Consider the following 136,141-nt stretch of genomic DNA (forward strand, 5'->3'; position numbering starts at 1 on the left):
CTTGGAACAACCCAGCCTGGGAAGAGCTTGGCCCGTTTCCCCTCTTCTTTCTCAGCTCAAGCAGAATGTCGACCTCCGCCAAGTAGCACAGCCGTTTTCTAGGGCAGGAGCCCAGGGAGGGAAGGGCTCTGGCTGGTATATTGTAAGTAGCTTGGAGTGAAGCGCTGTCAACTCTGAGGCCTGCTAAGTCGTGTAGCTTAAGGAAAATTATTTAAACTTTGTGAGCCTCAGTTTCCTTATCTGTAAAGTGGGGTTAAAAATGTCAGCCTGAACGGATTATGTGGATTAAAGAATGTACATAAGGAGAAGATAGGGTGAACTGATTGGCCCAGTGCCTAGCTCTCCGTTGTTGCGGGGGGGGGGGGGGAGTATTAAAAACAAAAAACCAAACATAAAAGGAGGTGGGCTATTTCTGTTTATCCACCTGCCTCTACAGAAGCAAATAAAACTGTGACTCCTCTAGCTGGAGGCGCGAGGGCTGCCCTGCCGCTGTGAGGTCCAACCTGAGAGTGGAGTTGCCCCAGGTCCGCCATCCCAGGGTGCTTCCCTTGACTATCCCCAAACTCAGAACTCGGGACCCAGGACCGCGGGGAAGGCAGGGCCAGCTTCGACTCTCCCCCAACCCCCCGACCCTCGGCCCTTCCCTCGCCATCTCGCCCGCGGGCTCCCAGTCCGGGTCTCCGAAACCATTTGCCCGGGAGTTCGAAGGGCCAAGAGCCGAACCCCGCGCGGCCCGAAGGGCCTGGGGTGGCGCGCAGAGACCACGCTCTCTACCCGCCCCGCTGGCAGCCGCAGGCAAGGCACCCCGAGACCGCAGGGCCCGCCGCGTGGAGCGCTCGGAACGCCGGGCGAACGGGCCGGGCCGGCTGCGGCCGCGGAGCGCGGAGGTGGCGCCGCGAGGGGGAGGGGCGCGGCGCGGAGGAGGAGGAGCCGGGGCCGCCGCCGCCGCCGCCGCCGTGACAGCGGCCCGAGTAAACAAGCCGCGCCGCCGCGGCCGGGCCGCTGCCCCCCACCCGCACCCGAGCCCAGGCCGAGCCTTGCCCTGGTCGCCGGCCGGGCCGAGGCCGCGCCGCCGCGCCTTCCCGCCTGCGCGCCGTGACGCCGCTGCCGGGCGCGGGGACCGCCCGAGCCAGGCCCCCGCCGCCGGGCTCCGTGCTCGGCCGAGGGGCACCCGAGCAGCCGCGGCGCTCGTCCGGAAAAGTTTCCCCGCCCGGCTCCCCAGGGTAAGCGGCAAGGGCGCGCGGCCCGGGGCCCGGGAGGCGGCGCGCTGGGGAGCCGGGCCCGGAGCGGGCGGGGGGAGCGCGGAGCCGGGCGGCGCAGCCCCGGGCCTCGCCGGCCGCCGGGCTCTGGCCGAGGATTCTCGGCCGCCGCGGTGGGAGGACGGGAGCCGCGCAGCCCACCTGAGCGCCGGGCTTGGGCCCGCGCCGGTACTTTTCCGCTGGGGCCGGGGCGAGCCCTCTGACCTCAGGAAGCGCCGGCGGGGCCCCTGCTGGGGCGGGCTAGGCAGAGCATTCCTCCGGCTCTGGGTGCTCCCGCCTGCCCGCCGTCCTCCGTGGCCCCGGCGGCTAGGGCCTGCGCCCGGTGGGGCGCGCTCCTGGTAGGGCACGGGGTCCTCGGCCGGCTCGCACACCTGTACGGCCGGAGCGGTCGGGGGCAGATTCCGCGGGCGCGCACAGGCCGGCTTGGGGAGGCTCGCCCTGGGCTGCCTCCTGCCGAGGCCTGGCCGAGGCCCCTATTGCCCCCATTGGGTGGCTGGCCGAGGGGCGGCCTGCTTGCCATACAAGTCTGACAGCAGACACCAGTCCGGTTAGTGCCTACGTTCCCACCGCCCCAGGTCCTTGCGCCTAGGGGAAGTGGACTTTCATCTCTCTGGAGCGCTGGGATTCTCTCTGACTTGGGAAGTACCGAGGCATCGCAGGTGATGTGGCCCTTTGAGGGCTTGTGGCTGCTGGCCAGGTGTGGACATGGCAAAGGAGAGTGGTCCAGCAGAGTAGGGGTGTGTTTCCTGTTTTGGGCTTCTATCTAAAATTTGTAGTTTTAAAGAGAGGATTCCATGGCTTTAAAAAAAAAAAGTTTGAAAGCCTCTGGCTTAATAGTTTTTAACCACCAAGGAAACTGAGGCCCAGAGAGAGGAAATGACTTGCGTAAGATCTCCAAGGGAACTATAGTTGAGCAGGACCAGGAGTTAAAATTTCATGGGAGGTGCCTGTAACAGGACCTGCCATGGGGTCTCTGCTGGAAAGAGAGTCCTGTTTGGTTTTCCCAGCAGTCTTTGGTGGCTTGCTCTGTGGCTGCCCCTCGGCCTGGTCTCCAGGTCCTAGAAACAGCAGCCACACCTGGGGGTAAGTGCCTGCCTGTCGGATGCCTGGAGTGGTTGTGGTTATCTCTGTCTGTCGATTCTAGGGAGGGACAAAAAGGCTTTGCCCAAGAAAAGAGCTAGGTCAGTACTATAGCCTATTCTCTAGTCAGGCCCAGCGCTGAGTGCTGGGAAGACTGACCCAGAGAGGCTAGAAATATATCCAGTCTCCTGATTTTGAGACAACTGGGACTCAGAGGGTGAGTCAGAGTCTGGGAAGGGGGTGGGGGAGACGCCTTTTCATTCATTGTTCTCAGCTCTTGTGTGTGTGTGTGTGTTGAGGGGGGCCTCCTCCAATGTGTCTTGATGAGGCAGGGTTCTCTGATGACTGGAATCCATATCCCACTCTTACCATAGTTGGGGATACTTGGTGTGGAGGGAAGTAGGTCATCTTTCTTGGGGTGGGGAGGGGGTTCTGTCTCTGTGGCCCCATCTATACTCTGCTGAAGCCTGGACTAGACCCAGACCAACCAGCCATAATTTGGAAGTTGTAGGCAGGTCTCAGAACTTGGAGCAGGGAGTCTGCAGATGTCTAAACTCAGAGGCGTTAGATGTATGTGGCCAGGGTCCGGTGTCTGTGGGGGGCGTGGAGCAGTGGTTCTCAGACATGTCTTTGGAGCCCTTTGGACTCTGCCCTGCAAGCATGGAGTCAGCCTTGTGGATGTCTCCTGCCATCAGCTGTCGGGTTATTTTGGTGTAAACTGAAAATACTCCAGGGTTGTGTGTGGAGTCCCCTCAGCTTGTAGGGTGAACTGGCAGCAGCTAGGGAGGCTGAGAGTAGCTCATGGCCGCTCCTGAGAATCTTGGAGTTCCCAGTGGCAAGCAGATCTGACCAGCTCCTCAGGGAAGTATGCTGACTATCTACATTTTACCTTTGGCTGGATGGCCACTTCTAGGGCTGGGCCAAAGGAATGGTGGGGCTTCAGGACCCCGGCACCTAGACAGCAGGTGTCCCCAGCAGCTACTGGAACCTCTCCTAGCTGCCACCTAGCTCAGGAGCTTGGCCTGTGGCTAGTCAGGGGCCCTTTGGGGACAGTTATGTGGCCCCAGGCAGAGAGGTCTTGCTGTTTGTTTGCTGAAGGAGGAAGAACACCACTCAGGACTATTGATTCAGCCTCACCTTGGAGCTCCCTGCTCAGCAGCCAGTGTTTGCCCTGGCAGCCTGGCTCAGGTTACGCAAGGTGGTGGGCCTGGAACCAGGTAGGGGCAGCTCTGGCTCCTAAACCCAAGCAGGGCTGGACTAGCAGGAGCAAAGTTGCCCAGGAAACAGCTTGGGCCCTACCTCTAAAGATGGCTGTCATCTCAGCCCTAGAGGGTGGCAAAACCTCAGGAATCCCTCACGCTCAGAGCGTGGTTCCACAGCCTCCATCCGACTTAAGTCACCCACTCTTTCCTCCCAGGCTGAAGTCGTTTAAATAACTCCCTACAGCTAACCTTTCTGCCTAACCAGGACAGCCTAGTGAGTTGGGTAGACCCTGTTCATTTTTTAAAGAGCCAACATTTATTCTTTTATAAAATATGCCTAGATATTTTAAGAACATACAAAGAAGAAAGTAACAATTACTACTCATAATTCTCACCATCTCCAAGGAGGCATTGTTAAGTTGTAACTTGTATCCATCCAGATTTTGTTTTGGTTATGTATAAATATTCATGTATAGTTTTAAGAAAACAAAATGGAATGTGTGTTCATGCCATTTGATAATGTATCTTTCTTTCTTTGGTTATTGTTTGCTTTTTTATTTTGAATGACTCAAGCCCTAATTGTATTTGTGATGGAGAAAGGCTTGGTGGTGGTGGTGGGGGGGACTGTGAGTCCATGTTTCTATTTGGCTGACCTTTAGGGATATGTGCTGGGTTTCTTCCAGAGACAGTTTGGGGGGTTTGTGGGGTGTGTGTGTGTCTGTCTGTCTGTCTGTCTAGGCTGGGGTTGGATCCCTGGGAGCTGGAGTTATAAGCAGTTGTGAACAATCCAATCCAAGTGCCAGGCTGACAACTCTGGTCCCCTTCAGGAGCACTCTGTGCTCCTGACTACTGAGCCATCTCTCCAGCCCTGACTGCTGTTTCTGATTTCGGTTTTTTAAGACAGGTCTCTTACCAAACCTGGAGCTTGCAGATTTGGCTAGGTTGGCCAGCTAACAAGCCCCAGGGATTCTTGTCTCTGCCCTGCACTCAGTGCTGGAGTTACAGGCACACGCTGCCAAGCCTACCTTTTTATGTGGGTCCTGGGACTCCAAACTCAGGTTTTGATGGTTGGGTGGCAGTAACTGTCCCTACTGAGCCATCTTCCCAGCCCCTCAGGTGTTTGAGGTGTTTGCTGGTTTTACCATCTCCCTTGAAACTTTTTTTAGGCCCTGACTCGGGCTTGAAGATAGGAAGAGCAGCATTCGCGTGTGACTGAGAGGACTGACTGATTCTTCCTTCTTCCTCTTGTTCCCTTAGATCTGGCACTTAGCCTGTCCTCCAGCCCTGCCCATCTCGGCCCCATGCCCCCCCCAGTCAGCTCCGGGACCCTGGCAGTGAGCAGGCAGGTGGCAGCCAAGGCCCTGTGACCAGGCCAGGGAGACAGGAGCTCTGGGGTCCCAGTCACCTGCCCCCCCATGGAGCTGAGACCCTGGTTGCTATGGGTGGTAGCAGCAGCAGGAGCCTTGGTCCTGCTCGCAGCTGATGCTCGTGGCCAGAAGATCTTCACCAACACTTGGGCCGTGCACATTTCTGGAGGCCCGGCTGTGGCTGAACGCGTGGCGCGGAAGCATGGCTTCCACAACCTGGGTCAGGTAGGCTTCTAACTCGGCCTGTTTGTGACTTCAGGACGCTGCCTGGTGGTGGAGAGTGAGGGCAGACTCTCAAACCATAAAGCAGAAACTGTTGAGCTTATCTTCCGGGGCATCTGGGCACGAGGCAGGTTCCAAGTGGCTGGGGGGATGGGATTGTTGTCCTGCTTGTGGGCTTTCCTATGGGGTGCTTAGAAAACCCAGCAGGGCTCAGTGATGGTGCCCCCTCCATCCCCTGCATGTTCCTGAGGGTCCTCAGCAGGGAACAGACTGCCCCAGCCGCTCTCTCGCCTGCCTTTGTAGGCCTTCCCAGCAGCCTTGTCCTCCCCCAGCACTGCCTCCGCCAGGGACTGGCAGATGGAAGGCCTATCTCAGACTCACTGCTTTATTGCAGATCTTTGGTGACTATTACCACTTCTGGCACAGAGCAGTGACAAAGCGGTCCCTGTCGCCTCACCGCCCGCGGCACAGCCGGCTACAGAGGGAGCCTCAAGTAAGTGTGGCCCTGGCCCTTCCGGCTGCCACCCTTTCCGCTCTGAGTCTGCCCTCATTCTGCAGCCCCCACACCATCCCATCTTTCTCTCCTTCCTAGGTCAAGTGGCTGGAGCAGCAGGTGGCCAAGCGAAGACCCAAGAGGGACGTGTACCAGGAGCCCACAGACCCCAAGTTCCCCCAGCAGTGGTACCTGGTACGGGAGTGCTGGTCCTCCTCCCCACCACAGTGGGCTCCTGGGAGTGGGGGGGCTCACCCTGGGTCGCCTTCTGTCTTCTTTTCCCTTCTTCCTGCCTCTAGCCTAGTGATTCTCAACCTTCCTACTGTTACAACCCTTTAATACAGTTCCTCATGTTGCAGGGACCCCTAACTATAAAGTTATGTTTGTTGCTACTTCATAACTGTAATTTTGCTACTGTTATGAATTGTAAATATTTTTGGAGATAGAGGTTTGCCAGGGGGTCGTGACCCACAGTTAAGAGCCTCTGCTCTAGCCCAACCTGCCTTCCCAGAATCTATACATTTCCAGTGGAAGCCGGAAGTGACATTTTAAAAACCGATTTGTTTTTATTTTATGTACATTGGTGTGCTTGTATGTGTGTGTGGCTGTCAGATCCCCTGGAACTGGAACCTGGGTCCTTTGTAAGAGCAGCCAGTACTTGAAACTGCTGAACTATCCCTCCAGTCCCCAGGAGTAGCATAGAGATAGAGTTTTTGGGGTGGAATTGATTCTTTTGAGTTAACAACCAAATATCAGGCTGAGCAGTGGTGGCACATGCCTTTAATCCCAGTGTTTGTGAGGCAGAGGCAGGCAGATTTCTGAGTTCAAGGCCAGCCTGCTCTACAGAGTGAGTTCCAGGACAGCCAGGACTATACTGAGAAACCCTGTCTTCAAAAATCAAAAAACAAAAACCAACAAAAAACCAGCCAAGTATTTCTGGTAATGGACTGGGTGTCTCTGCAGTCTGGTGTCACTCAGCGAGACCTGAATGTGAAGGAAGCCTGGGCTCGGGGCTTCACAGGGCATGGCATTGTGGTCTCCATCCTGGATGACGGCATTGAGAAGAACCATCCCGACTTGGCAGGCAATTATGTAAGGAATGGAGAGGAGTGATGGGAGGGAGACCCCTGGGCGGGGCCTCGGGGGCTGTCCTGTCCTGTCAGTGTGGGCAGGCAGCTCCTGATCGTAGCCACATCTTTGCCAGGATCCTGGAGCCAGTTTTGATGTCAATGACCAGGACCCTGACCCACAGCCTCGGTATACACAGACGAGTGACAACAGGTGAGCAGTGTTAGGTCCTTGGTCTCTGAGCCTGTCCCTCTCATCCGTCAATGACACAAGGCTGAGTCTGAGCGTCACAGTCCCACCTAAAAGCTGAAGTCTTTGCAGGCACAGCGGCATACTCTAATCCCAGCACTTGGGAGGGAAAGGTTGGCAGATCTCTGTGAGGTTGACTGTCTTCACAGTGAGTTCCAGGCCCTGCAAACTGCCTTATCTCCAAAAACAGAAGAGGCTGGAGAGAGAACTCAGCAGTTAAAAGCACTGGCTAAGCTGGGCGGTGTTGGTGCACGCCTTTAATCCCCGCACTTGGCACTTGGGAGGCAGAGGCAGGCAGATTTCTAAGTTCAAGGCCAGCCTGATCTACAGAGTGAGTTCCAGAACAGCCAAGGCTACACAGAGAAGCCCTGACTTGAACCCCCCCCCAAAAAAACAAAAACAAAAACAAACAAAAAAAGCACTGGCTATTAAGGTCCAGAGTTCAATTCCCAACAACCACATGGTGGCTCACAACCATCTATAATGGGATCTGGTGCCCTCTTCAGGCATGCAGGTACACATGCAGGTAGAGTACTCATGAATGAATAATGAATAAATATGAAAAATGAATAAATAAATAATAAATAAATCTTAAAAACAACAACAGAAAAACCACACAACTGAAGTCTTTGTCTGTATCTCTGGTCCCCAAAGGGAGTTTTGGTTTTGGTTTTTCGAGACATGGTTTCTATGTGTAGCCCTAGCTGCCCTGGAGTTTGCTCTGTAGTCCAGGCTGGCCTCAAACTTAAGAGATCTTTTGATCAGGTAACACAGGGAAGTGCTGTGTACGTATGCACATGGGATGATGGGTGTGGCCCAGGGGCCTTTCTGATCGTTCCTAGTGCTGTCACTGCAGTCCATGCACCATACTAACACAGTGTTTTTGACCTGCAGGCATGGCACTCGGTGTGCTGGTGAGGTGGCAGCGGTGGCCAACAATGGTGTCTGTGGTGTAGGGGTAGCTTACAATGCCCGAATCGGAGGTGGGTATGAGCCTGGCCTCAGATACACATTGAGGGTGGGAGGGGACCTGTCCTGGAAGTTTTCTCTGCCCACTCAACATCTTCCACGATAGCTCCTTCGGCAGCATGCTGGTCTGTGAAGGGTCCTTAGCAAATGGAAAGCTGGAATCCCAGAGCTGGTAGCATGTGGGGTAGGGTGGGCCTCTTAGTCTCCCGAAATCATAGCACAGCCTTCAGTCCCTTGCTCCTAAGACCCCAAGACTTTCTGGTGAAGAACAGTGTGACTTAGGGAGAAGGTCAGACAGGCTTTCTTCCTGAAATCCTCTTTTTGAAAGGCAGTGGAGACAACACAGAGGGGCTTTGGGTTTTCCAGCACTGGCCACTCCTCTCCCTTACACCTCCCTGGGCTTTGAGCTGGGCCTGTGCCTATGGGTGGGCGCCCCTGGTGGCTGGACCCACGCAGCATCCCTTTCCCCACCCCCCTCTGCGACCAGGGGTGCGGATGTTGGACGGCGAGGTGACTGATGCGGTAGAGGCACGTTCGCTGGGCCTGAATCCCGACCACATCCACATCTACAGCGCCAGCTGGGGCCCCGAGGACGATGGCAAGACCGTGGATGGACCAGCCCGGCTCGCTGAGGAGGCCTTCTTTCGGGGAGTTAGCCAGGTGAAGTGGGGCCCTGGTCTAGCTCTGGAAACCAGGCTGGCGGAGCTCCATCTTTTCCATTGCGCTCTTCCTTATTCTATTTTATTTCTCCTAGTTTTTTGTTTGTTTTGTTTTTCTAGTTTTCTAAGACAGGGTTTCTCTGTGCAGCCCTGCTATCCTGGAACTCCCTCTGTAGTCTAGGCTATTCTCGAACTCAGAGATCCTCCTGCCTCTGCCTCCCAAGTACTGGAATCAAAGGTGTGTGCCACCACCACCCAGACCTTGTTTGTGGTTTTTTTTTTTTTTGGATTTGCTTTTTTCAAGACAGGGTTTCTCTGTGTAGTCCTGGCTGTCCTGGAACTCACTCTGTAGACCAGGCTGGCCTTGAACTCAGAAATCCACCTGCCTCTGCCTCCCAGAGTGCTGGGATTATAGGTGTGCGCCACTGCCCGGCTCTTGTTTGTGTTTTTGAGACAAAGTCTTCTGTATAGTTCTGGCCTGGAACTTGTTATGTAACCCCAAGGTAGCCTTGAACCCATGACTCCACTGCCACAGCTTCTTTACTATTGGGATGACATGTGTGCACTACTGTGCCTGGTTAATTAATTTTAACCTTGACAAAAGTGGTAAAATCAAATGTTACAGAGGCTAGATAGATGTCCCAGTAGTTAAGAGCACAGCTACTCTTGAAGACTTGGGTGTGGTTCTCAGAACACATATGGTAGTTCATAACTATCAGTAAAACTGATAATTTTTTTCCAGGAAACTAATGCCCTCTTCTGTTCTCTAAGGGTACCAGACACACATGTAGTACATGTACACATATAAGAATAAAATTTTAAATAAAAATAAATGTTAGAAACTGAATGTTATTAGAACATGAAGGAGTTGGAGACTGACGATGTACCTTAATTTTATTTATTTTTATTTTCTGTGTATAAATCTTTTAATGGCATGCATGCCCATTGGATTCCCTGGTACTGGGATTCTGAGTGTTTGTGAGCCATCATGTGGGTGCTGAGAGTCAAACCCAGGTCTTCTGCAAGAGAGCAGGTGCCCTTAACTGCCAAGCTATCTCTCCAGCCCTATTTTTTTTTCTTTAATTGGGCAAAGGTTTGCAGTATTCTATTGAACAGAGGCATTACCCATGTGAGGCAGGTCCTCTGCCACAGAACCACATTCCCAACCTGACGCCATGGGTTTGATTTCAGCACTACTAAAAATAATAAAGTTAACTGACAGGGTCAAAGGGAGGGCTTAACAGGTAAATAGTCTGCACATGAGCCTGATGGCCTGGGTTCCAGCCTCGGGGTCTATATAAATGTGGGAGGAGAGGATCAGCTCCACACGGCTGCTGTCTGGCAGCCACGTGCATACCATGACATGGCTGACCAATTTAAATTAAGTAACGGGAAAAAGACAAAAGGCACCCATCACCCCATCCTGTGGAGATCACCCCATTCTCTGGGGATCACTCTGTCCTATGGGGATCACCCCGTCCTATGGGGATCACCACTTTAAGCATTTTGGTGTGAACCTGGTCCAGTCTGATTTCGAGCATACATAGTCATCTCCAAGGGATCTTTGGTGGCTCTAAGAAGTGAACTTGGAGTTCACAGAGATGGAAGCTCCTATCTCTCTTCTCAGTCTGCCTTAGCATCTTCCTGTTACACCTCATTGCCCTCTACCCCTCGACACCCCATCTTGAGTAACGTCAGCCCACTTTGTTCACAGGGCCGCGGAGGGCTGGGCTCCATCTTTGTCTGGGCCTCAGGGAATGGGGGCCGGGAACATGACAGCTGCAACTGTGATGGCTACACCAACAGCATCTACACACTGTCCATCAGCAGTGCCACCCAGTTCGGCAATGTGCCCTGGTACAGTGAGGCCTGCTCCTCCACGCTGGCCACCACCTACAGCAGTGGCAACCAGAACGAGAAGCAGATCGTGAGTCTTACCCAGGGCCAGGGCTGGGGCTGGGGCTGGGAAGGAGGCTTTGTGCTCTCTACTCAGGGCCCACGAGACTTTCTTTATCTGTTCTGATCCCTGTGTGGCTGGATAGAGTGGCGAGGGCCTTGTGTAATTGCTCTATGGAATTCCCCCACACCTTTGCGGGAATCTCTGAACCCCCTGAACCCCTGAAGTATAGACTTCCTGAAATATCCCTTGTGTTCCAACCTCTAACAGATCCATCCCCCTTATTCCTTGAGAAACTTGGCCGTAGAAAAAGCTATGCATGTTAGTAAGGTAGAAGCTGGGACTCGTGGGTTGTTTTTTTTTTTCAAGACAGGGTTTCTCTGTGTAGCCCTGGCTGTCCTGGAACTCACTCTGTAGACCAGGCTGGCCTCGAACTCAGAAATTCGCCTGTCTCTGCCTCCCAAGTACTGGGATTAAAGGCATGCGCCACCACTGCCCGGCTGGGACTCACTGATTACTTAACTGATTCACTGTACCATCTAGGGCACCCAGGTCCACTAGGCAAAAGGACAGTCAGGTGGCTCCTTTACTCCTCCTAATATCCATCAGGTCTCAACACCATTGTCCCCTGGCAGGTGACAACTGACCTGAGGCAGAAGTGCACAGAATCTCACACAGGCACCTCAGCCTCCGCTCCCTTGGCAGCTGGTATCATTGCTCTCACCCTGGAGGCCAAGTAAGTGTGCAAGCAACAGCCTGTCCCTACAGGGCTCCCTGTAGAGAAGCTGTTCCCACAGCCTGACCCCAGACATCCTCTCCTTTGCAGTAAGAACCTCACATGGCGGGATATGCAGCACCTGGTGGTACAGACCTCAAAGCCAGCCCATCTCAATGCTAATGATTGGGCTACCAATGGTGTGGGCCGGAAAGGTGAGGGCAAGGTGACCCAGAGGTTTAGGCTCTGAGGTAGGATGGGGGCTCTCCTACCTTCCTATTGACTCTTCCCTGCCTCCACAGTGAGCCATTCGTATGGCTACGGGCTGTTGGATGCAGGTGCCATGGTGGCCCTGGCCCAGAACTGGACAACAGTGGCCCCCCAGCGGAAGTGCATCATTGAAATCCTGGCGGAGCCCAAGTAATGGCTGGACCCTGGGTGGGAGGGAACAGATGGGGCCTGGGAACTTCTGGGGCCCAGTGGGATCTGCCAGGCTGCTCACTGACTCACTGGTGCTCGCTGCACAGGGACATTGGCAAACGGCTAGAGGTGCGCAAGACCGTGACAGCATGCCTGGGTGAGCCCAACCACATCACCAGGCTGGAACACGTTCAGGCCCGGCTCACCCTGTCTTACAATCGCCGTGGTGACCTGGCTATCCACCTCATCAGCCCCATGGGCACTCGCTCCACCCTGTTAGCTGCCAGGTGCTCGCCATGCTTCCTTCTCATTTCCTGGTTCATTCCCTCATTTGTCCCCAAGACTCTAGCAACCATCACTAACAACATGGGAGGGCCAGCTATGTCCTTTGGGACCACCTCATCACAGGAATCCTCGCTTAGACCCATCTCTCATGCCAGCTGTGTGTGTCCCCTTGTGAAATAGAGTCCCCCAGTTAAGAACATCTGGAAAACAGCTTTCCTGAGAAGCATTTCCAGTCTAGCAGGTTGCCACACAGGGAGAATAGCGTATGTCCCTTATGTCACGGGCTGCGTGTCCCCTGACCTCAGATGGCTATATGAAACTCTCTTCCTCCAGACCACATGACTACTCTGCTGATGGGTTTAATGACTGGGCTTTCATGACAACTCATTCCTGGGATGAGGAGCCCTCTGGCGAATGGGTCCTAGAGATTGAAAACACCAGCGAGGCCAACAATTATGGTACTGGTCGGAGGCACTGAAACCTGGGTGGTGGGGAGCCTGTGGGTGCTGGGGGTTACCATGGCGCTCACACCCTTGACCCTTTCATCAACTCTGGAATAGGGACGCTGACCAAATTCACGCTCGTTCTGTATGGCACGGCCTCTGAGGGGCTCTCGACACCTCCAGAAAGCAGCGGCTGCAAGACCCTCACGTCCAGCCAGGCCTGTGTGGGTCAGTAGTGGGTGTGATTGAGGCTCTGCATGGCGGCAGAGGGGATGGTGAAGTTGAGATAGCTAAAGAGAAAGGGCTCCTGGGGACTGAGGTTACTGCTAAGGACTGTAGGAGCCTGGGTGGAGAGCTCAGGGGCTTCGAGGCACCGTTCCCTTGACTAACGTTCCCCTCCTCTCCTGTGCCGGCAGTGTGTGAGGAAGGTTTCTCACTGCACCAGAAAAGCTGTGTCCAGCACTGCCCACCAGGCTTCACCCCCCAAGTCCTCGATACACACTACAGCACTGAGAATGATGTGGAGGTCATCCGTGCCAGCGTCTGTACCCCCTGCCACGCCTCATGTGCCACTTGCCAGGGCCCAGCCCCCACAGACTGCCTCAGCTGCCCCAGCCATGCCTCGCTGGACCCTGTGGAGCAAACCTGCTCCAGGCAAAGCCAGAGCAGCCGAGAGTCTCGGCCTCAGCAGCAGCCGCCCGCGCTGCGGCCGGAGGTGGAGGTGGAGCCCCGGCTGCAGGCCGGGCTGGCCTCTCACCTGCCCGAGGTCCTGGCCGGCCTCAGCTGCCTTATCATCGTCCTCATCTTCGGCGTTGTCTTCCTGTTCCTGCACCGGTGTTCGGGCTTCAGCTTCCGGGGGGTGAAGGTGTATACCATGGACCGCGGCCTCATCTCCTACAAGGGGCTGCCTCCGGAAGCCTGGCAGGAGGAGTGCCCGTCGGACTCGGAGGAGGACGAGGGCCGGGGCGAGAGGACCGCCTTCATCAAAGACCAGAGCGCCCTTTGATGAGCCCACTGCCCACCCTGCAAACTGATCCCTTCCTCGGGCACTTTTTAATTCACCAAAGTATTTTTTTATCTTGGGACTGGGTTTGGACCCTAGCTGGGAGGTGAGAGGGGCAGAGATTGCTTCTCACCCACACTTGGGCCCACCTGTTTGCCTGAGGTGGGGTCCAGGAGCCTCACCCCCTACCCCCCCTCCATGCGGAGGAAGGAGTAAATCTTTAGGGCAGCTTCCGTGGCCCAGCTAGACTTCCTGCAGAGTGAAGAGGGGCGGCCTCTCTCGAGTCCCTGACCAGGCTGCAGCCCTGCCCCTTCCCTGCCCCTCAGAAAGCAATAATGGTCCCCATCCAGGCGACAGGGAGACTGGCTAGGAGGTACGTGAAGAAGGTGGCCACCTCTCCAAGGGCTTTTGCATCCCCTGCCCCTCTCTGGCTCACGGATGAGCCTGGAAGAAGCTGCAGTCATAGGAAGGGACCAAAGCCAAGCAGGCGCGTGCCGGTGTGCCTGTCCGGTCACGCTCGCAGCCTGCCTCTGCACCCCAGGGCTCCGCCTCAGCTGGGAGCCAGGCTGAGCTAGGCCAGCAGGCCAAGCTCTGGGGGCCTTATGCTGGTGTCCTGACCATCCTCGATGGCACCCTCCCCCCTTGCCAGGGCCCTGTTTTCTGAGCCCGGGGCTGCCTGGGCTGTTGGCAGTCACAGTACAGGAGCCCCTGGGTGGGTCACGGTGGGGAGGGGCGGTGGCCTGGCCGGCTCCTCCCGCCTCCCACCTGATGCTGCTTTCCCCTGTGGGGATCTCAGGAGCTGTTTGAGGATATATTTTCACTTTGTGATTATTCACTTTAGATGCTGATTTTTTTTTTTTTTTGTATTTTTAATGGGGGTAGCAGCTGGACCCTTCGCCCTCTCATGCCCACGCCCACCCTGCCCTTCCCATGGCTGCCCAGCCCTGAAGTATAGGGAATAAGCCCCACGTCCTGAAGAGGCAGGTCAGCCAGGTGGGTTCTAGGAAAGGGGGCCATGGTGGGAGGGGTAGGCCGACATCATCTGTTTCAAATGGGGTTGTGCCAAGGGCTTATGGGTCGCTGGCTCTCCGAGTGCCAGGGGTGGGCAGGTGGCACCACCAAGCCCTTTCTAACACTGTGCCCTGGTGGAGAAAGCGTTGGCCTATGATGCCCCCCAAACCCCCTCTTCTGATGTGCCTTTTGCACCCCTCCCATTAGGACAATCAGTCCCCTCCCACTTGGGACCCCCTCCCCAGTTTCTTTTCCCTAGCCCTTCTCGGTACCCAGCCTACCTGTCCAGGGGTGCCCCTTCTTGGTACCCAGCCTACCTGTCCAGGGTGCCCCTTGCTCTCCTGCCCTCCCTTCGTGGCCATCCAGGCTGGTTTTGTAAGATGCTGGGTTGGTGCACAGTGATTTTTTTTTCCTTGTAATTTAAACAGGCCTGGCATTGTTGGTTCTATTTAATGGACACGAGATAATGTTAGAGGTTTTAAAGTGATTAAACGTGCAGACTATGCAAACCAAGCCTGGTGTTCAGTGTCTATTGCTCTTCTTGGACCCTTACTGTGTTCGACTGGGGGAAGGGCTGGGAACTAGGGGCCAGTTTGGTTTAGTGGTGTCGTGGCTGCCTGCAGATAGGCCTAAGTCAGAAGGCTTAAATGTCTTCAAGAGGTCTAGGGCTTCCTCTGCCAAGGTCTGGGGGAGCCCGAGTGAACCCAGGCGGTCGTCTGTTTTTTCACGACACAAGTGCCACCTGGGAAGAGAAGCTTCAGTGGAGAAATCGCCTCCAGCAGACGCTCTGTGGAGCATCTTGATGAAGGCTGATGTGGAAAGCCCATCACATTGGGGTGACCCCTCCCCAGGCAGGGGTTCGGGGTGTATATGAAAGCAAGCTGTCAGTGAGCAGTGTTCTCTCCTGGTTCCTGTTCCGGCTCCAGCCCTGACCCCCTTAATGGTGGACTCTAATCCTTACCAGACAACCCTGCTCCCCAAGCTGCTCTGGGTTCTGGTGTCTATCACAGCAGGAGATCAGCCTGATCAGCAAGTTCTAGGCCAGACAGGACTACACACAGAGACCCCTTTCTCAAAATAAGAAAAGAAAAAAGAAATGGCAAACCAGGACTGAATGGCTGGAGGAACCTGAGTCCCTCTGGGGAAATAATTTCTCCTCAGTACTATGCCCGGTGCTGGCCCCGTGCTGGCCCCGACTGCCACTGAGACTGACAGCCCTGCCTGGGGCATAGAGAGAAAATTGGGCTACCGGAACCTTTGCCTGAGAAGCAGGCCTCTGCTTACCAGTTTTACTTGGAGATTTTATATGCAAATAGAGGCTGGCGCCTGAGCGCTCCTTAGGGAATCCAGAGGAGGGACAGGATTAGGTTTCCTTCCTCTCCTGGGTCCCCCCTGGCACCCTAGCATGCTGTCAAGATTCCCCAGACTCCGCACACCCTGGGGGCCCCGGGGGCCCAACACCTGGCCTGAGTCCTCACCTTGCGTCCATCCCCACTGCATTTCGGGTTCCTTCCCCGCGTTCGAAGGACCCCGGGGAGTGCAGGGAGCACAGGCCACTCTTCATTCGCAGGGCCATTCTTTGCCGGCCTCCTCCTCCCTTCCGTTTCCGTGGCTGAGCTGTCGCTGTAGGCTGTGGCCCAGGGCACGCAGAGTGGGGAGCAGGATGGGGGGTGGGCTGTGCTCTCTCTTCCCTATAGTAGACCCGCCCCGCGGCCTAGGGCAACTGAAACCACGGAGGAGGAAGCAGGAATCAGGAACTGGCCGGGTAGATTCTGGGCCTTAGTCGGTCTTCTGCCACCTGCCCCAGGAGCAGCTGCCCAAGAAAGGTAACTCCACCTTCGAGATCCAGGAGTTTATGTGGGACATGGGCAGGGGTGGGCACTGGAAAGGGCCAGGCGGCTGTTCTGGGAACCTGAAACCTGATGGGGGTGGGGCTAGGGTCTTGGGAAGGGCAGAAAAGCCTAGTGACAGGATTTTTTTCTGTGGCTCCCGAGGCCGCAGTCCAGCACTGTTAAAGGCCCCGAGCAGGGCAGGATTCGGTGACATCCAGGACTGGCGTGGGTGAAGGATCCTAATAGGGATCTGCAGTCTGGTTCCTGGAAACAGGATTACTGGCTCTGAGACCTAGTCTGGCACATCGGAAGCAGAAGGACCGGCCCCAGTCCAGGCTGCTGTCTGTACCTCTTGGTATTTTTTTTTCTGAGCAGGACCCCACCCATGTCCCGGCCCGTAGCCCTCTTCCACCTTACTAGCCCTTAGCCTCTTCTTCCATCTCCAGCTGCTTCTTTGTCTCCACTGAATGACCCGGTTTCTGTCCCCAGGACACCATTATGGGCTTCTCTTCAGAGCTGTGCGGCCCCCAGGGCCACGGGGCACTGCAGCAGCTGCAGGAAGCAGAGCTTCGCTTGTTGGAGGGCATGAAGAAGTGGATGGCCCAGAGGGTTAAGAGCGACCGCGAGTATGCAGGCTTGCTTCACCACATGTCCTTGCAGGACAGCGGAGGCCAGAGCTGGAGCAGTGGCCTCGACAGCCCTGTCAGCCAGGTGAGCTTCCGCGAGCTCTCCCATCCGCTCTCCCTCGCCATCTCCCCCTGTGAGGTGGGGTTGGAGATGTTGTAAACCCAGGCTCGCGGGCCATCGCCTTCTTCCTGCCTCCCTATCCCACAATGTGCCGTAGTCCTGGGCAGAGATAACAAGCCAGACGGAGAATTTGAGCCGGGTGCTGCGGCAGCATGCGGAAGATCTGAACTCGGGGCCCTTGAGCAAGCTGAGCGTGCTGATCCGGGAGCGGCAGCACCTGAGGAAGACTTACAACGAGCAGTGGCAGCAGCTTCAGCAGGACCTCACCAAGGTAGGTGGGCACCAAGAGGACTGTCACAACAAGGCGGAACAGCTTTGCACAAGAGCGCCTAGGGAAGCGGAAGTCACCGACCACAGGCCTAGCTCCAGGATGGCCTGTGTGGCCCTCCTGCAGCTTCCTCCTTTCCACTCACAACTTAAGCTAACTTGCTACAGGCCCTGTTGAGCCACTGTGAGGAACTTGGGGTGGCCAAGGGTGACTTTGGCTTGGAGGGACCCCGCCCAGGGCCCCCAGAGGCAGGATCCTGCCTTGGTCTGAATTCCAGCAGCTCTTCAGCTACAGGCTGGGTTATAGGCAGCTGCTTTGTCTCTGGGTGCGTCCCTCCCCCATCCACTGGTCAGTCTCCCCATACCACACCCCTCTCATTGCCAAAGAGCCGGATCCTACCATGGACCCACAGCGCCCTCTTGTGGTCCGCCTTCCCATTCTTTCCTTTTTTTTTTTTTTTTTTTTATCTTTCAAAGCAATTTATTTTATTTTTTTATTCGATATAATTTATTTACATTTCAAATGATTTCCCCTTTTCTAGCCCCCCCCACTCCCCGAAAGTCCTGTAAGCCCCCTTTTCTTCCCCTGTCCTCCCTCCCACCCCTTCCCAGTTCCCCGTTCTGGTTTTGCCAAATACTGTTTCACTGAGTCTTTCCAGAACCAGGGACCACTCCTGCTTTCTTCTTGTATCTCATTTGATGTGTGGATTATGTTTTGGGTATTCCAGTTTTCTAGGTTAATAACCACTTATTAGTGAGTGCATACCATGATTCACCTTTTGAGTGAATCAAACCATTCTTTCCTAACCCAATTCTAGTCAAGTCTAGTCATGCTCCTTCGTCCTCCCTTGGTTTGGGATCCCTTGTTTCACTGAGAGAATGGAGTCCTTTCTGCAGAACTCCATGACTTACATGCTCAAAATATTTATTAGTTGGCTCTTTAAGACTTTCCAAGTTGCCAGGCCTTTAATCCTAACACATGGGAGGCAGAGGCAAACCGATCTCCAGGTTAGAGCCCAGCCTGGTCTACCAAGTGAGTTCCGGGACAGCCAGAGCTACACAGAGAAAAAAGCATCATCCTGTCTCAAAAAACAACCCCCCCAGCACTCAAACAAACAAACAAACAAACAAGAGTGGCAGCGTCTATGGATTTAATCAGCCACAGATGGGGAAACTGAGATTCAAAGAAGCAGAACAGAGTCTGCACATTTTGACCCAGAGCCCAAGCAAGAGCACGGGGCTGGGCAGGCAGGTCTTTGGCCACCACCTCCTGTTCCTATGACCAGGGACATACGGTGCAGCGCCTTGTGCAAACTAAAAATGTTGGAAGTTAGGGTAAAAGACAAGTGTATGGTGGTCTATAATCCTTGTACTCAAGCAACAGAGGCAGGAGGATTGCCATGGGTTGCAGACTGTCTTGGGCTATAGAGCAAGGGAACTAGCCCAACAAAACAAAACAAAACGCTAGGGAAATGACTCTGCATGTGAAGGCTGCCTTACTGCCTTGCCTGACAACCGAGTTTGGTCCCTGGGACTCACCGTGTGAGGCGAGAACCAGCTTCTGCACCTGTTTCTGACTTCTACATGTGCACAATAGCATATGCACACACACACACACACACACACAGGCATGATTTTGTAGAGCTTAGTGTTAAGAATGATTACTGTTCTTTAGAGGATCAGAATTCAGATCCCAGTACTTACACCAAACAAAGCTTACAAATGCCTGTGACTTTAGCTCCCAGGGATGAACATTCCGTTTCCCTCCCCCCGCACCCCCCCCCGCCTGCTCTGGTGGGCATGCCTTCCTGTACACACATGCAAACCCATATACATAAATAAAATGAAACAAATCTTTAAAATGATAGTATTCAGTATGAACTTGAGTGTAGTGGCTCATGTTTGTAACCCCAACATTCCAGAGATAGGGTTATGACAAATTTGAGGCCAGCCTGGGCTATGGAATGGGTCCTGGGTAAACCTGGAGTAGAGAGAGGCCCTATCCCCCAAAAAATATGAGACGGAAAAGAAACCACACCCTATGAAACCGAGCCAGGGTCACGCGAACCTGCCTGTCTGAGGCTGGCTCTACCTGCCACCAGGAGGGATAGCTGGAGCCTGTCCCAAATTCTTTCCTGCCTCCTTCAGTAGCACAGTCTATAACTCATTCCTCTGACCCTGACCTTAGCAGCCACCTTCTCCAGAAGTCTCCAGACTCTTTCAGAAGGATGAGTTTACCAACCCGACAACCTGGGTGGCAGAACCTTTTCAAGGTTTTGCCTCAGATATGATTCCCCCAGAGCTTAAGGGTCTGCCTCCTCACCCTGACCTCCCTTTTTTCTTCCAGACCCACAACCAGGACATTGAGAAGCTAAAGAGCCAGTACCGGACCCTGACACGAGATAGCGCCCAGGCCAGGCGCAAGTACCAGGAAGCCAGCAAAGGTTTGGAGCTTTTCTTCTGGCAGGGAGAAAACCCAGCCTAGTAGACCTGTTAGCTGACTCCCCGGGGAGTGGGGGCTGCTCCTTAGGCCTCTGGGATACCAACCCCACCCATGTGAGCACGCGTATGCGCCCGCCCACTCCCACCACCACCCCTCAACCTCCCACCTGCCAGACAAGGACCGAGACAAGGCCAAAGACAAGTATGTTCGGAGCCTGTGGAAGCTCTTTGCCCACCACAACCGCTACGTCCTGGGTGTGAGGGCCGCGCAGCTGCACCACCAACACTACCACCAATTCATGCTGCCTGGCCTGCTGCAGTCCCTGCAGGATTTGCACGAGGAGATGGCAGGCATCCTGTAAGCTCGTAGTCCCAGTGCCTTCTAACCAGCAGTAGAACAGACGGCTGGGACTGGGCGGTGTGGAAGGGGTGGCGGTGCTAAGCCTGGGAGAGACAGGCTTTGGGGCTCAGCAGCACACCACTGCCTTAAATACATTTATTGGGAACCTTGTTCCTGAGTACTTCCTGTGTACCAGGCACTACCCACGGGATCTCAGTGGTTCTTTGTTACCACTGCCAGTAGACCTATAATCCTACCAGGAAGCAGAAGGCCAAGGAGGCCGTAAATGATTTATTTGCCTAAGGTTATTCACTTGTACATGAGCTAGGGTGGTGGTGGGTGGGGGCTTCTAACCTAGAATTGTTTCGGAACTGGTGTCCTAGGCTGAGCTAGCCTTCCTGGCTAGCCCGAGGTCCTCTGGCTCAGTGGCTCTATGGGGTGGGGGTGGATGCAGGAAGGACATCCTGCAGGAGTACCTGGAGATTAGCAGCCTGGTGCAGGACGACGTGGCATCCATTCACCGAGAGTTGGCTGCAGCCGCCGCTCGGATCCAGCCCGAGTTTGAGTACCAAGGCTTCCTGCGACAGTATGGGTAATGATCCTGATCATTTAACCTCCTGAGCTCCAGGACTTCCGACCTAGTCACCGAAGGACCTTGTCCACCCACAGATCCGCCCCTGATGTCCCACCTTGTGTCACTTTTGATGAATCACTTCTGGAAGAGGGCGAGCAGCTGGAGCCTGGGGCGCTGCAGCTGAACGAGCTGACCCTGGAGAGCGTGCAGCACACGTGCGTGCTAGCGTGTCAGCCGGGACCCCTTGGCCAGGTGGCCGGGCTGGGCTGGGCTGTTGGGGATGCATATGGTGGGGGCACAGTTTTCACTGTCCTGCCCTTGGGGTGCAGGCTGACCTCCGTGACTGATGAACTGGCCGTGGCCACCAAAGAGGTGCTGAGCCGGCAGGAGATGGTCAGTCAGCTGCAGCGTGAGCTCCAGACTGAGGAACAGAACACGCACCCCCGGGAACGGTGAGTTGGCCCCACGGGAGCTCCCCAACGGGAGCTGGCAGCCTCCCTCCTGACTCCTCGCACAAACTTCAGACTGACCCTCTCTCCTGCCCTCCCCTTCCCTGCTCCTGCCTGCAGGGTGCAGCTTCTAGGCAAGAGGCAGGTGCTGCAAGAGGCAATACAAGGGCTGCAGGTAGCACTGTGCAGCCAGGACAAGCTTCAGGCCCAGCAGGAACTTCTGCAGAGCAAGATGGAGCAGCTTGGCACAGGCGAGCCCCCAGCCGTGCCGCTCCTTCAGGATGACCGGCACTCCACCTCCTCCACGGTGAGATGCCCTACCGTGACTGTGCCCCTCCCTTGCCAGCCTGCTTGCAGGGGCTGTGCTCCTCATTTTTGCCCTCCCCCTCCCTAAGCCTGGCCACCTGCTGACGTCTGTCCCTGGCCTCAGGAGCAGGAGCGAGAGGGGGGAAGGACACCCACACTGGAGATCCTTAAGAGCCACTTCTCAGGAATCTTCCGCCCCAAGTTCTCTGTGAGTAGTGCCAAGGCCTCTGCCCATCTAGTTAGGCCAGGTCAGGCGTTTCAGATAATGCTCTTTAGACCACCACACTGGCTTTCACTGGGGCGGGGGGTGGGGGTGGGGGGGGACATCCTTTCCTTCCTTGGGGTTCCAGGCTGCAGATACCTCCGAGCCCTCCCAGGCCCAGGGTTCTCTCCTCTCCATCCCTGTATGCTGCAGGGGCATGCATCTGGGAATGACAGAGAGGCCTGTGGTTCAGAGGAGAAAAGTACTAACTTGGTTGGATCTGCTAGCCCATTCTGGTTGTACCCAGAGAGAGCTTGAGCCAGGCCGCCCTAGAGGCACGTGTAGAGCCAGAAGGAGGAGCGCTTATGAGAAACCCCTCACTAGCCCAGTCCGGGGGGGGGGGGGGGGTCCTCCCGTTCTGAGCATGCCCAGTGACGCCCGCATGCTCCTCCCAGATCCCTCCACCGCTGCAGCTCGTCCCCGAGGTGCAGAAGCCCCTCCACGAGCAGCTGTGGTACCACGGGGCCATCCCTCGGGCAGAGGTAGCGGAGCTGCTAACACACTCCGGGGACTTCTTGGTGCGGGAGAGCCAGGGCAAACAGGAGTATGTGCTGTCTGTGCTGTGGGACGGCCAGCCCCGACACTTCATCATCCAGTCCTCAGATGTGAGTGGGCCGGGATGCTGACCCTGTGCCTTCCATCTTCCCCTCTGTAGGGAAAGGGCCTAAAGCTTGGTGACCTTGAGTGTAGGGAGTAGCTGCCGGGCCTTAGCTGCCTCGGTCTCTTAGGGGGCCAACCGAGTGAGAAGGTGGCAAGGGTGCCACGTACCAGTGAGTCTAGGTCGTCCCTGCCCCTCCCCCCCTCCCAGGGTTCAGGCCTCCTCACCAAAGGAAGCTGCTGACCTCATGTCCCCCCAATACCCCCGACCCCTGCCTCACAGAACCTGTACCGGCTGGAGGGAGACGGCTTTCCCAGCATCCCTTTGCTCATCACTCACCTGCTGTCGTCCCAGCAGCCCCTTACAAAGAAGAGTGGCGTCGTCCTGTTCAGGGCGGTGCCCAAGGTGAGCCTGTTGCCAGCCTAGCCCGTGTGGAGCTTGGGAATCACAGACGCTCAGAGTGTGGAGCGAGCATTACCCCGCGATGTGGCCAGCCTCCTCCTGAGTTTGGGATGCCTTCCTACCCATGGGCCATATACATCAGCCTGATCCTCAAATTATCTCAGTGTCCTGATATGACCGAGCCTATCGGTACGGTGACACACTGAGTCAACAGGAGTCTCCCTCACAGGGCCCAGCACCCTCCTGACTCCCTCGCTTCTTTCCTCAGGACAAGTGGGTGCTGCAGCATGAGGACCTTGTGCTGGGAGAGCAGATCGGGAGGGTAGGTGTAGCCGCGGCCCTGGGACTCCCAGCCTTCTGGACTCCACCTGTTACTTCCTCGACAGCTCCTTCCAGGCTCCGCACCAAGTCCCACCTCCCTCCGGTCCCACCTCGGGCATCCTAGAGGGTCTCCCCGACTCAGTGTGATTGCAGCTCACCATGCCCCTGAGCCCTTTCTCAGAAAATAGCGAATACCAACCGCTAGGCTGGCATCTCACCCCAGCTCCTGCCCTGCTCAAAGGTGTCTCGCCAAGCGCCTCGGTTAATGTAAAAAAAAAAAAAAATGCTGGACACTTTCCAATCAGAATGCTTTCCCGAGCCAAAGACAAGTGATTTCTGGATTTCCCATGTCGCTTTTAGAGAAGGTGGCCTAGATAACGTTTGTATCTCTACAAGGGGGAATCTTCATAGAGAGCCAGGGTGACAAGTCGTGTGGACAATGGGGACAAGATGTCTTGTTCCCTCGAGGTGAGAAAGGGCAGCAATACCGGGAAGTTGTGGTAGGAACCCAGACCTATTGCAGGGGAACTTCGGAGAGGTGTTTAGCGGCCGCCTTCGTGCAGACAACACCCCAGTGGCTGTGAAATCTTGCCGAGAGACACTCCCGCCTGACCTCAAGGCCAAGTTTCTGCAAGAAGCGAGGTGGGTCGTAAAATGAGCGCGACCTGAGGTTCCTTGTGTGAGAGGCTTCCTCTGTGTACTGCCTGGCATAAGTCTCCAAGTTGTCTCATACCCAAGTACTACCCATAATGCAAAGAGGTACTGACCAGGGCCCCACCTGCAGTCACGTGTTCAAAGCCTCAGGCATTCAGAGCCACACACTTCTCCCCTGTAGCTTTCTGTCTTCTCTGAGGCTCCTTTTCAGAGGTGGGCGACGGCGGGGGTGGGGTGGGGACGGGGGCAGGTGCAGAAGGCTGTGAGCACAGCTCACACGTAGCCTGTGCTCCCCAGGATCCTGAAACAGTACAACCACCCCAACATCGTACGTCTCATCGGGGTCTGCACACAGAAACAGCCCATCTACATCGTCATGGAGCTGGTCCAGGGTGAGCAGAGGCGCAGCTCCCCAGGGCGAGGGCTCAGCTTGCCTGGGGCCGCCGACCCGGCTCAAGGCTGCTCTCGCCTCTAGGGGGCGACTTTCTCACCTTCCTGCGGACAGAGGGAGCCCGCCTGCGGGTGAAGACTCTGCTGCAGATGGTAGGGGACGCAGCTGCGGGCATGGAGTACCTGGAAAGCAAGTGCTGTATTCACCGGTGAGTGGGCCACAGGTCCCGATGCAGGCTCTGGGAGACCGACCCCATCACGGTGGCTCCGTCCCTGGGCTGAAGTGATCTCTAGCGCTTTGTGTGTGAGTCACCCGGTGTTTCCGTGCATATGCACGGACGTGTCCATCTGTGTGGCGGCCAGAGGTCAATGTTAGATGCCTTTTTTTCTTTTCTTTTTTAAGATTTATTTATTTATTTTGCCAGGCAGTGGTGGCGCACGCCTTGAATCCCAGCACTTGGGAGGCAGAGGCAGGCGGATTTCTGAGTTCGAGGCCAGCCTGGTCTACAGAGTGAATTCCAGGACAGCCAGGGCTATACAGAGAAACCCTGTCACAAAAAAACAAAAACCAAAAACCAAAAAAAAATTAAAAAAAAAATATATATTTCTTTTATGTATGTGAGTACACTGTAGTGTCTTCAGACACACCAGAAGAGCAGAAGAGGGCATCAGATCCCATTATAGATGGTTGCTGGGAACTGAACTCAGGACCTTTGGAAGAGCAGTCAGTCAGTGAGCCATCTCTCCAGCCCAGTGCTAGGTGTCTTAATCTTTATCACTTTAATTTTAATCACTAAACCTGAAGGTTAAGAATTTTGTGAAGCGGGCTGGCCAGCGACTCCTTCTAAGGATCTACCTCTCCTCAGTGCCCCAGTGCTGGGGTAACAGAGGAGCGTTGCCGTTTTCCGGGAGAGCTGGGGATCTGATTTAGGCCCCCATGCTTGCGCAGCAGACACTGTACTAAGCGCACCACCCCCTAAGCCCTGGCCTAGCGTGTCTGACCCGTCTGGGCAAGCAACACTAGCTGAAGACCAGCTTCCGCCCTGCCCCACCCAGGGATCTGGCTGCTCGGAACTGCCTGGTGACAGAGAAGAATGTCCTGAAGATCAGTGACTTTGGGATGTCCCGAGAAGAAGCTGATGGGATCTATGCAGCCTCAGCGGGTCTCAGACAAGTCCCTGTTAAGTGGACCGCGCCTGAGGCCCTTAACTACGGTACCGGGTTCTCACCCGTTCTGGGCTGCAAGGCTGATGACGGCCGAGCGTGGGTGGACTCCGGGCCCTCGGATGCGGGGCCGTCTCCCATGCTGCCTTGCTTCCTCTGCAGGACGCTACTCCTCAGAGAGTGACGTGTGGAGCTTCGGTATTTTGCTGTGGGAGACCTTCAGCCTGGGGGCCTCACCCTATCCCAACCTCACCAATCAGCAGACACGGGAGTTCGTAGAAAAGGGTAAGGCCACAGATTTATGGTGGTGCCTCAGGACCAAGCTCCTAAGATGTTCCTACCAAATCCTTCCTCCTCAAAACCTCCTACTGGGGCAGAAGAAGAAAAGTCTGCAGCTACCACAGGTGGCAGGCCCATCTATGCCTGGTGGGTTAGAGATTAGAGCCTAGGTCTCTGTTTTGGGGTTCTTTTTTTTTTTAAAGATTTATTTATTTATTATATCTAAGTACAGTGTAGCTGTCTTCAGAGACCAGACATTTCTTTATGGATGGTTGTGAGCCACCATGTGGGTGCTGGGACTTGAACTCAGGACCTTCAGAAGAACAGTCGGTGCTCTTACCAGCTGAGCCATCTCCCCAGCCCTGTTTCGGGGTTCTTAAGGGCAGTGAATCAGAAGGAGTCTGATCCCCTCTCATCCTCGGTACTTTGCACCTGTCCTTGCAGGGCATCGGCTGCCTTGCCCGGAGCTCTGCCCCGATGCAGTCTTCAGGCTCATGGAGCAGTGCTGGGCCTATGAGCCCGGGCGGAGGCCTAACTTCAGTACCATCTGCCAGGAGCTGCACAGTATCCGCAAGCGGCATCGGTGAGACCCAGAGAGCCCCTTGCTAACGCCAGTGGCCTGTCCGGGCGAGACTGCACCTCCTCAGCAGGTCTCTCTCACTGTTGGACAGCTCCAAGACCTGGGTTCCAACCACCAGCAACAGGGCTTCTAGGGAGCAGGGTGCGGCTCCAGGGCTCCATCCTTCTTCCTGCCCGAATTCCTCTCTTAGGCAGAAAAATAAAACAAGTTGTGTTCATCAGGTAATATTGACATGTGTGCTCCTCTGGAGGCCAGGGGCCAGTTCTTAGGAGAAGATGCACATGGTCCTTATGAACCCGCATGGGACATGATGATTGGGTTGAACGTGGGATGGGCGCCAGGAAGCGTGAGGTGCTATACAGGCTTTAGCCAGATGGTGGCGCTGTTCCCCAGAACAGGATCACAGCACAAAGCTGCTCAGGTAAATTGTAGATTGTCCAGGAACCTGTGGAGATAAAAAGTTGGTTGATGTACAGGCTGGCAACTGAGGTGTAAAAGCCACGGGTCTGTGAAAAAAAGAGAGTAGCTTGGGTTGTGTGTGTCACACAGTCCCAGGAAATTCAGGGCTTCCCAACAAAGAAGAAATGTTTTTTCAAGGTGAGAACTCAAGATGAGTGTGAGCAAGACTGAGGGCTAACAGACCCAGGACTCTCAAGGTCCAGCAAGTCCTGCTGAAATCCCTGTCATAGGCGGCATGGCACTAACACACCAACAAACACACCCGTAAAGACTGGGAATGGCTTGTAAGACAAATTGATGAGGACCCCAAAATACCCTGTAACCATACACGCCCCCTCCCTTCCCCCTCCCCCCCTCCCCCTTCCCCCTCCCCCTCCCTCACCAGGCACAGACACCACATGCACACACATTCATGCACAGGCACACACACACACACACACACACACATACACACCCTTGGTCAGGCAAAGTGGTTCATATCTGTGTCATCCGTTTTCTTTTTTAATGATTTATTTATTTATTTTATGTGTATGAGTACACCACCATTGCTCTCTTCAGACACCCCAGAAGAGAGCATCAGATCCCATTACAGATGGTTGTGAGCCACCATGTGGTTGCTGGGATTTGAACTCAGGACCTCTGGAAATGCAGTCGATGCTCTTAACCACTGAGCCATCTCTCCAGCCTGTCATCTGATTTCAAAGATGACAGAAGTAAGCCTTTACAGAGGCTGGCCATGCAGCTGGGGGATGGGCTGCTTGTCGTGGATGGAAGAGGCCCTGGGTTCTATTTCATTGTCAGGATCACATACAAACTCTGAGTACTTGGGAGGTGGGGGTGAGTGCAGCCTCTGCTACATAAGGAATGTGGGGTCAAGCTGGGTAACATGAGACTGTGTCAAAATGATGATGGTGATGGGTTGCGGGTCAGGAAACACAGGAGAGCCACTGCTGAGGGACAAGGCTATCAGAGGCCTTTAATCCCAGCACTTGAGAGGCAGAGGCAGGTGGATTTCTGAGTTCAAGGCCAGCCTGGTCTACTGAGTGAGTTCAAGGACAGCCAGGGCTACACAGAGAAACCCTGTCTCGAAACAAACAAACAAACAAACAAGCAAACAAACAGAAGGCAGAGGCAGGTAGATCTCTATGAGTTCAAGGCCAGACTGCTCTACAGAGTTCTGGGACAGCCGGGGTAGACCACCAGGCTGGCTTTCGAACTCACGGAGATGAGCCTGCCTCTACTTCCTGAGGGCTGGAATTTAAAGGTGCACATTGAGAGGGCTTAAAAAGGAGAGGATGGTGGGGTGGTCAAGGGAGTGTGGCATGGCGGTGTGGGGAAGGGGATGCCCAGGCAGACCCTTGCCTGGGCACCTCTGCCCCCTGAGGGACCACACACACCCAGGCATGGTATAGAATAGAGTTTATTCAGAGTAGGGGATGGGAGTTAATGGTAGAGAAAGAGAGAGAGAGAGAGAGAGAGAGAGAGAGAGAGTAGAGAAGTGGAGTGGAGGCTGGCCATGACCACGTGGAGGGGCGAGAGAGCCCAAGGGGCAGAGAGGTGAGAGAGTGTGGGAAAGTGGAGAGCAAAGAGGGAGAGGAGGGGCAAGTAGCCCCTCTTATAGTGGGCCAGATCTCTGGGGCAGGGCATACCTGGCTATTGCGAGGTAGGTGTGGGGTGGAGCTTAGACAAAACCCCAACACACATCACCGCACTGGGCTCTGAGACCCACTCTTACCAAGAGTGGGAAGGACCTGAGCGGACATGTTCCTGTTCCCAGGGAGACCACAGAAGCGTGGCTCACCGGATGGGCAGAGGAGGCTCCGTGCACACTGAGAAGGAAGGGAAGCAAGCCTCTCAGTTGCTGAGCACTGGCCCGCATTCTCCAAGGCACTTTCCGCTACAACCATGACATGGATATAAAGGAGAAAACCAGAGAGATCCAGGGCCTGTCGCAAAGCCCTCACAAATGTGACTAAACAGCTCAGCGAGATGAGTTCTTGCCGTCTAGGCCTGGGGGAGACTGTGGGTTCAGACCACTGTGACATCACCTGGAATCACGGTGGCCACCTCAGGTGCTCAGGTGATGAAATGGTCACCTCCCCCACACTGCACATTTTATCTACTTCCCAGGCTGAGAAGGGAGAGGGATTTCTTCATGCACTCTTGGGATAATTTTGGGGAACCCATTTAGGTGTTAGGCAATACATCCCATGGGGCTGCACCCGTGGCAAAAGTCGAGAGGCCGTTTGTAAACATCAAAGGCATGTGTGCAAATGGCCGGTGCGGAGGAGATCCAGCAGAAAAGCCAACGGGCGGGGAGGCAGAGGCAGGCGGATTTCTGAGTTCGAGGCCAGCCTGGTCTACAGAGTGAGTTCCAGGACAGCCAGAGCTACTCAGAGAAATCCTGTCTGGGGGGTTTGGGGGGGGAACAAAAACAAAAAAAAAGGGCAAGGCTTCAGTTCTCATTGGGAAGAATAAAAGGCAAAGGTCTGGCCACTGGTGACATTTTCTTTGGGCAGACAGATGGGTCACGCAGCAGCCACACCCTCTCAGCTGTGCTGTGTTCGGAGACAAAGAGCTACCTGACACCACATCCCTTGCTCTCCACAGACAAGGGGCAAGGTTAGAGGCAGAGGTCTCTGGAGTGTTGCGTAGGGGAGGGGTCCAACCATTACTTCTCCAGGCCTAGCCAAGTGACTGACATCAGAGAAGGAAGAGGAGGGCCTTAGACACAAACTAATGGAGGCGAGAGAGCTGATACGATCTCCTTTTATTAGCCCTGAGTGGTCAGTAAAAAAAAATGACTCACGGCTGATAACACACACCAGTTGTTACAGACCATGGAATTCTTTGAATAGAAGAGTGTGAGGACATCCTGAGTCCCTGTTTTGTGCACATCACTGCGTTTAGAGGAAAACATCAGTTTGCCTGTATACCCGTGACAGGACCTCCTTAGCACTACTGTTCCCTGAGTCCCCTGATATTGGCCCCAGTGCACAGGGTAACACAGAGAAGCCTTGGGATCCTGTGACAGCTGATCTTCACTGCCGTTTTGATTGGATTGTGAGCCACCTGAGAGACCGGTGAGATTCCCCTGAGGTGCGTGGACGAGAATGTTCCCGGGAGAAGTGACTGAGAGAGGACCTGAACGAGGGGATCAGCAGCCCACACACTAGGGTTCCAGACCCTAAGACAGGACAAGAGAGAAGCCAGCCCAGGGCTAGTGGCTCATGTCTGTAATCCTAGCACTTGGGAGGTGGAGGCAGGAGGATCAGGAATTCACATGACAGGAAACCTGTCTGAGGGGGCTGTAGGGGGAGGAGAGAGGGGAGAGTGATCAGAGAGGAAAGGCAAACTCCACGAAGCCTGGTGACCTGAGTTGGATCCCTGGGACAGATGGCCGGGAGGACAAGTTGTTCCTCTGTCCTCTGCCCGGTGCTCCACCCTCTATGACTTTAAGGATCATCTAACCTGCATAGAGTTTCAGGCCAGACAAAGTCTCAAAACCCAGAAATTTTAAGAGTAGAAACTGGAGCTAGAGAGATGGCTCAGCTATTAAAAGTACCTGCTGCTCTCCCGGAGGACCCGCGTGGTCGCTCATTCGAGATACTTGGGACACTGAGGCTCCTGGGAACATGGTTGGGGGACTGACCAAGCAAACTAACAACAGCAGGTGGAGCAGCTCGGCAAGCAGGCGAGCGAGGCTGGAAGCCAGGGTCAGACATTCGCATAGAAAAGGGAACCTCACCCAACAGCCAAAGAGGGGGGGCAGCTTTGAGGCTTGGCGTGACAAGCATGCATCGGGAAAGCACCTGCTACATTTTACTGACTCGTGAGAAGGAGCCAGTAGGCTGGCAGTCTGGTGCTGGTGCCACAAGTCTCGACTTGTGTCGGAAGAACACCGTGGTCTGTAAGTAGAGCCCAGGTCCAACAAGATGCCGTGGAAAAGCCATCTTCCCGTCAAGAGCACGCGTGGAGGCCAACAGCCAATAGAAGCTGGTCAGAACTAATGTTGCTCTGCAAAAACCGAAGCTATTGTCACCCAGGATGTGGCAGGTCACCCGGGATGTGGCAGGCCACCCAGGACTGACATGAGAGACCTCAAGACCATGACTGATAGAAGGCCAAAGAAACTCAGCCAAGTTTCTGGACACTAACTAGACGGCAGAGTGACTAAGAGATTCCCAAGAGATACGGTCTAGACACTTAAACCCAGGTGGTTCTGGTGGATGGACCACCTTGAGGGTAGATGGTTTGTTCTGGGTGTGACGTAGCAGTCTGAATATGCACAGAAAATGGAGGCTCTGTCATAATTTGATTAGTTGAGATCAATAGTTTGGTACGGAGCCCTGACTGGCCTGCACTAATTATGTAGACCAAATTGGCTTCACGTGTGCAGATAAGATGAACGTGGTGGCCCATACCTTTAATCCCGGTGCTCAGAGGCAGAGGCAGGCAGATCTCTAAGCAGAGTTCAAGGCCTGCCGAGTCTAAACAGAGAGTGCTAGGCCAGCCGGGGCTATGTAGAAAGGCCCTGTCTCAAGACAAAACATAAAAGCAAAAGTACAACACCAGGATTTAGAAGGAGTAGACAATCCTCTTTCTAAATACAGGTCGGAAAATAATTCTTAGCTGGGCGCACGGGAAGTTGGAGCGGCAGGGGGATGGCACTGTTGGAAGCAGCTATGACAGAGCACTTGCTATTGCTGTGTGGTGAGGCTGGACCACAGTCTAACTCAAGCTTTGGCCAAGTGCACTTTGATTCTCTCCCAGGCCAGAGGAGGCCAGCAGACTGGAGAAAGAACCCCCGTTTTGTAAGAGACTATCCCCTCTGCCATTTTACACACACACCCCTTTTTCAAGATTTATTTATTATATCAAAGTACACTGTAGCTGTTTTCAGATGCACCAGAAGAGGGCATCTGATCTCATGGATGGTTGTGAGCCACTGTGTGGTTGCTGGGAACTGAACTCAGGACCTCTGGAAGAACAGCCAGTGCGCCTAACCACTGAGCCATCCAGCCCCCATTCCTCTTTCCTATTGCAGTGGCGTGCATGCTTCCTTCTGGCCCCTTCCTTCCTTGAGGCCACTGCAGCTACAGAACTGCTTGGTGCTGGCTTGGCGTCCTGTCTCAGTGGAAGAGAGAACAGTGTGTCCCTGTTACTTGTTCCTTGGCATCGTTCTATGGAACCAGGGCCTCCGGGAGCTATCACAAAGCGCATCTCATTTGTCGACTGTGAGCCACTGGTGGCCTGGATCCGCTTGGGCCTGGGCTGGTGTCTCTTAACTGGTTGAGTCAGCAGAGAAAGAAACCTTTTGAGAGGCAGGGCTGTTCTAATCTAGGGTGTGGTGTGTGTGTGTGTGTGTGTGTGTGTGTGTGTGTGTGTATGTGTGTGTGTGTGTGTGAGAGAGAGAGAGAGAGAGAGAGAGAGAGAGAGAGAGAATTTGTGTGTGTGTGTCTGTGTGTGTGTGTGAGTTTGTGTGTTTGATCAAGGTCTCACTACTTATCCCAGACTGACCTCTCAAGTGTCTACATAGTTAAGGGTGAATTTGAACTTCTGACCTTCTGACTTGGGTCTCTCAAGTTCTGGGCTCACAGGCTTGTGCCTGGTTTATGCAGTGTTGGGAGTGAACCCAGGGCTTCATCCGTGCTGGACAAGCACCTGCCACTCGTTTTACTGACTTACATTTCTGAAGGTATTTATCAAAGCTTATCAAAATGTACCAGGCAGCAGTGGCGCACAGCTTTAATCCCAGCACTCCAGAGGCAGAGGCAGGTGGATCTCTGAGTTCAAGACCAGCCTGGTCTACAGAGCTAGTTCCAGGACCGCCAGGGCTACACAGAGAAACCCTGTCTCAAAAAACAAAAGCAAGCTGGGCAATGGTGGTGCACCCCTTTAATCCCAGCATTTGGGAGGCAGAGGCAGGTGGTTTTCTGAGTTCGAGGGCAGCCTGGTCTGCAAAGTGAGCTCCAGGACAGCCAGGGCTACACAGAGAAATCCTGTCTCAAAAACAAAACAAAACAAAACAAAAACAGAAAACAAACAAACAAAAAACCCAAAAAGCAAACAAAAAATTTTGTAAGATACCTAATTTAAAAACAAACAAACGCCGGGTGGTGGTGGCACACGCCTGTAATCCCAGCACTCTGGGAGGCAGAGGCAGGCGGATTTCTGAGTTCGAGGCCAGCCTGGTCTACAGAGTGAGTTCCAGGACAGCCAGGGCTGCACAGAGAAACCCTGTCTCAACAACAACAACAACAAACCAAATCCAAAAAAAAAAAAAAACCCAAAAAACCCAAACAAACAAACAAACAAACAAACAAAAACAGGGCTGGAGAGATGGAAACATGCTGGCTGCTTTTCCCAGAGGTCCTGAGTTCAATTCCCACAACCACATGATGGCTCACAACCATTTATAATGGGATCTGGTGCCCTCTTCTGGCCTGCAGGCATACATGCAGGCAGAATGCTGTATACATAATAAATAGATCTTTTTTAAGAAAAACACTTAAGAGAGAAACAAGAGCCTTTGAAAATAATATTTCATATAAGTAAGTAAGTAAATAAATAAAATGGAAAAGTTCGGAAATAAATCTCCCCTGACACAAGGCAAACACAGTCACTGTCCATCATATCAGAGTGTATGTTTTGTGTTTTGCCCAGGAAAACTTACAACTGCTGCAAATCTGTCCAAGAATAACATCTCAGTCTTCATAAGCTGCTGTAACAAAATACCATAAACTAGGTAGCTTATAAATAGTAGTTTGCTTCTTATACTCCCAGAGAGCGAGACTAGAGTAGATGGGGGAGTGTGAGTGTGTGTATGTGTGTGTGTGTGTGTGTGTTTGTAGTCACTGTGGCACATATGTGGGAGGTCAGAGGGGTCCTTTCCCTCCTCCACGTGGACTCTGGAGGTCAAACTCAGGCAATCAGGCTTGGGGGCAAGCATCCGGCACCGTCACCCACTGCGCCACCTCACTAGCTTCTGGGCTGCTTTTATTTTGAGTCAGGGTCTTGCCATGCTGCCCCGGCTGGCCTGGGACTCACCAAGATCTGCCTTGTCTCTGCTTCTCGAATGCTGAGGGCCTAGGTTCTGGGGTGGTTTTTATAAGGACAGGATAATCTGTTTTCTAAGGGATCTGCCTTCATTAACTAATCTTAATCTCACCAAAGTCTCACCTCCCGATATGGTCAAATACCGGGACGGAACTTCAAGATGTGAAGCTGGCATTAGGGGGAGTCTACATTAGACAGTAACATTTGCTTTGCTGTGAAGCCCAGGCTGGGGTCCATTCACTGGGATCCTCTTGCCTCAACTTCCCAAGTGTTGACTTTTAGTGGGCATGACCCGCTCAATTATTTTAGTATTTTAGATCAGGCGATAATTTTAGTAATCTGTTTTTCTTTTGAAATAGGGTCTCAAATGTGTAGTCCAGGATAGCTTCCAATTTGTGGCAATCTGAGACAGGAGGATTTAATAGTGTGTGTTACCACAATGTAACAAAGAATACTTTTTTTCCCCTAAGTAGCTATGGCTATCCCGCGCTCAAAATGTACACCACCCTGGCCTAAAATTCAGAGATCTGTCTGCCTCTGCCTTCCAGGTACTGGGACTAGGCACGTACTCCTACACCCAGCCAACCATTAATCTTAAAAGAAGGAAAATTGTAGAATTTGTGGAGCTCTTCATTGCAGTATGGAATCTTGCGCTGCAAATCAGAAACATGGATACTCAATAAACCTTTAGTCGTATGGCATGCATTTTGCCCTTAGTGCCAGGAAACCCAGAGCCACCGGGAAGCACAGCACCTAGACGGAGGCAGTATCCCTTTGACTAAAAAACATCATCGTGGAACCAGGCGGGGAGGCCACGACGGCTGGGTTTTGCCCTTTCGGCTTCTGCCTAAATCTTACTCTTCGAAGACCAAGAGAAAAACAAAAACAAAACAGAAAAAAAGACAAAACAAAATAAAAAACAGTGGCGCGGCCCTGCTGGGGTTCTGCCGCGCGCGCCCTGTCGGTCAACGGCTGCGCAGAGCCGCACCGCAGCCATAGCGGACCCCGCACCCATCCAGCGGGTGGCGACCGAGCCCGGTGCCAGGGGGCGCTGCGGACCGGGGGTGGGGGGCGAGGCAGCGGCGGGACCCGGCACTAGGGGACGCTGCGCGCGGTCCCCCGCGCCCCTCCTCCTGCCCGGCGCACAGCTCGGCCCCGTGGAGGCGGGAGCGCGGGAGCACAGGCGCGGGGCGAGCGCAGGGAGCGCGCAGCGGTCCTGGCCCCCGCGGGAGCGCGGCTGCGGGGCCGAGCAGGGGCGGTGGGTGGGCAGGCGTCTGTCTTAGCCTGCGCCACTGCCCGCGAGCGGCCCGCGGTCCCCGGGGATGCGAGCAGTGGCGACTCGGACGGCCGGGTCCGGAGCGGCGCGGAGGCCGGCCGCGTACGGTAACGGGCCAGGCAGGGCGTGGGCGAGGACTCCAGCCTGCAGGCCGCGGGCGTTGCGGCCCCCGGGTGCCGGTTGAGCCCCGAGGGCCGGAGGGGGCTGGGCGGGCTGGAGGAGGGGGTTACATCTCGGCAGGTAATTGCCCCGCGGTGACCCAGCTCCTGCTTCCCTAGCTCCGCCCTCATTGGCCGGGACCCAATCTCCAGGGACTAAAAATATTGCCCGGAGGCTCCTGAGCGGAATCAGATCGCGTTAAGTAGGACGCAGGCTGAGGTGACAGAGCTTTTCAGCACCAGGGCCCGAAGAGCAGACTCCAGAAAGCGGTTCCGCCCACGCGCGTTCAGCTGCTAGCGTCCTCCCTCCTCCGGTAGGCAAGTGGGGACTCGCGGGCGGTGGCGGCCGGCACTGTGGGTCGTCTCGAGTTGCCCCGTTTCTGAGCAGCTGTGCCCGGCTTCCGCTACCCTGGGGACTTTCAGTCTCGCTGCCAGCTTCTTAAGAGTTCCTTTAAGGCACTCTGGAAGCCAGGACTGGAAGTTTTGCACAGCAGGAATCAGTACTGACAGGGACAATACTAGAACTGGGTTGTGTTAGAAACATAAGCATTTCTTCTGCTTTCAAAAGAAATCCATTCTGTATTCTCTGAGACAGGATCTGGACCAGACACTGTTTCTGCTGAGTTCCAGTCTGCCCCAGGAGGTCAAAGGGGCGGCGTTTGTGTGTGTGTGTGTGTGTGGGGCTGCCTCTCCAGCTGTTGATTGTACCCCTAAGTCAAACAAAATCAAAGCTCTGGTATTTATACATCTGAAGGGAGGAAACACATGGCTTGGGAGAGCCTTCTCAGAGTCCTGAGCAAGCTGTTTGCAATCAGTGGTTTTGTAATGAGGTGTGGGTCAGACTGGGGCTCTGTTAAACCTGTTTGTTTTTAATGTGTTCCGTTTATTTATGTGCACGTACACCACAGAAAGCGTGCAGCGATCAGAGGACAGTTTGTGGTAGTTGGTTCTCACCTTCTACCGTATGAATCAAATGAATTGCCTTGGTTGTCAGGCTTGGCTGCAAATGCCTGTTCGCCTACTGAGCTGCCTCACCTACCATACCCCCGCACCCCATATCCTGGATTCTATAGCTTGGGCTGAGGAGAAACGGAACTGCTGTCATACGGGACCAGCCCGAAATATATGTGCTACTTGTACCAAGTCGTAACCAAGATTTGGTACTTGAAAGCTTGACCCAGAGTCAGGCTCCCGTGCTGCTTAGGAATGAATACACAGAGCACTGGTTAGGAACACCAGGATTTTACATGCCAGAACTACAGGTGGTGTCTCTCCCGCCAGGAGCCAGGAACGTGCCTGGGTCAGTATGAAGCTGAAAAAGCAGGTGACAGTGTGTGGCGCTGCTATCTTCTGTGTGGCCGTCTTTTCTCTGTACCTTATGCTGGACCGAGTGCAGCACGATCCTGCCAGGCACCAGAACGGTGGGAACTTCCCCAGGGTGAGTCACACCTTGTTCTCTTCTTCCAGGGCAAGTCGCCTGGTCTCAGGGGAGTTATGTTTATGTCAGCACAGGACAAGAACACCCCCCCCCATTGTCTTAGGGATCTGACCTAGAGCCTCCTCATGAGCGTGCATGTACGCAACATTCACGATCTACAACTGAGTCGTGTATCTACTATAGGCCAGAAACACTCCTGGGCAGATTTTTCTTTCTTTTGGAGGTGGATGCCCAAGGGCTGGCGCATGCTAAATACATGCTCTACTACTGGGCTATGCTCCTAGCTGTAACAGGAAGTGAAAAGCAACAATGGCTTTTGAAGGAGGAGAAGAAAGAAGAAAGACAGAAGAAGAAGAAGGAGAAGGAGAAGGAAGAAGAAAGAAGAAGAAGAAGAAGAAGAAGAAGAAGAAGAAGAAGAAGAAGAAGAAGAAGAAGAAGAAGAGGAGGAGGAGGAAAGAAGACAGAGGAGGAAGAGGAGGAAGAAGAAGAAGGGGAGAAGAAGAAGTTGTTGCCTGGTGTAATGATAGCCTGACTTGAATTCTTGGCAGACACTGCTAATCGACTGTGGTATTTCTTTTCCATTAAGCTGAATGCGTTCCTCCTCAGCACCATGCCCGAGACAGGAAGGACATGTAGGTCACTGAGCACAGGCATGTGAGATGAAATGTTTGCCTTCCATGAGCTTGTGGGCCAAGTGGATGGGAGCCTGCAGGAGTGGTGTGAGGACCATGCCATCCCTGTAGGCCTGTGGTCTGGCCTAAGGAGAGGGAGATCAGAGTCACACCAGTCAGACAACACCGCTTCCTGAGTGATTGCTTTCTGCTCTTGTTTTTGGCAGAGCCAAATTTCTGTGCTACAGAACCGGATCGAACAGCTGGAACAACTACTGGAGGAAAACCATGAGATCATAAGCCATATCAAGGACTCTGTACTGGAACTGACAGCCAATGCGGAGGGCCCGCCGGCCCTGCTGCCCTACCACACAGCCAACGGCTCCTGGGCTGTGCTCCCGGAGCCCCGGCCCAGCTTCTTCTCTGTGTCCCCCCAGGACTGCCAGTTTGCTTTGGGGGGCCGGGGTCAGAAGCCAGAACTACAGGTAAGAGTTGGGGCTGCAGGGACCCTCTCCCGCTCGGACAGGCCCTGAGTCACATTCCTCCCTGGCAGATGTTAACCGTGTCCCAGGATTTGCCGTTTGACAATGTGGAGGGTGGCGTGTGGAGGCAAGGCTTTGACATCTCCTACAGCCCAAACGACTGGGACACCGAAGACCTGCAAGTGTTTGTGGTGCCTCACTCCCACAACGATCCAGGTGAAGGGCCGGTCCAGGTGAAAGGCCGGCAGGCCCAGGCCGCAGGGGGCGGGGCAGGCTTTCAGATGACAGGCATGAGGAGGGTGTGACTGAAGTGTGCGGCATATTCAGGGGGCTTTGTGTGGACTCCCCCAGGCTGGATCAAGACTTTCGACAAGTACTACACGGAGCAAACCCAGCACATCCTCAACAGCATGGCATCCAAACTGCAGGAGGACCCCCGACGGCGCTTTCTCTGGGCAGAAGTCTCCTTCTTTGCCAAGTGGTGGGACAACATCAGTGCCCAAAAGAGGGCTGCGGTCCGAAGGTCAGTGGTGGTTGGGAAGGTGTGGGAGGGTCATTATCGAAGCCCCAGATGGGTGGGTTGGGCTTGTCTCAGGGTGTGGCTGCCTGGCTGGCCGGAAGACTGAGCTGTGGCAGGCTCGGGAACTGAAGGTCTGTTAGTGTCAGTGTTAGCGTCAGTGCTCGGAGCACGGGGAGAAGCGTGGGACCTCTGCCTCTGAGCATACAATGGGGTCCTGAGAGAAGCAATGGAGGCAAGGCCAGGCAGGCTGCAGAGAATGGAGGGTGAGTGAGTTCCCTGCCGGTTACCAGCTGCATCACGTGGGTGGACTGGCCGGCGGAGGCCTGTGGAGGCAGTCCCCGCCATCCTCTGGCTACCAGGACCAAGCAAAGGGTCCCTGCCGCACACCACATCCAAGTGTGCTTCCTCCTTAGGCTGGTGGGAAATGGGCAGCTGGAGATTGCGACAGGCGGATGGGTGATGCCGGATGAGGCCAACTCCCATTACTTTGCCTTGGTTGACCAGCTCATCGAAGGACACCAGTGGCTGGAGAGAAACCTGGGTAAGCGCAGGCACAGGAGTTAGACACTGCCCCAGAAGGTTGCAGCTCGATGCTGTCCAGGGGTTGGCAGGGAGTTGTTCCTTTCCAGGCGCATGCAGCCTGTCTGATGGGCAAGGCAGGAGCTGGCCTCCCTGGCACCGAGAGGCCAGGGGCCAGGCCCCTGGTATTCAGGGCCTTTGACTTCTGTGCCATATCTTAGGTGCAACTCCTCGCTCGGGCTGGGCGGTGGACCCCTTTGGACACAGCTCCACCATGCCTTACCTGCTGCGCCGTGCCAACCTGACCAGCATGCTGATTCAGAGGGTGCATTATGCCATCAAGAAGCACTTTGCGGCCACTCACAGCCTGGAGTTCATGTGGAGGCAGATGTGGGGTAAGGCCGAGTCGGGGCACCCATGGGTACTCTAGCAGTGTAGCCGTACTGACCACTACTGGCTTCTGTGGACACAGCTCCTGCAGGCAAGAGCTGTCCAGCCTCCACATATGCCACAATTTTAAGTGTAGCTAGAACCTCAGTGTCTCTCAGGGCTGCCTATGGCTGACAAGAGTCTACACACTCCTGCTGTCCCCGTGCCCAGCTCCTAAGGCTGTCTGCCAGTGGCTGACCCTGTGGTATGTCTTCTGTAGATTCAGACTCCAGCACAGACATCTTTTGCCACATGATGCCCTTCTACAGCTACGACGTTCCACATACCTGTGGCCCTGATCCCAAGATCTGCTGCCAGTTTGATTTCAAACGTCTGCCGGGTGGGAGAATCAATTGCCCTTGGAAGGTGCCACCCCGGGCTATTACAGAGGCCAACGTGGCAGACAGGTATCTGCTGTCCGCCCTGCTTGGGCCAGGTGCTGGGTTTTGGGTTTGGGGTTTTGAGCTATGTATGGTCTTGCTGTGTAACCCCAGCAGGCTCAAACTCCATCCTCCTGCCCCAGTCTCTGGGGTCCACAGGCCTTCGCTGCCACATTCAGCTGGTGTTGACATTTTACTCCAAAGAGGAGTCAGACCGAAACCTGGTTTCTGGTCCTGGTTGTGCCCCATGGCACTGCATGATGCTGACCACACCTGGAGAAAGGGCAGGCTCTGGGGGCGAGCGTAGGCCAGAGTCTGCAGTGGTGACTCCTTAGCGCCTCCCTGGGAACGGACCGGCAGAGTGACACGAAGCCAACATCTTTCCCAGAATGCTTTTACTTTCCTCAGTGAGGATGCCGGGTGAAACATCCTCCCCACCCCCATTTTTTTGTTTTTGTTTTTGAGATAGGCTCTCCCGTATTCCTAGCTGGCTGACTGGCTGACTGGCCTCAAATCTGCCTCCAGTTCCTGAGTGCTCCAGTTATGAGCATGACTTGCCACGCCCAGTTATGCCTAAACCAGAGGCTTGTGAATGCCAGGCAAGCACCCTACCAACTGAGCCACACCCCCAGCTCTAAACAATTCTCTGGCTGTCCTGTAACTCACTATGCAGACTGGGATAGCCTCGGACTCAGAGATCTGCCTGCTTTCCAAGTGCTGTATCGCTGCGCTGGGCACCTGCCCTGCCCAGTTCTCACTAAACAGCACGTACGCTGGTGCCCTTTCTCGCAGACTCCTAGCTGCTGTCCCTCAGTAGCCTTGGGTGCTCTAGGTCAGGCGATAGGCCAAAGCTTGTTCAGATCTACCCAGTTCTGCCAGAGAACCTCTACCCTCTGAGAAAAAAAGACCCGTCCCTTAGGAGAGACTAGTAAGGGACCTCAAAGATGTCACTGTGACTAAAATTAGACCCCTACAAAAGTGTTGGTTTAGGGTGATCTAAATGTGAGGGTGTAATATGTAGCAGCAGTCAAAGCAAGCACTGAAGGCTACATTTTTCAGAAATTGTATTTAATGTATGAAAGTTCTGCTGCATGTATACCTGCAGTCCAGAAGAAGGCACCAGATCCCCTTATAGACGGATGGCTGTGAGCCACCATGTGGGTGCTAAGAATTGAACTCAGGACCTCTGGAAGAACAGTCCGTGCTCTTAACTGCTGAGCCATCTCTCCAGTCCTTGAAGGCCACTTTTATTTTATTTTTTTCTTTTTAGTTTTTGGAGACAAGGTCTTGTCATGTATCTCTGGCTTGCCTGGTACTCACTGTGTAGTTCAGGCTGACCTCAAACTCACACCAATCCTCCTGCCCCAACCTCTAAGTATTGGGATTCTAAAATTCTAAAAAAAAAAGGTTCTAATGACATGCTATAAGGTTCTATTGGATAGATAGTATAGATTTTAAAAATGTCCTCATACAGTTCAAGTTAGGTGCTATTTCATGGGGAGAGGGGAGGGCGTGGAGCTCTAGATAGAGTCTCCTGGAGCTGAAGCTGTCCTCGAACTCGCTGTGTAAGTGAAGATGGGCTTGAACTGCTGATCTGCACGAATGTGCTAGGATTGTAGACATGTGCTGCCACACCCAGCAGGCCTTCTCTGAGACCTGGCCAGCCCCAGTCATGGAGTCTTCTTGCCTCAACTTCCTGAGTACTGGGATTACACATATGTGCCACTGTGCCTAGCTTTACATGGGATTTTCGCTTTCTTTCCTTGAGACAGGACTTCATCATGTCACCCTAGCTGGCCTGGAACTTGCTATATAGATCAGGCTGGTCTCACACTCACTTGCCTCCCAAATGTCAGAGTTAAAAGCAAGGACCACCAGGCACAGTCTGCACACGCACGTGTGCGGACCCACATCTGTGGGTGTGTCGCGTATGCAGGTCTGTGAATGTATATGGCGACCCAAGGTTAACATCAGAAATTTTCCTTGGTGTCTTTCTACCTTAGTCATTGAAAGAGTTTCTCAGTCGAATCCAGAGCTCGTCTCTGGCACTGGCTAGCATAAGCATGCAGTTTGCTCTGGGGATCCTGTCTCTGCCCTCTGAGCGCCAAGATGACAGTCCTGCCACCGTGCACACTGGCATTTATTTATCTGTTGGAGTCATCATGCTTGTGTGACAGGTGCTTGATCCACAGAGCCACCTCCGCAGCTCCCTCACTGGTCTTTTTAAGCCTGGGGTTTCATGTTGGGCCGTGATCATCTGCGTTTCCAGGGCAGCCCTGCTCCTGGACCAGTACCGGAAGAAGTCCCGGCTGTTCCGAAGCAATGTCCTGCTCGTACCATTGGGTGATGACTTCCGGTATGACAAACCCCAGGAATGGGATGCCCAGTTCTTCAACTACCAGCGGCTCTTTGACTTCCTCAACAGCAAGCCTGAGTTCCACGTGCAGGTGGGGGCGCGCATACACACACACACATACACACACACACACCTGTAGTCAGCAGCTACTGTGCCTCCTCCAAGGCCTCCCTGTAACAGCCCTGCTACTCATGGCTCTGTGGCATTCCCAAGCAAGGGTTCTAGGCCCAGAAGAGTAGGGTTCACAGGGTCCCTGCCTTCTGCTAGACCAAGTCGTCACCCTTGTGTTCATCTTTGTAGGATTGATATTGTGGCCAGAGTTCCCAGGAGGCTCTGTAATTGATGGTAGTTTGTTTGGGTCCCTACAGGCCCAGTTTGGGACTCTCTCTGAGTACTTTGATGCCCTGTATAAGAGGACAGGCGTGGAGCCTGGTGCCCGGCCTCCAGGGTTCCCTGTGCTGAGTGGGGACTTCTTCTCCTATGCTGACCGGGAGGACCACTACTGGACAGGCTATTACACCTCCCGGCCTTTCTACAAGAGCTTGGACCGAGTCCTAGAAGCCCACCTGCGGTAAGACTTGCCCACCTCCACCTGCTGAGTTAGGAGGGGCCAGGTGGGAGAGACCCCCTTCAGGGTGTGGGTGGCCTGTGGGAACGAGGTTGACTAGAACAGGAAGGCTCTGACTTCTTTCTCCGGGCAGTGGGGCAGAGATTCTCTACAGCCTGGCTACGGCCCATGCCCGCCGCTCTGGACTGGCTAGCCAGTATCCACAGTCTGATTTTGCTCTTCTGACGGAAGCTCGGCGTACACTGGGCCTCTTCCAGCACCATGATGCCATCACCGGAACTGCTAAGGAGGCAGTAGTCGTAGACTATGGGGTCAGGTAGGAGCCACCCCTGTTTCCCTCACCATGTCAAAGAGAGGATCCGCGGGTGACTGGATGGCAGGCTGCTGAGGGCTGGTCCTGCTGGCAGAGCAGACAGCCTCCCTGTGGCCATCCGCTTTCAGCTTTCTCTCCTGCTCGCCATAGGTTGCTGCGTTCCCTGGTCAGCCTAAAGCAGGTCATCATCAATGCCGCCCACTACCTGATGCTGGGGGACAAGGAGACCTACAGCTTTGACCCTGGGACACCCTTCCTCCAAACGGTGGGCCCCCTCCTACCTCTGCTTGAGGGATCCTCTGGTGTGGGTGGGTACTCCTAGGGGTGGGTACCGTTCCTTTTTTTCTTCTTTCTCGTTTTGGGGGTGCAGGTTCCATGCCTATGGTGGTTGGTGGTCTGTATCCTGGACAGGCTGGTGTCAGGGGAGGAGGCTGATAAAGTCATCTTCCTTCCTGCCCACGACATTGCAGGATGACAGCCGTGTAAGTCACGATGCCCTGCCTGAGCGCACAGTGATCCAGATGGACTCCACACCCAGGTGAGCCAGGCCTGGTGAGGGTCACGGAGGCACCCTCCACCCCAGCGTGGCCCTCGTTCCCGCTGCCTCTCCTGCCCTTCTGCCGCAGCAAGCTCCTGTGTCACCCCACCTTCCACCCACAGGTTTGTGGTGGTCTTTAACCCGTTGGAACAGGAGCGGCTCAGTGTGGTGTCCTTACTGGTGAACTCGCCCCGGGTTCGAGTGCTTTCAGAGGAGGGCCAGCCCCTGTCGGTGCAGATCAGCGTGCACTGGAGCTCGGCCACTGACATTGTCCCTGATGTCTACCAGGTGAGGCAGGGCACAGCCCTCCCCGCTTGTCAGTGCCTCTCCTGGGGCCTCGCTCCCCATGAACACCTGCCTCCCACCCCCTGCTGTCCCTGCTTACTCCCCAGGATGGGAGCAGGTGGCCCAGGGAGTGGTGTCACCCAAAGGACAATCACTGTCGGATTCGAGTGTCTTTAAAAGGAGAGTGAAGGCAATGTGGTGACAATTATAGCCAAGAAGGGGAGCGCCCTCAGCCACTCATTCAACAAGTATTGTTTACTGCATTGTGATGGGGTCTTGTCTCCAATTTCTGGACTTAAGCTTCTAGTGAGGATTTAGTGTGTTGACTTATTATGTATCCATGAAAAATAGTGTTCAGATGTAGTTCATGCGCTGGGCAGTGGTGGCGCACACCTTTAATCCCAGCAATCAGGAGGCAGAGGCAGGCGGATTTCTGAGTTGGAGGCCAGCCTGGTCTACAGAGTGAGTTCCAGGACAGCCAGGGCTACACAGAGAAACCCTGTCTCGAAAAAACAAAAAGAAAAAAAATAGTTCATAGTCCAGGCTGGCTTCAGACTCGAGGTCCTCTGCTTCAGCGCCCTGGCTTTGGGATACAAAGCTGTACTGTCTTCATTGGTCACTCCTGGGTCTCATTTAAATTCTCACGAGCACACGCAGTGATGCTACCCTCATTTCCCCAGGAACCAAGGTTAAGTTACTCACTGTCTGTGGTCACTCGGTCTGTGTGAAGCCTACTCCAGACCCTAGGCTGTGCGCCTTTGCTGACAGGTGTGGTGTGCAGAATGACAGTGGGACTCAGAACCAGGATCCCCAAACAGACAGGGTTCTTCAGATAGAAATGTAGAGAACGCTGAGGTCAGGGGTGGAAGGTAGAAGGCCTGTCTGGGCTGATGCTTCTCACTACCCTGTGCTCACAGGTATCAGTACCCATCCGCCTGCCAGCCCTGGGCCTGGCTGTGCTGCAGCTGCAGCCAGATCTCGATGGCCCCTACACACTGCAGTCTTCTGTGCGTGTGTACCTGAATGGGGTGAAACTGACCGTCAGCAGGCAAACGGCTTTCCCCGTCCACGTTGTGGACTCCAGCCCCGGCGACTTCGCCATCAGCAACCGCTACATGCAGGTCTGGTTCTCCGGCCTTACTGGGCTTCTCAAGGTACATAAAGGGCTGGGCCAGGGGAGGTGGGGGGGGGCAGAGGAAGGCATAGGTGTCAGGGGCTGGTGTACAGCTGTCCCTGCCCCCGTGTGCCTCCTGTCACCTGACTCACAGAGACTGGGGTGTGAGCATTAGCAGTGGCCAAACCACCAGCCTGGCTAGGTTGAGCAGCATGTTAATTGTCTTCTACTGTGTCAGCGGCCTGTCAAGGGACAAGGTTTCTTTTGGCTCACAGTTCTGAGCTTTGAGCCTACAGTTAGACAGACCTATGGCTTCTGGGCCTATGGTTAGATAGCATGCTGTGGCAGAGAACACATCTCAGCAGAGGAAATGGCTTCACAGCCGGGATGCAAGGCAGGGGTTGGTCGGTATGGCACACCTGTGGTTTCACAGTGGAGGGGCAGGATCAGAACCCAAGGTCATCCGTGACTACACAGCAAGTCTGAGGCAACACGGGACCCTCGTTACAAATAAAAAAAGAAAGAAGCTGGGTTTGTTCACACACACACACACCCCTTTAATCCTTTCACTGGACAGGCAGGTGCATCTCTGCAAATTCGAGGCCAGCCTGGTCTACATGGTAAATTCCAGGTCAACCAGAACAACACAGTGAAATGGTGTCTCAGGAAAAAAAAAACTATAAAAGGGGAACTGGAGGTAGCTAAGCACTCTACCAACAGAGCTGCAAGAACCCTGGGTCTGCTCTCCACACCGCAAAACCAAGTGTGCGGGCATAGGCTGGACCCCAGCATTGGGAGGTGGAGGTCAGCCTTACCTGCAGAGGTGGGGGGGGTGATGTGCATCTTTAATCTCAGCTCTCAGGAAGTAGAAGCAGGTGGATTTATGAATTCCAGTCCAGTCTGTTCTACAGAGCGAGTTCCAGGACACAGGAACACACAGAGAAACCCTGTCCAAAAAAAAAAAAAGAAAGAAAGAAAGAAAGAAAGAAAGAAAGAAAGAAAGAAAGAAAGAAAGAAAGAAAGAAAGAAAGAAAGAGAAAAAAGAAAAGAAAAGAAAAGAAATAAAGAAAAGAAAGGATAGACAGACGGGAAAGAGGTGGGAGGGGCCAGGGTCCCAGTGTCCTCATCTTCTCCTAGTGGCAGCAGTCTGGGAACCAGCCCTTACGGGGAACACCTATGATCCCAACTGTGGCGCTGGGCTTGGCTCTTTGGGGGAAGTCAGTCCATGCCCTCCCAGGGGGAGACCTGACAAGCTGGTGTGGGGCCAGGGGTCAGGGCTGTGTTTTTCGGCAGAGCATCCGACGGTTGGATGAAGAGCAGGAGCAGCAGATGGAACTGAAGTTCTTTGTTTATGGCACCCGGACATCCAAGGATAAGAGTGGCGCCTACCTCTTCCTGCCCGATAGCGAGGCTAAGGTACCCGAGAGGCCTCACGGAACCGGGTGGCGCCTGGGAGGGGCCTGGCATCCTGGGTCCTGCCTTACTGTACCGTCCTGATGGAGGCTGGCAGGCTGTGGTCCAAATGATGACTTTGGGCTTGCTCAGGCCAGAGCACTGGGACAAGGATGTCTGTTGACCAGCCCTGGCTTGCTCTTGCTGCTTTGTACTTCTGTGCTATGGGCTCAGTGGCCACTTGCTCTTTTTCCAGCCCTACGTCCCTAAGAAGCCTCCTGTGCTGCGTGTCACTGAAGGCCCTTTCTTCTCAGAGGTGGCTGTGTATTACGAGCACTTCCATCAAGTGATTCGACTTTATAACCTGCCAGGTGAGCCCTGCAGGTGGGGAAGGTCACCACATGTGGGTCCCACGGGCTGACACCTGCTCCCCTTTCCCTCGTGCTGACTAGCAGATGTGTCATTGGACACGGGGATGCTTGACTCTCTTGAGGAAAAGTCCATCCAACAGTGCCCTGGGAGCTCCCAGGAGGAGCGTGGGAAGCCGTCCCTGGAATAATCTCTGCTGTGCTCACTTCTGGCTGTCCCTGTGTTTCCAGGGGTAGAGGGGCTGTCCCTGGACATGTCATTCCAGGTAGACATCAGGGACTATGTGAACAAGGAGCTGGCCCTGCGCATCCACACAGACATTGACAGCCAGGGTACTTTCTTCACAGACCTCAATGGCTTTCAGGTAATTCTCGGGCCCTGTGGAACAGATCCTCTACTGCTCATGCCTTCAATTCCGGAGCTGTGTGTGTGCGGGGTGGGGCGACAAGGACTGGTGACAAGCATAGAGGCCAGGGAAGCGGGCAGTGGGTAAAGGCTCTGGCTTCAGCCTGACAGCCTGAGGTTGATTCCTGGAGTCCTCATAAAGGTAGAAGAGAGAATCCATTCCCCAGAACTGGCCTCTGACCTCCACATGTGTGGTGTGGCACATACACCCATACACATATTACACACACACATACACACACACACACACACAATTATAGAACGAAGCTGGGTGGTGGCTCACATCTTTAGTCCCAGCACTTGGGAGCCAAAGGCAAGCAGATTTCTGAGTTCAAGGCCACCCTGGTCTGCAGAGTGAGTTCCAGAACAGACATGGCTACACAGAGAAACCCTGTCTTGAACAAACAAACAGCCAGGAATGCCTTCACACTGAGAACCTTTCAGATCACAAATCAGACACCAGTCCAGGCTGGACTTAAAACTCCTCTCTACAGGTGCAGCCCCGGCAGTATCTGAAGAAGTTGCCCCTGCAGGCTAATTTCTACCCCATGCCAGTCATGGCCTACATCCAAGATTCCCAGAGACGCCTCACACTGCACACTGCCCAGGCTCTGGGTGTCTCCAGCCTCGGGAATGGTGAGTAGGGAACCCGCTTAGCCTCTGTCCGTTCCAGTCAGCCCACACTCTTGACCTCCCTCCCCTTTCCAGGTCCCATCACCCCAGAGCTTGAAAAGGGTGTGAGCCCTCCCCAGCTCCCCTCAGTCACACTTGGGCGTCCTGTCTTTTGGTGGAAGCAGCTGGGTACTGAAGCGTGGCTTTCAGCGGAGGCCTCAGCTCGTCTCCCTCTCATTTTTTCCATTCATTTGTTTGTTTTTTTATTTTTATTTTTTTGAGACATGGTTTTTCTGTGTAGCCCTGGCTGTCCTAGAACTCACTCTGTAGATGAGGCTGGCCTCAAACTCAAAGATCTGTCTGCCTCTGCCTCCCAAGTGCTGGGATTAAAGGCCAACGCCAGGAGGAGGCAGCTCTTAAGTGGCTACAGTGTAATATTTAGGAAAGGAGAAAGACGTGTATTTTCCTCCTAATGGTCAGTAAAAGAAAGGATAGCAACATTTTTACAAATCAAAGATGTCTCAGCCTAATAGCACAGGGAGGCTGAGGAGGGGCGTCCTAAACTCAAGGTCAGTCTGGGCAACCTTAGTAAGACTGTCTCAAGACAAAAAGCTAAAACAAGGAGGACTTGAGACTTAGCTCTGAGGTTGGAATACTTGCCTGGCATGGGAAAGATGTGTGCCTCCACCCTCAGTGTGGAGAGAGTGAGGAGACAGGTTGGGAGCTTTCCCACCCCAGTGATCTGCACAGCCCTGGGACAGAATGAGCAGTAGTGTGGGGCTGTCAGGCCCTGGAGGCCTCCTGCCTGTCGCTCTAGAGCTTGTGAAGGCTGAACCAAATGCACGCAGGATTAAAGCCATGCCCCTGCCGTGGTGAGTGCTGTGCCTGCTTCCTCTGTGGGAGGAGTATGGCTCTCCTACCCTCTGCCAGGATTATTTGGGATTTGTCAGTCTCAAAACTCCTGAATGCAGTCCATTGTCCCTGCTCGGTCAGCTGTCTGCCCCTCTGGGACATGGTGTATTAAAGAATGATTATCTTCCATGCAAGGAACCTATTTTAGGGTTAGAGATAGCCTCCTGTGTTTGCTCAGTGTACAAAGCCAAAGAAAATACAGAAATCAGAGTCAGGACTGTGGAGATGAAAAGGAGCATTGCCTTCTGGGGAAGGCCATGTGGGCTGCTGGGGGGAGCCTTCCTTCACACTGGTCAGCTTTTCAGCAAGACCCCTGCCCCATGCACAATTCCAAACAGCTTGCAGAGGTGGTCCTCCTCTCCCTCCCCTGAGCCAGCCTGGAGGCCTTGCTGAGCCTCCACCTCATGCCTTCAGCCTGCCCTCACCATAGCCTGCTTCTGACAGGCAAGGCCGTCCACTCCGGTCTGGACTTCTGGGCCTTCGAGCTGATGCCAGGTAGCGTAAAGAGGAGCACATGTCAGGCCACGGGTCTGTGTAGCCTAAGAAAGCCCGTCTCAGGTGAGGGACACGGCAGCAGTAGTACAAAGAGGCCTTTCTCTTTTCCGGCTGCTGGTTACTGTTCTCTGTGGCCAGTTCCTGAGAGGTTTTCTCCTGCGCCTGGGGCCCGAGTCCCATTCCCGAGTCGCAGAGGTGACCTGCCATGTCAATGCTCCCCTTTCTAGGCCTCCTGATTTTTCACCTAGAAAAATAAGGTGAGCCGGGCAGTGGTGGCACACGCCTTTAATCCAAGTACTTGGGAGGCAGAGGTAGAGGCAATCGGATCTCTAAGTCTTAGGGCAGCCTGGTCTACAGAGTGAGTTCCAGGACAGCCAGGGCTACACAGAGAAACCCTGTCTCAAAAACAAAAAGAAAAGAAAAGAAAAAGAAAAAGGCGAGACACTCACACCTTGCTCTCTCACACCAGGAGCTCGTCGAGCTCTCTTCTGATAACTCAGCCTGTCTGTCTCTGGCTTCCCCGCTGGGCTGAGGGCCTGAGGTGGAGAAGTCTGCACAGACATGGATTTGCTTTGGGAGCTGGAGCTCACTGTTTCCTCCTTAGGCCAGCTGGAGGTGATCTTGGACCGAAGGCTGATGCAGGATGACAACCGGGGACTAGGCCAGGGCCTCAAAGACAACAAGATCACCTGCAACCGATTCCGCCTCCTGTTGGAACGCCGAACCGCGATGAGCCAAGAGGTAGGATCTGGGCCCAGTGCCCGGTGGGTAACCCCGGGGCTCCCAGAGGGAGCTGAGGGGGGCAAGGGGCAGACTGACAGCTGATTTCCACCGCTGAGGCAGGGGGCTCTCTGGCATTGTGCTATCTCATTTCACGCAGCTTAGCAGCCCCTCCCCGGCCCCGCCCTGTCACCTTGCCCTGCCACCTTCATCTCCTGCCTTCCTCTCCCCTGCCCTCATCCTCCCACCTCAAGCCTCAGCATCCCCCAACCTGACATAGTCCTGCTCATCTCTCAGTTTTCTTTGCCTCACCAGCCTGGCTTTTTCTCCAAACTGGCAGGCATGTTTAGGGGCTTGATCTTTTCCAGCAACACAATGAGGAGCTTGAAGGTAAGGGTCAGGGAGGGCCTTGGTGGCCTAGGGTGAGAGGCCTGGCACTGTAGTTAGAGTCTGCTGCCTAGAACCCCAGGTGTGGCCTAGACACTCCTCACTAGACACTGAGCCCCTGCTGTGCGGTGGGAAGGAGAGGATGCAGGCGATAATGTGGATGTGCTGGGTTGGGAGCTGAGTGTGAGCACATAGGGGAGCAGTGGGGTCTCGCTGCTGCGCCTGTGGAGGCGAAAGGCAGCTTCCGGAGACAGCAGTTACCAGGCACAGCCTCAGCAAATAGGACCCAGACACAAAGTTGAGGGCAGGGGGACAATGTGGAAGTGGGGCTAGTTGTAACTTTAGGCTAACATGGTGCTGACTGGCATAGCAGCCACGGTGGGCATGTGCAGGCCATCTACTTTATCGGAGCTTAGGACTGGAGCCGGGGCTTTGCACGTTAGGCAAGTGCTTTACCACTAAGCTGAATCTGCAGTCCAGTTTAGTTTTTGGGGTTTGGGTATTTGAGGCAAGGTCTTATGTAGCTTTGGCTGCCCTTTTGATGTGGTGATATCCTTGGTTAACCTTGATTTTGGTGTCACTGTTGCCTAGGCTGGCCCTGGGCTCCTGAGTTTGAGCGAACCTCCAGTGTCAGCCTCCTAAGCAGCTAAGACCTCGGGCATTTACCACCTTGCCCAGCTGCCTGTGGCTGGCCTTTACTTACTTTTTTTTCTTTTTCTTTTTTCTTTTGAGATGAGGTGTCATGTAGCCCAGGCTAGACTTCACCCTCCTGCCTCTATTTCCCAAAGGTTAGAATTAGAGATCTATACCACCATGCTGGGTTTTTTTTTTTTTTTTTTTAACCTATGGTTACTCAAATGAATTAAGATGAAGTAGGTTCAGGTTTCCTCTCACACTGGCTGTGTTCTTGGGCCAGGTGTGGTGGCAGATGTCTCAGTCTTGAGGTAGAGGTGGTGGATCTCTGTGAGGTGGACCCCTGGACTGCATGGAGAGCTCCAGGGCAGCCAATACTACATAGTAAGAACCCTGTCTCAAAAAAAAAAAAAATTACAGGGGCCTGGAGAGTTCCACAGCAGTTAAGAGGTTTCCTGTTCTTCTAGAGGATACAAGTTTGACCCCAACACCCATAGGGCAGCGCGAGGCCATCTGTAACTCTGGTTCGTGGAATCCAATGTCTTGGCCTCCAAAGTGCATAGACATACGTACAGACCGAAACGCACAGAAAAAACTCCCATACACACCTTTAATCCCCCAGTGTTTCCGGGCTGTCAGTAGCTGTCACAGAAGGCATGGCGGTAGTGTCTCTGTTAGTTCAGAAAAGTCCGTGGGCCACACTGGGTTTCAGCATGGGTGCGGGACAGGACAGATCTCAAAGATCGGAGGGAGAGCCTGGCCAGAGGTGGGAGATCGGAAAGACCCGAGGAGGGAGGAGGGATACTGTAGGAATTTGTCCTCAGCTGCCGGGACCACAAGGAACAGAGTGACTGTGGAGGGAGACAAGGTAGGGTGACAGTTTCAGATGTTGAAACAGGAAGCCTTAGAGACTTGAAGTAAGCCAAGGATAGGAAAACAACATTGGAGAGGAAGTCTGTGTTGAAGACATTGCAGAAGCAAGATGGAAGGGGATGAGTTCCTGCTTGGGCTTGAAGGGCCAAGGGAGACTACATAGGGCACTCAGATGGCGCCGGGAACAGAGAGGCGCGCACAGAAATGCTGTGGCTGTGGAGAAAAGTCCATGTAGTCGTGTGAGCGAGGCATCCTGGGAGCCACCCGAGGAGTCTTACCAGCTGGGGCCCACACAGTGGATGTGGCATCTCACCTCGGGACGTTCACTATTAGAAACCTGTCCACAGCGAAGCATGTCCATCTGTCTGTCTGTTGTCCGTGCCTACTCCTCTCTGTGGGGTGACGGCACCGATGAGAGTACATTCTTCATGATAGTGAGTGTTAAAGAACACAGAAGTGGGCATCGTCACGTGACTGTCTCTGAGGCTAGTGCCATGAATGAACAGTAGCCACCCCTGAAGGGTCGGAGGTACAGGGCCTGGAAGCAGGCAGCCAGAGCCCAAGTGAACTAGGAAAGCTGTTCTGCAAAGGGCTAGCCTGCCTCCCCTTCACCTACAGAGGCTCTGTTCCCTCATTTATGTTTTGGGTCCATCTTGCAGGGCCATCAGGAGCAGGAGCGCTCTACAAGCTACCCATCTCTCCTCAGCCACCTGACGTCCATGTACCTCAACACGCCCCCTCTTGTCTTACCCGTGACCAAGAGGCAGGGCGCCAGCCCCGCGCTGCACTCTTTCCACCCTCTGGCTTCTCCACTGCCCTGTGACTTCCATCTGCTCAATCTGCGCACGCTCCCAGGCGAGGAGGTGAGTGTCCCAGCCAGTGCTGACCCTCACCGCCAGCCTCTGGCCCTCCTCCTACCTCTCCTCTGTCCAGCCTTGCCTTCTTGGCAGACATGCCGCTGTCCCTCCACTGCCCTCGCCCCTGCCTGTCTTCCAGGACACCTTGCCCGCAGCGGATGCTGCCCTCATATTACACCGCAAGGGTTTTGACTGTGGCCTTGAAGCCAAGAACTTGGGCTTCAACTGCACCACAAGCCAAGGCAAGGTGAGTGGGGCCCGGGTGTGCGAGGCCGAGAGGGAGGCTGGACACGGGCTGGCAGCAGAGAGAGAGAAGGGGTAGACAGGGCTCTCCAGAGATAAGGGGATGCATGCTCTCGGTCATGACGTCAGCAGCGTGAGGTGTCAGACAAGCATGGAGCTAGAAACCTCAGGTTTCCTGAGGGCAGACCCTTTCTGAGTGAACTGGGAAACTTGAGATTGAAAAACCACAGCACCTTTTCAAAGCATCGCCCGTGGCATAAGCTGGCACGATGGTGACTCAGGAGTGAACCCAGACAGTGAGCCCTGGTTCTCAGCTCACAAGGCGTGGGCGTGGCGTGAGAGTCCCTACAACCAGAAGCCTGGGCAAGCTTCAGACTTGAGTAGATTGCCGATTGCCGCAGCGCCCGTGTGAAGCTTGCTCTCCTGAGAGGGCTGTGGTTTCAACAGCTCATTCCCCTCTTACTTTTTGTATTTATTTTTATTCTTATTTTTATTCTTACTTTTTGAGACAAGGTCACACGCATAACCTATACTGGAAGCAACCTTACTGTGTAGCCAAAGCTCAGCTGACCCCCTGAACCGCCTGCCTCTGGAGCCGTGTTATGCCATCTTGGAATGGCATAAGAATCTGACAGAAAGCCAGGTGCAGTGGCTCACAGTACAGTCCCAGCACTGAGGCAGGATTGCTCTGAATTTGAGGCCAGCCTGTACTACAGTGTGAGACCTGTCTCAAAAAACCCAAAAAGGTAGTCCTTGGTGTAAGGAAGGTCTTATCCAGTTTTAGCTGTTCCCAGCTCACCTGCCTCCCCCCCCCCCCCTCCACAGCTGGCCCTGGGGAGCCTCTTCCGTGGCCTGGATGTGACATTCCTGCAACCGACCTCCTTGACCTTGCTCTACCCTCTGGCCTCGCCCTCCAACAGCACCGACATCTCTCTGGAGCCCATGGAGATCGGCACTTTCCGCCTGCGCTTGGGTTAGGTTGGGGCTTCTTGTGGCCTGAAGACAAAGACTGCCTCCTGAACACCAAGACTGAGTTGGACAAGCCACACTAAGTGTCACCTCCATTCTGCCTCAGAACTGACAGACTGTGCTCTGCCCTTCCGTTGTCGATTGCTGCTCTGTCCTTACATCAGCAGAGGCGGATGCAGTGAGACAAGGGAGAGGAGGCACCCGGCTGGGCCCAGCTCAGGCTCCCATCCTTTTCCCAAAATGGGATTTAGGAAGAGTGGGGGCAAGCAGAAGAGGTCAAGGAGACTGAGGGGAACAACTTCGTGCCAGGTGACTGCGGCTGTGAGCTCGCTCTGTGGGGCGGCATGGACCCCACAGTGCTGGTTTGAGGGTAGAGGGGCAGGGAGATCTGGGAGAAGAGGGGTAGGCACCCGTTATTAGTGGAGTTAAGGTATGGAAGGAGTCCCTGTTTCTCCTAAGAGTCTGAAGGCTTTGCTGCTTTCTGTTCTGGCTCTGCTCCGAGTGCCACTGGGCCTGTGTGCCCTGGCTAGGGGCTGCTAGGTGGCAGGAAGGGCTTGCTTGAGACTCTCCAGGCCAGACGCCTCAGAACGCTTCAGGTACTAGCACCAGTTCTCAGCTGGTCATTTGGTGTTGATTTGTGGCGGGGGTAGAGAGTGTTTCTACCTGACCTGCTTCCTTATCTCACACGCTGGTCTCCCCACAAATTCCCATTGTGGGGACCCTGGCAGGGTCCCTTTTCCTAGAAGGGAAATAGAGCTCCCAAGACCCCTGTGCTTGGGCATCTTGGGAAGGCATCCCGTGCTGGGTCCACTGGCAGGTGGAGGAGGTCCACCCGTGTTCCGACTGCAGAAGAATCACCTGCCCAGCGTGTGGACGAGGAAGGTGGAGACAAAGTTAGGAGGCCGTGTGCTTTGATGGGCCTTCATTTCTGCTTCAATCAATAGAGAATCTGTCTATTCTTTATAAGAGCTGATAAAAGCAAAGTTCCATTCTTATGAAAACTTAGAAAGCCAGGACCAGAAAGAAGCACCGTAACCCAGATAAAGGTCTCTGTCACCCGGTAACTAAAGGCCCCTGAAGAACCAGACAGCGCAGGCATTCCCGAGAGTCAGAAACTGGCCGGCGGGTGGCCGGTGTCACTAACCCATACTCCAGATGGGGACAAGAATTATAATTGCCACTGCTTTAAAACCATAAGCTACCTAAGAGACCTGTGTCACCTAACGCCACGGCAAGGACTCTGTGAGTTGCCTGTAAAGACTGGTTCTCCCCAAAACAACCCATAAAAATCAATGTAATTCCCACGAGACTGGATACTTTTTAGAATTCTGCAGAATTCATCTAGAAGATGTGAAGGAATTCTGAATGGCCGTGGTGCTGCATGGCTGGTGACACTAAGGTGGGCAACAGGCAGTTGTCTTAACTGTTCTCAAAGGCTTGGACTCTTCTGCCAGCGTGAATTCAGCCGCCATGATAGATCAGGTCAGACAGACCTAGGCACATAGAAATTTAGTATATGATTTCAAGTGCAGGGGAGGGGGAGATGGATTATTTAATAGTGCTTTGGGACAACTACCTACCTGTGAGATTTCTGTCTCAAAAACAAAACAAAAACCTAGGGCTAGAGGGAAAAAGCAAAAGAAAACAAAATTATTATTATTTTATTATTATTATTAATTATTTGAGTCTCACTATGTATCTCTAGCTGTGCTAGAATTCATTATGTAAACCAAGCTGGCCTGGAAATCTCAGATTTCCCACCTGCCTCTGCCTCCTGAATGCTGGGACTAAAGGCATGTGCCATCACACCTGGGAAGAAAAAATATTTTTATACCTGTTGTAGGAAGACCTTTTCTAGACATAAAATGAGACCAAATATATAATGAGAGAAAGTTAAAAAAAATAGGTTTTGCCATACACACACACACACACACACACACACACGTACACACACAAAGCTTGAAAGCATGCTATAGGAAACAGGTTAAATCAATACAGCTGTGCGGGTGGGAAAGCGTCTGCAGTGAGTACAGCCCCTGCAGCAGAAAGGCATGTTTTAACTCAGAGACCATCACTAGGGCCTGCCCAGCAGTCACCCAAAGATTGAGTAGTGATGGGATGGAGTTCTTGCAGGCTCTCCAGGGTTTATGCTGCCAGGCTCAGGCCACATGGCTTCCTATTTATATCTTGGTGGCAGTAATGAGAGTGGGGAGCACTTAGCATAGAGCAGGGGTGGTGGACAGTGTCTCAGTGTGAGCCCGAGCACAGTAGAAAGCATACCTCCAGCAAGTGTTATTTGCTAGTACGTGGCTTGTAATCTAATGATAGGGGACACTGTGAACCTCTAGGAACTTTGCAGAATAAAGGATGTTCTTTGGAGGTCAGAGATGTGCAGTGAAGTTATTTGTCTGACAGGACAAATATTAATCACAAGCACGAACTTTCATTGGGGGGTGTCTTGCAATGTATCCCTGACTAACCCAGGCTTGTCATGGAGAGCCAGACTGGCCTTGAATTTGTAATTTTCCTGCCTCAGCTGCCCACGCGCTAGGCTCACAAGTATGCCTGCCATGCCCTGCTGTTTACGTATTTTTTTTTTTTTGCTTTTTAATTTTTATTTATTTATTTATTTATTTTTTCTGAGACAGGGTTTCTCTGTGTAGCCCTGGCTGTCCTGGAACTCACTGCCTCTGCCCCCCCCAAGTGCTGGGATTAAAGGCATGCACCACCGCTGCCTGGCTGGTTGGGTCTTCTGGGGACTTTTGTTGTAAATGTCACCTAGGGAAGATGGTCAAATTAAGAGGAATGTAGCCAACGCCCTGCTGCTGTTTACATATTTAAATAGTACTTAGAGCAGTGTTGTTTCAAAAGTTTAGTCAGCAGAGTTGCTTCTGGAAAGTGCAGGTTTCTGTCCTGTCCTGTATAGGCCCGTTTCTTCAGTCTGGGTGCTAAGGTGAGGTGTATGGGGAGGATCCATGTAACTGGCAGCAAGGAAAAAAGGCCAACTCCTGGTAAAGCCTTTGAATCTAATCTCTGGGAGAGTAAGGGCCAAAGAACCTCCCCCTCCCCGGGCAGGTAGCTCAAGCTAGCCTCCAATTCATAGACATTTACAAACCCTTGCAAGTGCTGGGATTACATGGGTAAGCCTACGTGCCTGTGCCTGGCTCTCCGTGTCCTTAGTAAAGGCACAGTGAGCGCTCACTATCCTAAGGTAAGCAGCAGCTGTGGTCCACTGAGCTCAGGAACTGATGCCTTCCCAATGTGATGCTAACAGTCTTCAGTGGAACCACGATACAACAAAACAACCTCATTGGCCAGAGGGGAAGGATTCCCTGGCTGAGAGGCACCCATTTCCAAAAGGACGGAAGGACCAAGTGGCTAGCCAGAGGCCCAGAGAGAAAGGCAGGCGAATGGGAGGAGCTTCATCTCCCAGGGACCAGGCCCACACAGGTCCGGATCTGCCTTCCCAGGGGCGGAGAGAAGTAGGAATCTTGGACAGAGCAGCGTTTCTAACCCGAACTGGAGCCGCTTAGCTTGCTGTCTTGGTGGTTAGTAAGAAGCTCCCTGTGTAGCCAGGCACTTACAGCCAGGCTGCTCTGCAGACAGAGCAGGGTGTCTGCTGAGCCCAGGAGTTTAGAGCCAGCTCCAGCAAGACTGAAACTCCATCTCAAACAAACAAAAAGCCGCTAGCTGTTACAAAGGAAAAAATAAACTATTGACTGGAGGGGCAGGACTTACAGCTCAACTAGAGGTCTCTGAAATGTTTTGTTCTTAACAAAAATGTATGGGAGGGTCAAGTCTCCCACAGTGAGAGATGACAGAGACTGGGTCTTCCAACACACTAGTTTTGTTTAGGCCCAATGGGAAGAAAATTCAAATTCTGACAGTTGCCAGGAGCAGCTGGGTCTATTTCTGCTCCTGGCTTTGTACCACCCTGATTAATTAGGATAGTCTGCTCACAGGAAGCCAAAGGACTTCTTAACGTGTACATTGTTGGTAGAGTTGAAGATTAGAGATGGTGGCCAGTGAGACAGTCCCTTAGAGGATGGAAGCCCTGAGTTTCTATGTAAGCATTGACTGCTATGGTGTGGGTATGTGTGCTCCTCTGTAGTTCAGTGAACTAGTGTAAGAGGGGGACCTGTGCGAGGTGATTAGGTCCTGCAGGCTTCTCTCTAGTGTGGGGGGTGGGGGCCATTATAAAACAAGGAAAGAGGAAAGCATTTACGTCACCCTAGGAAGGAAGAACCTATGCCTAACTCAGGCAAGTTTGCTTCAGGCAGGGTGGTTCTACCCACCTGTATAGAGATCGGACAAGCCACGGGGAAAGTTTCTCCTTGGTGTAGACTTGCTCTTTAGATCAGCATGAGAAGAAACACCCTGACTCCAATTCTCAGAAAAATGTTTCAAAAGGTTAAGGGTCATGTCTATAAAGGAAAAACTGACGTCTGAAGGTATGGCCCTGTGCCCTGGGGATGAGTTCCGTCCCTCCCAAAGGGGCTAAGGAGGAAAGCAGAAAACCCTAAAACTCCCAAAGACCCCCATCTGTCTCCTGCCTGTTTGAACATCACTCAAAGACCAGAACTGAGCACCCAGGCTTATATTTGAGACACTGTGGGGTGGGGGCGGGGGCGGGGAGGATGTCGGAACAGCCAAAGAGAACCAGGTGAGCAGAGAGCAGCTAGACTCAAAACAGCGTGAAAAGATTGCTGGACACCATGCCAAGGGCAAAAGGGAAGCAGGAAGACCCAGCTTTGGGAGGCCAACAGGCGTGAAGAATACACCCTTCACTGAGCCAGTAGAGGGTGCGCGCGCGCGCGCGCGCACGCGTGTAGTGTGTGCGTGAAGTGTGTGCATGTGTTCAGGCAGGTAGGTGTTTTTCTAGGAATGGGAAATTCAAGTGCGGCTTAATGTTAGCCTCAATGTAAAAACTATAGATTTTTGTATAGCCAATGAGATTTAAGAAGCCTTCGGGAGAGCCCTGGTACGACTACGCCTTATCGCAGAGGCAGAAGGATTGTAGGATGGCTGTGGGGGCCCTATCCCCCTCCAACAAACAAAAACAGAACAACAAAAAAGGGGCAGCGAAGGCGAGCCGGCTGAGTGGGTAAAGGCACCAACCCGCTATGCCTGACAAACTTGAGTTTGATATTCCATATCTACGTGATGAAGCAGGAAATCCAACTCCTCCCAAGTTCTCTGATTGTCACACCCACACTGTAGGACTTCCGCACGCACGTGCACAGAAACTCAAACCTTCCAGCTTTTTTTTTTTTTTTTTTTTTTTGCTTCCTACAGACTCCACCCACCTCTATGGGCGGGGCAACTTCAGGGCCTCGTCCGGATACCCGGAAGTTCTTGTGACTTAGCAACCCAAGAAGCCAGCAAATTTTAAGGGCCATGAATCACTGAGCAACCTCTGCAGTTGGTGTTGGGGCGCTGAGGTCTTCCGGGCCTTCTTATGTTACTGGGATTTCTGCCCTTCCCAGCCAGTTGCCAGAAAGTGGTGGCATTCCTTCCCAGGATATCTGCCAACCACAACTACATCATCTGACCTTCGTAAGGACATAGTCCAGCTTAGTTGATCAGGACACCCTGCTCCAAGGGTTGATGCTTTTAACCCAAAGGAGCTGATGCAAAAGACACACAGGAAATGAGCAACACGTGGGTCCTCTTCGGGAGACCAGGGAAGGGAGAAGAGCAGTTTAAGCCTTTCCCCTATGTGCTTTATTTTCCACGACTTATAAACCAACACTTATCCAATCTTAGGTCCCCGAGGGGCCAGAGGTCCCACCATACAAAACAGCAAACAGACCCAAGACTTAAGGAAAGGCTGTTAGTGCACGGATGGATGGGCAAATCTGCTTTCCCTATTTGGAGCTCAGCTGAGGGAAACAACGCAGACGTTTTTAGCCTGTGATGTCGGGGTTGAATGAGGGAATGTGAGAGTGAGGAGGCTCGGAAATGCTGCGCTAGGAAGCCCATCTTTCCCGGGCCCTGCTGGAGCCGCGCCACAGGACTGCACGGAGGACGCTCAGAGAGTCAGCCCCCGCTCCTCAAACAGCTGTTTGAGCGCCTCTTCCAGTCGCTGGTTCGTTCCCTGAAGCCCTTTAACCACCTGTGCTGCCCACTCGAAGTACTCCTGGACTCGATGTTCTGACCATCCTGCACAAGAGTGGACAGAGAACCTGCTCGTGTGATGTCAAGGCCGGCAGTGCCTTTTGCTTGTTTCCCGACAGGCTTTGGTACAAGGCCGTGAGATGAGTTGCGATGGAATGATCTGACTGCTCCATGACCAGCAACTCCGTTCCCACCTTATGGAAGAAGACTGTTCTAGAAGGTTTAGCCAGAGGTGTTAAGACTATTCCTCCCCACTCCACCCCCGCCCGCGCTTATTTCTGGGAATCTGACCAATCTATATTTTCCGAAGCGGGACATTCCCTCCTCCCCCAGAGCCAATAGGGGCGCATACCTCTAGGGGTGCAGCGATTCAGGTCCCTCAGATTGTATAGCTTGTCTGCCAGCCTCACCAGCTTGGCCCCCGGGCTGCTGTGGGGTGCCTGCTCCACCTGCTGTCGCTTTCGTTCCAGTTTGGGCAGAGTCTTGTCATCTGTCACCTCCTCCACCAAGCGTCGAACCTGTGCTCCAAAGTGCAGCTCTACCTCATCCAGGGTAGTATCTGTGTCTTCTACTGTGTCATGGAGCAGGGCGGCCTGGGGACAGGTTGTCATTCAGCACAGTGACACTAGCCTACTAGCCACAGAGCACCCTACTGTTCAACAGTACTCCTGTTTCCACATCAGCCTCCTGGCAGAGAAGGGTAAAGTTACCTGTAACACCACAATATCGGTGATTCCAGCCTCATGGGTTAGGATGCGGGCTACACCTAGCAGGGGGCAAAGCATAAGTCAGTCTAGAGGGAGCCAGATGTGACACCTCACCAGCTGGGTGACCCCGGAAAGCCCCTTACCCTCTTGGGATATCGACTGTACTAAGGGAACAGGTGAGGCTTACAACATAACGCATTGAAAAGTGGTTGACACAAAGCTTGGGAGTCGAAGAAGGCGCTCAATAATTTATACTCGCTTTGTGTTCCCGTCCCAGTCAGTCCCCACCCGCCACGCGCCGCGAGGACTGCTTCCCAACCGGCGCGCCCACCGATGGGGTGATTGATGTAGGGAGTCTCTTCAGGATCTTTCCGTCGCTGCTGTCGGTGTTTGTGAGCGGCGAAGTCAGCAGCCTCCAGCAGCTGAGCTGCCTCCGAGCCCATCGCGCGGCTGGCGCGGGGGACTGAAGCACCAGAGTCCGAACGGACCACCTATAGCGCCGCCTGGCGCCTCGGAGGCTCGGAGAACAGAGCTATTTCTAACAAGCTGTAATTCATTTATTCCCCCCTCCCCCAACGTGTGTGCGCGTGCGCGTGGATTATAGAGGCTATAAATCTCCACCTTAGTTCTAGAAACAAAGACTCTCCTTGAACCTGCAGCTCAGGTATTTAGCAAGACTAGCTACCGAACGAGTTTCAAGGAGTCTCCTGTCTCCACCTCCCCAGCACAGCAGGCTTAGGTGGCCACCCATAGCTTTTTTACCCGGCTGTTGCATTAATCTGAATGCAAGTCCTTATTCCTGTGCAGCAAGCACTTCCCACTCACTGAGCCAGCATCCCAGTCTCAATGGAGGTTCTTTAAGACCGAGATCCTGGATATAGAAAACGGTTTGCAACAATCACAGCGGCTGGTGCAGTGTGCTCCACTCCAGGCTCAAGGACAGTACCCTGACTCTCTGAGAACTAAGAGTCTTTGCAGAAAAGGGACACGAAACCAAAAGCGATGGTTTCACGGAGTGTGGGGTACAGAGCTGGAAGGCACAGGTGGCCGTGGGACCGTGAAGGGAAAGCCCATTTTATCTAGCCTAGCCTGGGAGGCAGAGACAGCTTCTTCCACGAGAAAAAGGCCATCTACAACTTGGCAACGCCCAGAATATTTCCAGAGTTCTCCCCACAGGGTGAATCTCCGTTGCCATGGGCATCTGAACCTAACATCTTGGCCCCAGAGATGGTAGGATTTGACCTTCTGGAGAATTGGATCTTGCTTAATTGCTTCAGATTTGGGCTCCTGGGAGGCAGCACCGTTTCTACAGAAACCGCTTGCATTAATCTCTTGGATCATAAGGGAGGCTGCTTCAGTCCCCAGACCTCTGCTGTGGGCCCCTGAAGTGATGAGTCTTGTCCCTGCTGTTTCAGGAACATAATGTTGCCTAGCTTGGGTAGGCACTGGAATAATTCTTCACTCTTTAATGGCCATCAAGCTTTGAATCTTCTGGAGAAATTCCATCTTTGTGTTGGCAGCTCTGAAGTATGAGGGGTAAGCAAGACCTTGGCATCTCCCCAAAGGGTTCTGAGACATGGAGACAGCCGGCTGCTAAGTGTACTCCAACCAGGCAGGTGGCTTTTGTGTCTGGGCTGGCATCTGGGGAGAGAAGGCTCAGGGGAAGCTTAAGGACAGGACTCTCCAACAGGCTTGGTGGTTGCCATGTCGCCGTGTCGCAGCAGGTACGGAGGGATGCCCCACAGGCTGAAGAGGGGTCTCTGGGGCCTAAAATGGAATAGTCCGTATTCCCGAGGTGTCCACAGCAGCCTAGAAGTTGGGGAATGGGTAGATAGAAACACATTTGGCTTTACAGGGTCTTTTTCTTTCTTTTCTTTTCATTTATTTATTTATTTGAGAACGGCTCAACTTCTTTCCCGCCTGGCACGCCTTTCCTCACTTCTGCTTAGGAAACTGTAAGCAGTTTGACGTCAAAGGCCTCAAATTTCTCAGCAGATGATAGGACCCAACCACTCTCATCTCTCTACAAGCTTGCGATAGAGGAGTTTCCACCCCTGTGAATCTTGGGACTTTAATTTCAGGTTCCTTATTGTCTGTAGCCAGGGCTTAGAACCCGTATTGGATTCCTAGGACTACAACTGAGGTGGAGGTGACTTCTCATGGGCCTCCAGAGGAGTCCTGGACTTCTGCTCACAGGACTGTGTGTGGGGCTGCTTTTCAGTTGGATGAACCTTGCCCAGCCAACCGATCTCTCAGGTATAATACTTAACTAATAATACTCAGGTAGGATACTTCCCTATCCTCTGGGGGTGACTGGGGTACTGGAGAGCTGGCTGATGGTGAGGGGTGAAGGGAGCCTCCTCTTCTGTTAGGGACTTGGACCCCACTTTGCATTTTGAACAGAGTGAAGGGGTATGGGTGACCTCCCTTCTCTATAGATGTCTTGCTTCCCTCCAGCCCTGGCTCACCACCCCCATTTGTGCCAGACTACACGGGATGCCGAAGGCCGCCACTACCCTGGTTTTTTCTGCCCTCGCCTCTCTGATACGCCTGAGGAAGCCTACTGTTGCCACCTGCAGGCTGCCGGGGGGTCCTGCTGTACCCTGGATGAATTTGAGGCCCTGTACCAAGTAAACTTGTCTTCTCTTCCGCCCCCACCCATCCTCAGGTAAGAACTCTAGCCCCAGATTCACAGAACACTGACAGGGTGCTAAAGTGTCTCGGGCTCTGTCCTTGAATTCTACGGTGGCCGACTTGTAGCTTCCAGACTGGTGGAGAGGAAGTCGCCTAAATCAGAAAACAATCTTGTACAAATTGAAAAACAAGTAACGGAAGCTGCTTTATGTCTTAAGAAGTTTGGACGGTGTTAATAAAGAAGATCTTGTAGTCCATGGACACACTGTAGCGGGGGGATTAATTCTGAATCTAGTCGCGTTTGTTTTCAAGGTACTTGCTAGCTCCCAAATTCGTATGCGAGATATGCTCATGCAACTCTGCATTTATCCCGTGCTTTCTCGGGGCCCTGGGCTCTGTAAACCCTGACTTGTCGCAGCCAGGATACAACCTTGATTCTTTCATCTCTCCCTAGGGGCCCAGGCCCGCTCCTGGCACTGGGCATCTACAGTCTACTGCTGATGGCACTGATGACTGCAGATTTCGTACACTTCTGCCGTGGTCGGGGACAGAGAGAAAGACGGAACTCCAGCGGCCGCCGCCTTTCCTTTCGGGACTCTGCCGCGCGCCCCCTACAGGTCCCAGTAGGAACAGACTAGGAGCTCGAGACGCTGCCTTGAGCCTGCGCCTGCGCAACGCGGCCGAGTACCCCGCCCTTGCACAGACCCAACCTCTTCTTGGCCTCGCCTTCTTTGGCGTAACCCTGACGCATTGCTGGGGCGGGGCAGTCACCGGCATCTTCCCGAGCCCAGGGCCACCTTTGCTCCAGAGACTGCGCCTGCACCAGCACTTGGAACTCAGCCTCGTGATGACTGTGAGTGGCCCGGGGACCCCCGAGCCCCGACCTTCCGACCCCGGGGTGCGTACTGATTCTATTGCGGCATCTCCCCTTCGCTCATGCGCCTTCGCACCTGCTCCCCGTCACCTTTTGCTAGCCCTACTCGGGACTCGGCCGGGACCTGGCTCCTCTTCCAGCCGCGCTGCTCTGCCCATCGCCTTTCTCTCCGCAGGCCAGCTCAGCCGAGCAGCTGAGGAAGGAGGGCAACGAGCTGTTCAAATGTGGGGATTACGAGGGCGCCCTGACCGCCTACACCCAGGCCCTGAGTCTAGGCGCGACGCCCCAGGACCAGGCCATTCTGCACCGAAACCGGGCTGCTTGCCACCTCAAGCTGGTGAGGGGGTCGGGTTGCTCTAACCTGGTTCTCCCTGGGCTGGGATTGCCCATAGCCGCTGCTGTTTGAGCACCAGCCGGGCATTTCCTAGCCACCCACGGTTGCCAGAGGTCTTTAGGCATGGGTAGTGGGGGATCAGGTGGTTCAGCAAAACAAGGGTGCCACTCGATTAGTTCCTCTCAGCCTCCTGATCTTTCTCTTACAGGAAGATTACAGCAAAGCAGAATCAGAGGCGTCTAAAGGTAGGGAGGGGGGTGTGGGCCCTCTATGGAACAATATGGTCTTCTGTGGTGGGCAAAGACTCTGGGACCACCGAGCCATCCCTTTCTCCTCCTTTGGACCCAGTCACTCGTCTTTCTACTTGCTTTCCCACTTCTTCGGCCTTTCCTTTTCTGCAGCGGCCCTCACCTTTTCTGAGGCTGAAGCACCGAGCTCTACATCCGTCTCCCTATCTTCCTTTGGCCCTCAAGATCTTTCCCTACTGCTCTTGCCTGGAGACGGTGGCCTCTTGGGTGCTGGTGCTGATAGAGCGTCTGTTTGTGCTCAGCCATTGAAAAGGACGGTGGGGATGTCAAAGCACTTTATCGCCGAAGCCAAGCCCTGGAGAAGCTGGGTCGCCTGGACCAGGCTGTCCTTGACCTGAAGAGATGCGTGAGCCTAGAACCCAAGAACAAAGTTTTCCAGGATTCCCTGAGGAGCATTGGGGGCCAGATTCAGGAGAAGGTATGTGAAGGACCAAGAGAAGTCGGGGATGGCCTGGGTCTGGGTTAAGGGTGTAGACACAGTGCTCCAGAGGGGAGCTACTGTAACAAACACACATTAATAATGTTTAGCCTGAGCGTTATTATTATTATTGTTATTAAATCATCATTATTATTAGAGCATTATTATTATTATTATTATTAATGTGTGGTTCTTCGGTGTATGTGTAAGTTTGTCCTTGGCAGGTATGTAAGTGGTGTGGGTGTGTGGACCCTTTTTTTTTTTTTTTTTTGGTTTTTTTGAGACAGGGTTTCTCTGTCCTGGAACTCACTCTGTAGACCAGGCTGGCCTCGAACTCAGAAATCTGCCTGCCTTTGCCTCCCAAGTGCTGGAGGTGTGTGGACCCTTACAGTCCCTGGGGAAGGTATGAATTGCTTTGGCTCCATTAGGCTGCAGTGCTTTAGCATATCAAAGTTGTAAATGAATATCTGATGATCCAGTTAGCCCCTTAGACTCACTGCCTGCCCGAAGCTGGCCTTGAACCCCTGATTCTCTTGCTTCTAAAACATTTTTATTTTTACTATTTTAGGCAGGGTCTCATGTAATCTAGGCTAGTCCAGGACGTTCTGTGTAGCTGTGGCGTGGCCTCTCGCTTACACCTCCCACGTGCTGGGATTTCAGGCGTCTGACTTATTTCAGTCTTGTTTACAGTAAGAGAGACTTGGAACTTGCCTTCATGCTCAGCCACGAGAAAAAAAAACTAAACAGACTGGATCAGTGCTGATTCTGAGAAATGGATCATGTGTGACTAGGCAGCGGGCACTGCTGACTGGTAGATGGAAAAGCAAAATATGTAGTAACACATATAGGAAAGTACTCTGTCACTGATGTAATGACCAAACAGTGTATCATGTCTGGGTCATTTGGGTGAATCCGTGTAAATCCAATGAAAAATATTAAAGCTTTTCATTAAAAGCCAGGCGGTGATGGCGCATGCCTTTAATCCCAGCACTTGAGAGGCAGAGGCAGGCGGACATCTGGGTGAGAGGCCAGCCTGGTCTACAGAATGAGTTCAGAGCTGCATAGTAAGACCCCCATCTCAAAAAAACAAAAAATAAGCTGGGCGTGGTGGCGCATACCTGTAATCCCAGCACTTGGGAGGTAGAGGCAGGTGGATTTCTGAGTTCGAGGCCAGCCTTGTCTACAGAGTGAGTTCCAGGACAGCCAGGACTCCACAGAGAAACCCTGTCTCGAAAAACCAAAAAAAAAAAAAGCCTGTTAAAAATATACACCAAGCCACGGACAGTGGTACACACCTTTAATCCCAGAGACAGGAAAAGGCAGATTTCTGTGAGTTTGAGGCCAGCCTGATCTGCAAAGTGAGTTCTAGGACAGCCAGGATTGTTTCACAGAGAAACCCTGTCTTGAAAACAACAACAAAAAGCAATGTCCACTAAAAGCCAAGCCTGGTGGTGTATACCTTTAATCACAGCACTCGGGAGCTGAAACAGGCCAATCTTTGTGAGTTCAAGACCAGCCTGAGCTACATTTAAAAAGAAAGAAAAGAGAGAGAGAGGGAGAGAGAGAGAGAGAGAAAGAGTATTGTGTTTGTCAAAATGGTAACATTGGAAGAAAATGGGGTTAAAGAGGTTTCCCCCCAAAATACCTTGCTTTAATACACACACACACACACACACACACACACCATCAAAAACCTTGCTGGCCTTTTGTAAGTGACTGTCAAGTGCAGCACCATAATAACATATACACACCATCACGCTGCTGTAGTATAGCTGGCACTATTGGGAGCCGGTTTCCTCATGGCCAACACAATGCTTCCACACCTTAGGCACTTCCTTTAGCATCAGCAGGTCCTCTTGCCCAAGCTGGACTAGTTCAGAGAGGAAAACAGCCCTGGGGAAGTTTAGGAGGAGATGCTTAGCAAGTCTCTTCCTGCCTGCCACGGTTACTAGCTGTTGACCCTGAGCTCTGAGCCTGTCAGGGAGGAGAGCCAGGGAGAACTCATAGGAAATATGACATGTCTGACCAAGAAAGGTGATTTATTCTGTGCTTCTTTGCTTTGTCATAGGTGCGGTACATGTCCTCCACAGATGCCAAAGTAGAACAGATGTTTCAGATACTGTTGGACCCCAAAGAGAAAGGCACAGAGAAGAAGCAGAAGGTACGGGTCCTGGGGTGGGCCACTAGAGCTCCCGCATATACTGTGCTCACTGGTGTGGGCCTCTGGCATCCTGCTGGCCTGCTGTGTTGTGGACTGAGCCTCAGGGAGGAGCTCTTGAGTCCTTAGTGTGAATCAAGGAATGGGAACTGGTGTTCACAGAGCTTTGGTGGCTACCCTAGAGCCAGGACCTGGCACACAGTGTGACGGAGATGCTGTCTTTGTCCTGCTAGGGACACCACTCTACCCATCCCCTGGGAGAGCGAGCTCTCTAGTCTACTTGAAGAGAGGGAGGCTGAAGTTCCAGGAGGTTGAGTTTATAGCTGGCCTCTCTCTGATACCAAGGAGAAGCAGTGAGGTCCGGAGCTCAGGGACAGTCTGCTTGCCCTGCCCTTGTGTATATGCTGTGTCAACATTAAAATGTACTTCCTTAGGCTGGAGAGATAGTTCAGTGGTAAGAGCACTGACTGCTCTTCAGAGGTCCTGAGTCCAAGTCCCAGCAACCACATGGTGGCTCACAACCATCTGCAATGGGATCTGATGCCCTCTTCTGGTGTGTCTGAAGATAGCTACAGTGTACTTATATATAATAGATGAATAATTTTTTTTTTTAAAAAATGTACTCCCTCTGGCGTAGGCTTCTCAGAACCTTGTGGTACTGGCCAGAGAGGACGCCGGAGCTGAGAAGATCTTCCGGAGCAATGGGGTTCAGCTCTTGCAGTGCCTGCTGGACACAGGGGAGACTGACCTCATGCTGGCGGCCCTGCGCACACTGGTCGGCATTTGCTCGGAGCACCAGTCGCGGGTATGTGGAGTGGAGAGGTCTAGTTATTGCTTCTGTCTGTCTGTCTGTCTGTCTGTCTGTCTGTCTACTAATGCCGTCTACCTGTCTTCCATTCCTCATCTTGTTCCAAAAACAGCTTAAGGCACAGACAGGTCTGTCCGCAACACACACACAACCAGAGGGGAAAAATAGGACAGAGTAGGCCCAGAAAGGACAAACTCAGCCCTGTCAGACCTTGAGTATTACCTTTCCTGAAGCTAGTCCACAGGGACACCTGGTCACTGCCCCACTCGAGGCTGCTCAGAAAAGGACGTTGAATGTGCTCTAAAGGTCCGACTCCTTTTTCTCTGGAGGGAAGAGAGATCAGCGATGTCACCAGAACCTCTCCCTTGGTCCCAGAATAGCAGCATGGTCTTGGTGTGGACAGTTTGGCAAGGCTAGCCCTGCTCCAGGGACAGGAGAGCCAATGGCCCCAGCTCTTGCCTATGCTGGCTGGACCCAGGAGATAGGAAGTTGGCCTCTGGTTGATCAGTGTGTTTTATGCCTATAAATGTGCTTATTTAGAGTTAGGGTCTTCTTCCGTAGTCTAGCCTGCCTTGACCTCATGGTCTCTCTGGGATTGCAGCATGTGCTGCCGTGCTGGACTCCTTGAACATGGTATAGCGCACACACACACACACCCCAGCTCCCCACAGGTCTGTATGAGCTGGGATAAGCCCATCAGGCCTCCTGGGTTCTCTGGGTACAAGAAAGATGACTAGGTCTTGCAGATCTGCCCATGCGTGTTCATACCCAGTCTCTGTCTGGGATTGCAGGCGATGCCACCACTACCAAATGAGATGCTTTCTTTAGACCCGCCCAGCCAGGAAGCACAGCTTGACCCCAGGTCGTACCTGCTTGACCCCAGGTCATAACCATTAGCCACACCTTTCCTTGGAGCTGGCCCTTCGACCCAGGAGCTTGCTCACTTTCCAACCACACTCGCTCACTCACCGTTACGAATCACCATGGATGCCCTTTACCAACCAGAGCCTCTGTCCGACTCTTTCCCTCCCTAGACAGTGGCGACCCTGAGTGTCCTGGGAACTCGGAGAGTCGTCTCCATCCTGGGTGTGGAAAACCAGGCCGTGTCGCTGGCAGCCTGCCACCTGCTGCAGGTTATGTTTGATGCCCTCAAGGAAGGCGTCAAGAAAGGCTTCCAAGGCAAAGAAGGGGCCATTATCGTGGGTGAGTGGAAGCGTGTCTGGTGCCCGCCCAGTCTTTGTTTTGTTTTGCTGAGACAAAGCCTCACCTAGAACTTTCCAGGCAGTACTTGGACTCAGTCTAATACCCGGGGTGCTTGAGGAGAGAGGCAGGCTCAGTTCAGAACCCAGAAGGGAAGCCTCCTTTGCCTGGGTCAGGACTGGGTCACTGTAGAGCCCACTGACGTGCCTTTCTCCATTGTGCTGTTTTGTTTTTGTGTGGAGGACAGAGCCTGTGGGGCGTGGACATTGATCACTATGTGTATTGTTGCCAGATCCTGCCCGGGAGCTGAAGGTTCTCATCAATAACCTCTTGGAGCTACTGACTGAGGTGGGGGTCTCTGGCCAAGGCCGTGACAATGCCCTGACCCTCCTCATTAAAATGGTACCCCGGAAATCGCCGAAGGACCCCAACAATAGCCTCACGCTCTGGGTCATTGATCAAGGTAGGTGGTTCAGTTTAGAAAACCTTGCATGGGTGTCTGAGGCCTGCTTTTCTGTAGGACTGACATGAGAAATAATCACACACAGTGATGAATTTTCCTGAGCTGCATTCCTGCAGCCCGTGTGACCCCCATGAGACCCTCCAGTTATGTGTATGTGTGTGTCATGTGTGTGAGTGTAGAGATGTATGTAAAGTCCTGAAGAAGGTCAGGAAAAAGGCAGTGTCATTTTTCTCTATTTGAAATTGTGAGTGTGTGTGTGTATGTGTGTGTGTTCAAATGTCATGACAGTGGTAAAAGTCAGGATAATGGGCCTGGTTGATTTCTCTCCTTCTATTATGTGGGTCCTGGGGATCGAACACAGGTCAGTCAGAGTTGATAGCAAGCACCTTTACCTGCTGAACCTTCTCACTGGTCCCTTTGAAGTTTTTCTTACTGTTTTTGTATCATTACTACACTTGGAGAAAAAGACAACTAAGTCATAACATAGCGATTTAAACACTTCACTTTCCAAAATGATAAGTAAGAAAGGGCTTGCAAAGGCCATGCCTGGCAGCCCTCTGCAGTGGTCTTTTGAGCCTGCTTCTGTTTCCCCGTGGATTCTCCCTGTCATGCCACTGTTTGAACTCTGACCTTAGGTGGCCTTGCTTTTCTCTGCATCTCCTGGGCTGGCTCTACCTTTAGGGGTTGGCCCCGGCATTCTACTGTCTCAATGGGGTATCTTTCCAGGTCTGAAAAAGATCCTGGAGGTGGGGGGCTCCCTGCAGGACACTGCTGGGGAGCTCGCAGTGACAGCAAACAGCCGCATGAGTGCCTCCACCCTCCTCAGCAAGCTATTCGATGATCTGAAGTGTGATGCTGAGAGGGAGAACTTCCACCGGCTCTGTGAGAACTACATCAGGTGAGGGAGGGAGCGAGTGTGCGCGTGCGCCTCTCCCGTTGCCGGGGCTGCCCGCCTGCGAGAAAGCCAACGGCCTTCAGCATGGAGGGCAGCCCTAAGGGAGGACTAGGAAGCTAAGGTGATCCCCTGCACCCCACCCCAGGGCTTAGTTATATTTCTGTTGGTGTAAAGAGACAGCATGACCAAGGCAGCTGATAAAAGAGTCTGGTGGGGGCTTACAGTTTCAGAGAGTGAGTAGAATTTATAACCATCATGGCAGTGGGATTAGCAACCAGCAGGCAGGCATGGGGCTGGAACAATAACGGAGAGCTTGCATATTGAGATAGCCGTGAGGCAGAGAGAGACAGCCAGAGAGAGAGAAAGGGAGAGAGAGAGAGAGAAACAGAGAGAGAGGAGAGAGAGAGAAACAGAGAGAGAGGAGAGAGAGAGAGAGAGGAGAGAGAGAGAAACACAGAGAGAAACAGAAAGAGAGAGAAAGAGAGAGAGAGCATCCACTGATTTGGAAGGGGTTAGCTTTGCAACCTCCAAGCTCATCCCCAGTGCCACACCTCTCCAACAAGGCCACACCTCTCCAACAAGACCACACCTCTCCAACAAGGCCACACCTCTCCAACAAGGCCACACCTCCTAATCTTTCCCAAAGAGTCCCACCAACTACAGACCAAACATTCAAATATGAATTTATGGGAGTCATTCATTCAAACAACCAGACTCTATTGAGTTGGTTCTTTTTTTTAAGATTTATTTATTTATGTACATGAGTATACCATTGCTCTCCTCAGATACACCAGAAGAGGGCATCAGATCCCATCACAGATGGTTGTGAGCCACCATGTGGTTGCTGGGAATTGAACTCAGGCCCTCTGGAAGAGCAGTCGGTGCTTTTAACCACTGAGCTATCTCTCCAGCCCCAGACTCTGCTGTTTTAAGATGGGAATCTTACTATGTAGCCCAGGCTGGCCTAGAACTCCTGGGCTCCAGAGTAGCCAGGACATGTAGTTGTATGCCAGTGTACCCAGCTCAAAATCCACTTCTTGTTCCAAAGTGACAAATGACACCAGGAGACCTGCAGCAGCTGTGTCACGCAGGACAAATGAGCCAAACACTGGATTTATTTTTTTTTTATAACCTGAGAATTAAGCGCGGCAGTCTACCCTTGAGGAGTTGACAGCTGAGGGAAGAGATTAACAGTAGCTGACAGCGGGATGGTCTTAAGCAGTACAGGAATGGAATGGGGCAGGATGATATGTCTGAGAGTAAGCTATGTTTGGTGGCGTGTCACCAGCTAGGCCTGGGTGTGGACGATAATGGAGCCTGGTGACTACTGTGTTGGGATGGTCAGGTTTTCTTGGCAGTTTTTCTTGCTGTTTCTTCCCATCTAGCACCAAGTGCCCACCTAGGGGAGCTAGGGCATGTGGGAGGAGAGGCCCCTTGTGTGTGCTCTGCAGTGACAGCTATAACTCTGTGCCCCTCAGGAGCTGGTTTGAGGGCCACGGGCTGGCCGGGAAGCTGCGAGCCATCCAGACCGTGTCCTGCCTTCTGCAGGGCCCATGCGATGCTGGCAACCGGGCCTTAGAGCTGAGCGGCGTCATGGAGAGCGTGATCGCCCTGTGTGCCTCAGAGCGGGAGGAGGAGCAGCTGGTGGCAGTGGAGGCGCTGATCCATGCAGCCGGCAAAGCCAAGCGGGCCTCCTTCATCACTGCCAATGGCGTCTCACTGCTCAAGGACCTGTACAAGGGCAGCGAGAGGGACAGCATCCGCATCAGAGCGCTAGTGGTGAGATGGGAGGGCACTGGTCAGCTGTCTCCTGGCCGCCCCGGTGCTGTGGGTGAGAGTACACACAGGACCTCCCTGGGGCCCCTGCCACTGAAGGGCTATGATCCGGGTACAGAGGACACCGAGGAATGCCTGGTGCCTCACGCTGTCCCCTTGCTGGTTAAAAAGGCCTGTGGAGAAGCAGAAACTGTGTTTGGGCTTTCGTAGGCATCCATGAGCCGGCTGTAGCCATCACATAGGGTCTGGTTCTTCTCCTTGGGCATGTTTGTGTCTGGGTCTTCCCAGAGCAGTGACCGAGGGCCTCAGAGGGATCCCAAGCCTGCTGAGAGCCAGGCTGTAGTCTCCATCCTAGGCCCCGACCAGCCCCTCTTGTCCTCCCGCAGGGACTCTGTAAGCTCGGATCAGCCGGGGGGACTGACTTTAGCATGAAGCAGTTTGCTGAAGGCTCTACTCTCAAACTGGCCAAGCAGTGCCGAAAGTGAGTCGTATTCTGCATTTCTGGGACGGGCCTTAAGAGGGGGCGGAGCTGTAGAGGTGCTCAGTAGGTGCAAGGGTAAGGGCCTGAGTTCGAATCCCAAGCACCCTTATTAAAAAGCATGGTGTGGTTACCCAGGTACCTGCACACCTTTGCTGTGGTGGGCAGAGGCAGAAGGATCGTGTGGGGGGGGGGCGTGCTGACTGCTAGCCTAGCTTCAGCTACACACACACACACACACACACACACACACACACACACACGATATTTAAAAGGGATGTGGGTGGACGGTGGAGCCCCTTCGTCTCCTCTGTGTGTCCCAGGCGGGAGCTGCATTCCCTTAGACAAAGCCTCTAGATCCTCGATCATAAGTAACTGCATCAAAGGGGAGACCCAAGCCCCGGCTCACCTCTTTGTCCATGTTACTCCTTCTTTCTCTCACTATTATTTCCTGTCATATTTTTGTTTGTTTATTTGTTTGTTTGAGATAGTGTCTCACTAAACCTAAACCAGCCTAAAGTCTGTGACCCTCCTGCCCCTGCCACCGGGTGCTGAGATTCCAGGCCTGTACCTGAACCTGTACCAGGCTGGCTCCTGCTTACACCTCTGATCGCCACTCACGAGCATCCGTGTTCCTAGGTGGTTATGCAATGACCAGATTGATGCGGGGACTCGGCGCTGGGCAGTGGAGGGCCTGGCTTACCTCACCTTTGATGCTGATGTGAAGGAAGAGTTTGTGGAGGACGAGGCTGCTCTGAAGGCCCTGTTCCAGCTCAGCAGGGTAGCTCTGTGGGTTCCTGCTTTCAGCCTAGGGGCGGGGTCTAGGATGAGAGCTTACCAGGCCTTAGTGGGTCTCACCAGTGTCCTGTGACCCTGGGGAAGCAGAGCCAGCTGCACTGTGTGTGGCCTTGGTGCCTGTAGTGTCTGGAAGCACCATTGCCCTGCAGGAGTTAAGGAGCCGGGATGGTGAGCTCTGAGTCTGGCCTTGGGGCAGGTTCCTAGTCTTCCCCTGGGTTCCTGATGGGGCTGTGGAGGGTGGGACGAAGGCCTAGCTCAGCTGCTCTGAGCTGGGCTGCTCTGCTGGGACTGCCCTGCTGAATGCCCCTCTCTCCTGGCAGTCTGAAGAAAGGTCAGTGCTCTTCGCTGTAGGCTCGGCACTGGTCAATTGCACCAACAGCTACGACTATGAGGAGCCTGACCCCAAGATGGTGGAGCTGGCCAAGTATGCCAAGCAGCACGTTCCAGAGCAGCACCCTAAGGTATGGGTGCAATAGGAAGGCCTGGGGTGGGGCGGGGCAGGGTGGGGTGGGCTCCCTGTCACTGGCAGCGGTTGAGCTGGCCAACTAATCTTCAGCAGAAAGCTTTCCTTTAAGCTGTCTGTTGCCAAGCCCTGTCTTGGCTACTTGTTTTCATGTTCCTCAGCGTCTCCTGTGAGAAAAAGTGCACATTTTCCCACCTAGCCAGCTGGGGCTCCCTCCTAGACTGCCTTCTCTTACAGGACAAGCCAAGCTTCGTGCGCGCCCGTGTGAAGAAGCTGCTGGCAGCAGGCGTGGTGTCGGCCATGACGTGTATGGTGAAGACAGAGAGCCCCGTGCTGACCAACTCCTGCAAGGAGCTGCTCTCCAGGTGAGCCGGCCTGCCTCGGTCTGCTGCGTGCCTTCAGGAGTGGGTGTCCTGCTGGGTGGGTCTTACACTCACTCGGCTGCCTTACTTGGCTTAGCTTAAGAATGAAATGCCTGCCTGCCCGAGCCTTGGGCCCCACCCACCCACCACATGTCTCCCGGCAGGGTCTTCCTGGCTTTGGTGGAAGAGGTGGAGGATCGAGGCACTGTGGTTGCCCAGGGAGGGGGCAAGGTAAGCTGGTTTCCGACTCCTTCCTGATCCTGAGCCATCCCACCTCTGAAACATGACTCAGTGGCTGTGGGTCTTGGAGGACACTGGTAGTGACCAGCAGGAACTTCTGCCAGTGGAGTGAGATGTTTCTGTGGACAGGCTCCTCAGAAGCCATAAAGAGCCTGGGTTTGCCTCCTTTTCCCTCTGTGGCCCCAGGGCCCAGCACAACCCATGTTTAGCACCTAATAGGTGCTTGAGGAACGTTTGGGTAGTTTTAACGAGGGACCTCAGAGTGAGGGGAGTCTGAGCAGGGAGTCATCTCAAGCCCAAGGAGAGATTAAGAGGGAGGGAGCAGTCAGGATGGATGGCTTGGGCCTTGTGCTCCCAGGGTCAGCCTGGGTGTTGACAGGGCTGCGACTGTTTGACAGGCTCTGCTCCCGCTGGCCCTGGAAGGCACCGATGTTGGGCAGACCAAAGCAGCCCAGGCTCTTGCCAAGCTGACCATCACCTCCAACCCAGAGATGACCTTTCCTGGTGAGCGGGTATGTGTCTCCTTGTTCCAGCTGTGCCCCCCCTGTTTCCTCCTTATGGCCTGATGGCCTCCGGCCTGGGCTCCTTCTCGTGACCAGCGGGCAGTAGCAGGTTTGCTGCATCCTGGGGTAGGGAACAGTCATAGAGTCACTGTCTCGGGTGGGCTCCCTGCTGGGAGGCCCTGGGGTTGGGTGAACACTGATAAGTGGGGTTCTACCACAGATCTACGAAGTGGTCCGGCCTCTCGTCTCTCTGCTGCACCTCAGTTGCTCAGGACTGCAGAACTTTGAGGCCCTCATGGCCCTAACGAACCTGGCAGGGATCAGCGAGAGACTCAGGTAGGGTCCTGTGGGAGCCTGGCATGGGGATTTGGGTGTGCCCCAGTTACTACGCTACAGTTTGGAAGACAGGTCCTGGTCATTCCCTGGGCCTCACAATGACTCCTCTGCCTCATACACATGAAGAGCCATGCCAAGCGAGGCAGTGTGAAGCTCTAGGGCCCTGACTTGGCCTCTTCTTCCTTCTCCTCTCCCCAGACACTCACTGGCTTGCTGTATAACCCCTGAGACAGCCTTTAAGTCATCCTGCCTCAGTTTCCTCTCTGTGAGTTAGTCAGTTAACCCATTAAGTAGGAACTTGGAGAATTTGCTGAGAAAATGCTTATAAAATGCTTTATCAGGTACAAGTGGGTATGGCGGCTCATGCCAAGGGAGGAAGATCGGCTGTGAGTCCTAGGCCAGGCTAGGCTATAGTTTGTCTCAAACGTCGCATCCCCGACCTCTCCCTTTGAAAGCCCTTAGTTCATAGTACCTGGCCTTAGCAGTTGTCACAGTGAGTGTGTATTAGCTGTTAGTACTAATTGTGACCTGGAACATGTTACTCACCACGAGGGGAGTTTCTGCTTTGACTAAACAGTGACAGTAGCCACCCCTGCACTGTGCATGGAGTGAGGCGGGCCTTAGGAAGATAATTCAAGCATGGGGTTATGACTGCTGTTTATAGAGCCATCTTCATAACCACCCTGCTCTGCTAAGTTTCAGGATGTTTAATAACCCCATGCGTTCCTAGCCAGGCCAGAAGGCTAGGAAGCACCGCAGTTCCTAACCCGTACAGGAAAGCCTTTGGGCATCGCTAGGGGAGCACCTGAGGTCAGGGCTCAGCCACCTGGGATAGGGTGGCACCTGTGGGGACTGAGTCACGCATGCCCTTCCCACCTCGCCCTGCAGGCAGAAGATCCTGAAGGAGAAGGCCGTGCCCATGATTGAGGGCTACATGTTCGAGGAGCACGAGATGATCCGTCGGGCGGCCACAGAGTGCATGTGTAACTTAGCCATGAGCAAAGAGGTGAGAGTCGGCCCAGGCGGTCACCGGGACAGAGGCGCCAGCAGCCCTGCACCCTGCCTCGGCTCTGTGCCCCGGTAGCATGGTCCTTGCCTCCGTCTGCTCACAGGTGCAGGATCTCTTCGAAGCCGAGGGCAACGACCGGCTAAAGCTGCTGGTGTTGTACAGCGGGGAGGAGGATGAGCTCCTACGGAGGGCTGCGGCTGGGGGCCTGGCCATGCTCACCTCCCTGCGGCCCTCGCTCTGCAGCCGGATCCCACAAGTGGTTAGTGCACGTTCTTGGTGGGGGAGGATGGGGGAGCTAGCAGGTCCCTACATAGTGGTATTGCTGTTCTGTCGGGGCGCTCCTAGGGTGTGGATATGTCTTCTGCCAGAGTTGAGCCTGTGGCTGAGTCTTCACACCCTCCATTTCCTACAGACCACACACTGGCTGGAGATCTTGCAGGCCCTGCTTCTAAGCCCCAACCAGGAGCTGCAGCACCGGGGCACTGTGGTGGTACTGAACATGATGGAGTCCTCGAAGGAGACAGCTAGCACCCTGATGGAGAGTGAGGTCCTGGAGATCCTGTCCGTGTTGGCCAAGGGCGAGGAGAGCCCAGTCACCAGGGCTGCTGCAGCCTGTCTGGAGAAAGCAGTGGCATATAGACTCATCCAACCCAACCAGGACGGAGAGTGAGGATTCGCCTGGGCCCACAGCTCATGTGTCTGCCACCCATCACAGCTCTGAGGGTCGGGATAGAAGCAGCTTGGTCAACAGGACTGCGGTGCTGGGCACTGGCCCCTCCTCCACGGTTGCACTTAGGTGTTCTCTGTCATGAGGACACACACATACCACCCACACAGCCCTGCCCTGCCAGCACTCAGAGGGGCCCTGTCTGTACTGTAGAGAGCTGAGAATGGGGGCCGTGCACCCCGTTCAAGCCTGTGGATTATGGGCATCAAGAAGGAAGGGCACAGCAGCGTACTCACAAGCCGGGAGCATCACCAGAGCCTGCCTGCCCTGAGGGCTCGTCCCCTAATAAATCATGTGGAGCTAAAGCTTGTGTTTGTTGTGTGGGCGGAGCTACTGAGGGTGGGACACTCTGGAGGAGCAAACTGAGCAGCAGCAAAATGTGCTGCAGAGTGCTGTCACTGTGAGGCTGGCTTCAAAGTGACAATCTCAGCCCTGGGAGTAGTGGGAATTACAAGTGCCATCACCCAGCCTGGGTGCTTTCTAGGTCCTGGTAGATTTGCCTAAAGCTTAGGGAACTGATCCAATTTCGGTGTCATTATTTATTTATTTATTTAATGTAAGTACGATGTAGCTGTCTTCAGACACACTAGAAGAGGACGTCAGATCTCTTTATGGATGGTTGTGAGCCACCATGTGGAACTGGGATTTGAACTCATGACTTTTGGAAGAGTAGTCAGTGCTCTTTTTTTACCACTGAGCCATCTCTCCAGCCCTTCAGTGTCCTTTAATGGTAGTCTTATATGCTGGCTCGCGGATACATTGTCATGATACTGTGTTGTCTGTGATCTCTACTCAGTCTGTGTTTGGAATTTGGGGTTAGTGTGTGCTTCCCTCAGGGGGAAAAATGTTTTTCTGTAGCTGTGCCAGGTTGAAGGAGCATGGCTCAAATAAATTCCCCAATATGGCTAGAACACCGGGTTTCTTAGAGGCTGGAGTCCAACCTTGGAACTCATTGGCTCAATGCAAGTAAGCCTGGGCCAATCAGTGAAGGCACTAATACTACCGCTTCCTGTTTGGACAAAGGTCCTGTGCTTGTTGAGTAGTGAAGCACCGCCTTCCTTGTTCTGAGGGAATGGAGGGTGTCAGGGCTTGGTCTCCGCTCGCCATTCCCCTCGGATCTTCATGAGCATTCATCCAGTGGTTCCAACCGCGTCCACTGGTGTCGGCGCCCACAGGAGACTTCGGCCCACTGTCTGGTGGCAGGCAGCAGGGCGCATGTGTGTACATCACGGGCCCCGGTGGTGACGTCACCGCTCGTGCCTGCGATTGGCTCCGAAAAGCTGCCGCCCCCAATGACGGCTTTGCTCGGCGCGGGGCCCTTTAAACCTGTTTTGCCCCGCCGGCGGTCCGTTCGGGGCCGCGTACTGCGACTGCGCTGTCCGCTTTCAAGGTTTCCCGTTTAAAGGGCTTTCGTGATGGCTTGAGGGTACAGGGGGAAGGGGAAGGTCAAAGGTTCCCTTGATTGGGGGATCCCGGAGCTGTGGTCTCAGATCTGACTTAAGAGCCTTGAGAGTGTCTGTAAAATTCTGATCCAGTCAAATGAAGTGGTGTTGCGTTTGGAACCGTGCGACTGTCTCCCCGTTTCAGCGTGAGTTCCGTGGGGCCCATAGTCACCTCATTAAGCCAGAGGAAAGGCGCAACAAAGAGTTCTTGAAAGAATCAACGACCGAGTAAGGTCCAGTGGAAACTGTCCAAATGCCTCCGAAACCCGGTAAGAGCCAATGGTCATTTTCGTCGTTAAATGCTACCGCATTTATTGAACTAAGACTCTTGCCACTTAAATTTTGATTTGTATTTATTGCAACATAAATACAAACAGTGCTGCCCCACACCGACTGAAGGTGTGCAATAGGATTCGGGTGCACAGGCACACACAGGGCCCAGGTGTTTCTTCTGCCCGTCGGGACGAGGCTTATCCATTCATAGGACTTGGCTCAGCTCCACACCTGCTGTGTGACTGGGAATCGATAGGAAAATGGAGCCGATTTGATTGGAGATTCTGGGTTAAAGTTCTCAAGACTAGGAAGCTGGAGCTGTAGGCCTCAGATCCCAGGGTTGCATCTGATCTCTCACTTAAATACCTCACAGTTCCCTTGTGGTAATAGAAACAAGTTCTGGGTTGCAAAGAAAGAGAGCACCGTTAAGGCCTAGGTGGAATGTAAGCCCTAGGAAACTGTTACCTGGCTAGCCCCCATTAGAAGGAAACGTTCTCATATGTTTCTGCTGTTCCTAGGGAACTTTCTGTGACCTTGGAAACCAAAAGTTACTAGGAAACTTTCTTTTTCTTTCTTCCTTTTTTTTAAAAATTTATTTATTTATTTTATGTATATGAGTACACTGTAGCTGTACAGATGTTTGTGAGCCATCATGTGTTTGCTGGGAACTGAACTCGGGGACTCTGCTTGCTCTGGCCCTGCTTGCTCCAGCCCTAAGATTTATTTATTATTATGTAAGTACACTGTAGCTGTCTTCAGACACACCAGAAGAAGGGTGTCAGATCTCATTACGGATTAGTTGTGAGCCACCATGTGGTTGCTGGGATTTGAACTCAGGACCTTTGGAGGAACAGTGCTCTTAAATATTGAGCCATCTCTCCAGCCCCTAGAAAACTTTCTAATGCTAAGATTGATTATGTATTCGGTTATGTTCTGTGCCCTTGGAAACCAATCACAATAGAAGTCAATAGAACGGTTTTGTAGAGTTAACCACAATAAGCTTGGACCCAAACCAACTATCCAACAACACTTCTTGCACCTGTGTATAAGCTTTTATAGGCTAAGCTGCCCCTGGGATGGAGCCCAAGGGAAGAGAGATACCTGCACCAATATAAGAAACTATTTGGAATAAGACTTCCATTTTGACTAGAGATCAAGTAGAGTTTAACTTCCCAAGACCTCCCTGGGAACTGACTTCCTACTTTGCAGAAAGAGACATGTACGTGGGTAACTAGACAAGTCTGGTCCTGGTAGACAAGTAAAGACATGACTATTGAAATTGAACAATGCAAGTCCCCTGCCACAGTTGAATACCCCAACCAGTGGGAGCAGGATAAGTGTACAACAAAGACCTGTTCCTAAGGAAGTTCCCTATCCCTAAATCCTGGTTAGTGGAATAATTTGGCACAGATGTTCGTGGATTTTAGGCTTAAAAACCCTGTAGAATCTTAACTTAGGGTCACAGTTCACTTTTCTGACTGTGGACGGTGGCCCTGGTCGATCAGTCCTGGGATAAACGCTCAGTAAACTATGCTTGTCTGACTGAGATCGGCGCTCGTGTGGTTTATGAGGCGACTCCAGGACCCAACAACCACTTAAGCTGGGAAGCACAGAGCGCAGAGCGCAGAGCTAAGAAACATACTTGGTTCTCCTCTCACCCAGGTGGATTCTTTCCCGCCTTGGCTGGGGTCTGATTTTACAGTATTATTCATTTGGCAGGTCTTTCTGTTGTTTTGAGATAAGGTCTCTATTATGGGGGGCTGGAGAGATGGCTCAGTGGTTAGGAGCACTGTCTGCTCTTCCAGAGGTCCTGAGTTCAATTCCCAGCAACCACATGGTGGCTCACAACCATCCGTAAAGAGATCTGGTGCCCTCTTCTGGTGTATCTGAAGACAGCGAGAGTGTACTCATAAAAATAAAATGAATAAATTTAAAAAAGAAAAAAAGAAAAAAAAAGGTCTCTATTATGTAGCTTTGGCTGTCCTGTAACTTGCTATGTAGATCTAGCTGGCCTCAAACTCACAGAGATCCACCTGCCTCTGCCTCCCAAGTGCTGGAATCAAAAGTGTGCACCACTGCACCATTCCCTAAACTGGGTAGTCTTGCAAGATTTAGTCCATGGAAATTAAGGAAGAAAGAGAAAAGGGTTATTGGTCATGGGACTTTGAGAAAACAAAGGGTTTACTGTTTTGTGTGTGTGTGTGTGTGTGTGTGTGTGTGTGTGTATAACAGACATTTTCAAGATAGTCCTACAAGGTACAGGGAGAAAAAGCCCTAAATCCCAGGCCAGGCATAGAAGTACTGGCAAATGCCTGTGATCTTAGCAGTCAGAAGGCAGAGACAGGAAGATCTTTGTGAGTTTGAAGCCAGTCTGTTCTACACAGTGAGAGTTCCAGGACAGCAAGGGCTTGCGTGGAGAGACCCTGTTTCAAAATAACAGGGGGTGGGGAAGCTCAGTGGTTAAGAGTAGTACTGTTCTCGCAGAAGACCTGGGTTCAATTCCAGCACCCACATGGTGGCTCACAGCTCCAGTAGCAGGGGATCGGATGCCCTCTTCTGCCCTTTAGTAACACCAGACACAAACATGGTACACAGACAAATGTGCAGGAAAAATATCTATACACTTATAATAAAATAAATATTTTACTTTATTATGTTATTTTTTGTGCATGCTTTTTTGTCTGCATGTATGTCTGTGTAAGGGTGTAGGAAGCCCTGGAACTGGACTTATAGACAGGTGTGAGCTGCCATGTGGATGCTGGGAATTGAACCTGGGACCTCTGGAAGAACAACCAGTACTCTTAACCACTGAGTCATCTTTCCAGCCCAAAATAATAAATCCTTTTTTTAAACCACTTTTTAAAAAAAAAACACTTTTTTTCGTTTGTTTGTTTTGGTTTTGATTTGGTTTGGTTTTTTCGAGACAGGGTTTCTCTGTGTAACCCTGGCCGTCTTGGAACTCATTTTGTAGACCAGGCTGGCCCCAAACTCAGAAATCTGCCTGCCTCTGCATCCTAAGTGCTGGGATTAAAGGTGTGCACCACCACCGCCCGGCTAAAACCACTTTTTAAAAAAAAGACTTACTTGTTTTATGTGTTTGAGTACATTGTAGCTGTCTTCAGACACACCAGAAGAGGGCATCAGATCCCATTACAGATGGTTGTGAACCACCATGGGTTGCTGGGAATTAAATTCAGGACCTCTGGAAGAGCAGCCAGTGTTCTTAACCGTCTCTCCAGCCCCCCACTCTCACCCCCAACCCCGCAAATACTAAATCTTTAAAAAAATGTTTTTCTTGCTTTGAGTGCAAGTTTGACTTAAAAGATACATACTTAATATTTCTTACAGTTGTATGCTGGACTTGAGCCAAAAGTGGGAGAAATCGTCAGCTGCAGACAGTTCAACAGTCCCAAATCTGGTAGGATCTTTGGCCAAAGCTCCGCTCAGCGGACAGTAGTGGGATGGATCCTGTTTGCCCCGGCAATTAGGATCCATCCTGTCTCTATTTTACAGGTAATGCAGCTGCAGCCCCGTGGAAGGCCAGATTCGCCAGTGTTCCTGAGCTGCCCTGTTTGCAAGAATCTCCTTGGGTTGCAGCCTTAATCTTGCGTCCCTCAGTCCACACCCCAGCCACAGAGGCCGGACATGGCCGAGACACGGCATGGAGCCTGGTTCGGCTTTGGTTTCTGTGGCTTTGGGCAAGCGCTGGGCTCTGGGAACGGCCACCATTCAGTGCCCTGTCCTGAACCACTGCATGCCAGTGATGATGTTTGCCAAGTGAGCGCAAGCTGGAGCTACACTGCCCTGATGACCTGTGAGTACCCTCAAAACTCCAACTCCAGGGTGTCCCTTGTATACCTGCCCAACCCTTCGTAACATGCCCGTCCAGAAATACCCTCTGGCAGCCCCGAGCGTCCCAGGTCCATGGTGTGCGTCCCACCCCACTCTACACAGGTGGAGGCCGGGTGGAGCTGTCGGGGTCTGTGAGCGGTGCAGTGGACGGCTGCAGGGACGTGTGGGCTTCCGAGGGACTCCTGGTGCTGCTGCGCGACAAGGGCGTCTCCAGCCCGGAACTGCAGGCCTGGGTCCCAGGTTCCGCGCTCCAGGGGGAGCCCCTTTGGGTCCAGAACTTGGTTTCAGGGGCAAAGGCCGAAGGGGAAGATGAACCCGGCAGCGAGTCTAGGACCGGGCCCCTGCCGTTGCTGCCCTGCGCCCGTGCCTATGTGACCCCACAGCCACCCTTCTGCCAGCCTCTGGCCCCAGAGCTGCGGGTCCGCCAGCTGGCGCTGGGCGCTGAGCATGTGCTGCTGCTGTGCGATGCTGGCCAAGTGTTCTCCCGGGGCGGGGGCAGGTGAGGACCAGCCCGGTGCGATGGGTGGACGCCAGGAGGCGCTCCTGACCGAACCTGTAACTGATCAGGGACTCCTCTGATCAGGCACGGACAGCTGGGCCATGGCACACTGGAGGCAGAACTGGAGCCGAGGCTGTTGGAGGCACTGCAAGGCCTGCGGATGGCCGAGGTGGCAGCCGGTGGCTGGCACTCCGTGTGTGTGAGTGGTGAGTGACCCTGGGGCGTCTCCAAAGGAACTGGGGATCTTAGCCACTCCTTCCTCTTGCTTTGTGTTTTTGTGGGCTGTCTAACCCAGGCCTCATTCCAAGCTCAACCCCGCCCTTTCAGTGTTTCCAGGTTATACCTCCTCTACTGTCTGTCTTTCTGTTACTGGGCTCTCACCATTCCTATCCATCTAAAATTACTCCAGAAGGGAAGGACACTTATTCAAGGGAAATGGTAAGAGACAGCTCAGCCAGAGAATGGAGAAAGCTGCCTATGCCCAGGTAGCCATGGTAGCAGAGAGGTGAGCCTCTGTCCAGTGTGTGGCCTAGGGCTTTTGTGTATCGGGTCCATCTTGGTGGTTGGGCTCGCTAGGTACTGCTATTTCCTAGGCTCCAGGAGCAGAAAGAGAGGGTGTAGATAAAGTGCTGTGTTTTATAAATACGGGAGGAGTAGCTGTGCAGGTATCAAGACAGCCCAGAAGTGATCATTGTGTCCCCTGGTGCTGGAGTTACAAGCATCTATGAGCTGCCATATGGGCACTGGGAATTGAACCCATGGTCCTCTGGAAGAGCAGCCAGTGCTGTTAACCACTGAGCCATCTCTCCAGCCCCAGAAGCTACTGATCTTTCTTACTGAGGCTCTCAATACGTCATGTTCTCATTCAATGGTTAGCAAGGTCCAGCCTGAGCAGGAGGCAGAGGACGGCTGGAAACAACAACCTAAAAGCAAGTTTCATACCTAATGTTCAGGAGTTTGAGACCTTGTGCTTGCTAAAGAGGTTGATGCATAGAGGTATCAACCAAGGCTTCCTAGTTTCCAGTCTTCACTCTGGCCCTGCAGCCTTTGTCCTGGTGCAAACTCTCTCTCACTTGACTTCAGCGTGAGGATTCTGTCATAGAAATACTTCTAGGGGGGCTGGAGAGATGGCTCAGCGGGTAAGAGCACTGACTGCTCTTCCAAAGGTCATGAGTTCGAATCCCAGCATCCACATGGTGGCTCACAACCATCCATAAAGAGATCTGACACCTACAGTGTACTTACATATAATAAATAAATATTTAAAAAAAAAAAGAAATACTTTTAGGGCTTCATGATTACATTTGGAAAGTACAACATGGAGCATTTTATACGGTTTCTATTAGTGAACTTTGTGTTCAGACGGTCCCATTTCAGACCAGCCTGGCCCCAAATTGACTCACCTTGAACTCTTTACCTTCCTGCCTCTGCCTCCCAAGTTGTGACTCTTTGACATTAGGTGTCCTGATTAGTTTGTTACCAATTTGATGCTAGTGTCATCTGGAAAGAGAAACCTAAATTGAGATTGGCCATCAGATTTTGATTGATGATTGATGTGGGAGTCCTAGTCCAGCAGGGGCTGCACCACCTGAGCAGGCGGACCTGGGTGCTGGGAGCACTGTGAGGGATCCAGGGAAGCACGCTGTAAGCAGCACTCCTCCGTGGCCTCTGCTTCAGTTCCTGCTCCAGGTCCCAGCCCAACTTCTCTGCTCCTGAGTTGCTTTTTGTAGTAGCTTTTATCACAGACATAGACAGTAACCAGGACGGTACCTAGGCTCCAGCCCTCTACTGTGGGGCAGTCTATGAGAAGGACGGTCAGTGCCATAGCCTTCAGCAGGACCGGTGGGAGCTGGGATTGAAAAAGAGCACAGGCTACCTCCATGGCTTTGAACAGGACAGTGGAAACGTTCTAGGGATACTGGAGTTAGAGAAATTGGTGAGTTTTGAAACGAGAGACTCCAAACAGGCTGGCCACGGTGGTGCATGACTTTAATGCCAACCCTGCAGAGGCAGAGGCAGAGGCAGGTGGATCTCTGCATATAAGGCCAGCCTGGTCTACCCAGTGAATTCTGGAACAGCTAGAGCTACAAAGTAAGACTTGGGGGAAGGGGGGTGGAGGGAAGAAAAATGAAAGTGAAGACGGGCTAGCCTGGAAGTCTGAGGCTCACTGAACTCGGCATAATGTTAACTCCTGGGAAGGCTGAGACAAAAGAACTTCAGCCTGGAGTCAGCCAGAGACAACTGGGCTTGGTGGGTCATGCCTGGAGTCCCGGGCTCCGGGAGATTGGAGATTCTGGGACCTGTCAAGAGGTGTGTAGTGAGTCTGTTTGGAAAAGAAAAGAAAGGGAAGGGGAGAAGGGGTGTGTATGGGCAGGGGATCTAAGACAAGGGAGTTGCTGGGACTTGGTATGGGCATCTTTGCATGATGTAGTGAGGATGTTTGGAGGAGGTGAGGATGATGAAAGGCTTCCACAGTACCTCATGGATTCTCTTGGTCTCTTGCAGAAACGGGGGATATTTATACCTGGGGCTGGAATGAATCCGGGCAGCTGGCCCTGCCCACAAAGAGTGGGACAGAGAAGAAAACAGTGAGAGAGGAAGGTGAGGTCACCCTCTAGGATGTCCTTCCTGGCTCGTTTCCTGTGTCTAGACACTGGGAATTGTCTTGGTATTTTGGCACTGTACAGCCCCTAGGACTGAATAAGGCTTGGGCACCAGCTCTGGAGCTAGAAAATGGCCTTTTATAGAGCCACTGCCAGAAGACAGTATGTGGGCGCTCACTCACATGCCCCTGAATAGTAAACACACCATAACCATTCTGAAGCCACAGAATTGAATGAAGATGGTCTCAAAGGAGAGGAAGCAGCTGTGGCTGATGCTGGAGCTCCTGCCCACTTCATAGCCATCCAGCCCTTCCCGGCCCTGCTGGATCTTCCCCTGGGCTCAGATGCTGTCAAGGCCAGCTGCGGATCCCGACACACAGCTGTGGTGACACGTGAGTAGGCCTGCTGGGGTGGAGCAGCACTTAGCTAGGGACTGCAGTTTGCCTTGCCTGCCCATTTTTAATTTTAGGAAGAATCTCTGTTTATACAGAATTGTCTGAAACTCCTGGGCCAAAGTAGTTGTCAGGCTTTGGAGCAGCGGGATCATAAGCCCATGTACATTGTGTGCTGGGGATTGAATCCAGAGCCCCTCATGCTAAGCAAGCACACTGCTACTAAGCTATGTTTTTAACAAGCTTTAACATATTATAGCATTTTTTTTTTAATTTGGTTTTTTTCCGAAACAGGGTTTCTCTGTGTAGCCCTGGCTGTCCTGGAACTCACTCTGTAGACCAGGCTGGCCTCAAACTCAGAAATCTGCCTGCCTCTGCCTCCCAAGTGCTGGGAATTACAGGTGTGTGCCACCACCACCACCCGGCTATAGCATCTCTTGATATATATTTTATGATCTGCTGTGTCACTCATTGAAAAGTTTCATGCTGGGAAAGGTGGCACACACCACTAAATGCTAACCCTTGGAATGAGGCAGGAGACTGAGACTTGGAGGTCAGCTCTGGGCTATACAGTGAGACTGTTTCAAACTCTGGGGGTGGGGTGGGGAATCCAAACCAAACCAAACCAAACCCAACACTGGTTCTAAACCTGTGGGTGGGGTGGGGAATTCAAACCAAACCAAACCCAACACTGGTTCTAAACCTGTGGGTCTCGGCCCCTTTGGGGGTTTCATATCAGATAGTTTTACTATGATCCATAACAGCAAAAAAGTAATATTATGGTTGAGGGTCACCACATGAGGAACTGCACTGAGGTGTCTCAGCATTGGGAATGGAGAGGACCGCTACAATAAAACAAAGAAAGGTTCACTTTTAAGAGCTCAGGCCCAGCAGGTTCTTCTAAAAGGTTAATCAGTTGTGGGCAGAAAACCTGTCCCGTCGAGGGTGTGGCTCCATGTATCGAGGTCAGTTCGTACTTAGGAAGTTGAGCGTTTTGGTCTCTGGCACTACCACCCTTTACCAGCCCAAATGTGATAGCAATTGTACTAAGGATAGGCAAAGCACATTTCATAATTCCAGCATGTTGTCTGTGACTTGTACCAGGCTGAGTGGTATCTTACTGGGAATAGAACAGTAGTTGGCAGCTACTTACTATCTCTTTGGTTGCAGGAACAGGAGAACTCTATACCTGGGGCTGGGGTGAGTATAAAAGGTTTCCTGATAATTATTAAATCAAGGGGAAGAACAAGAGAAGATATAACAGGTCATGACCAAGTTACACAAACTAGAGGGGGCAGGGGTTTCAGCCTGAGCAATGGGAGGACTGAACCAACCAACTCCTTCCCTTGGGTGGGAAAACAAATTCACTGAGAAGGCAGACATCAGAGAAATAAGATGACAAGAGTAAAGGAGCTATTCTCGTCATCTTGGCATAGGTGGCAGAGACTAGAGGAGCCACTGCCTCAGTTCTCTGGGGGACCCCAAGGTTGCTTGGCCTTAGAAGTTGTCAGAAGATCCAACAGGTTGTGTATAGCTCTCAAGGCAGGATGTAAGCTGGCATCTTTCTGAGGGGAAAGCAGCCAGGCCTACCAGGTTCCTTCCATTCTAGGTAAATATGGACAGCTCGGCCACAAGGACAGCACCAGCTTGGATCGACCCTGCCGTGTGGAATACTTTACAGAAAGACAACTTGAAGTAAGGGCTGTCACATGTGGACCCTGGAATACCTATGTCTATGCAATGGAAAGGGAGAAAAGCTGAACTATATCTCAGTGGATCCCCAGGCTGCTTATATGCCTGGGTGAGAATGAACCCAGCTGCCACAGGTGCATGCAAACATGAATTATAAGTTTTGAGACAAGGTTCAACAGTGATCTCCCACCTCCTAAGTGCTAGGACTAAAGAAGCATGACTTAACACAAATCTTACAAAGCATGTAAAAAGAATTGATTATGTATATAAATGCTTATTTCTGGAGTAGTGCTAGGGATCAAAACTCCCAGGGCCTTCCATGTGCATCAACAGCTGCAAAATGAAAAAATATTCCTAAATGAAAAAAAAAAGAGTAAATCCAAACTATTTTGAGAATAGATTCTTAAAATTTCTTCTATATTCTTTGACTTTGTCTTTTTTTTAAGATTTATTATATGTAAGTACACCGTCGCTGTCTTCAGACACACCAGAAGAGGGGTCAGATCTCATTATGAATGGTTGTGAGCCACCATGTGGTTGCTGGGATCTGAACTCGGGACCTTCGGGAGAGCAGTCAGTGTTCTTAACTGCTGAGCCATCTCACCAGCTCCTGAATTTGTCTTTTAATGACTTTAATCTATAAATGAAAGCAGTCATTGATTTGGAGAAAAATAAAACAATGTAGTATTTTAAAGGTAACTATATATATTTTATTTTAGCATATTTAAAAACATATATGTGAGTCAACAGCATACTGACACAGAAGTTTTAAAGAATCATTTTAATGTGCTGGCAGAACTGGCACAAAGAATAAATAATAGTGCTTTTGGGAAGAGTAGTGATGACGTGGGTAGGCAAGGAAAGCCTCGTTGTGGACGTGATACACAGATAACTTATAGATGTGCAAAGTTGCTGAGTCCGTGACAGAATGTCCCGACCCCCCCAGACAGCCTCTGTTTGCCTGTCAGCTACTGAGAATAGACTAGGCCTAAGGGGCACAGGGATGGGAGACTGGAGAGAACTGAACAGGTCAGACAAGCAGCTCAGGTACAGGCTGATCAAAGCTTCCATAGCTACAGCATTAATTGAATGTCCATGAACCAAAAAAAAAAAAAAAAAAATGTTTTTTTTTAATATGTTAATTTCAAGTCTACAAGCCAGAATTACTCCATGTCTCGTACCTCTCTGTACTCCAAAGCTGGGCACAATCATTTTTTCATTTTCCAATATAGTATTGAAATAAGACAAACCCTTGATCATTGTTTAAGTAGAATTATGGGGTAAAGAAAAAAATATTGCTAACAGATGTTAAAACTTGTACGTAACTACCATAACTAGCCTTTAAGGTCTCTCATCTTTGTGGCCTCACCATGGCCCGGAAGTCTTTCCATGTGCTGTGCTCATGTCTAAGTAAGCGCAGTTAAGAGAACCTGCCTAAGGCTGTTTCAAACATCTAAAGCAATGGGGAAGGTATTAAGTCACTCATGTGTACGTATACTCAGTACAATCTAGGCACAGGAAGCCTCAGCTGGCTGACTAGACAAGGATTCTCAGGACTGGATGTTGGTTGAATTGAGGATTCGAGAAGTAGCATCAGATCTGGAAGCCTTTGAAAGTTCTCGCTGTTGAAGAATAAGCAACATCAGTGAGTATAGTTTGTACCCCTCCGCTTTAAACGCACTTAAGGGTCATTAGCACAAAGCCTCCAGGGAAATTTCCCTGAGTTCCTAGCACTGCTGTGCTAGGAACAGACTGAGGAACTCTAGCACCATTCTGTCAGTCACAAGGCTAGCACATGTGCATATAGACCAGTACCTCGTCCAATCTTAAACTTTCCCAAGAGAAACCCCTTATATTTCACATCTTTAGCCAAGAGAGCAACAAACTTTGCTTTTGTTTTTTTCTCACCCTGCTGGGGATAGAACCCCAAGGCCTTGCACATGTTAAAAGCTTTGGTTTCTTGATCCCCTTGTATAATAAGGGTCAGACGACTTATCTACCAATCCCTGGGGCTGAGGGCTTTGTAACCTGCTGGTGATTTGATCTCATGCTGGAGTACATGGTGGAAAAGCAAAAGATAAAAGCGTGAATGGCCACTGAGAAAGAGGGTGTTAGTAGACGTCAGCTGAGTGAGGGGCTTTAGTGCCTTTGTCAACTATAGCTCCTGTATCCCAAGAAACCTCCAGGTTTAGCAGAGATAGATGGACTGTAGCTACATTTAAGCAGGTCCTTCTAAGAGCAAACAAAAAGGTTCAGAAAACTAGATCTGCTGTTCTGTAATCAGCCATCTAGAGCAAGTCCGCCCCCCCCCCCCCATTTCTCCTAATATAGAAACACCACCACCTGTGTCATGAACGTGAAGAATCCCCATATCCCAAACTGGCCATGGGCATCTGTGCCCCGTCTCCTCCTCCCCTGTTACCATGAGAGGAGGCAATCTAAGTTTAATATGGTGTCCCCTAAAGGGGAGGAGCAGCCCTCACCTCACTGGTAAGACACCATGGGAAGAGAAAGCAGGTGGTTAAGGAAGAGGTCAGCAGATTCAGAGCAGGATAAGCTGCAGGACAAGGGCATAGTGAAAAGGTATCTTTAGTCCTCACACACACATTGACAACTCGCTGGCAGAAATAAGCAGAGGCGAGAAAATAAGCACAGGATAGACAAACGGGCCAAGTCAGCCCCGAGGGTTAGTAAGGTATATACTCCAGGACATAATCAGCACACAGGCCAAGAGCCTCAGTATAAGCAGCACACAGCTGGGCTTCCCCTCACTATCTGATGGGGCCTTTACTCCTAGCACATTCTAGCCCTTTGAGACCACAAATGGGCATGGGATGGGGCCAGGTATTTTTTCTCTTATTTGTTTTTGTAAATAGTTAAGAAAAATAATCTTAGGTGGGGCTGAGAACCCAATTCAAGTCTGAACATGTTTTTTTTTTACTAGCCAGCATGTCCATCAGAAACAGAAACCAGATACTTATTTTTGAACCCCATAACAGGACTTCTTGATTCCTTTTGTTTCTGTTTTGTTCTTGTTGTTTTGACTTTTTATTTTTAAAAGGTTCTAATCTGATACAGCTGAGATTATGGGTTAGTGAAGTTCTGTGCCCAGATGGGATGAAGCAGCAGATGACAGGTCAGTTTGGAAAGGGCACATGCAGGGTATGCCATACAGACCTGAAGCCCAACAGTGGAGCTGTCAGAGGGACGGGTCCTTCTAAGAACAAAGAATTGAGATTGATTACCAGGAACTCCACCAAGAGAGCTGCACCAGGGCGGGCATTGATTACCTGCCTCCTGCAGCCAGGGATGGATGGACTGCAGAAAGACCCAGGTCAAACGTCTGCTTCCTGCATTACCCCTTCTTGTTCACCACCTTAAGCCACCCACACCCAAGCATGATCAAGGCATGAAAGGGATTCTCAGCCCTCAGGTCACTGTCCTGACTGAATATCCTGGGTGCCCCTGTGAAGATACCCGCTCAGCCAACTGTGTGCTCCCCAGAGACTGGTAGATATCAGAAAAGGTGAATTACCGAAAATTCAGAATAGGTGCTGGCAACAGACTTAATGCTGCAGTTGTGCTGGAGGGGCGTCGAGCCAGAGTACCCACCGCTCAGGATGCTGCCATTGAGGTCCAAGTTCTCCTTGTTGGCCCTACGCTGGGCAGCTCGAGGTGTTTTCTTTCCAGAACACAGAGAAGTGACTACTGACTACAGAAAAGAAAGATAACAATGTTATCTATCACCTTAGAACACACACAGGAAACCCCGACGCTGTCTCTGTATCTCTCATAAGTCTATAAGCCTGTACACACTTGGCTTATATAATGGTGCACTTAGGCATGATGGTGCACACCTGGAAGCCCAACGGAAGCAGGCTATTTCTGAGATCCTGGACATAACATAGTTCCAGGACAGTCAGAGATACACAGGGAGACCCTGTCTCAAAGTGGACATCAGCAAATCCACCCTAAGAGAAATTCCTTATTTGTGTATCTTTTCTTGTTTGTATTTGTAGCATGATCTCATTTAGTCAGGTGTGTGTGTACCTATGTTATATACATACCTATATAACCAGGGTTATTTCTCATGTAAAAAGAGGTCATATCCAAAGGAAAGGTTTAAAAAGTCCTGGTCTAATGATTATCTGGATCCAGCCTAATTCTTAGAATCTCACTGCTCACCAAGCCCATAACCATAGACACTAGACTGAGGAAGGCCTTTGGGAAAATAGGTAGCAGACAGAAGTGTACTTGTATGGACTTGCTACTAACCTTGCTGCCAGAAGGAGGCAGTCGAGACATAGGTGAACGGTACACTGATCCGCCAAAGACGGGGCGAATGCTGCTGTTGGGTGTAGCACTAGACATGGTGGTGGTGTTCATCTAGGAATAGAAACGTTGATGTGAAGTTAACATCAGCTTCCCATCCTCCCAGCTGTATCCTGCACACGGATATATGAAGTGATGTGCTGGGAACCGGTGAGCTTAGCTCAAGGCCCCCAGCTGGGCTGTTTGCACAGGTTTCCCGAGAGCGGAACATCTGCGGCTCAGCTTGATTCCTGCCTCCCGCCCGGTGTGGTAGGGACCTCCCAGGTGCCTGACCTATGGCTATGATTGTTTTTTCCTGTTGTTTTCCCTGGCCTCTAGTATATATTGCTGGTCTCTCAGTAAAGCTTTGGCATTCTCCTTACAGAATGACCCCGTGTCTGTGTCTTCTGTTAATCCCCCAGACCTACGCCCAATACTCCGTACTGTGGTGGCGCAGGCACCGTCAGTGATGAAGTGTCCAGGAAATGAACTTCCACAGTAATACAGCTGTGTCTAACACTATACAGCTTTAAGGGAATTTAAAAATGTTTCAAAGCCTATGTATAGCAACCTGATGGAACCATAAACTTATATAGCCACTATGGCACCAGACATGTACCATTTGACCCAAACATTTTCCCGGGAGAAAGGAAAACATTTATCCATATGAACAGCTACCTACCTACCTATCATCCATCCATCCATCCCATCCATCTATCTATATCTCTATATAAATCTAAAACTAGAAATAAATTATCACTTGACACGTGACTGGACAACCAGATTACTATATATGCATAAAACAGATATTGTTCAACAAAGAGGGATGGCTTATTAATACATTCTACAACATTGATGAATCTCACCTGCTAAATCAAAGAAACCCTACAATATACTGCATGTGTCTATTTGTAAGAAGCATTAGAAAATGCAGATCTATCATGACGAGTGGATTCCTGATTGTGTTCTCTTCCTCCTCAGCCCTAACAGCCTGGCACTAGCAACCTTTAGGGACATGAATATGTCCATTGTCTTTAATGCTAAGGGTTGAGCTGGGGCCTTAGTGTACATTCTACTTAATTATTTTTCTTTTTAAGATTTATTTATTATATATGTAAATAAACTGTAGTTGTCTTCAGATCTCCTTATAGATGGTTGTGAGCAGCTATTTGGGTGCTGGAATTTGAACTCAGTCAGGACCTTTGGAAGAGCAGTCAGTGCTCTTAACTGCTGAGCCATCTCTCCAGCCCCTCTACTTAATTTTTAAAAATACTTAACACACTATGTGTGATAGTTCATGCCTATAGTCCCAGCCAGCACTCTAGAGGCATGTACTAAGAGCATGGAAGGAGTCTCACAGTACTGTTGCTACCTACCTGTGGCAGCTGTAGGACGGACTTCTGGAAACTATTACTACAGAATGTTGCTCTTAATCACCGGGAATTCAATGCAAGGTCTTGAGAACTGGCAGAGTTGGTTATTCTTTGACTCTCACTATAAGCTGCTACTCAGCATTCAAGTATTTTCCCATTTACTCTCAGATTCAGCATAGACTCAGCCTTCTTAGCAGGACAGAGGGCAATGACAAGCAAAGAACTCTCAGCTTTCCTACTCCCTTGTCAACAGCACCAGCATAAAGACAGCCTTACCTTGCGTACTTTGCCAGACTTGTTGGGAGTCTGTCCTGGTCTTTTGCTAGGTGTCCGGGGCGCACTGCCATATAGCATCTCTGTCTCTGTCTGCCTCTTGTTCTTTAGTTGCTGTATGAACAATGACAGCCCCAGTAAGACAGCAGGACTAGAGAGACTCCGATAACAATCCCTGCAGCCTGAGGTCCGTGCTGCAATGCACGGACTCTCCAATGACCCTGCTTTCTGGCAGAGATGCAGGGCCACTCTAAATGCTGCCCTTTTATCTTAACTTGTGCGCAGCGCACACTTACCCGCTCCTGTTTGGCTCGCTCTTTTTCCAGCCGATGTAATTCCCACTGTTCTGTAACATACTCCATGAATTTCTGCCCATTCACCACAAATGCAGTTGAGTGCTCCTGTTCCCACTGTTCAATCCGTGTTTTCAACTCCTCTTCCAACTGTCCCCCAAACAAGGTCATGTCATTACTTCAAATAACACTGGCATCAATTTCTAATGAAATAATTATCCTTAAGAAAGACTCCATCCCAGAGTGTCATCGGCCTTCTGATAGATAGCTGGACCCACATGCTTACAGGTTGGAGCAAATGGACATCAAAGACTAGAGAGTTCATTTAGACATACGATGAAGAGGGGGAAAGAGCCCTGGGTGATTTATCAGCACAACTATGGAACCACATTAGCAGGATTTCAATATAGAATCAACCTCTTAACTACCCAGAAAGGTGGGTAAGTTGAACTTAATATCTCAGTCCCCTCATCTCTACACATGGGAATAATATTAACTTATAGAGATATTGGACAATGATATGATTAAATGAGATGCCAGACTAGTATCTGGCAAAAATCAGTAAAATCTATTCAGTACTAGTACAAAGTTGAAGACAACAACCAAGGGCACAGTACTCTCATAAACGTCTGCCTTCCAGGATAGGTGCAGCAGTTACCCTAGCACTGAAGTCTTGACAGTACCAGCACTTCATGGCTATGATCTAGAGACAGCCTTTTCAAATAAGGTCATAGCCGGGCGGTGGTGGCACACACCTGTAATCCCAGCACTCTGGGAGGCAGAGGCAGGCGGATTTCTGAGTTCGAGGACAGCCTGGTCTACAGAGTGAGTTCCAGGACAGCTAGGGCTATACAGAGAAACCCTGTCTCGGAAAAAACCAAATCCAAAAACAAACAAACAAACAAAAAAAATCAAATAAGGTCATTGGGGTAGGCCCTAATCTAATAGGATTGGCAGGAATTAGAACAAGGATCCAGAGAAAGACCACATGAAGACACAAGGACAGAGGGTGGCCATCTCCAAGTCAAACAGACTCATTAAGAGAACTAACCCCGGATAGAGAGATGGCTCAGTGGTCCTGAGTTCAATTCCCAGCAACCACATCGTGGCTCGCAACCATCTATAATGGGATCCGATGCCCTTTTCTGATGTGTCTGAAGACAGCTATAGTGTACTGATATAAATAAAAAATAAAAGAATGAGACCTAACCCTATAAGACACCCTGAGTTCATTAAACATAAATTTCTGTGCTCTTAAGCCAACTAACCCCTGGTACTTACTTGTGGCAACCTTGGCAAACTCTGATACTCAGTTGCTACACTTTAAGGCCCAAAATATACTGTGCTTCCTGTGTTTAGGGAGGACAAAGACAAGGTGTCTTACGGCCAGAGTTACCTTAGGGAGTGTTTTCTGGAGCTTCGCTCGCTCTTTTTCTTCTTTTAGAAGATTTCCCCCTCGGTTTGTAAACCGACTTGGATCTGAAGCTTTTCTCTGTGAAAAATACACTTATTAGAGCAAAGCCTCGTGGGATGGGGCGATGACTCAGGGAAGCGCCGCAGCATAAGCCTAAGGCAGAGCTCCTCCCCTCAGAGCTGCGCCTGCAGGGGCCAATGCTGCCTGTAACCCCGCGAGCAGGGCAACAGGACCCTAGGCGTGATGGCCGGCCAGCCAGCCTACTGCAGGGGTGAGCTCCAAGTTGAGGGATTTCAAGAAATAAGGTGGGAGCCAGCACTCAGGAGGCAGAGCCAGGCAGTTTTCTGTGAGTTTGAGGCTAGCCTGATCTACACAGTGAGTTCCAGGGCAGACAGAAACCTTGTTTTGAAAGAAACAAGGTAGAGAGCACTTGAAGAGAGCCGATGTTAACCTCGGTCTGCACATGTACACGTGACCACATGCATAAGCACATACACACCACAAAACACATCAAAACCAAAAACCTACTGCAGATACCAAGTACTTCTGCCAAGACTCCTCCTCACCAGATAATTTGAATGAGCTTTTACAAGTTGTGTATTCCTCCTATCTACTCAAAAGTGAGAAACAGTAATTTCTATTTCCCTGCCATATATAAGATTTAGGAAAACTAGCATTTCTTTAAAAAAATAAAACCATACACGTTAGCACATAGTTATTACACAAGAGTTATTCCATATTCTCACACATGTATATGATGTATTTGTTCACATTCACCCTCCTGTTACACTGACTGCTCTTCCAAAGGTCCTGAGTTCAAATCCCATCAACCACACGGTGGCTCACAACCATCCATGAGATCTGACACCCTCTCCTGGAGTGTCTGAAGACAGCTACAGTGTGCTTACATATAATAAATATATATATATATATTTTAAAAAGAGAAAAACACAGGAAAAACAAAGAAACAAACAACAAAAACAAAAACCCGATAACGCCTGTTGTCTCTATAGCTCCAGCTGGCTTGGAACTCAAAGATCTGTCCATGTGTGGGGGATGGAAGGTGACCTGCACCAGGGCTCAGTGTGGTGCCTTTACTCGCCTATTAACTTCTGTCCACTTACACACAGCACACGTGAAGGCTTGAGGTAAATCCCCAGCCCTGCTGGAAAATGTGAAGCATTGGGCTGGGGACGCAGCTGAATGATGGAACATGCAGAAGACCCTGCTTTCAGTCTCAGAACCATGAATAAAAAGGTTTGTCACCGGGCGGCAAGGCGCACGCCTTTAATCCCAGCACTTGGGAGGCAGAGGCAGGCGAATTTCTGAGTTCGAGGCCAGCCTGGTCTACAGAGTGAGTTCCAGGACAGCTAGGGCTATACAGAGAAACCCTGTCTAGTAAAAACAAAAAATAAAGCAAAACACACACACACAAAAATGGGCAGACATACTCAGCATGCTTTATGATGTTTCTCTCCAGAGAAAAACAGATAAAACTAGGACATTACCTCAAACTCTAGGAAAAGTTTCCAGCTCTCTTCCCATTTCTGGACACCTTCAAACAGTTCCTTGTGAACATCATAGTAGTTTCTTAACCGTATAATCTCAGCATCATGAAGGTGGAGCAGGTTCTCTGTGTAGTCCTCTGCAACAGACACAGCAGACATGGTTAGAGCGTTTTATGAAGTCCTCTAGCAGTCCCAGCCTCTGGGTCATGACCCCTTTAGGGGCTGAGCACCCCTTTTCATCAGGATCACATATCACATAACCTGCATATCAGATATGGACATTATGATTCATAACAGAACAAAATTACTGGTTTTATGAAGTAGCAACAAAGTAATTGTTTGGTTGGGGTCACCACAACATGCAGAACTGCATTAAAGGGTCGAAGCATTAGGAAGTGAAGACCACTGCTCTAGTGTTTGGTATTCCACTAACTCTACAGTGTGGAAAGTTTTCTTCCCTATAATAAGATGACACAGGAATAAATAATAATAAATCATAAAACAAAATGAAAAGTAAAAGCCAGGTTTGTCACAGTAGGTGGGATGGACAAATATGCAGTCTAAAATAACCAACATTCTCCGAAATATGTTGTCTCTTTCTTCTGTTTTATGCCAGGCCCAGCCAGTAGGAAACTGGGCTACATAAAATATCTAGACAACTGTTTGGTTAGGACACTTCCACTCTGATCAGCTTCAGACCGCTTGGAACACCTTTCTTGATTCCCTGAGCTCAAAGACTCAAGCATTTAGCTGATACAATTCTCTTACTGCTTGAAATCTGTGTGTTAGTGCCCTTTTCTTATGGTTTCAAACTAAGTGAGGCAATATTTTAAGTGGAAATAAGAACTTCCTGGTGTCTCAGCTTGTGAAGAACCTGTGAACATGGGCAGCAGCTACATGAAGACCATCACCACTGTACTAACCAGAATAGTAAGGGGCAAAAGCCTGCCTCTGCTCCTGGCTATAAAAACACCGGTCCCAGAACTGAGCCACCTCCCCTCGGATTGTCTCAATCACTTGCTTTATGTTTTGCATTTTCAGTTCTTCTAACCGATCCACTTCTAATTTCAGCTGAAAGAAAAAAGACAAAGGTTATATATATCCCCATACTTCTATCTATTCTCTTGTTTATCCATGCTTAAATAAAATTACAGCACGAGCTTGTAAAGGGAAATCAACAACATGCTTTATAACAACATTGTAAGAGTCAGAAATCTAGGAAATGAGCCAAAATAGAACCTGTCTTTACTGGGGGCTGTTGAGATGGCTCAGCAGGTAAGAGCACTGACTGCTCTTCCAAAGGTCCTCAGTTCAAATCCCAGCAACCACATGGTGGCTCACAACCATCTGTGGTGAGATCCGACGCCCTCTTCTGGTGTGTCTGAAGACAGCTACAGTGTACTTACATATAGTAATAAATAAATTAAAAAAAAAAAATCCCATTACTGTTTAAAAAAAAAAAAAAAAAAGAACCTGTCTTTATTGGCCCAAAAGATTAGACTATTTACTCCGCATGCACTGTTTTTCTTACCGCATTCCTGGTTTTGGTTTTTGACCCCCCAGTCATAATCGCAGCCACAGGCTCTCTCTCTTCTTCAGGTATCTGTAGCCTATCCCAGAGCTCTCGGATCTGAGCACGGAGCCCCTCACATTCTGCTTCGTTTTGTGACTTTTTCACTTCCAGCTGTGACAAGGAAAGGCAGTAGTTATACCAAACCAGCAGACTGTCCTAGTCTCTCAAGAGGATAATGTCTGGACCCATGAGAAGGGAAAGCACTTTGATGAGATTCTTATATATTCATATTCACATCTTCTCTCTGTAGCAAGGCTACACCAACATGTGGAGAAAGAACTTTTGGTACCATTTATAGAAAGCACTTGTCACTGGGCTCGAGGAAGTAGGCTCAGATAAGAATATTCACATTGGGGCTAACGCAGGGTTCAAGGTGAGCACAGCCAAGGAATTTGTGACTTGCCTTCTGTCCTGGTAATCCTGTAAGCCCCAGACCCAGCGATCACTTTGTCTTTGACCTAAGAACCGACCCAATTCTCTGCTAGTACCTAGAATGGTATAAAAGCTGGCTGGAAAAATTAAAGCCTTCAGCCTCAGCACTGGCTGGAGCCATGTGTAATGTTTGTCTAATTGTCTTTTTCTTTGCAAGCCTCACTCCTACCTTGAGACCCTGTTGGCTACCTGAGCCGGCTTGGCTTGGTCTCCAACATATCGTTCTTCATGTTCGCTTATTCTATTAACTCACACTGGCCCCTTGTTTAAGACTAAAGAGAAAGCTGTCAGGTTTTTGTTTTTTTTAAATTGATGAATACTACTGAGATGCTACACCATAATTTGAGCAGATATTACCTGCTTTAGCAACTTCTGCAATGTTGCAATATTCTCCAGTGATAAACAAAAGGCACTCTCATCTTCACACACTACATCCTTTTCAAAGCTCGTATCCGGAGTGTGTTCTAATTCTTCCATACACAATATGATTTGTCTCTTAATGTTGACAAATTGTTCATGCCTGGATTGCTTTAAAAAAAAAAAAGGAAAAGAAAAACAAATTAAAGACAACTTAAGGTCAAATAAAGTTTCAGGGTAGAACGACTGAATGCAGGCAGCAGACCTTTGTTTCCCTCAAAGTTGCCACACGTTCTCGGAACAGGTTCAGCTCCTCTAAGGTGGGGACAGAGGTGCTGTCCGCATCACAGGGAGGCATACAAAGAATTTCACGGAGTTCTTGATCTTGTTCTTGAAGTAGCTTCAGTTCCTGCTTTCTCTCCTTTTTCTGTTTTCTCATTAATTCTACTTGAGTGCGCAAATCTTTTTCTAGTTGCAAGACAGTTGTTTCTTTTTCTTCCTGTATAAAATAACATGATTATTATAAAGTCCAAGGATGGGAAGCACCCTGGGGGAGACCATGAATGAAGAATGTTTAAACTTACAAAACTGTTAGAGCTGGGCATGCTTGGCATACCTTTAATCTTTGCCCTTGGGAGGTAGAGGCAGAGGGATCTCTGAGTTCAAGGCCAAACTGCTCTTGACCTTGGAAGAGGATTACCTAGGGTTTCTAGCAGGAAAAGGCTGTTTCATTCTCTTGAGTTGTACTATGTGGCCGAGAAAGCCCTCCAAGCCCTAATCCTCCTTGTCTCGGGTACTGTGTTACTGGCATGGGGCCTATGCCCAGCTCCTCTTGCCATTTCTTATATGGTAAAATACCCAGGTTATCACCCCACACACAGACCATCTTGACAGTTTGTAAGTGTACAGGGCAATGGTCTATAACTTAGCAATAGACTTATTCCATGACTTTTCGTCTTTACAATGGAACAGAGGCAATATACACTCATCACAATCTCTATCTCAAGTACTACCTCAGCCACAGCTTTTTGCTTTCAGTACAGGACTTACATTATACAAACCCCATACTTCTTTCTTTCTTTTCTTTTTTTTTTTGTTTTTTTTGGATTTGGTTTTTTTTTTTTTTTATCCAAGACAAGGTTTCTCTGTGTAGCCCTGGCTGACCTGGAACTCACTCTGTAGACCAGGCTGGCCTCAAACTCAGAAATTTGCCTGTCTCTGCCTCCCAGAGTGCTGGGATTACAGACGTGCACCACCACCACCTGGCTCAGCTCGTGGTGTTCTTAACTGCTGAACCATGTCTCCAGCCCTCTGCCTTGTTTTTTGTTTTTGTTTTCTTTTTGGAAACAAGGTCTTTTATTGGCCAGTAAGCCTCAGAGACCAACCTTTCTCTGACTCCCCAGCACTAAGGTTATAAGCATATGCTACTATCTCTGACTTTTTTGCATGGATATGAGGGTTGGATTTAGGCTCTCACAGCTGTGAGGGAAGGACTTTACCAGTTAACCCACTTATTTTTTATTTTCTATATTCTTTACTTACATTCCGAATGCTTTCCCCTTTCCCGGTTCCCCCTTCCCATAGGTCTCATAAGCCCTCTTCCCTCCGCCCAACCCATTTCTTCAATGTTCCCTTAGCCCTTTCTTCCTCACAAATATCTGTGCCTCCATTTTCTTCAAAGTTAATTTTAAAACATTATCATGAGCCAGGCGGTGGTGGAGCATGCCTTAGCCCCAGCACTCGGGAGGCAGAAGCAGGCGGATTTCTGAGTCCGAGGCCAGCCTGATCTACAGAGTGAGTTCCAGGACAGCCAGGGCTACACAGAGAAACCTTGTCTCGAGGAAAAAAAAAAAAACAAAACAACAAAAAAAACCCATTATCATGCTCTAAAAACCAGAAATATAGCAAGGAGTTTTTGCTAACCTGTTAGCTGCTTCACTTCAACACTGAATGTCTAACCCTACTCCTACAAGAAAGTTTTGAATTTGCAGTCCTAAGTTAAAACCAATCTCCTAAGCACTATGTTCTGCCACATACCTGAAATGGCTTCACTTGTAACTCACTGCACAGGGTACTCAGCTCCTTCTGACAGATGGCTATGCTTTTGAGAAGCCTTTCCCGCAGGCTCTCCTCTTCAGCAATCATTCTATCCAGAAGATCCTACAAGTGAGAAAACAGTTGGTAAAGGTTTGGAGCCAATGGAAATAAAACAAAACAAGAACAAAACATATCAAAACCCACAAAACCAACTAGTATTAATATCAACATCCTTGTAATTTCAAACTTTACAGAAAGAGCTTTAAATAAAATCAGGAACAGCCTGTGATATCTTAGAATAAATGACTAGATATTATTTGCTCTTAAAATGTAGTTGTTATGTGTGTTCATGTGTGGGGTTGAGGAATGTAAATGCCACAGAGACTGGAAAGAGGACAGTTCCCCTATGTCATATCCAGTTCTAGCAACTGAGCCTTATATCATGGAGCTGCAGTGATGCCATTACCTACTAAGCCACCCCACCAAGACCCCAACTATCACCAAATATCCGTCATTACACCCTTCTGTCCTCACTGCAGAGACCAGCAGGATCGGCTCACCTTTATGTGCTTCTTTACAACCTCCGTTCTTTGCAGTCTCTGCTCCTCTGGAATCCCAATTAATTCCCATATTTCACGAAGGTGAGTTAGAGCTTTCTGGAGGCACACAATGGACTCGTCTGCCAGCACCTCACTAAGAATCAATAAAAAGCCATTTTGCTTGTAAGAGCCAGCATCACCACCTCATCACTGCCTAATTTCAGGAACTAAATTGAAGCATTTCCCAGTGACCTTGAGAATAAATAAACTCAGAGTAGGCATACTAATTTAATAAATGCTTAGCCATTCTCTGCCTCCGAAATGCCACGCTAGCAAAATTATTCCATTCACCTGAATAACACCTAATGATTTTGACCAATGACTCTAATACTGAATTACAAATGCTTTTACAAAAGAAAAACCAGACAAAATATCAGTGAAATAAACTCCTAACATAAGAGCTTGCTGGTAAGAGGCTCCTGAAAACAGCAGGCAGAGAGCTGGCTGGGCATGGCGCCTTGCGTCCTTAAAGCCTACATTGAGGCTGAGCCATAAGCCCAAGACTCTTGGGCCTCAGCCTCCAGAGCTGAGCATTACAAATGCACTCCACAAGCCCGTGGGGGTGGTGCACACCTTTGATTCCAGCGCTCAGGAGGCAGAGGCAGGTGGATCTCAGTGAGGTCGAGGCCGGCCTAGTGTACAAAGTCAGTCCAGGACAGCCAGAGCTACACAGAGAAACCCTGTCTTGAACCAAAAATGAAACTGATAGATAGAAGCAGAACTTAGGCATAGCATGGGAAGTGGAGACAGCTTGTATGTCAACAGAACAGATCAATACATTCCAACAATGCAAAGGAGCAAATTGCATACGCATTGCTAAAGTTCAAAACATGTTAGGCTGGCAAAATGGCCCCACACGTGAGGACTAGCAGCCTTAGTTGGATCCCTGTCTACAAGGATGACCTTGAGCCTCGGCCCCTGGTTCTCCTTCCACCTGTGCCACCAACCGTGGCAGTATTTTATCTTTGACAAGTTTTACGTTAGGATTAATATCTTCAGCCAGGTGGTGGTAGTGCTTGCTTTAAATCCCTGGATTAGGGGTGTAGAGGCAGTTGGATCTCTGAATTTGAGGCCAACCTAGTCTACAGAACAAGTTCTGGGATAGGGATAGCCAGGGCTACACAGAGAAACTCTGTCTCAAAAAAAAAAAAAACAAAAACAAAAACAAAAACAAAAAAAAAACAAAAAGAAAAACAAAAACAACAAAAAATTAATCTTCTTCCTTTTTTTGGTTTTTTTTTTTTTTTTTTTTTGGATTTGGTTTTTTCCAGACAGGGTTTCTCTGTATAGCCTTGGCTGTCCTGGAACTCACCCTGTAGACCAGGCTGGCCTCAAACTCAGAAATCCGCCTACCTCTGCCTCCACAGAGTGCTGGGATTACAGGCGTGCGCCACCACCGCCCAGCTTAATCTTCTTTATCTAACATTTTGAGAACAGACTGTCTTCTCCTTTCTCTAAGATATAGCAAAGAGACAGACTTGGCTCTTGGACTGGAGCCTGGTGAGCCTGCCACCTTTAGCAGGGGCCTTGGAATAAGCCATTTAACCTGCTGCTCTAGTCCCACAAATGATGGGGCCAGTGGAAATTTGGTTACTGGTGTTTCAGAGAATTCTGAAATTCAGTGATTTTTAAGAAACAATGGTGTAGACCTCCATAAGTTCCTCAAAAGCTCTTCCACAGTCACAAACCTTAATACACTCACACTCCAACATCTCTCTCAGGCCAGAAAATCCCAGTTGGTTGCCTGTGCTAGAAAAGTTTTTGTACAACAGTTACCTATACAAGATGGATAGTATTAGCATCCAGATATAATCTAGTGCTTAAAAAATTTTTACTAGTACCCAACAACTTTTAGGGAAGGTTAAGACTGTGCCGTATCCATTTTAGAAATTACTGTACTCATTTAGTATTTAGAATATGCTGTACTCATTTCAGAAATGTTAACAGATAATTAAGGCAATCAACATAATTCCTATGAATCAATACCAGCTTCTGAAGACAGCTACAGTGTACTTACATATAATAAATAAATCTTTAAAAAATTCAAAAAAAAAAATGAATCAATGCCCAGCTAAGGAGTTTCCCTAAGGAGGAAAACTCCTCCTTAGGAAGGGTTCCTGCAGTCACTCTAGTTACAAAAACGCTGGCCATGTCAAAACATCTCATCAGATGAACTTTTCTTTTTACAGTCTTAAAGGTCCGTGCTAGTCAACTCCATGACAGCTAGCTTTCTATTTAAAAACAAAACAAAGCTAATCAAGCCCACAAGAACATGCCCACTTCTCCCAGAGATTTCATACTTTCCTCAGGAAACAGTGCAATAACCTTACCCTCCAGCAGGGCAGTCAACGGAACTGCCTGCGTATTCCTGGACAATGTCCCTACACCAGTCACATGCTGGGTGATGTTGGGTGTTTCTACAAACTAGGTTCCCTTCATGTGCTGCAGTGTTATCTGGGAAACTAGGAACATGTCACTCACAATCACCACATATTTTGTTTTTATGTGTTTTGCCTGCTTGTATGTCTGTGCACCATATATGTGTGTGCCTGGTACCTAAGGAAGTCAGAAGAGGACACTGAATCCCTTGGAACTTGCATTAAAATGCTACAAGCTGCCATGAGGGTGTTAAGAATTAAAGTCAGGGGGCTGGAGAGATGGCTCAGCGGGCAAGAGCACTGACTGCTCTTCCAAAGGTCCTGAGTTCAAATCCCAGCAACCACATGGTGGCTCACAACCATCCACAATGAGATCTTCTAACACCCTCTTCCTGTGTGTCTGAAGACAGCTACAGTGTACTTACATATAATAATAAATAAATCTTTAAAATTAATTAATTAAAAAGAAAGAATTAAAGTCAGGGCTGGAGAGATGGCTCAGTAGTTAAGAGCACTGACTGCTCTTCCAAAGGTCCTGAGTTCAAATCCCAGTAACCACATGGTGGCTCACAATCATTCACAATGAGATCTTCTAACACCCTCTTCCTGTGTGTCTGAAGACAGCTACAGTGTACTTACATATAATATTAAATAAATCTTTAAAATTAATTAATTAATTTAAAAAAAAGAATTAAAGTCAGGACTGGAGAGATGGCTCAGCGGTTAAGAGCACTAACTGCTCTTCCAGAGGTCCTGAGTTCAATTCCCAGCAACCACATGGTGGCTCACAACCATCTGCAATGGGGTCTGATGCCCTCTTTTGGTGTGTTAGAAAAGAGCAATGGTATGTAATATACATAAAATAAATCACTAAAAAAAAAAAAGAATTAAATTCAGAGCTGGGTGTGTTGGCACACACCTTCAAACCTAAGCATTCAGGAGGCAGAGGCAGTCTGATATCTGTAAATTCAAGGCCACCTACTCCCTTGAGCCAGTTCAAGGTCAGCCAGGGACAGGGATACACACACACACACACACACACACACACACACACACACACACACACACACACACACACACACACACGGTCTAGAAAAAAGAAAAAAAAAAAAAAAAAGAAGAAAAGTGCATAGCCCTCTCTTCCAGAGGGTTGGAGTTCAGTTTCTAGCACCTATATCAAGTAGATCCCAATCATTTGGAACTGCCGTGGAATGAAATACCTCTGACCTCTATTGGTGACTGAACCACACATTAATTAACACACATGTAATTACAAGGGAAATTCTTGACTGTTTAGTGAGTTGGAGGCCAGCCTAGGCTACATGGAACCTTTTCTTTTTCTTTCTTTTTTTTTCCCCCCCTTTGGTTTTTCTAGAGACAGGGTTTCTCTGTGTAGCCCTGGCTGTCCTCCTAGAACTCTGTAGACTAGGTTGGCCTTGAGCTCAGAAATCCTTCTGCCTCTGCCTCCCTAGCACTGGGATTAAAGGTGTGCACCACCACTGCCCAGCGGGAAGCTTTTTAATAAAACAAAATTCTTGTACAAAGTTTTGAGTGACCACCCTTTCACTTCTCTTGGATAAATCCTAGCAGAGGGATTGTTGGGTTGTATGGTAACAGCTTGCACACTAATATTGCTCCATCATCTTAATTCCACAAGCAGTATATGCGGGTGTAGTTCCTCACCAATTTTTCTTTCATTTCCCTCCACAGTCCCCCTCTGTGTAGCCCTGGCTGCTGTGGAATCTGCTCTGTAGACCAGGTGGTCCGGAAGTCGGCGATCCACCTGCCTCTCTCTGACTCCCAAGTGCTGGGGTTAAAGGTGCCGGCCACAGATGCCTGGACCACCAATGCCTGGTTGTTTTCTTTCTGTCTTTGCAGTCATCCTGGTGGCTATGAAGTATCTAATTGTGATTCTGATTTACATTTCTTTGATGACTAATGCTGAACCACTAGCCATTTACAGATTTCATTTGGAGAGACATGTGCTCAAAAATTCTTTTCCCATTGCACTAGGGTGTTTAATTCAGAACCCTGCCCCCAACCAAAAAAATAAAAGGAAAAAGGAATAAATGATTTTATCCTCTCTGTTGGTGAACCAGAGGGGCAGTGACAGCATCTGAAAGTGAGGAGCACAGGGAATCAGAGCCAGTCCTTTCACTTTGTTGGTTTGTTTTTGAGACAGGATCTTACACATGGCTCTGGCTCGCCTGGAACTCAGAGAGCCACCTGTACAGGGGTTAGAGGTATGTGCCGCCATTACCAGTCCTTTCCCATTTAATAAGGAACTGTGAATGAGGATAAATGAAGAGGAGGGGGCTGGAGAGATGACTCAGACGGAGAGAGCACTGGCTGCTCTCCCAGAGATTAATTCTTTTTCTCATGAAGGAAAACAATTAATTGGGCTGGCTTATATTAAATAGTTCAGGGGTTTAGTGCTCCCCCACTCCTAGCCCCCCTCCCCAAAGGGACCACACATGGTCATGTATGCTTTTAATCCCCACACTCAGAAGGCAGAGGCAGCTGCATCTCTGGGTTGAGGCCAACCTGGTCTACACTGAGTTCCAAGGTATCCAGGGCTGTGAACAGATCCTGTTTTAAAAGCACCCTACCCTAATAAATAAAACCTTTTTTTTGAGGCAGGGTTTCTCTGTGCAGTCCTGGAATTCACTCTGTAGACCAGGCAGGACTAAACTCAGAAATCTGCCTGCCTCTGCCTCCCAAGTGCTGGGATTACAGGTGTGTGCCACCTCGTCCGGCTAAGAAATCTTCTTAAAATACAACATTGAGGCATAAATTCAAGGTTCAAATCCAGCTGAAACCAAGACAAGGAATTGGTGTGGCCTTCTGCAATCTCAGCAAGACTGTCTCAAATTTTTTTAAAAAGCAGATCAACAACCCATACTGGAAGACTTTATATTACTTTTTTTTTTTTGAGGGCAAGGGTCTCTTATAGGCTAGTCTGGCCTTGAACTGCCTACCTCTACCTCCCGAGAGAGTGGGGGTACAGATGTGCCACCTCACCCAGCTGTCTGGGTTTCCTATTTTGAAATAGGATCTCTTTATATTGCAGGATGTCTGCAACTCTCCTGCCTTGGGCTTCTGAAATCTGTAGATTACAGGTGAGGGTAACCATATCCAAATATACTTTGAATACAAATTTCTTTTTAATGTAATTTAGAATTTTACTAGTCTTCATAATGCACCATTAATCCAACAAGAGCTTAATATATGTCATGCAGGTGGGATTGTCTGGAATCCTTAGCCTTGTACTCAATTTCTTTTCGCAATACTATTTATTACTCCTTTTCATTATAGGCTAGTCTGTTCCCAGACTCTTGAGCCAAGTATCTGGGGGTAAAAAAAAAATGATCAAAATCAATAATCACAAAACCAAGATCCTTAAAAATTACAAAGCCTTGTCACGCACTCGTTGCAGAAAGTTCTAAGTTCGAAAACGGGCCTTCAGCCTCTTACCCAAAGAGTCAGTTCTGATCGGATTTCAAATCGGGCACCTCCAAGCAGTGCTCGGGAATTTTCTTATTAATAGAGGATTCTTTTTATTTATTTCTATATATGCGTTGGTGTTTTACCTGGAACTAGAGTTAAAGACAGTCGTGAGCTGCCTGTGAGTGCTGGGAATTGAACCCAGGTCCTCTGGGAGAGCAGCTAGTGCTTTTAGCCGCTGAACCATCTCTCTAACCCCGCCTAGGAACCTTAAAACGACCGGAAAAGAATTCCATAATTTGAATTTGTTAACTTGCAAGGAAATCAAGCCATCTTTCCAACTCAAGTGAAAACACGGTGCCTTAGACACGAGAGAAAAACGATACATTTAAAACTTCAGGGCAAACAAACAAACAAAACCAAACTTCAGGGCTTTTTGAACGGTCTCGCTATGTAGCCCAGGTTAGTCTTAAACCATGTCTCCTAGGCTACACTCGAATCACTCTTGCTCCAGCCTCCGGAGCAATGGGATTAGACCATACTTGGAAATGAGAAGCCCACACCATTACAGGCTCGGCACTTCCACCGAGAAGCGGCGAGCAGCCGGGACGTGAGGCTGCACCTGCGCTCGGCCGCCAGCTGTGCCGGGGCCTGAGAAAGCGTGTCAACCCCGCGCTGTCCCGCCCGCTGCTCGCCCTGCCAGTGGCCTCGGGCACTGGTGCCCTCCGGAGCCCTTCCAGCGCCCCCAGCCTCAGACATCGGTGCCTGAAGACGGGCGAACCCAGGTTGTCGAACCTGGTACCAGCCCCGCACCTCAATAATGGCTCCCTCCCCTAAGAGGCCCGCACCTTCTCCTCATGGTGGACGCTCCAAGCCGTCCAGAATCGAGACCCTCCACTTCCCACGCGCGGGACGGGACGAAGAACGGTAACCAGCCGCCGCAGCCTTCACCTGGAGTCAGTCTCCACTCTCGAGCCGTTGGACCCCGCGGAATTCAAACTGAGCCAGAGGCGGTGCCGCCTGACCATTGGTTACTGCGTCCGCCACTCACAGGGCCCCGCCCTCGCCCCGCCCCTCCCGCAAAGTGCTGCTGCCTAGCCCGGAGGGCAGGAGTACAGAGACCGCCCAGGGCAGGGGAAACGCGTGCACAGGGAGCAAGCAAGCCTCAGCGCGCGCATGCGTACACCTATGCCTCAAGCTAGAGGGTGGGGTGGGGAGGTACCCGATGATGTCATCCGAGCCCCACCCGGTCGGCGCCGTTGGCTTTCAAAATTTTGTGCTTCCTTAGAGGTAACAGGGAAACTGCCAGAACAGCTCAACTATTCTCTACTCTCCAATGTCCCAAGAGGAGCAGGGATTAGCAGGAAAGCTTAGAAGGCAAACAAACCAGGCTCTTGGTCCTGGTACCTTAGTAGACAAGTTTATCGCATTTAATCATTAGGACACACCTGTCATTAATGATCATCACTATCCTGAAGAAAAACTTGAAAAGATTTGAGTAGCTTTTCCAGAACGTAGTCGGCTGAGGCAGGACGGTGAAATAGTTTGGACTACATGAAAAAATTGACTATGTTGCTTGCCCAATTAAGCTGTGAGCAGATGGTGATAATCTGGATTTTGTTTTCTTGCAAATTATAGGATTTAGGTAAATTAGGAAAACTTCATAATTCGAACACGACATTATGTGTCATTTTCTCCCCACTGATCCATAGCTGCTCCGTGATGCAGCATCACGGTTCCCAATGATTGACTATGACCTAATCCCCTGGTGTGGGAGCACCTCCTCAGTCAAACATTTTGCAACTCAGACTAAAATTTGTAATGAAGCTGAGATGAATTCCTTGTTATGTTCTCCAGAATGATTTGTAGAAGTGTAACTATTGAACACTCCTTTCCAAGGAGGCAGTTATTTACCCATCTTCTGCACCAAGCCTTACTTGGAGTACCCTTGGTGCCCACAGCAGTGGTCATCAGCAATGTGCTTTTAAAACACCACGTTCCATCTACAGATCTGAAACACCCAAAATCTCCTTTATACTGAATTATAACTGAAATTGTCTTTTTCTATATTGGTCAACTGTACCATCTATAAGAATCTCATTATTTGCTTTTTGTTTTTCATGATAAATACATTTGTTAAATTTATTTGTGTGTGTATATGGAATGATAGTTGTGGAGAACAGAGGGCAACTTACAAGATTCAGTTTTCTCCTTCTACTGCATGGGTCTAGTAAGTAGAATGTAGGGCAATGGTTCTCAAAATGTGGGTTTTGACCCCTTTGGGGGTGGGGGTGGGGTCAAATAACCCTATCACAGGAGTGGAATACCAGACATACTACATATCAGATATTTGATTCATAATAATAGTAAAATTACTACTATGAAGTAGCAGTGAAAATAACTTTATGGTTGGGGCTCACAACAACATGAGGGACTATGTAAGGGGTGACAGTACCAGAAGGTTGAGAAGCACTGCCCTAGGAAGAAAATCTTTATTTTGGCTCTAGAACTACATTGTTGGTTTTACGTGTTCTTTTGGTTTTTGTTTTGTTTATTTGAGACAGGGCTTCTCTGTGTGGCCTTGTTCCCTCTGTAGACCAGGCTGGCCTTGAACTCACAGAGATCTGCCTCCTTCTGCCTCCCTTGTGCTGCCACCACCCAGCTTGAACTATGTTTTATTGTGGATGATTTTTGTCTGTTGAGTGCTAGGGTTAAAGGGGAGTGCTACCAAGAGCCACCTTGTTTTCTTTTTCTGAGACAAGGTCTCATTCTGTACACTAGGATGGCATAGCTCACTGCATAGCCCAGGCTGGTCTTGAACTTGTGAGTCATCTTCCTGCCTTAGCCTCCTAAGTGATGGAGATTATAGAAAGTGGTGGGATTATAGAAAGTCATGGAGTCTGTTATTAGATTTGTTTCTTACTTACAGAACACAAAACATAGCATTTTATTTACTAGGCACAGTAATAGAAACCTATAATTACAACACATGAGAGGCAGGAGGATCATCATAAGTCCAGCCTGGTTTATATAGGTCTAGGCTAGCCCATGACCATGTCTCAAAAAAGGAACAAATAAACTAAGTTAGAGCAGTAACAAATTTGTCTTCTGGAAAGTGTAATGAAGCACAGAGCTTCAGGAATGGAAAGGAGTCTGTGGGCCACGGTAGCCTTCCTCCTCTACACGTGATGAAACTGGTGCAGACCAGGCTAGGGACTCATACTAGGAAGGCGGAGCAGGCCTGGGATAGCAGAACTATTTTAATCTTATCCCATCTAGTTTATGAAAGAATGAGTCTCAGACTATGGTTATTTTATTTGGATATGACAGTTACTGGTGGTAACCCCTAATCTACTCTTCTGACTGCTGGCCTGCCTACTCCCCCAGTGGTGTCTCCCAGATACTTGCTGTTTCCCCTGGCCTCCGGCTCATGGTCCATCTCCTCTCACAGAGGCTTCCTTCTCTGGCTCCTTTCTTTCTCCCTTGTTGCAACTCCCAACCAGGTAACTCAAAACCCACCTATCTCTAATCCCTCCAGTAATTGGCTGTTCCATTTTTACTTAACCAAAAGTTTTAAATTGAGGAACAGGTCTGTAGAACAAAGGCTGGTAATTATGAGAACTAACTCCTTCTGGTACAAAATTTAACATTACAATCTACAGCAACAGACCACACCTCAACAGCCCAAGGTAATCAAAGAAAGTCCAGGCCATGAAGCACATGAAGTCCCCAGGAAAGTCTCACTGTGTAAAGAAGATTGTGTGTCTAAGACTACAAAGATGTTGCATTTGAGAACCTTTATTTACAATAATATTCAAACAGGACTTAACAAAGAATACCTCTCTCCTCATACCTTAGCAGCATGAACTATATACAATTCATAAGTAAGAGGAGTATCCTGGGGTCAGGACATGAATTCTCCCCCCAAAATGAGTTCCAAAGTCCCCAGCTCTGAGCAGTAAGTATAGCTGGAAGTGGGGCGCAGGGGTGTCGTAGAAGGTAGATGCTACACACCAGCATCTCACTGGGATCCACAGTCAGGAATTACAGCACTGGCCAGGAAAACATCAGGATTTCACCTCACTCATGGCTTCCATGAGGCGAGCACTGTTTGTAACAGCAGTTGTCAGAAAAATAAATCTGTACCCTAGGAGTCAAGAGAAGTAGCAGAAGTGACTAAGCAGACCCAGGTCCCACAGGCCAAGCCCAGCACTTCCCCAGTGCCCCAGTGCCCCAGGATCGAAATGCAGGCTTACAGGAGACACATCTGGACCTACCTGTCCCCAACAATTAGGAGAAAAAACAGAAAAATAAAACTATCAGCTGTAGTCTCTAGGGTACTACTGTGTGTCCAGCCTGGCGGGACCGTGCCCCCGGCCTCCTGCTACAGTAGCTCCCAACAAGGCTGTATCAGCGGTACCACAGCCAGGAGGAGAGCTCCCTGGGCAGCACATGTTGTCCCCAGAGCCCACGCAACCCTACTCTCACCTGTCTGTTCTTACCTTTCTCTCTCCCCAGGAAGCGCAGGGCTGATATCTCTGAGAACGTGCAGCCCCCCAGGAACACCACCAAGATGAGGCGCAGTGACTCACTGGAAGCCTTTTCTTCCTTAGCCATGTCTGTGAGGATCAGAGGAGACTCCCATCTTTACTCACACTCGTGCACGGTCACGGGCCCTGGCCAGCCCTCCCTGACCATGCACCACTGACAACGCCCCATACCTGTAAATGCAAACTCACTGCAATTCAGCAGCCGTACCACTTCATCAAGGCCCTGCCAACTCCGCCGGTCCAGCACCTACAAGGTATAACACTGCCTTCAGGTCTTCTGATAGTAAGTTTAGGAAAGGAAAGGAATAACAGTGCGACCCAAGTTCCTAGCTAGTTACTTGGAAAGTGAAGGTTGAGATGGCCAAGGGCAGAGAAGCATACACAGCGCAATAAGAAGTGAAGCGAAAGTGACTGTTCACCTGCTCAATGATTCGGCAGCTCAGAGGCACATAGGCGCCACTGAAGACATAAGCCATGTCTCGGGGCACTTTCAGGTCATATTCCCCGTCTACACGTGGGATCTAGAAAGCAAAGGTGACACATTAGGCAGGGACAGTTCAGCACTCTGACCTTTCAGAGGTCTGATAAAGCAGCACACCATGGGCAGCAGTTTACACTTTAGTGAAAACCAGCAAAGGTGCTGACCAAAGGGCCCACACCAAGACAACCGTTGTCGTATTAAATACCTGCCCCTTTTCTCTAGGGCTTCCTCTGCTCCCTGTAAAGGCTCTGAAGGAAGGCCCTTTTCCAGTTTTTCCCTCTAGCTACTTCCCAGGGAGCAGGAAACCCGTACTTCTCAAATATTCTCCAGCATTGATGGGTGCTATTACAGGTGCTGTTACATGTCTATAAACATTGGTTCTTTAGGCTTTGTTTCATTATTAAATTAGGCTCATGCTGTAAAATTATCATAAAAATGCAATGACATGGGGCTGGAGAGATGGTTCAGCAGTTAGGAGCACTGACTGCTCTTCCAGAGGGCGTGAGTTCAATTCTCAGCAACCACATGGTGGCTCACAACCATCTGTAATAGGATCGATGTCCTCTTCTGTGGTGTCGGAAGTGAGGGACAGTGTGCTAACATACATAAAACAAATAAATCTTTAAAAAAAACCATAAAAACAATAAAGAAATGATACAGGAATCTTGCAGACAACATGGGTTCAATTCCTAGCACCTACACAGCAACCCACAATCGCAGTTCCAGAAACTCTAAGACTTTCTTTCGACCTCCACATGTACTAGGCCACATGTGCATGCAAGAAAGCACTTTAATACACAGAATAAAAACATTTTTTCATGGAAGAGCAGAGAATGGGGAAATGGTTCAGTGGGTAAAAATGACTTGCTCCCTAAGCATGAGGTCTGAGTCACTCCCCAGAACCTGCATGCAAAGCTGGATCCACAGCACAAGTACACCGACCCCAGTGTCCTGTGGGGACTGGGGGGGTTAGGCACACACCAGAGAGCACACCCCCGGAAGCTAGTGGGCAAGCCACGCTGGCCTATACAGAGGAAACACTGCTCTGTAAGACTTCATCTCAAACAAGTGGAAGGTGAGAACTGACACCCGAGGGTTCCTCTGACCTCTGCGTGTTATGCATTAACACACAGGAATGCGCGCGCGCGCGCACACACACACACACACACACACACACACACACACACACACACACTATACTCACCAAAAAGAAAGAAATGCAATGGTATACAGGTTAATATGGATTCAAAGAACTATATAAAGAAACGGTCGGGCAATGGTGGTGTACACCTTTAATCCCAACACTTGGGAAGCAGAGGCAGGTAGATCTCTGAATTTGAGGCCCGCCTGATCTGCAGGGTGAGTTCCAGGATAGCCAGGGCTACACAGAGACCCTGTCTCAAAAAAAAAAAAAACAAAAACAAAAAAAAAAAAAACCAAACAACCAACCAAACAACAACAACAACAACAAAAACCCAAACTGTTTCCCATCCAGCCTTGTTTGTTCTACATACCAAATTCAGCTTTTTGCTGATGGCACGAAAATTGCTCCTCTTGGCCAGAGAACTGAAGGCGTCAGTGATTTTTCCTAGGGAAGAAATCTGTGCTAGATTCCATCTAAGGTCTACACATTCACAGTACCATTCAGGGTAGGAGAGAAGGACACACCAATTCCCGGCCCCACCTTCCACCCACGGAGGGAGGTCATTCCCTCAGTTCCCTGGACCTGAGAAGACCATCAGCAGACCTCCCCCCACACACTGTTCCTCTCCTACAGGGCATCAACTGCCCACCCGCCCATCCAATGTAGTCTACAAGTCTAATTTCTAAGGGAGGCATCAGCTTCAGAATAAAACCAGCCTGAGGTCCTGAGAGACTGTGAACAGCCACTTCAGTTCTCTAAGTTACTTTTTCCTTAGAAGAAAAACAAGGGAAAGAACACCTGCCTCTGGAGGGTTAAGTGAGAACTCAGGTCAAAGGTCAGCACTTGCAGAAGTTTGCCATTTAGTGAACCCATCCTCCCAGTCCTCTGCCTCAGGGGGCTCTGCCTGCAGTAGGAAAGGAACAGCTCCCAGGGCGGAGAGCTGGAGGCTCACCCGCAGCCTTGTCGGTCACCAGCTTGCTCACTTTATTCTCCACGGCTGTGAGCGTGTCCCCGGGAGCCTGCTCTGTCAGAAGCCCAGCTCTCCGCAGGTTGGAGAAGGTCAGCAGGTGCTCGGGGCCATAGCTCTGAGGGGATTTGAAGCCAGTTATTTACCCAGTGCCCATCACTTGACCAGCACTGTTGAGGACACCCAGGGGAGGGGAGGAATTCATATGTACTAGGCAGTGTCTATTCAAAGAGCCCCAGGGAGTGGCAGTGTCAAAGCGGTATAAAAAGTAGCAGGAACTACTTAAGAACAGAAGGATGGGGTTGACTAGATGGCTCAGCAAATGAAGGTGCTTGCTGCCAAACCTGATGACTTGAGTACGTGGTGGAAAGAGAAAATCATCTCTTGAATGTTTTTTCTGACCTTCCAAGCATGTGCACATACGCACATACAAAATCAATGAACATCGTGCAGAGATTGTTCTGGAGAGGTCATGTATATAAGTGTTTTGCTTGAATGTGTAGGTACATGTGTGTGCCTGGTACCCACAGAGATCAAAAGGTGTTGGCCTTCCTGAAACTGGACTTACAGATGGTTGTGAACCACCCTGTGAGTACTGTGAACTGAGCCCAGGTCCTCTGTTCCCAGAGCAGCAAGCAATCTTAACTGAGGATCCAACTCTCCAGCCCCAATAAGTAGAATTTTTAAATGAAAAAAGGATTATGTCTTCCCATCTTTACCTGCAGATACTGTGTTTTCAGGGACCGATAATCCTTGGGGATCAAACCTAAGAGTAAGGGAAACAAGGCAGGTAGTGAGGAAGAAAAGACAGCCAAGGATCCCAGAGGAGAACAGCCAAACCAATCAGATGACATATAGCCAGGAGGACGGACTGTGCAGCCCTCGAGCAGGACGCAGCTGAGGCCGAAGGACTGCTTAGTCTACTGACCTTCCTAAGGGGTAAGGGCCAGGTTCCCTAGTGTGAGAGCTCTGACCTTCCTAAGGGGTAAGGGCCAGGTTCCCTAGTGTGAGAGCTCTGACCTTCCTAAGGGGTAAGGGCCAGGTTCCCTAGTGTGAGAGCTCTGACCTTCCTAAGGGGTAAGGGCCAGGTTCCCTAGTGTGAGAGCTCTGACCTTCCTAAGGGGTAAGGGCCAGGTTCCCTAGTGTGAGAGCTCTGACCTTCCTAAGGGGTAAGGGCCAGGTTCCCTAGTGTGAGAGCTCTGACCTTCCTAAGGGGTAAGGGCCAGGTTCCCTAGTGTGAGAGCTCTGACCTTCCTAAGGGGTAAGGGCCAGGTTCCCTAGTGTGAGAGCTCTGACCTTCCTAAGGGGTAAGGGCCAGGTTCCCTAGTGTGAGAGCTCTGACCTTCCTAAGGGGTAAGGGCCAGGTTCCCTAGTGTGAGAGCTCTGACCTTCCTAAGGGGTAAGGGCCAGGTTCCCTAGTGTGAGAGCTCTGAACCACCGAGAGGGGTGAAGACAAGCTCGCTGAGCAATGGTGGTCACCATGCTGGAGAGAAGCGGACAGCTGTGAAGGCAGGCGGACTGCCTGTGCTTTCTGGCTGAGCGCCAGGTATTAGAACTGATAGAGCTGCTGAGAAACGTTTGTCTCCACAGAGATAAGAAGCTGGGCTTGCAACTTCAGGGAAGGGGAGCTAGAAGCAGCAGCCTGACTCCAGGTGGGAGCAGCACTACTCCGACAGCTCTGCAGGGGTCAGCAGCAGCTATGTTGCCAGGAAGGTATGCCCAACTGCGGCCTGTGGAGGGCCTGTGAGGAAGACTCCTGGGTCCTGCATGCTTTTCCTCAGGAAGCCTCACTGAGGACAGGTCAAACTGAGGGAGGAAAGAACTGCCACTGCACCCTACACATGATGGGCACCACAGGGTGGACTGAAGACGGAACTGTCCCACAGCCAAACAATACATCCCCTACAACCTGCTAATGACCCATGCCAAACAAGAAAACTTCATTTTAAAAGAGAAAGAATTCAGTAAGTGCCAAACAAAGAAACAAGCAAACAAACAAACAAACAAACAAACAAACAAAAAAAACGAAAGAAAACAACAAAATTTGTTGGGTTTTCAAAAAATCCCCTCTTTATCCCTGAGGCATATATATTTCTCCTCTGGCCTTCTTGGCTTGATCTTTTGGCTCACCATTCTCAGTGATGGACAAAAGGCACATGAGGCGTAGGCTCTCTATGGGCGACACCTGCACAGGAAGGGAGGGACAAGGACTGACATTTCAGGACGCGTGTCTTGTCTTCTTTCTGCTCAGGCAGCCCCACCTCTAACCCTCACCCACAGCCTCCCAGTGCACACCTGCCGGTCTATGTGCTCTTCAATGTAGCTAGCACTCTCTCGGATGTTGAAGCCCTCTAGCAGCGCTGTAAGAGACCAGAAAACAGCCATTCCTGGAGATCAGCTTAGCTTAGCTGTGTCTGTCTCCCAAGCTCTTTTCTCTATCCTTGGGTGGAGCTATGGGACTCCCAGCATTCCACATAGCCAGCAACATCAGCTGGAGTGAGCAAGAGAGCATCTTTTCCAGGGGCTGGAAACCAGTGGGATAGGAGCAAGAGGAAATTTTGAGACATTCCGGCGGTTACCATGCTCAGTCTTGATTAGCTCCTGGAAGTCCTGCTTGGTTTTCTTCTTCATGATTGATTCACAAGCCCCAATGTCTGAAGAAAGGACAAAAAAAAAAAATCACCTTCCTGGTTCCACAAGGAAAAGCTTTGATTGCCAGAGGAAAAACCTCATAAAGGAAAATCCATAAGCACTCTATTATTTTAAACCAGATGAGACTATGCCAAGAGAACAAGAATCTCTTCTTGGAAGAAAGTAGTGGTGTTCACTAGCACTCCCCTGGAGGGCACACTGTCACCCTATCCCCAGGCTAGCACCTACGCAGACTCAGAAGGCGGTGCTCCTGTTTCAGTCCTTTGAGCTCTTGGGAGACGAAGTTCTTCATCTGCTTTATGTCCATGCCTCTCCGACGCTGTGAAATGTCCCCATAGGTCAGCACCACCCCAAGAACCATTTTTCCCAGCTGCTCCCCATCCATAAGCAGCCACGGGAGGCCTATCATAGGATGAGAAAGGGAACACTGAAGAAAGTCAACAGAGGCACAGGCCTTACGTCGTATTGGGCCTGCAAGTTCCGGGCCTTCTGGCTCAAGAAGCCAAAGACGTTGGAGAAGTGCTCGTTGCGGATCTCACTGAACACCTGTGAGAGAACAAGACAGAGCCACTTGCTATGACAGAGCTGTACCAGGCCCCTGCCTGCCTCATCAGTACAAACACAGCACAGGAAGGTGCACAAGCCAAATTAAGACCAGAGCAGAGCTGGTGTCAGGAGTGGGTGTCAGGACCATCCCCTAGGGTCTGCATCTACTCTCTTCACATATTTATTTTTGGATTCTGAGATAGTTTTATTCAGCTGAGCCTGGTCTTAAGCTCTTGATTTATCTGCTTCCATCTTTGAAAAGAAAATTACAGGTGGGAGCCCTTCCTAGCTTGGGTCTGGCCCTAACTGATGGGGACTGCCCAGGGATCTGGCCCTGACCGGGGTTGGAACCCAGCCTGGTGTAGCTGTGGGCCTCACCTTGTCCTCAGCGTTGAGGAGCACCTTCAGGCTCTTGTCAGAGGACGTGACTTCTGGGCCGAAGTCAACACTCCCTTTGAAGGCAGAGGGGACAGTTATTAGCAGCTCCACAGAGGCCTTCTCCTACTCATTCCTTAATTCTGCTAAAGGCCTCCCAGTGTCCCCAGTCCCCCACAGTACTGCTCTACTACAGGTTGCCACCAGAGGGTGCATCACTTCCACTTTGCCAAGATGCAGAGGATCATAGCACTTACCACACTTGATTCGGAAGGTGTCATCTACCAAGCCCTCATAAACCACTTGGGAGCAAAGTGCTGTGACAAAGTCCACATCTGAAAGTGAGATCCCAAACATAAAGGTCCCCTAGACCCAGCTTTCTACAGTTTGCTCAATGTCAGCTCAAGAATGTCCCACATACGCCCATGTTCACACTAAAATCCCTAGCCCTAACTGTAGGACCCCAACTTTGCCAGCGCATTTCCCATATTTCTGCCTTCTAGGACCCAGAGATAAGAGAGTACAGGGAAATGTTTACCTCTATCCAGGAGGAAGATGTGCCCGATCTCTGGTCTCCGACCTTTGGTTTCACTGTCCTCTTCTTCCTCCAGTTTCCTCCACAGGTCATATGACATCTATCGGAGTCCAAGACAATCTGTTTTGTGTCCAGAACATTTGAAGGCCCAGCTTACAGCTTCCAACCCCTTCTATGGCATGCCTTGTCTTTTCCCCAAGAAGGGAGTTGACTGCTTGGAGTACAAGCCAATTCTCCCAATTGCTTTTATCTTCCCATACAAGTGAGGAAAGTGTTCCCCTGCCCCAAAGATAAAAGAGATTTAGGAATGTGACCTAGAAGCTCTTGCTTATCTGTTAGCCACACAGATTTTCCTCTCTAGGGAAACATCCTGGGGCATAAAAGCAAAGGAAAGAATATTCCTTAGGTCAGAGACGCCAGGGGATAATCTCTGTAGAGTAAAGAAAAAGGAAAACAGGCTTTAAACACAAGAGTTCTGCTCATACTCTTACCTTCGCACATCTGCCAATGCCATAGCAGTTAGGAAAGGGCCCATAGAGAGTACTGAGGAGGTGCAAGGCCTGAGCCACAGTGTTGATCCAACGCTGATCACCTTCCTGCAGCAATCACATGGGGCACAAAGACCCTTGTTAACCCAACGAATGCAGTGGACAATGCAGCCCTAGGTAGCCTGCAGAGGGACGGCAGTGTCTAGGGAATGCTGGAGGCTTTCATTCTACAGATCCCTACGGTGGTCGATCTGGACAACTACCCTGAAAGGAGTGGCAAGTCCCTAGGAAAGCAGTAAAGCTGCCTTCTGGGCACATCTGTCAGGCTGTTTCCAGAGAGGACAGACAGCAGATCTGCAGATAAGATCTGCCCGGCAGGTAAATAAGCACTCTAAGGCCAAGTCAGTCCCCGACAGAGAAACAGCCTGCCAGGCCTATTCTCCGCAATCCCTCTTTCCCCTCTCCGCCCCCACCCCCCCAGGCCATCAAAAGCTGTTCTGCTGTCTCCTATCAGAAATAATGAATTGGAACTCTCAAAATGACTAGTTTAAAATAATAAATCCTTCCTCCCTTAAAAAGGTAAGGTGGCAAACACCTTTAATTGCAGCACTTGAGAGGCGAAGGCAGGTGGATCTTTGAGTTTGAGATTAGCCTAGTCTACAGAGTTCTAGGACAGCCAGGGCTACACAGATAATCCTATCTCAAAAAAAAAAAAAAAAAGAAAAAAGAAAAGAAAAGAAAAGAAAAGAAAAGAAAAGAAAAGAAAAGAAAAGAAAAGAAAAGAAAAGAAAAGAAAAGAAGAAAGAAAGAAAGAAAGAAAGAAAGAAAGAAAGAAAGAAAGAAAAAGAAAATACAACAACAACAAAGAGGCTTTCTCGGGTGTTGACCACAGCAACAGCTGACCTAGAGCCCTGACAGAAGCTCAATACAAAACAGCCTGTAGCCTTCATCTTGTGAAGTCAATCTGACTCTTGAGCAATTATATGAGCTGGAGAATTTCTAGTCCACTGGATGCAATATTTATCTCCTGATACTAAGACTCAAGACTTACCAGGAAGTAATCCCTGAAAAATTCTGGCAGCTCCATGCTCAGCAGGTCCACATCTAGAGGCAGCAGGGAAAAGGCCCACTCATCGCAGCTCACGTCTGTGGGGACAGAGAGCATCAGCCTTCAGGCAGAAGCTGCTCGGTGCCACGCTAACAGAAGGTCTGCAGAGCCACCCAGCAAATACGCCAGGGCTGTTCCAAGCCAGGTATTACATTTAGCACTGGAGACTCAAACTAAGAGACAGTCTGTCTTTAAGGAGCGTCTAATGCAGTCATAGAAGGGCAATGCAATGTGGTAAGTAGTGGTTTATATTAGGGATGACAACTAGTGCTGAGAAAACCCTCGTCTGCATTCATGATTCAGTGGATAATACTGAAATTCACCTCAACATGGGAGACAACAGTGAACACAATGGGCTAGCTCCCCCCAGTCTTCTGGAACTTAAGATCTAGTGTGAACAGATGCAGCAAATTATGACACAACACTTATTACAGTTGTGCTTCCAAAAGAATAAAGGAAAGCGCTCTGGGCTGCAGCGGAGGAGAACACTGCTCTGCCTGCCTGAGGCCCTGAGCTCAATTCTCATCAAACAAATAAAGAAACTATGAGCACGCATATTACAGGGATTAACACAACTATGGGCAAAGGAATGACTGCGGGGCTTGTCTAGGTTAGAGAGAGAGTGCAAAGGTAGCCTAGGGGACTCATGAGACTGACTCAGTATGAGAAAGTAAGAGACCTGGCATGGCCATGCACACCCTTAATCTCAGCACTTGGGAAGTAGAAGCAGGCACAAGTCTGTGAGTTCAAGGCCAGCCAGTGAAACATCCAGAGACACTTGTCTCCAAAAAAAGTAAATAAATAAAAGGAAAAGAGCCAGGTGATGGTGGCGCACTCTGGGAGGCAGAGGCAGGTGGATTTCTGAGTTCGAGGCCAGCCTGGTCTACAGAGTGAGTTCCAGGGTGAGTTCCAGGACAGCCAGGGTTACACAGAGAAACCCTGTCTCGAAAAAAAACAAATCCAAAAAACCAAAAAAGCCATAACAGAACTCAGAAATGGAACACTTGCCTAGCACGCACAAGGCCCTTTTCATACAACAGCCAGTTTTTCAAATAAATAAATAAAGCCAAGTCCCCGATGCCACAGGCCAATAAGACAGGAAAATGCGGCAAGACTGCAGTCTCGGGTCTGCCTGTAAAACAGGGAGGCATGGAAACAGTTTAGCCTGAGCCTCTGTTTGGTTTGCTTATGAGCAGCTCCCCAACCCTTGTAATAATGCCTGGGCAACCCAGCTCTCAGCTCGCATGCACCTTGCATACACACTCTTCTCCAGACAATGCATGCAGCAACCTCGAGACACGCCCTCCACCTGTACTGGACTACACCTACTCCCATCTCTGAACAGTATTATAGGTTTCTCCATGCCTAGTAACAATCAAATCTAGACAGTTTTCATTCAAGTGTATTCCCAATATATCAGGTACAAAGAATAGAAATGCTGATCTAGCCTGAAACTGCATCCTTGATTGACCTCTTAGGGAGACTGTCCTCTTTACCATCTTATGGTAAAGGTTTATGCATATCATTAAAACTAGACAAACTGTGGGAAGATTTGGACAATAGAAAAAAATGAATATATGATCTAATATATCAATCAATGCGGAGAATAATCTAAACTATGGTTTTCAGTAACCAGCCCTTCCTTCCTTTAGACCCCCATAAAAAAAGGCCATAAACCAGGCATGGTGGTACACACCTTTAATCCCACCAATCCAAAGGCAGAAGCAGGAGGATCTTTGTGAATTTGAGGTCATGGCATACATAGGAGTTCTAAGACAGCCAGGACTGTATAGAGACCCTGTCTCAAAACAGAAAGAAAGCAATCTCCAGTCTTGCAGACCTGGAGTACAGTCACTCATGTAGCCAGCTGATAATCTTCATGTGTAACTCTCTCTCATCTGGACCGTCACCTAACTCTGAATGAAGTTATCTTGCTTCTTTTTGCAGATTTATGACAGCTTACCCCCCCACCCCATTTTCAGATTTATTTTATTTATATGAATACACTGAGTTGTCTTCAGACACGCCAGAAGAAGGTATCAGATCCCATTACAGATGGTTGTGAGCCACCATGTGGTTGCTGGGAATTGAACTCAGGACCTCTGGAAGAGCAGTCTGTGCTCTTAACCACTGAGCCATCTCTCTAGCCCCTGACAGCCCTTATTTTCAGTCCTTTGCTAAGAAACCAAGGAAATCTAGGACTTACTGGCTGGAACCAGTAACACCTGAGCTATGGAAGGAAATACCTCCCTAAAGACGCGGCAGTGAGGTCATAGCCTGAGTGACATGTCGGTGGGGAAAATGCTCAGGGCAGAGAGAGACCTGAGCCGGAGGGAAAGCAAGTGCAGAGCCAGAGCCCGGAAGACTAGAAGGCAACAAGCTAGGGAAAGGAGCACAGAGGCACAGAGGTGAAGGGAGAGGAAGGAGGCTTGCTTGGGCTACACAGCAGGCCATGCTGAGGCGGCTGGGGCCACCCGTCTGTGTGAATCTGAGAGGCAGCAGTGGACAGTATGCTAGCCCCAGCCTCCCATGCTGTTCTCAACCGGGTCCTAGTCCCAGTCTCATTCCCAGGGAGCTCTCCCTGCACCAGCGGGATCGAGACCCAGAGAAGGAGCTGGCAGTGGGAAGCATCAGTTATTTCTTCTTCACGTTCTCTCGCCCTTCACTCACGTTCCGTTCCTCTCACCTCCATAGACTCCCTCTTCCTCAAGCACCATCTCACATGCATAAAACTGAAAGAGAAAAGTCAAGTAGCTGATTAGTGACAACCTTACTCTGTGCTTCCTAGGTTTGTTTGTTTTTTTTTCCTGATGCTGGATGTGATTGTAATCTTGGTTGTTAGATTGAGACATCTAAAGATTGGTAAAGCTCTCTGCCTGGTGAATTTGTAAGGGTGTTTCTAGAGATGGCTAGGGGACCTGACCTAAACAGATGTGTCTAATCAAGGATTTAATCCCCTATGGACTCAAAATCTAAATATACTGACAAGGTGGTGCAACTTCAGAAGGAAGGTGGGGATTGGTTAGAGGAAGAGGGTGGCTAGGGATAGTTCCTTTTTTTCTTTTTTGTCATTTGTAGAGACAGGGTTTCTTTGTGTACCACTGGCTATCTTGGATCTAGACTTGTACATCAGGCTGGCCTGGAACTCAGAGATCCAACGGCCTCTGCCTCCCGAATGCTAAAGGTGTATGCCACCACTCCCAGCCAACGGACTCCGGGACGCATGGCAGGCCATGCCGAGGAGACTGAGGCTGCCTGTTTCTGTGGGAATCTGAGAGGCAGATGTTCTTGAAGTGGAGCGTGGAACCTAATCACTTCTGGTCTCTGCTCCTGGCTGCCATGAGGTAAACAACTTTAAAGGAATTAGATAGAGGGCATGCCTCTAACCTCAGCACTCCAGACAGACACAGGTGGATCTCTGGGAGGTCAACGCAAACCTGTTCTAGATAGTGAGTCCAGACCAGGCAGGGATATGTAGTGAGTGTGTTTCAAACAACAAAAAACAACCAAAACCCTACAGAGCTAGCTAACCATGGACTTAAACCTCTAAAAATCCAGAGCCAAAGTAAATCTTTCTTCCTTTAAGCTTTTTCACAGGTTTTTCCTTCACAATGATGAAAGGTTTATTATCACAGTGAAGATCAAAACCAGGCCTCAGTGGGAAATGCTGTACACATCTGTAATCCCAGCACTCAGGAGGCTGAAGTAGGAAAATTGGGAGTTCAAGGAAGTTTTAGTGACTAGTAAGTTCTAAGCCACCCTAGACTAACTAGTGACATTCTGTCTCAAAAGCAAACAGGGCCAGTGAGATGGCTCAGCAGGTAGAGTCGTTCGTTGCCAAGTCTGACAACCTGAGTGATCCCTTGCTCACCGTGATAGGAGAGAAATGACTCCCAAAAACTGATGTCCAACCTCAACCTCAGCTCCATGGCATTTGCTCTCCCCTTGTGCATGAGTGTGACACACACAATACATGAATATCTTTTAAAAACACCTGGGGCCTCACACGAGCTACACCTTTGGCCCTATTCTATGTCTCTGGGGTTCCCTACAGTTAGTGTCAAAATTTGAATAAGGCTTGAGTACATCTTCTAAGAGCTCACTGTTGTATTAAACTTCACTGTGAGATATTAAGAGGGTAAAATTAATCTAATTATGGTGTCCAGAGGGAAGGCTTTAGAATTCACTAGGCTTGAGGATGGCCACTGGCGTGCAGACTTCATGACTGAATACTGGTGGCTTTACAGGAGTGGTGGCTCAGGGCACACCCAGGTGTTCTTTGTCTTTCACCACATGATGGCCTGCATCTGCCCAGGACTCTGCTGACTAGACACCCTCGGGAGACACGCCCCTTCAGTCCTGAACCTGCAGAACATGGACTAAAGAAAGCCTTTATGCTTTACAGCCTCGGGAATCTCATGGTAGGAAGAGAAATAACCTGAGGCGGTCAGTGGTGAGATGCTAGTTACAGAATGCAGGAATCAGGACAGCGAAACCCAGTCTACAGAACCGCCTGGCCACACTCCATCTTTCTCTCCTCAGGTTCACTTATGCAGCATGCCTTTTCATCTCCGTGGAGACTGGGAAATGGTAGAAAGGAGCACTTAGCAGTCAGAGGGAGGAGCTGTGCTGGGACAGCTAGGAAGAGGAGCAGGTGGTGGAGCAGGAGTTCTGTTTTGGACACATCCATGAGTCCTCTGGACACACTGAGCTGTTGAGACCCTGCCCTGAGTCAATGATATATACATATATCATTGTACTTAAGTGTTTCAAGGTGGGCATGAAAAGAGAAGTCTGCAATCCTGGCATACTGAAGTCAGGAGCAGGAATTATAAATTCAAGGCAAGCCTAGGCTATATAGTAAGATCCTATCTCAGTATACGACAAGCTTTATGCAAGAAAAAAATATAAGGAGTCAGTGATAGTAATTCACACCTGTAATCTCAGCACTGGGAAGAGGCAGAAGGCTCAGGAGCCCAAGGTCACCAGCTACAAAAGAAAGTTCAACAACAGCTTGAGTTACAGCGACTATATCTCAAAGAGAGTGGGCTGTGTGTATGCGGTATGTGTGTGTCTCTCTGTGAGTTACAGTAAGGACAGGAATGTGTGTGTCTGTGTGTCTGTGTGTGTATTAAGTTAAGGAGAGGAGTCCAGGAAAAACAAAATGAAAGTGGTACAGAATACAGAAGCAGAAAGAAAAGACTGACAAGAGCACCACAGCGACAGGAGCAGGAGAAAACAGAACCATTACTACACAGGAATATGGTGGGCAGGGACACACCATACGCGCCGTTTCAGAAATATAAAACCATTTGAATTATTTAGGACTGGGGGTATAGTTTAGTGGTGGAGTGATTGCCCAGGATACCTAAGACATTAACTAGACCACTGGCACACCAGACGATCCCCACCCTAATCCCTAGGAGGAGGGGAAGGGAAGAGAGAGGGAGGGAGGGAGGGAGAGAGATTTCAAAGAAATCCACACTGAAGTCACTATTCCACAATTCACAAATTCTACAATGCTTGCTTTAAAGGATGTTTCACGACAGATCCTTTATTCAGTAATCCTAGACACATACTGGAAATACAGCATGCCACTGGCCATTTATCCCATCCTGCTACAGTCTCTGAGAAAGAATCGCAGCCCTCCAGTAAGAAGTCCCCGAAAGTGACCAGGCACACTAGGTCCCTCCCTTCCCAGGAGTACACAAGCAATGAAGACTGAGTGGGTCTCAGGAAAGCCCAGCTCCTTGGAAGCAGTGGAGATAAAGTGAGCCTCCTGAAAAGGACACTCTCCATGAGCTGCCTGAAGACTGCATACCCTCCAGGGTTCTAGCTTTTGTGACTGTCAGCCATGCTAGGGGTAAGCTTTGGTAATGCAGCTCTGTCTTTGAGCCATTTCTGCTCCTGTAAGCCCTACCATATGTCTGTAAATAACCCCACTAAACTCATTGGGTCACCAGGCTGGATTTTGGTGTATCCATACTTGTGTCTGTCGTCAATATTCTATTTGGAATGAGCAGATATTTGTCCATGTCTCCCAGAATACTGTATCACATGAAGTCTTCCTCCCGATTCATGGTTATATATCCCTCCTTCTAGGATCAAAACTCACCTTCTGAGGACTTAAGATGATTTTGTATTTTCTAATTCGGCCAGCCAGTTTGTCAGCATTGACAAGATCTAGAGAGAGAGAGAGAGAGAGAGAGAGAAAGCGTAACTCAGCAAACCATGAGCGATTTCTTAGACAAGACACAAAGATGCCTTCCTGATGCCTCCCGCTTCCCTCACTAAGATCTTGCTATGTAGCACAGGCTAGTCTCAAACTTGGATTCTTTCTGCCTTGATCTACAAAGTTCAGAGATTACAAATGTACACCACAAAATGTACAAACGGCCCACAGAGTCTTTTCTTATCAAAGGGTCCTTACTGCCAGGGCCCTTGTAACTTGCCGCCTTTTCCCGGCTTAGTCCCACACAGTGCACGGCTCACTCACTGGCAATGTAGCGCATATTCTTGATTCGAGGTCTGACCAAGAAGCACAATCTGTGGATGAGAAAGGGAAAGTTAGGAAAAATCATGAAGATGATGATAGGACCTAAGGAGAAATTAAAACAAGTTTTCAATCATTTGCCTTTCTTGACCAGGCCTGCACATGAGCTTCCACACGCCAAGCACAGAAGACATTTCTCAAAACAACAGGTACAATGTGATGATATAAGTACCTTTATTAGCTCTATGGCAGATCCAAAAGTTCCTGTTCTGAAATATTTGATAATCCAACAGTCCAAAATTATATATATATATATATATATTTATATTTATATATACTAAATATTTATATATATACTGAATATATTTATATATAGTATATATTTCTAAGTTTATAATTTATAAATTATATATATGTATATATAATCAATCAGGTACTAAAAATAATAATAACTGGAATGTGGCTGGGCAGTGGTGGCACATGCCTTTAATCCCAGCACTTGGGAGGCAAAGGCAGGAAGATTTCTGAGTTCAAGGCCAGCCTGATCTACAGAGTGAGTTCCAGGATAGCCAGGGCTACACAGAGAAATCCTGTCTCAAAGAAAAAAAAAGAACTGGAATGTGTGTATATAATGTCCACATATTGGGCTGGAGAGATGGCTTAGTGGTTAAGAGCACTGACTGCTCTTCCAAAGGTCCTACTGAGTTCAAATCCCAGCAACCACATGGTGGCTTACAACCATCTATAATGAGATCTGATGCCCTCTTCTGATGTGTCTGAAGACAGCTACAGTGTACTTACATATAACAAATAAATCTTGGTGGGTTTTTTTTGGTTTTTTCGAGACAGAGTTTCTCTGTGTAGCCCTGGCTATCCTGGAACTCACTCTGTAGACCAGGCTGGCCTCAAACTCAAAAATCTGCCTGCCTCTGCCTCCCAGAGTGCTGGAATTAACAAATAAATCTTAAAAAAAAAAAATAGCTGGGCAATGGCGTGGCACGCCTGTAATCCCAGCACTTGAGAGGCAGAGGCAGGCAGATTTCTGAGTTCAAGGCCAGCCTGGTCTACAGAGTGAGTTCCAGGACAGCTACGGCTACACAGAGAAACTCTGTCTGGGGGGGGGGGGGGGGAGGGGACCTAAATAAATAAATAAATAAATAAATAAATAAATAAATAATTTCCACACATCCAGAAGTTTTTCCACTAAAGAAAGGTATATGCTACTTGGGTTTGGGGAATGTGTAAAAGAAATCAGAGCACTAGCGATACGGTGCAATGTCAGAGCGTGTGCTTAGAGTCCTGGTTTGATCTCCTGCACAGCAGACTGGGAGTGCATGGCAGTGGACAGGACAGTACAATGCCCTGGAGATCTAGAGAGGAAAATCAAGCCAGTCTGTTGTATGAAAAGGGCCTTGTGCGTGCTAGGCAAGTGTTCCACTTCTGAGTTCTGTTATGGCTCTTTTGGTTTTTTGGATTTGGTTTTTTCGAGACAGGGTTTCTCTGTGTAACCCTGGCTGTCCTGGAACTCACCCTGGAACTCACTCTGTAGACCAGGCTGGCCTCGAACTCAGAAATCCACCTGCCTCTGCCTCCCAGAGTGCTGGGATTACAGGTGTGCGCCACCACCGTCCGGCTACTGGGGAACATCTTTACCTGCTAAGTCATTGATCCTAGAGGCTACTTACTTATCTATCTGTTCACTAGTATTGTGTATGTGTGAGTGCAGGCACGCACTAGACGTCAGAGGACAACTCTGTGTAGAAGAGTCTCTCCTTCTACCTTTCCATGGGCACCAAGACTGAACCCTGACCACTGGGCTTGCACAGCGAGCGCTTTACCCACCAGATGTCTTCCAGCTACCAGCCCTGGAGGTGCTTGGTAGTAAAGTAACAATTTTCAGACAAGGAATAATGTTAGTTGTAGATAACAACATGGAGTAGAGGGGAGAAGGCAGAGTGGAAGAAAGTGCAGAAAGGCGACTAACAACCTGAGTGTTGAACTCCATAACAATCTGTGCATGGTACTGTGTGCACTCAGGGAGCAGGGCCACAGCACAGGCACTATGGCTGCAGGTCGCAGGCAAGGACAAGGCAAGGCAAACAAACATACACCTTGGGACCTCCTCCAGCCCAGAGGCCACAGACTCTCCCAGACACTTACTGATCATTGGAGCTGAGAGCAGGCTTGTTCTCCACCTTGTACAGCTTGTCCACTTCATGTTGCTACAGAGAGAATCAAACATGACAATGGACACAAGAGTTGGAAAAGCCCAGGCATGACACAAAGGCAGAGACACTCTAAAGGGTTGATCCTAGAAGTCAGTCTGTTCCCATCCCACTAAGATTACTTACTGTTAACGGAAAAACCAAAAGTAAAACACAAGACAAACATCACCACCATCCCCCGCCCAGGTGAGCTGACTGTCTTCACCCTGTAGAGGGTGTCAGTCTTCAGGAATTAGTTATGCTTGTCAAAAGAAAAACTATTCAAAGAGGAAAAGTGGCAGGAGTTGCCTTGAGAAAAGGGCTGGTACCTTCAGGATAGAGACATTAGCAATTCGATCCAAAGGGCTCATGAGATCTGCCTCAATGAACAAATCCTTTTTTCCAGGAAGCTGAAGGAGAGAAAGTATGGTTGATCACTCAAAGGTCACACAAGCTTCCTTCAGCTGGGAATTTATGCAGTCACACATTTAATAAAAACTTGGTCTTAAGTTAAAACAGTATTAGACATCTAGCTAATCATCTTATTTACTGTCTGTATTCACCACTAACACTTCATATGTAAAAATATTCTACTTGTTAGTCAACTGTGTTTGGTCACTGTCTCTTACACTCCGCCTCATAATAGTTTCTCATTTCCGAATAAAGACAAACTCAACAAAAGTCCACCCTGTATTCTGCAACCCCTTCAACTGCTAAATATCTTTTCCAGTGACATTTCTCTTTTAGTTACAAACATGACACACTTAATGCAGAACTTTGAAAATCATGGCAGGGCTGGAAGTATGTATGATTCAGTGATACAGCACATGTGTGGTAAGCATGAGGCCTTGATTTTAATCACCATCCCTGCAAAAAGTAAAAGCAAACCCCAGATAGTGCTCACCGTACCCCTCCCCCAGCACCCACCCATGACATATAGTACTCACTATACCCCTCCCCCAGCACCCACTCATGACAGATAGTACTCACTGTACCCCTCCCCCAGCACCCACTCATGACAGATAGTACTCACTATACCCCTCCCCCAGCACCCACCCATGACAGATAGTACTCACCATACCCCTCCCCCAGCACCTACCCATGACAGATAGTACTCACCGTACCCCTCCCCCAGCACCCACTCATGACAGATAGTACTCACCGTACCCCTCCCCCAGCACCCACCCATGACAGATAGTACTCACCATATCCCTCCCCCAGCACCCACTCATGACAGATAGTACTCACTGTATCCTCTCCCCCAGCACCCACTCATGACAGATAGTACTCACCATATTCCTCCCCCAGCACCCACTCATGACAGATAGTACTCACTGTATCCCCTCCCCCAGCACCCACTCATGACAGATAGTACTCACCGTACCCCTCCCCCAGCACCCACTCATGACAGATAGTACTCACTGTATCCCCTCCCCCAGCACCCACCCATGACAGATAGTACTCACCATATCCCGCCCCCAGCACCCACTCATGACAGATAGTACTCACTGTATCCCCTCCCCCAGCACCCACTCATGACAGATAGTACTCACCATATCCCTCCCCCAGCACCCGCTCATGACAGATAGTACTCACCATACCCCCTCCCCCAGCACCCACTCATGACAGATAGTACTCACCATACCCCCTCCCCCAGCACCCACTCATGACAGATAGTACTCACCATACCCCCTCCCCCAGCACCCACTCATGACAGATAGTACTCACCATACTCCTTCCCCAGCACCCACCCATGACAGATAGTACTCACTGTACCCCTCTCCCAGCACCCGCTCATGACAGATAGTACTCACTGTACCCCTCCCCCAGCACCCGCTCATGACAGATAGTACTCACCGTACCCCTCCCCCAGCACCCGCTCATGACAGATAGTACTCACTGTACCCCTCCCCCAGCACCCGCTCATGACAGCACCATGGGATTGCAGCACCAACGCTCTGGTAGCTGCTCTCTCATTTGTACAAGAGAAGGAGGTCACAATTAGAATAGGAAGGGCTAAGTCATTGGAAGGTTCCTTTCAGCTAGGCCTTGACATAGGGTTGAGAGTTGTTAGTGATGTTTATGGGACAACCCAGCAAGGGAAATGTAGAGGGGGAAGGCTGAGCAAGCCATTCAGCTGGACTGATACACGTGGCGCATGACAGCAGCGGCTCTCAGCTGGGGACATCTGGCAGTGCAGGGCACATTTTGGGGTATCTGGAACAGTGTAGGGAGATACTGGCATCTAATGCATAGAGGTCTGAATGCTGCTAAGCCATCCACAGTGTCCACGGCAGGCCCTACAACACGGAATTACTTCTGTAGTACCAAGAATTAATAATATTGATGCAAAAGAAATAGTGGGAAATATGTTTGAAACAGTTGACTAGAACTGAGCAATAGGCAGGGAATTTGGACTTGATCCTGTAAGGAAGAAGGGGAACAGAAAGCTTCTGTATACTATGGCACCAATCAGCCAGGAAGTTTAGACGGAATGGTCAGCTATGGGTGAAATAAATGAAGAGATGAGAAGCTGAAGGGGGGAGGGGCTCGTTTGAAAAGGTAATGGAACAGGAAGGCACTGACAACGGAACATGCCTCAGACTGGAGATAGTGTAAACAAAACAGATGAAGACGAACATGAAGTATGGCTATGTGTGTGCATGATGTGTGTATGTGTACATGTGTGCTGTGGTATATGTAGTGCAGAGGTTAAACACCGGGGAATAGATTGTCTCCTTCCACCTTCATGTGGGTTCCAGGAACTGAACTCGGGTTAACAGGCTTGCACGCACAGCAAGTGCCCTTACCTACCGAGTCATCTCACTGCCTCACAGAAATAGTTTTCCTACTGCTAACACTGCAGACGCTGGCATCATAGAAATGGTTTGGTGGGTTTGGTTTTTTTGGTTTTGTTTTTTTTGTGTGTGTGACAATGTTTCTCTGAGTAGCCCTGACCGTCCTTGATCTGTAGACCAGGCTGGCCTCAAAATCAGAGATCCATCTGCTTCTGCCTCCCAAATACTGGGATTAAATGTGTGTGCCACCACTGCCGGCTATTGTCTTAGTATTTTCCCCTATACTTACTAGAGTGTATGAGTGTTATTTTTAAAACCATGTATGGTGAAGTACCCACAGGACTCAGCAGCCCAGTATAAGGGAAATGACTGTCAAGTATGACTTTGAACTATCTAGCCTGATTAGCAGTATTCATTAAAAAGTCATAAACCGGGGCTGGAGAGATGGCTCAGCAGTTAAGAGCACTGACTGCTCTTCCGCAGGTCCTGAATTCAAATCCCAGCAATCACATAGTGGCTCACAACCATCTGTAAAGGAGATCTGACACAATCTTCTGGTGTGTTTGAAGACAGCTACAGTGTACTTAAATATAACAATAAATAAATATTTAAAAAAATCATAAAAAAGGGCTAAGTGGCTCTGTGATAAAGTATTTGTGTGTAAGTGTGAAGACTGGACTTCAGATCCCAGCACCCATGGAAACAGCAGGTGGGCATGTCGGGCCACTCGTAATTCGGCACTCTCTAGGCAGAGGGAGGCTCCCCCAGCAAGCTGCCTAGCTAGACTAGTCTGGATCAGCAGTTTCTCAGAAAGACTATCATTGTCAACCTTGGACCTCCCCACACATGGGCGCATGTGTATGTACCCATACACATGTGAACGTGCATGCATACATGCCACATGCACAGACAAAAAGAAATTAGTATGGGGAGGGTAATATTGCACAGAGAGTCCTTCTGACCTTGAGTTACCCTGTGGTGCCTCGTCTGCCACAATTCTCCACTAATAAGGTTCTATCCTTAGTCTCTCCTACTCTCTAGCACTTATCTTTTCCATTCTTCACATTCTTTTTGAAACACTTTCATGTGTAAATCTCTAGGCTAGCATAATGGGACATACAAAGGAGGAATACCGTATGGTCCTGTGTCTCCTAAGGTTCTCCCACATTCCAAGTTTCATCCCAGCCCTTCTATTAGTCAGCCATGCTCCTCTCTCTCTCTCTCTCTCTCTCTCTCTCTCTCTCTGCCCCCCCCCAGAACCTAGGGTTCCAAAGGAGAGGAACTATACACTAAGAAAGATCCATAGCTCCTAACTATTAGCACTTTAACTTCACTTAAGCTCCAAATTAATCAACTTCCTCCACTTAGCCTCTTCCTAAGTGTGTGTGTGTGTGTGTGTGTGTACTGACATGCATTTTGTATCTACATGGATTTTACTTACATGTATGTGTTTTTCATTTTCATTCAATGTTGATACAATAAATTTTCATTAAGTATATGCTATGTGCCTGACTCTAAGCTAAGTACTTGATGCTGGGCAGAACACACATTATTCCTATACCTGAGAATCTTCAATGAACAATAAGCAAACAATTACAATGACAGTAGCAACATTATTTTCCTAATAACAGAGATTAAAAGGCCAAGTGAACTATGCTCCTTCCTCAATATTTATAACTAATCAGTATCTCTGAATTTTCTTTTACTGTACTTTATAAATCTATCACAAGTCAGGTGTGCTGGCAAATCCCTGTAATGCTAGCTCGCATTTGGATGGGCTGAATCAGAGGTATTGCCAGAGGACACCCTGGACTGCAGAGTAAGATCCAGAGAAACAAAACCAGCAACCAAACCCCACCATGTCTCTCATTTCTACTGCCACCAATGTTTTGAGGCTTTTATGACTTTAATCAATATTCTCCGAGCTAGCCTGTTGTCCGTCCACTTGCTCTACGTTACAAACCACTATGGTAAACATCAAGTATTGCTTCACACTGCAACTGGGTGTGGGTCTTCAGGCTGCTGTGTAATTTGTTTGTTTGGTTTTGGTTTTTGACTTTTTTGAAACAATGTTTTTCTGGGTAGTCCTGTCTGACCTGGAACTCATTCTGTAGTTCAGGCTGGCCTCAAACTCAGAGATTTGCCTGCCTCTGCCTGAGAAGGAATGAGTGGACTAGGCTTAAAGGTGTGTACCCCTTTCTTTTCCATGGGGTGCAATGGATGAAACCTAAGACCCTGCATAGGCAACTGTTTGACCACTGAGCTGTATTTCCAACCTACCACGTAGCTTCAGATAGCTCTTTTCCTCCGTTCATCCTTCAGTCCTTCCCTACTAGGCTTCCCACCTCACAGCCCAGCCGCCCTAATGGAGCCTTCTCTTCCTACTCCAGAGAGAGCGTGTTTATTCTTCAAAGTCCAGATCCCAAGTAACTCTTACATCACCCCAGTTGTTGTTGTTTATTCTGAACTTTTCAGGAAGTCTATCTAGAATTCACTTATCATCCAACACCCTTAGAGATCATTATTTCCTAGGGCACCCCTGGAATGTAACTAGTGACAGGCATCTCAACTGTATTTCCATCTCCAGTGGTGCCTGGCACAAGCGTGTCTTTTTTCATTTGAGCAGAGGCTGGCGATTTCCATTTATTCTCTGGCCAGGTCGCAAGCAACTGTTACTACTCTGGTTTTTCCTGTTGACTGCCCCATTTTGAACCTACCTCAGAATCTCAAAGAAAAATACCAAGAGACTCAGTAAGGAAGAAGTCACATTGAGGATCACACTGTTGACGCGGTAAAGGCTCCAGCCATGGCAGGCACTGACCTGTTCTAGCAGATAGATGAGCTGGTCCCGAGCCAGCCTCTTGAGCATAGAGAAGTCGGGAAGCTCAGGGGCGTCCAGCCGATGAGGAAAAGCCATGGTAGCGGTCACCTGAGCCGCGGTGTGAGAAGAGCAGAAGGGTCCTTGTTCTGAAAAGGCCTGCGACAGCCCAAGGTGTTACCGCAGGCTGGCAACCCGCTCGCCGGGCTCTGGATTCCCGGACCCCCAAGGGGCCCTCGCTCCTCTGCCGCACTCGACGGAAGAATGGCCACCTCCGGGACAGACGGCCGCAGCCTCGGGTGACTCTCCTTGGAGACCTACAGTCACTGGTCCCGACCAAGTCCACTCAGCCTGTCAGCAGGATTCCCGACTGCAGCCGCACACTCGGCAGCCGCAGCGTGCCGGGAGAACCCCGCCTCCTACCCAGAGAAAGGCGACTGCCTAGACAACCCGGAAGTCCGGGTCTCCCAGTCAGCGCTTAGAGCACTGGGAGCGGACGGCGTCCGGGAAGGGACATTTGAAAACGGAAGGCCTGAGTTCGAGGCCAGCCTAGTCTACAGAGAGAGTTCCGGGACAGCCAGGGCTACACAGAGAGACTCTGTCTCGAAAAAACAAAAACAAAAAAACACAAAAAACGAAAACGGAAAGCTACGAGTTAAATTTTTTTTACAGGTTTACTTTGTGTGAATGTGACGGACGTGTGTGTGTGTGTGTGTGTGTGTGTCTGTGTGTGTCTGTGTGTGTGCTGTTAATTTAGCGTGTGTGTGTGTGTGTGTGTGTGTGTGTGTGTGTGCTGTTAATTTAGCATGTGTGTGTGTGTGTGTGTTGTTAATTTTAGCCTCCAACTATGCAGTCCTTGGCTTCCTGGTAATAGAAGGTAGAGAGGAGCTGAGGAAATCCATAAATGAAACAATGGGAGAAAGGGTGAGGCAGTCTGTCATTTTGGTGGGTGTCTGAAATCCCAACCTTCCAAGGAGACAGAAAGATGAGGAGTTCACAGCTACTCTGGTCGGCAGAGGGAGGGAGAAGGTTGTGGGGGAGCTGGGGTACAGCTCAGTGGATAAAGGGTGGAGACTAGGGCTTGGATCCCCAGCACCCACAAACATGCTAAGTGGGTGTCACATCACCTTAGTGACCTCAATACTCCAAAGTCAGAGGCCAGGGATCCCCCAGGCAAGCTGTCTAGCTAAACCAAGACCCTGCCTCAAAAGATTAGCTGAAGAGCTATCAAGGACTCCACCTCAACCTCTGGCCAATCCCTGTTCCCTGCCTCCCCAACTCCCACTCTCTCAGAGCAGGAACTCATCT

General features: G+C 50.5%; 8 protein-coding genes and 2 long non-coding RNA genes across 21 annotated transcripts in view; 7 read left to right on the top strand and 3 right to left on the bottom strand.

The window, feature by feature from the left end:
- Positions 1 to 931: 931 nt before the first annotated feature.
- Positions 932 to 14,855, top strand: Furin (furin, paired basic amino acid cleaving enzyme). The gene is made up of 16 exons (XM_052159926.1): positions 932 to 1,223; positions 4,799 to 5,133; positions 5,525 to 5,623; positions 5,723 to 5,818; positions 6,587 to 6,715; positions 6,828 to 6,904; positions 7,835 to 7,923; positions 8,397 to 8,569; positions 10,283 to 10,495; positions 11,101 to 11,201; positions 11,292 to 11,395; positions 11,483 to 11,600; positions 11,708 to 11,887; positions 12,219 to 12,343; positions 12,446 to 12,556; positions 12,745 to 14,855. The coding sequence occupies exons 2-16, from the start codon at positions 4,957 to 4,959 to the stop codon at positions 13,332 to 13,334; spliced, it is 2,382 nt and encodes a 793-aa protein (XP_052015886.1). The 5' UTR covers positions 932 to 1,223; positions 4,799 to 4,956; the 3' UTR covers positions 13,335 to 14,855.
- A 928-nt stretch (positions 14,856 to 15,783) lies between these two features.
- Positions 15,784 to 26,174, top strand: Fes (FES proto-oncogene, tyrosine kinase). 4 transcript variants are annotated; one of them, XM_052159915.1, is made up of 20 exons: positions 15,784 to 16,168; positions 16,314 to 16,529; positions 16,664 to 16,885; positions 17,019 to 17,192; positions 19,536 to 19,632; positions 19,805 to 19,988; positions 20,425 to 20,562; positions 20,640 to 20,759; positions 20,874 to 20,996; positions 21,114 to 21,300; positions 21,424 to 21,507; positions 21,957 to 22,166; positions 22,442 to 22,564; positions 22,830 to 22,883; positions 23,406 to 23,524; positions 23,834 to 23,928; positions 24,012 to 24,135; positions 24,983 to 25,140; positions 25,253 to 25,375; positions 25,814 to 26,174. In XM_052159915.1, exons 3-20 carry the CDS (start codon positions 16,673 to 16,675, stop codon positions 25,954 to 25,956), a joined length of 2,469 nt encoding a protein of 822 aa, XP_052015875.1. In that variant the 5' UTR covers positions 15,784 to 16,168; positions 16,314 to 16,529; positions 16,664 to 16,672; the 3' UTR covers positions 25,957 to 26,174. The 4 variants fall into 4 exon arrangements, with proteins under 4 accessions (XP_052015875.1, XP_052015860.1, XP_052015868.1 ...); XM_052159900.1 differs by having other exon boundaries at positions 16,337 to 16,529; XM_052159908.1 differs by having other exon boundaries at positions 16,337 to 16,515.
- Positions 26,175 to 34,584: 8,410 nt separating this feature from the next.
- Man2a2 (mannosidase alpha class 2A member 2) lies at positions 34,585 to 55,705 on the top strand. 3 transcript variants are annotated; one of them, XM_052159936.1, is made up of 24 exons: positions 34,585 to 34,850; positions 35,022 to 35,215; positions 36,183 to 36,339; positions 37,178 to 37,435; positions 37,504 to 37,648; positions 37,784 to 37,955; positions 38,366 to 38,493; positions 38,693 to 38,866; positions 39,121 to 39,307; positions 41,550 to 41,727; positions 42,005 to 42,207; positions 42,338 to 42,520; positions 42,668 to 42,782; positions 42,988 to 43,055; positions 43,178 to 43,343; positions 44,258 to 44,494; positions 45,748 to 45,870; positions 46,103 to 46,217; positions 46,446 to 46,579; positions 47,115 to 47,256; positions 49,244 to 49,380; positions 51,912 to 52,115; positions 52,249 to 52,356; positions 53,178 to 55,705. In XM_052159936.1, the coding sequence occupies exons 3-24, from the start codon at positions 36,208 to 36,210 to the stop codon at positions 53,328 to 53,330; spliced, it is 3,462 nt and encodes a 1,153-aa protein (XP_052015896.1). In that variant the 5' UTR covers positions 34,585 to 34,850; positions 35,022 to 35,215; positions 36,183 to 36,207; the 3' UTR covers positions 53,331 to 55,705. The 3 variants fall into 3 exon arrangements, with proteins under 3 accessions (XP_052015896.1, XP_052015911.1, XP_052015903.1); XM_052159951.1 differs by having other exon boundaries at positions 36,186 to 36,339; XM_052159943.1 differs by having other exon boundaries at positions 34,585 to 34,845.
- Positions 55,706 to 58,992: 3,287 nt separating this feature from the next.
- Hddc3 (HD domain containing 3) lies at positions 58,993 to 60,640 on the bottom strand. 2 transcript variants are annotated; one of them, XM_052159980.1, is made up of 4 exons: positions 60,477 to 60,631; positions 60,149 to 60,204; positions 59,791 to 60,031; positions 58,993 to 59,483 (listed from the first exon to the last, which is right to left on the bottom strand). In XM_052159980.1, exons 1-4 carry the CDS (start codon positions 60,586 to 60,588, stop codon positions 59,353 to 59,355), a joined length of 540 nt encoding a protein of 179 aa, XP_052015940.1. In that variant the 5' UTR covers positions 60,589 to 60,631; the 3' UTR covers positions 58,993 to 59,352. The 2 variants fall into 2 exon arrangements, with proteins under 2 accessions (XP_052015940.1, XP_052015947.1); XM_052159987.1 differs by lacking the exon at positions 58,993 to 59,483 and adding an exon at positions 59,490 to 59,651 and having other exon boundaries at positions 60,477 to 60,640.
- A 594-nt stretch (positions 60,641 to 61,234) lies between these two features.
- Unc45a (unc-45 myosin chaperone A) lies at positions 61,235 to 77,234 on the top strand. Of its 3 annotated transcripts, none has more exons than XM_052159958.1 (24): positions 61,235 to 61,375; positions 61,561 to 61,681; positions 62,276 to 62,401; positions 62,603 to 62,813; positions 63,234 to 63,677; positions 63,829 to 63,990; positions 64,196 to 64,232; positions 64,538 to 64,713; positions 66,782 to 66,874; positions 67,509 to 67,676; positions 68,714 to 68,882; positions 69,172 to 69,342; positions 70,069 to 70,240; positions 71,716 to 72,016; positions 72,400 to 72,494; positions 73,131 to 73,272; positions 73,610 to 73,750; positions 73,990 to 74,117; positions 74,279 to 74,345; positions 74,753 to 74,866; positions 75,078 to 75,193; positions 76,082 to 76,199; positions 76,306 to 76,461; positions 76,615 to 77,234. In XM_052159958.1, the coding sequence occupies exons 5-24, from the start codon at positions 63,627 to 63,629 to the stop codon at positions 76,870 to 76,872; spliced, it is 2,835 nt and encodes a 944-aa protein (XP_052015918.1). In that variant the 5' UTR covers positions 61,235 to 61,375; positions 61,561 to 61,681; positions 62,276 to 62,401; positions 62,603 to 62,813; positions 63,234 to 63,626; the 3' UTR covers positions 76,873 to 77,234. The 3 variants fall into 3 exon arrangements, with proteins under 3 accessions (XP_052015918.1, XP_052015931.1, XP_052015924.1); XM_052159971.1 differs by having other exon boundaries at positions 63,234 to 63,632; XM_052159964.1 differs by having other exon boundaries at positions 62,632 to 62,813.
- Positions 77,235 to 77,963: 729 nt separating this feature from the next.
- On the top strand, positions 77,964 to 88,831 carry Rccd1 (RCC1 domain containing 1). 2 transcript variants are annotated; one of them, XM_052160015.1, is made up of 9 exons: positions 77,964 to 78,640; positions 81,993 to 82,062; positions 82,158 to 82,458; positions 82,599 to 82,995; positions 83,080 to 83,201; positions 85,501 to 85,596; positions 85,820 to 85,990; positions 87,161 to 87,190; positions 87,600 to 88,831. In XM_052160015.1, exons 3-9 carry the CDS (start codon positions 82,290 to 82,292, stop codon positions 87,749 to 87,751), a joined length of 1,137 nt encoding a protein of 378 aa, XP_052015975.1. In that variant the 5' UTR covers positions 77,964 to 78,640; positions 81,993 to 82,062; positions 82,158 to 82,289; the 3' UTR covers positions 87,752 to 88,831. The 2 variants fall into 2 exon arrangements, with proteins under 2 accessions (XP_052015975.1, XP_052015982.1); XM_052160022.1 differs by having other exon boundaries at positions 85,826 to 85,990.
- Prc1 (protein regulator of cytokinesis 1) lies at positions 88,785 to 108,675 on the bottom strand. Of its 3 annotated transcripts, XM_052160002.1 has the most exons (15): positions 108,523 to 108,675; positions 101,814 to 101,946; positions 101,254 to 101,376; positions 99,482 to 99,715; positions 99,217 to 99,387; positions 98,386 to 98,538; positions 97,778 to 97,925; positions 96,855 to 96,991; positions 95,329 to 95,424; positions 93,936 to 94,082; positions 93,643 to 93,753; positions 91,958 to 92,068; positions 91,218 to 91,394; positions 90,860 to 90,899; positions 88,785 to 89,304 (listed from the first exon to the last, which is right to left on the bottom strand). In XM_052160002.1, exons 1-14 carry the CDS (start codon positions 108,531 to 108,533, stop codon positions 90,882 to 90,884), a joined length of 1,770 nt encoding a protein of 589 aa, XP_052015962.1. In that variant the 5' UTR covers positions 108,534 to 108,675; the 3' UTR covers positions 88,785 to 89,304; positions 90,860 to 90,881. The 3 variants fall into 3 exon arrangements, with proteins under 3 accessions (XP_052015962.1, XP_052015954.1, XP_052015967.1); XM_052159994.1 differs by lacking the exon at positions 90,860 to 90,899; XM_052160007.1 differs by lacking the exon at positions 90,860 to 90,899 and having other exon boundaries at positions 91,295 to 91,394; positions 108,523 to 108,674.
- On the top strand, positions 89,233 to 92,380 carry LOC127667011 (uncharacterized). Its single transcript, XR_007973768.1, has 2 exons — positions 89,233 to 89,327; positions 92,121 to 92,380. It is a non-coding gene; the product is annotated as an uncharacterized LOC127667011 (long non-coding RNA).
- Positions 108,676 to 111,456: 2,781 nt separating the features above from the next.
- Positions 111,457 to 135,289, bottom strand: Vps33b (VPS33B late endosome and lysosome associated). The gene is made up of 23 exons (XM_052160100.1): positions 134,837 to 135,289; positions 129,547 to 129,627; positions 129,174 to 129,235; positions 127,017 to 127,066; positions 126,636 to 126,703; positions 123,207 to 123,252; positions 120,464 to 120,558; positions 119,416 to 119,520; positions 118,928 to 119,024; positions 118,647 to 118,724; positions 118,393 to 118,466; positions 117,928 to 118,014; positions 117,697 to 117,787; positions 117,396 to 117,470; positions 117,112 to 117,176; positions 116,947 to 117,001; positions 115,536 to 115,582; positions 114,802 to 114,934; positions 114,220 to 114,293; positions 112,644 to 112,745; positions 112,396 to 112,471; positions 112,177 to 112,293; positions 111,457 to 111,821 (listed from the first exon to the last, which is right to left on the bottom strand). The coding sequence occupies exons 1-23, from the start codon at positions 134,930 to 134,932 to the stop codon at positions 111,742 to 111,744; spliced, it is 1,854 nt and encodes a 617-aa protein (XP_052016060.1). The 5' UTR covers positions 134,933 to 135,289; the 3' UTR covers positions 111,457 to 111,741.
- LOC127667225 (uncharacterized) overlaps positions 128,329 to 136,141 on the top strand; it is a 400,922-nt gene continuing 393,109 nt past the window's right edge. Inside the window, exon 1 of the long non-coding RNA XR_007973859.1 lies at positions 128,329 to 128,625. This is a non-coding gene — a long non-coding RNA (uncharacterized LOC127667225). The remainder of the gene's footprint in view (positions 128,626 to 136,141) is intronic.

This window comes from Apodemus sylvaticus, chromosome 1 (genome assembly GCF_947179515.1).
Source record: "Apodemus sylvaticus chromosome 1, mApoSyl1.1, whole genome shotgun sequence".
NCBI lineage: Eukaryota > Metazoa > Chordata > Mammalia > Rodentia > Muridae > Apodemus > Apodemus sylvaticus.

Excerpts from the sequence above, each read along its gene's own strand:
- Furin (XM_052159926.1), top strand. The coding sequence starts at position 4,957 with ATGGAGCTGAGACCCTGGTTGCTATGGGTGGTAGCAGCAGCAGGAGCC. Across the intron at positions 8,570-10,282 it reads TCTTTCGGGGAGTTAGCCAG|GGCCGCGGAGGGCTGGGCTC; the intron begins GTGAAGTGGGGC and ends CTTTGTTCACAG. Across the intron at positions 11,202-11,291 it reads GCTCTCACCCTGGAGGCCAA|TAAGAACCTCACATGGCGGG; the intron begins GTAAGTGTGCAA and ends TCTCCTTTGCAG.
- Fes (XM_052159915.1), top strand. The coding sequence starts at position 16,673 with ATGGGCTTCTCTTCAGAGCTGTGCGGCCCCCAGGGCCACGGGGCACTG. Across the intron at positions 20,563-20,639 it reads GGCTTCCTGCGACAGTATGG|ATCCGCCCCTGATGTCCCAC; the intron begins GTAATGATCCTG and ends GTCCACCCACAG. Across the intron at positions 22,884-23,405 it reads TGGGAGAGCAGATCGGGAGG|GGGAACTTCGGAGAGGTGTT; the intron begins GTAGGTGTAGCC and ends GACCTATTGCAG.
- Man2a2 (XM_052159936.1), top strand. The coding sequence starts at position 36,208 with ATGAAGCTGAAAAAGCAGGTGACAGTGTGTGGCGCTGCTATCTTCTGT. Across the intron at positions 37,649-37,783 it reads TCACTCCCACAACGATCCAG|GCTGGATCAAGACTTTCGAC; the intron begins GTGAAGGGCCGG and ends GGACTCCCCCAG. Across the intron at positions 38,494-38,692 it reads GTGGCTGGAGAGAAACCTGG|GTGCAACTCCTCGCTCGGGC; the intron begins GTAAGCGCAGGC and ends GCCATATCTTAG.
- Hddc3 (XM_052159980.1), bottom strand. The coding sequence starts at position 60,588 with ATGGGCTCGGAGGCAGCTCAGCTGCTGGAGGCTGCTGACTTCGCCGCT. Across the intron at positions 60,205-60,476 it reads CTACATCAATCACCCCATCG|GTGTAGCCCGCATCCTAACC; the intron begins GTGGGCGCGCCG and ends GCCCCCTGCTAG. Across the intron at positions 60,032-60,148 it reads CCGATATTGTGGTGTTACAG|GCCGCCCTGCTCCATGACAC; the intron begins GTAACTTTACCC and ends ACCTGTCCCCAG.
- Unc45a (XM_052159958.1), top strand. The coding sequence starts at position 63,627 with ATGACTGTGAGTGGCCCGGGGACCCCCGAGCCCCGACCTTCCGACCCC. Across the intron at positions 67,677-68,713 it reads GCTCGGAGCACCAGTCGCGG|ACAGTGGCGACCCTGAGTGT; the intron begins GTATGTGGAGTG and ends TTCCCTCCCTAG. Across the intron at positions 72,017-72,399 it reads TCCGCATCAGAGCGCTAGTG|GGACTCTGTAAGCTCGGATC; the intron begins GTGAGATGGGAG and ends GTCCTCCCGCAG.
- Rccd1 (XM_052160015.1), top strand. The coding sequence starts at position 82,290 with ATGGCCGAGACACGGCATGGAGCCTGGTTCGGCTTTGGTTTCTGTGGC. Across the intron at positions 82,459-82,598 it reads CTACACTGCCCTGATGACCT|GTGGAGGCCGGGTGGAGCTG; the intron begins GTGAGTACCCTC and ends CACTCTACACAG. Across the intron at positions 87,191-87,599 it reads ACTCTATACCTGGGGCTGGG|GTAAATATGGACAGCTCGGC; the intron begins GTGAGTATAAAA and ends CTTCCATTCTAG.
- Prc1 (XM_052159994.1), bottom strand. Across the intron at positions 99,388-99,481 it reads CAACTTTGAGGGAAACAAAG|CAATCCAGGCATGAACAATT; the intron begins GTCTGCTGCCTG and ends TTTTTTTTAAAG. Across the intron at positions 92,069-93,642 it reads AGTCTGGCAAAGTACGCAAG|ATGAACACCACCACCATGTC; the intron begins GTAAGGCTGTCT and ends TTCTATTCCTAG.
- Vps33b (XM_052160100.1), bottom strand. The coding sequence starts at position 134,932 with ATGGCTTTTCCTCATCGGCTGGACGCCCCTGAGCTTCCCGACTTCTCT. Across the intron at positions 118,725-118,927 it reads CATCTTCCTCCTGGATAGAG|ATGTGGACTTTGTCACAGCA; the intron begins GTAAACATTTCC and ends TCTCACTTTCAG. Across the intron at positions 112,746-114,219 it reads TCAGCAAAAAGCTGAATTTG|ATCCCACGTGTAGACGGGGA; the intron begins GTATGTAGAACA and ends TTTGCTTTCTAG.